The 120,739-nt window shown below is 41.9% G+C and overlaps 8 protein-coding genes and 1 pseudogene across 12 annotated transcripts; 7 read left to right on the forward strand and 2 right to left on the reverse strand.

Moving 5' to 3' along the window:
- Positions 1-17,828: 17,828 nt before the first annotated feature.
- Positions 17,829-45,149, reverse strand: LOC308077451 (uncharacterized protein). The gene is made up of 23 exons (XM_080418132.1): positions 44,921-45,149; positions 41,320-41,471; positions 40,455-40,588; positions 39,958-40,077; positions 38,643-38,816; positions 37,636-37,780; positions 37,078-37,227; positions 35,585-35,721; positions 35,184-35,330; positions 34,798-34,938; positions 33,247-33,364; positions 32,558-32,707; positions 32,249-32,307; positions 31,908-32,051; positions 30,880-31,024; positions 30,364-30,513; positions 26,411-26,547; positions 26,088-26,240; positions 25,753-25,893; positions 24,130-24,247; positions 23,436-23,588; positions 22,713-22,816; positions 17,829-22,331 (listed from the first exon to the last, which is right to left on the reverse strand). Exons 2-23 carry the CDS (start codon positions 41,375-41,377, stop codon positions 20,832-20,834), a joined length of 4,278 nt encoding a protein of 1,425 aa, XP_080274258.1. The 5' UTR covers positions 41,378-41,471; positions 44,921-45,149; the 3' UTR covers positions 17,829-20,831.
- A 3,456-nt stretch (positions 45,150-48,605) lies between these two features.
- Positions 48,606-49,289, forward strand: LOC308076878 (E3 ubiquitin-protein ligase RNF114-like; the record flags this gene model as incomplete). Its single annotated transcript, XM_080417398.1, has 1 exon — positions 48,606-49,289. The coding sequence occupies one exon, from the start codon at positions 48,606-48,608 to the stop codon at positions 49,287-49,289; it is 684 nt and encodes a 227-aa protein (XP_080273524.1).
- Positions 49,290-53,139: 3,850 nt separating this feature from the next.
- On the forward strand, positions 53,140-53,734 carry LOC308076879 (synaptosomal-associated protein 25-like; the record flags this gene model as incomplete). The annotated part of the gene is made up of 1 exon (XM_080417399.1): positions 53,140-53,734. The coding sequence occupies exon 1, from the start codon at positions 53,147-53,149 to the stop codon at positions 53,732-53,734; it is 588 nt and encodes a 195-aa protein (XP_080273525.1). The 5' UTR covers positions 53,140-53,146.
- A 1,809-nt stretch (positions 53,735-55,543) lies between these two features.
- On the forward strand, positions 55,544-58,676 carry LOC308076880 (transcription initiation factor TFIID subunit 7-like; annotated as a pseudogene). Its single transcript has 2 exons — positions 55,544-56,356; positions 58,588-58,676. The product of its transcript is annotated as a transcription initiation factor TFIID subunit 7-like (transcript).
- LOC308076881 (cation-dependent mannose-6-phosphate receptor-like) lies at positions 57,837-64,552 on the forward strand (the record flags this gene model as incomplete). Its single annotated transcript, XM_080417400.1, has 5 exons — positions 57,837-57,948; positions 59,104-59,285; positions 59,779-59,945; positions 63,270-63,391; positions 64,373-64,552. The coding sequence occupies exons 2-5, from the start codon at positions 59,128-59,130 to the stop codon at positions 64,550-64,552; spliced, it is 627 nt and encodes a 208-aa protein (XP_080273526.1). The 5' UTR covers positions 57,837-57,948; positions 59,104-59,127.
- Positions 64,553-67,717: 3,165 nt separating this feature from the next.
- lsm5 (LSM5 homolog, U6 small nuclear RNA and mRNA degradation associated) lies at positions 67,718-72,570 on the forward strand. Its single transcript, XM_080418146.1, has 5 exons — positions 67,718-67,783; positions 70,099-70,194; positions 71,333-71,360; positions 71,456-71,528; positions 72,332-72,570. Exons 1-5 carry the CDS (start codon positions 67,735-67,737, stop codon positions 72,362-72,364), a joined length of 279 nt encoding a protein of 92 aa, XP_080274272.1. The 5' UTR covers positions 67,718-67,734; the 3' UTR covers positions 72,365-72,570.
- Positions 72,571-73,219: 649 nt separating this feature from the next.
- Positions 73,220-81,729, reverse strand: psme2 (proteasome activator subunit 2). Of its 2 annotated transcripts, none has more exons than XM_080418142.1 (12): positions 81,685-81,729; positions 80,368-80,440; positions 78,490-78,522; positions 78,325-78,387; positions 77,631-77,717; positions 77,143-77,188; positions 76,048-76,145; positions 74,973-75,041; positions 74,789-74,856; positions 74,508-74,562; positions 74,333-74,419; positions 73,220-73,497 (listed from the first exon to the last, which is right to left on the reverse strand). In XM_080418142.1, the coding sequence occupies exons 2-12, from the start codon at positions 80,413-80,415 to the stop codon at positions 73,417-73,419; spliced, it is 735 nt and encodes a 244-aa protein (XP_080274268.1). In that variant the 5' UTR covers positions 80,416-80,440; positions 81,685-81,729; the 3' UTR covers positions 73,220-73,416. The 2 variants fall into 2 exon arrangements, with proteins under 2 accessions (XP_080274268.1, XP_080274269.1); XM_080418143.1 differs by lacking the exon at positions 81,685-81,729 and adding an exon at positions 80,559-80,821.
- Positions 81,730-82,251: 522 nt separating this feature from the next.
- On the forward strand, positions 82,252-112,428 carry LOC308077452 (E3 ubiquitin-protein ligase RNF31-like). Of its 3 annotated transcripts, XM_080418134.1 has the most exons (25): positions 82,252-82,416; positions 84,351-84,555; positions 86,894-87,040; positions 88,512-88,667; positions 88,949-89,014; positions 90,075-90,192; positions 90,434-90,595; positions 91,854-92,004; positions 93,174-93,325; positions 94,534-94,670; positions 95,127-95,237; positions 95,274-95,396; positions 96,349-96,684; positions 97,171-97,356; positions 98,186-98,392; positions 99,286-99,459; positions 100,672-100,770; positions 102,955-103,044; positions 107,221-107,335; positions 108,519-108,631; positions 109,030-109,143; positions 109,869-109,917; positions 110,162-110,258; positions 111,266-111,431; positions 111,690-112,428. In XM_080418134.1, the coding sequence occupies exons 2-25, from the start codon at positions 84,352-84,354 to the stop codon at positions 111,735-111,737; spliced, it is 3,321 nt and encodes a 1,106-aa protein (XP_080274260.1). In that variant the 5' UTR covers positions 82,252-82,416; position 84,351; the 3' UTR covers positions 111,738-112,428. The 3 variants fall into 3 exon arrangements, with proteins under 3 accessions (XP_080274260.1, XP_080274259.1, XP_080274261.1); XM_080418133.1 differs by having other exon boundaries at positions 95,127-95,396; XM_080418135.1 differs by lacking the exon at positions 90,434-90,595 and having other exon boundaries at positions 95,127-95,396.
- A 1,173-nt stretch (positions 112,429-113,601) lies between these two features.
- On the forward strand, positions 113,602-115,314 carry LOC308076882 (putative DMBT1-like protein; the record flags this gene model as incomplete). Its single annotated transcript, XM_080417401.1, has 3 exons — positions 113,602-113,660; positions 114,438-114,746; positions 114,953-115,314. Exons 1-3 carry the CDS (start codon positions 113,615-113,617, stop codon positions 115,312-115,314), a joined length of 717 nt encoding a protein of 238 aa, XP_080273527.1. The 5' UTR covers positions 113,602-113,614.
- Positions 115,315-120,739: the final 5,425 nt, after the last annotated feature.

Raw genomic sequence — 120,739 nt, forward strand, 5'->3', positions numbered from 1 at the left:
TTATAGAGGGCCTTTTTCCTGAAATCCCACCTGACCAACATGCTCAACACCACACACCAGATGTGATTTATGTTCCCTAAACCTAGTATTCTAGTATTCTGCCTGACACAATTTTGAACTTCTTAACTTTAGCGATGACCCTCTCTTCATGCACCCGGTGCTTATGTGCTTTGTTGTGAGCACATCTCCAGCTGGCATTCGCTTCTTACACCTGGCAAAGGGTGTCAGGTTTAACTGAAACCCAATTGCCTTAAAGTTTTCCTCTATGCAAAACTCCTCAGCAAAAGTGTCTGTACTGACTAGTGACTTTTTAGGTTTTGATTATTATTACAAAAAACATACATTACCCACTTCAGCCCTACATATATTTCGGCCATTTGAAAATAGCTGATCTACAAGTTCACACTGCGTCGCACTGTGAGCTTGTCAGCTATTTTCAAAATATTTTTTAATACTTTATGAACTTGAACAAAATTATGCACAATTAGTACTTTCTACTTTTGGTACTTTAAGTGTATTTTGATGCCGATACTTTTGTATTTTTACTCAAGTACATTTTGAATAAGGGACTTCTGCTTATAACTTGTAAGTATATCTACATTTCAGTATTGATACTTTTACTTAAAGTAGAACATGTGGGTATTCTTCCATCACTGCACACACGACCAACGGACGTCCATAAGACGCCCATACGACGTCCATACGACGCTCTGCGCCAACCGACCCCCCCGACCTCAGCTAGCTGCGTTGCAACAGGACGTTGAAACGACATCGACACGACGTCCATACGACGCTCTCGCCAACCGTCCCGACCTCAGCTAGCTGCGTTGCAACAGGACATTGAAACGACGTCGACACGACGTCGTCCCGACCTCAGCAGCTAGCTGCGTTGCAACAGGACGTTGAAACGACGTCGACACGACGTCCAAGTCGGACCCTCTGTAAACGTCACAATTTGACGTCTCAAAAAGACGTCCATACAACGTCCATACGACGTCCAAGTCAGACCTGTCACAAAACAGACACTGATGGGATTAGTGACTGAAAATGAATTAAGAAATGGTAGAAATAGAATTACATTCCTTCTCCCCCCTCTAAATCAATTACAGCAACATTTGATTGCTATTTTAGGCTTAACTACCATAAAGAACATAATTGCAAAGCAGGCTAAAATAATTATGTCAACAAGGACTCTTTTTATTAAACATTGATCACCAGTGGTGGAAAAAGTATGAAAATTCTTTACTTAAGTAAAAGTATCAATACTGCAATGTAGAAATAATCGGTTACAAGCAAAAGTCTGAAACATTTGATTGATTGATTGATTGATGTACTTTATTTAGTAAGACATGAGAACAACAGTACATGGAAGTACAAATTCACAAAAAAAGGTCTACTAAACTGGAAGACTCATTAAGCACTGAGCTTGTTGAGATGAGATCCCCATGCACACAAATCATGATGACATAAGAGACAGACAGATATACACAGAACGTCATACAATCAGCTTACAGGTTACTGGTTTGAAGAGTGAAAAATATGTACAAGAGAAGAAAAAAAATCACACCCTGTGTGAAGTGGGCGGTGTCTTGCTAGCTAATCACAATACTGAATGGAGTCAACCAATCATGTACAAAAAATAAATACATTTATTGAAACACTCTTTATGATGGAAGAGTGTTTCTTATATAGGGCTATGCACATGTGTCATGTGACACTGGCCAATCACAGTCCTGAATAGACTGTGATTTGCCAATCACGGTGCAGGGTTAGGCGGGGTACATTTTTGGCCAATCACAGCGCAGGATTTGTTGTACAAATATCCAAACCTCACTTATAGGGGCGGTTTCACCGCCCAAAAAAGGGGGAAGGGGGGGGGGGGCAGGTTAAGAGGTGGCCATTTTCGAATTGCAGCCTCCTGAAGGTGTATCTTTAGGGCAGTTTTGAAAGTGAGTAGGGTTTTACACTCCTTTACTCCTTTTGGTAGGGCATTCCACATTTTTGATGAATAGCATGAGAACGAGTTCATTCCCTTTGTTGTGCCAAATCTGGGTTGAACATGATTCGTGGAGCTGCCTCTGGTGTTATGATCGTGGACTTCATTAACGTTTTGGAAGTATTTTGACAAATACAGGGGGATCCCATCCCAATGTTGTGGTGTATCTTGAAGACCAGGGCCCTATTTCACGAAAGCAGAATTAAGGGTTAAGCCTGGATTTAACACCTATCCTGGCTTAATTTAGCCAGGATTTGCGATGAATGAGTTTCATGAAAGCTGAATTATCTTGCCAGATTAGTTTAGCCAGTTCACCCTGGCTAAGTTTATCCATGACTAGATTTCACGAAAGAAAATTGACGCAATCCTACTTCAGTTACCATGGCAATTTAGCTGTGAAGTTAGCTTGGTCCGGACCAGGCTAACAGCCAAGCTTAATTAATCCAGTGCCTTGTTCTTCAAGTTTTGTGGTATAGCTGTTAGTCCAATGACTCCAATCTTAAACCAATGACTTTTTCCACAGTTAATTCAACACATATGTTTGTATATGGACTCATTTTAATGACCCTGGCTGCATTCAAATACAATGAAATAAATACAATAAGATATAATCAATTTAATTATATTACCAAAATAGTGTGACCATGAATCATAAAAATGACTCATGTGATATGTCATTGTCACTCTGTTAACACCATAGTTCATATTGCAGATGTTTGGTAATATATTCGGGGTTTTTTTAGATTATAAAAAAATTCTGACATACATACATATACTGGAACGCTGTTTTTTTCCCAGTATAGTGTCCAGGATTCAGTGTTACAAAATATCATACAAAATAAAACAATGATAAACATAATTATACTTTAACACAAACATTGTTCAGTGAAAGAGATCTCTGTCTGCCAAACTAAAGTCAGAGGGGAAGGGTCTGCGAGGGCCTCACAGACCTACAGCCTTGGAGGTCAAAGGTTGCAAGCCCCCCCACTCGGTTCCACGATCCTCCTAGCTCGGGATGTCACGACCAGCGAATTATGGCTGTATTTGTAGCTTTGCACCTGGCTCATATCTTATCTTATTGACTGGTTGACTAGCTTCATGTCCAGAGAGCATGTCCTATAGGACAGTGGTTTTCAACCCTTTTCATATCAAGGTCCATTATTTATTCGGCATTTGAGTCATGGACCACCATTTGATGAGACTTATATTTGGGAAGGCGGTATCCAGGGTCCCTTGTCGCTCAAACCACTCTCTCTCGTAGTCGCGGCTACCACTGTCTGGTCTTCTGTCTGCTCGTCGCTTAGAAGTTGCAGCGATTTCTCAAAGGCACCCACAAGAGCAGTAGCGCGCCAGAAAGCTGCATTAATCCGCACGGATCGGCGATGCCGTATAACGTTACTGCCTCTGATTGGCGAGCTCCTACATGCTTGCATGACAATCACAACGCGGGGATCGAGGCGGGACATGGGCAGTGGAGCAGCGTGTGAGAGAGGAGCTTAAGTTTTACTAAATAAAAAAATAATAAAAAATTTGTTAAACTAAAAATAATTTGATTCCCGTCTCCTACCGGCTAATGTGTCCGGTAGGAGACACAAAGTAGATTATTTGTGTCTCCTACCGGAAATACACACGGTTAGCTTAGGAATGCAACAAAAACAAAAACAAATCCATGAATTCAAGGCTTCATGGGGTGTAGTGCAGGAACCAAAAGCCCAAAAGTTGACTATACCCCTCCCCGGGGTAGAACAAAACGGGACATTGTTTTTTCATATCTTTAGGATGTCCCCTTCGTGAAATGGATTGTCCCAAGTTTTACTTTTACTGCAAAAGTCATGAAATTGATCCATGAAGTGACTCACCACATAGGCAAATAAAAACGCCTACCCTGAAAGTGGGAGTTCCAAGTAAATCCTCTGTCATTTTCTACTTGCTGGTTGTTTTTAGATCATACTTGCACAGATGGTCTACAGGTAGTGTCCCTACATCCCAAAACAATCAGAATGCCAATATGTGGTTCTATTGTGAATCAGCAGCCTTTTATATAAGGCCTTAAATAGGCGGAAATAGCAAAAAGTTGACTTTTCTGGGCAATATATACTTCTAACTTTGGTCCAACTCTTTATCAGGGGTAGAACTAGATGTGACATTGTTTTTTCATGTCTTTAAGATGTCCTCTTCCTGAAATGGATGGTCAGAAGTTTTACTTTTACTGCAAAAGTCATGAAATTCATCCATTAAGTGACCACTGCAAAAAAACGCCTACCCTGAAATAGGGCGTTCCAAGCCAATCCTTTCTCATTTTACTTGCTGGTTGTTTTCACATCATACTTGCACAGATGGTCTACAGCCTTTTATATAAGGCTTTATTATGGGTGGAAATAGCAAAAAGTGGACTTTTCTGAGGAATATTCACATGTAATAAATAAAATAAAAATAAAATAAAAGCGTCTGCTAAATGACTGTAATGTAATGTATTACATTACATTACATTACAGTCATTTAGCAGACGCTTTTATCCAAAGCTTACAATAAGTGCATTCAACATAGGTAGGGAACGAAACTACTAATCACCAGAAGTATTACGTGCATTCTCTTCTAAAACAAGCAACCAAGAGTATACCTAGCGCTAAAGTAAAAGTGCAATATATCAGCTACTGTACCTACTTTCATAAACAGATGAGGCAAAATAGGAAAATCAAATGCAAATGAGCAAGTGCTAAACCAAATAAGTGTATCGAATAAACAAGATCCAATAAAACAATAAAACAAGAGTTTGTACAACTAGTTAACAACAAGTAGGCAAGGCGAAGAGGAAGGGTAGTGTTTCCTGAAGAGGTGGGTTTTCAGCAGTGACTCTGCTGTCTTGACATCAGTGGGGAGTTCATTCCACCACTGTGGGGCCAGAACAGAAAAAAGTTGTGACCGTGAAGATCGGCCAGAAGGACCCTTGAGCGGTAAAACAAAATGTGACATTGTTTTTTTTTCATATCTTTAAGATGTCCTCTTCATGAAATGGATTGTCCCAAATTTTACTTTTACTGCAAAAGTCAAGAAATTCATCCATGAAGTGGCTCACCACTGCAAAAACACACCTACCCTGAAATAGAGTTCATTTTCTACACGCTGGTTGTTTTCACATTGTATTTATACACAGATGGTCTTACAGGTAGTGTCCAGCAGCCCTTGATATAATATAATATATATAATATAATAATCTTCCGTGAGGAAGAAGCCCAACAAATCCACGGTGAGGCCTTTAGGAGGACCATTCAAGCAAGACGCAAGGGAGCCTGCAGTACCACCACGGGCCAAGACACCATCACACCAGAATGAAATGCTTGGAGCGGGGGAGTCTGGTGCAACGCTCAGGTCCTGGACCTGGTGAGACGGAGCCCGGCGGGCCCAGGAGGCCATCCACAGAGCCTATAGCCCCTCCACGTGCCAGAGCCTCCGCTCTCCCCCATTCCTGGCAGAGTAGTTTCGGACAAGCGTATTGAGTGGCCCTGTCTTTCCCTATGTAGGACTGACCGTGGGTAGCTACCTGGGACTATCGGGGGGGGGCTTGATCAACCCTGGCTGGGTCACCTGGGTGAGGGTGTATGTTGCGAGACCCGAAACATCCTATGACCCCAGGCTACAACACTGATGATACGTCCCAGGTGCATCCATGTGATGTTTTTTCGTTATAAGGCCTTATTCAAGGCAGAAATAGGAATATTCACTTGTGATTTTGGTCAGAGGTAGAACAAAACCTGACCTTGTTTTTTCATAACTTTGACTTGTCATCTAACTATCAACCATCAAACTATTTACATTGACTGCAAAGGTCATGACATTCTTCAATAAAGTTTCTGCACCAAGAAAGTGCAGAACTGCCCCCACCTTGCATGAAAAAGGGATCATATTTGCCCAGATTGTATACAGGTAAGACCCCTACACCCCAAAGCCACCAGACAAAAGTTAAAATTGTCTTGTATTGTGAATCCGCAGGGTTTTATAGGCTCTTGGGCCTGGTTAAAGGCATTAAAAAAATCAGAGTTACTTCTAATCCTGATCTATTATACTGTAAAATGCCTACAAATACAACAAAATGACTGCTTCAGGGAATACAGTTTGATACCATGTTTTACCCTGCCACTTCATATTCATTTGGAATCTATGATCCTCAGGTAGTAATAAGTATAGTCAAGTATAATAATATTAAGCCTAATATCTCTACACCTCAAAGCCTCAGGAATGACAAAATATATTTCTATAAGCCCATAACAACCTAAATGCAGTATGGCTTAAGTACATGCTGTAGAATACACTTTTTGTGTGCCATTCTTAATGAATAATCATCAATCAGCAGCTTATGGAAAACGGTTTGGCCCCCGTCAGTCAGTTCCCCCCCCCCCCCCTCACACTGCTCAAAAAAGTAAATAAATATATGAAATTGAGAATAAGCTGCTGATTGATGATTATTCATTAAGAATGGCACACAGTAGTGTATTCTACTTAGCCCATACTGCATTTTAAGTCTGGCTACCATAGAAGGCTTGCAGAACTATATTTTGTCATTCCATCTGTTTTGAGGCATCAGGATATTTGGCCTACCTGAGAAATATCCTTAGATTCCACATGAATATGGAGTGGGTAAAAAACATGGTATCAGAATACATGTCCTGTTAGTAAGCAGTCATTTTGTTTGCAGGCATTTTACAGTAATATATTAGGATTAGGAGTAACTCTGAAAAAAACAACAACTTCATAATATAATATTTAACAAGGCCTAGGAGCCTAAAATCCTGCTGATTCACAAAACAGAATATTTTGACATATCTTTCGGGTTGTTTTAGGTGTTCGGGTCCTACCTGTAGACAATCTGTGCAAATATGATGTAAATCCAACCAGTAGGTGGTCAATGAAGAAGGATTAACTTAGGTAGGTAGGGACTTTTCGGCATTGTTTTTTTCTTTTTGCAAATGTTCATGGATACATTTCATGAATTTCGACATCTAAGAAAAAATTCGGACCATCCATTTCATGAAGAGGACAAGTCAAAGTTATGGAAAAAAAAGGTGACGTTTTTTTCTACCCCTGATAGAAGAGTAGGACCAGTATTCCATGTGAATATTTCTAAGAAATGTCCACTTTTTGCTATTTCCGCCTATAATAAGGCCTTGTATAAAAGGCTGCTGATTCACAATAGAACCAAATATTGGCATTCTGATTGCTTTAGGATGTAGGGAGTAGGGACACTACCTGTAGACCATCTGTGCAAGTATGATGTAAAACAAAAAACATCAGGTAGAAAATGAGAAAGGATTGACTTCAAACTCCCTTTTTCAGGGTAGGCGTGTTTTGGCAGTGGTGAGTCACTTTGTGGATGAATTTCATGACTTTTGCAGTAAAAGTAAAACTTCTGACCATCCATTTCAGGAAGAGGACATCTTAAAGACATGAAAAAACAATGTCACATCTAGTTCTACCCCTGATAAAGAGCTGGACCAAAGTTACAAGTAAATATTGCTCAGAAAAGTAAACTTTTTGCTATTTCCGCCTATTTAAGGCCTTATATAAAAGGCTGCTGATTCACAATAGAACCACAAATTGGCATTCTGATTGTTTTGGGATGTAGGGACACTACCTGTAGATTAGCCTGGGCACCATTCCTTTTCGGGTATATGATCCGGTCGGGAGCGGAAGTTAAAAAAATAAAAAGTGGCCGGATGGGCAGAACCGGAAACACGTCTCACCTCAAAATAGGTCCGTCCCAATAAAATCCTTGATGCGGCATAGTTTAGCTTATTTTTTAAATGTAAATGTGCGTGCACTATCCGGAGACTATTTAGCGTCTGTATTATCCCACGGGGAAATTCTATTCCATTTAAATAGGGATTGGGGAACCAAAACAAAGCAGCACCGCAAAACCGGATGGGCAGAATCCGGAAACAGGATTCTTTTTTCTTTTCTTTTTTCAGTAGGCGTGGCCTAGACCGGATCATATGGGTCTTTAGTAACAGACACCAGGCTTTCCTCCGAGGTGGAAAGACTGGTGATGCGAGGTTACCTGTAGACCATCTGTGCAAGTATGATCTAAAAACAACCAGCAGGTAGAAATAGTAGAGGCCCTAGGAGGGGTCCACGCGCGACTGCTTATTTTTTTTTCTAGTTTTGATTTTTGGCATCCATAGGACCTCTAATATTGGGATTTTGATGATCCCAAGAAAAAAAGTGGTCCCAAGTGTGTTTTTTTCAATGTTTTATTACCCCTATGAGACCTGGGAGATGGCTGGCTGGAACGCCGGCGAGAGTGTCTTTCGGAGACTGTGGAACGCTCAAATTTAGACGTAGCCCAAAGATAGAGATACCATTTGATTCCAGACAACCTCAGGTTTCCAATGAGAGCAACCTTTTCATGCTACCTTGTCAGGAAGGGGGCTAAATACCTAATGATTCAAAGTTAAGACAACATTTTGGTGAGGGAAAAACGACCATTACCATTTTCCAAATGGTCCCTTGAGCTGTCACCTCAATATATGTGAATGGAAATGGGTTAAATGGATACCTACAAGCCTCCCCTGTACAGACATGTCAAATTTATGCCAATCTCATGCAGTTTTGGGCAAGAACCATGCAGTGTTTTGCATGCAGTACAAATATGTAATTTCCGCCTATTGTAAAAAGGAGACCACTTTACTGCATCTATAGCTGTATGAGACCACTGTACTGTATCTATAGCTGCATGAGACCACTGCACTGTATCTATAGTTGTATGAGACCACTGTACTGTATCTATAGCTGCATGAGACCACTGTACTGTATCTATAGCTGCATGAGACCACTGTACTGTATATATAGCTGCATGAGACCACTGTACTGTATCTATAGCTGCATGAGACCACTGTACTGTATCTAGACCACTGTGCTGAATCTATAAACCACTGTACTGCATATATAGACCATTGTACTGCATTTATAGACCACATACATTGACCACTGTACTGTATCTAATATAGACCACTATACTGCAACTCAACACAACTTAAAACAAATATTTATAAAGCACATTTAACATGACCAGGTCACCCAAAGTGCTGCACAGGTCGCCACGAAGGCTCGGTAGATGCAGTACAGTGGTCCACAGATGCACTAGAGTAGTCTACAGATGCACTCGAGTGGTCTACAGATGCATTATAGGCGTCCACAGTGGTCTACAGATGCACTAGAGTGGTCTACAGATGCACGACAGTGGTCTACAGATGCACTAGAGTGGTCTACAGACACACTAGAGTGATCTACAGATGCACTAAAGTGGTCTACAGACACACTAGACTGGTCTACAGATGCACTAGAGTGGTCTACAGACACACTAGAGTGGTCTACAGATGCACTAAAGTGGTCTACAGACACACTACACTGGTCTACAGATGCACTAGAGTGGTCTACAGACACACTAGAGTGGTCTACAGATGCACTAAAGTGGTCTACAGACACTACACTGGTCTACAGATGCACTAGAGTGGTCTACAGACACACTAGAGTGGTCTACAGATGCACTAAAGTGGTCTACAGACACACTACACTGGTCTACAGATGCACTAGAGTGGTCTACAGACACACTAGAGTGGTCTACAGATGCACTAAAGTGGTCTACAGACACTACACTGGTCTACAGATGCACTAGAGTGGTCTACAGACACACTAGAGTGGTCTACAGATGCACTAGAGTGGTCTACAGATGCACGATAGTGGTCTACAGACACACTAGAGTGGTCTACAGATGCACTAGAGTGGTCTACAGATGCACGATAGTGGTCTACAGACACACTAGAGTGGTCGACAGACACATTGTAGTGCATATGTAGACCATGTACTGCATCTGTAGACCACTGTCGTGCATCTGTAGACCACTCTAGTGCATCTGTAGACCACTCTAGTGCATCTGTAGACCACTCTAGTGTGTCTGTAGACCACTCTAGTGCGTCTGTAGACCACTCTAGTGCATCTGTAGACCACTCTAGTGCATCTGTAGACCACTCTAGTGCATCTGTAGACCACTCTAGTGCATCTGTAGACCACTCTAGTGCATCTGTAGACCAGTGTAGTGTGTCTGTAGACCACTTTAGTGCATCTGTAGACCACTCTAGTGTGTCTGTAGACCACTCTAGTGCATCTGTAGACCACTCTAGTGCATCTGTAGACCACTCTAGTGCATCTGTAGACCAGTGTAGTGTGTCTGTAGACCACTGTCGTGCATCTGTAGACCACTCTAGTGTGTCTGTAGACCACTCTAGTGCATCTGTAGACCAGTCTAGTGTGTCTGTAGACCACTTTAGTGCATCTGTAGATCACTCTAGTGTGTCTGTAGACCACTCTAGTGCATCTGTAGACCACTGTCGTGCATCTGTAGACCACTCTAGTGCATCTGTAGACCACTGTGGACGCCTATAATGCATCTGTAGACCACTCGAGTGCATCTGTAGACTACTCTAGTGCATCTGTGGACCACTGTACTGCATCTACCGAGCCTTCGTGGCGACCTGTGCAGCACTTTGGGTGACCTGGTCATGTTAAATGTGCTTTATAAATATTTGTTTTAAGTTGTGTTGAGTTGCAGTATATGTATATTATATACAGTACAGTGGTCAATGTATGTGGTCTATAAATGCAGTACAATGGTCTATATATGCAGTACAGTGGTTTATAGATTCAGCACAGTGGTCTAGATACAGTACAGTGGTCTCATGCAGCTATAGATACAGTACAGTGGTCTCATGCAGCTATATATACACAGTACAGTGGTCTCATGCAGCTATAGATACAGTACAGTGGTCTCATGCAGCTATAGATACAGTACAGTGGTCTCATACAGCTATAGATGCAGTAAAGTGGTCTCCTTTTTACAATAGGCGGAAATTACATATTTGTACTGCATGCAAAACACTGCATGGTTCTTGCCCAAAACTGCATGAGATTGGCATAAATGTGACATGTCTGTACAGGGGAGGCTTGTAGGTATCCATTTAACCCATTTCCATTCACATATATTGAGGTGACAGCTCAAGGGACCATTTGGAAAATGGTGATGGTCGTTTTTCCCTCGCCAAAATGTTGTCTTAACTTTGAATCATTAGGTTTTTAGCCCCCTTCCTGACAAGGTAGCATGAAAAGGTTGCTCTCATTGGAAACCTGAGGTTGTCTGGAATCAAATGGTATCTCTATCTTTGGGCTACGTCTAAATTTGAGCGTTCCACAGTCTCCGAAAGACACTCTCGCCGGCGTTCCAGCCAGCCATCTCCCAGGTCTCATAGGGGTAATAAAACATTGAAAAAAACACACTTGGGACCACTTTTTTTCTTGGGATCATCAAAATCCCAATATTAGAGGTCCTATGGATGCCAAAAATCTAAACTAGAAAAAAAAATAAGCAGTCGCACGTGGACCCCTCCTAGGGCCTCTACTAAAAATGACAGAGGATTTACTTGGAACTCCCACTTTCAGGGTAGGCGTTTTTTTGCCTATGTGGTGAGTCACTTCATTGATCAATTTCATGACCTTTGCAGTAAAAGTAAAACTTGGGACAATCCATTTCACGAAGGGGACATCCTAAAGATGTGAAAAAACTATGTCCCGTTTTGTTCTACTCCGGGGAGGGGTATCTCAAAAACTAAGGCTCTTTTTGAGGGTTTGTTCCTGCACTAGTGTGCAATTGATGCACATCACCTTGTAAACCTGTGATGTGACAATAAAACTGATTCTGATTCTGATTCTGATTCTGATTCTGATTCTGATTGATAGAAAATAAGTAATTTTTGGGGTGAACTACTCCTTTAAGAAACATTTAAATCACCAGCCTGGCTCCACCTACTGTACTAGTTAGCCACTCACTCAGCCACCACTCAGTCATCATTCATACCAGCTGGTACTGAATGAAGCCTCACTCACTCAGCAGGAACTTTAAATCTCTACACATTATCGATTCATTAATATAATCTGGAATAATCATTGATGCCATTTAGAAATTAAAGGTAAGTTACTGTCTTTGTTTTCAAAAGTAAAAAATAAATGATATTTTTGTTCTTGACTCTTAACTCTGGTCCATAGCGTTCGTAGTTCTCCTAGCTCCTTCTAACCGTTAGAATCCTAACATTGTTTTGAAAAAACGTAGCCTATATTGCTTTGCTTTATCAGTGGTGCTCAAACCTTTCCATGTCAAGGACCCCCAAAATGATATGTATTTACCCCCAAAATGATATGTATTTGGTCGTGAACTAGGGCATTCACAACTAATGATTTGTGTGAGTCGACTGTTTTGACCAATTAGTAGTCGACTAGTCGAAATTAACATTAAAAAAATTAAATAAAAAAAAATAAAGTTTTTTTTTTTTTTTAGGGGGGGGCATTGTTTTAATGCCCCCCTACAACTATATTACTATTATTATTATCCTCCTGCCCTTATTTTTATGCCGTTTCCTGCACCCACACCGTTTTAAGGGAAGCGCTTCTGGCACAGCAGCACAGCACCACAGCAGCGTCTCCAAGGATCCCCATTGCCCAATAATAGGCTTTTATTGGGCATACTTTTGATAAAAAATAAAGTCAGGAGGATAATAATAATAGTAAGACGGGCCATTACTATGGCATTAAAATTTTTTTTTTTTTTTTCAACTATTCGACTAGTACCAACAGAGTCGACTAGTGGTTATACTAGTCGACTAGTCGACTAGTTGGTGAAAGCCCTATCGTGAACCCCCATCTCTAAATGAGGACGTTAGCTCTGGTCCATAGCATTAGAATCTAACGCTATGGACCAGAGCTAACGTTACCCTAGACAACAAACAGTGGTGTAAAGTAACTAAGTACTTGTACTCAAAAAATACTGTACTTAAGTAAAATGTTGCGTTTTTTTTACTTTAGTGGAGTATTTCCAATTTTCTGTACTATTACTCCACTACATCTCAGAGGCAAATATTGTACTTTTACTGCACTACAACTATTTAAAAACTTTAGTTACTTTTGTAGATTTTGATTATTATTACAATTACAAAACATACATTGACCACGTCAGCCATATATACAATTTCGGCCATTTGAAAATAGCCGATCGCTTAAGCTCACAATATTGTGAGATTGTGAGCGATGCGAGGCATTGTGAGCTTGTAACTGCTATTTTCTAAAGATTTTTATACATTTGAAAACTTGCAATGGGACCTTCTGCATAATTAGTACTTTCTACTTTTGGTACTTTAAGTACATTTTGATACCAATACTTTTTACTCAAGTAAATTTCTACAAATTCTACATTGCAGTATTGATACTTTTACTTAAGTAAAACTTGTGAATACTTTTCCCACCACTGACGACAAATGGGACTCGACTAGACTGGGTAACGTTACAACGAGTAACGACTTTGAGTTATTGAATAGTTGAGACCTAATATCATTGCTTTGTTTACAACTCCACAGTAAAACATAATGAACCAATAATATTAATTCAGGAACAGAATTCATCCTGTGGTGTGTAGTGGTGCTTGTCAGTATTATAGTATTTCATAGTGTCAGATAAACGATATACTCCAACAATATCACTCTAAGGGGTTTCAGAAATTATTATCGGTGCTGACTGTATGCCCTTTTTACATTTCTTAAAGGACCAACAAATTCAGTGCAGTTCTCCCCAGACCCTGCTGCGCTGCAAAGCATCCTCCAGAATGAGGGGGTGAAGGCTGGGGGCCCCACACCTGGCAGAGGCACCTCTATCTACGCAGTAATGGCTAATTTATATTTACATTGTACATATTACATTGTACATTATTAGACTAAGTAGTATAGACTGTACTCACACTTCTTACTTTACACTTTACACTTTACCTGCCATTCACGGTTATATCCGTGAATTCAAAGCCAACCGTAATCTGCCATGTCCATGATTAAAAATAAATAAATAAATAATATATATATATATATATATTTTTTTTTAATGTTTTTTTTTATTTTATCATACTGTGGCGGTCGGATTTAAGGGGTGGCCACTGCTTAATGCATATAGGGGAAACAACCGTTGTGTTCCACTCAGGTCAAATGGGGTCAGGGTGATGTGCCTGCTATTATCACAACCCAGCCTTATTTAATTGATTTGAATTGTTCTCTGAGAGTGTTTACCTTGCCCCCCCCCCCCCCCCCACAGTTTTTGATTGTAATTGTATTCTCTGTACTTTTCAGCCCCTGAGAGTTTCTGTTTCTGAGTCAAAAGAAGGCTGGGCCAACTACAGGTTAGAAGAGCAACTTAACCTGTGTGCTGTAATGTTCTCAATTATACATTTTCCTATTAAACAGCATCCCTATTCTGGGCAAGGAAGAAAGATCAAGGAAGGGACGCTAAGGTGTAAGTTTGACACATGGGAGACACTGGAGGCCAACTGGAACCGGAAGTTCGATGGAATGCATTGCAGTCAGAGTCAGTTGGACCAGCTTATGAACAAACACCATTTCTGAACGATTGCGACCTTTGTCATAAAATCGGTTTAGGAATATAAAATAAGACCTATCACAGGTTGTTTTCTGATTACTCGTGTATTGTCATCAATTGTACAACTCAGTGTCGTTCAGGCACAACCTCGTCTCTGATCCCGCTAGGACGAGGCCCTCCTCTGAAGGTGGTCTATAGAGAACAGTGTTGATTATGTGGTCGGCAGTCTGCTCAAGCTTGACCATTATAAATATAATGTGTTCTTTTTCACACCTTCAAACGGCGCGGCACACCGTAGCATTACTCACGGCCCAAAAAAGGTCCGATTGCCAGGGTTGATAAACACTGCCTTAAGTAATGACTCAGTCCAATAAGATGAACATGTATAGTGTTGTCTTGATGAATTGAATACACGGTACCACAATGGAAACAAGCCTTCAGGTTCTTTGTGTTATCCTTTTAGCATTATTGTATAACTGTACCTCTGTAGTTTTTTGCACAACTGTTAAAATAAGATTCGATCAAAAGTTGTGATTTAATTGTAACATGAATTTGTTTCTCCTTTGTTTAGTCGGCAAGTCCAGAGCAGCCCCTTCAAGCCACCACTGCAAACTAACTGAAGTAAGAGTGACTGATGCCCATATTTACTCAGTTTTTTTTGTTGCTATGATCATGTTCCACAGTTACTTTACACCACATAGTAATTCCGTACATTTTACTCAAGTACTGTACTCGAGTCCAATTAATTATTTTCTTTACTTGAGTATTTTCAATAATTTTACTTCTACTCTACTGAATCTCAAATATTGTGCTTTTACTCTACTATTTGAAAACTCTAGTTACTTTGGCGATTTAGATTATTATAAAAAAACATGCATTAACCACTTCAGCCCTATGTCTGTCAGCTCACAACGTGTTGCGAACTTATAGATCTGCTATTTTCAAAAGATCTTTATATTTGAAAAATAGGTGAAATAGGATATTCTGCAAAATGAGTACTTTCTACTTTTGGTACTTGAGTACATTTTGATACCAATACTTTTGTACTCTTACTCAATTTGAAGATAGCCGATCTACAAGCTCGCAATCCGAAGCTTGTAGATCTATTTTCAAAAGATTTGCATACGTTTAAAAACTCGTGAAATGGGACATTCTGCATAATGAGTACTTTCTACTTATGTACTTTAAGTATATTTTGACACCAATACTTTTACTAAATTAAATTTTGAATTCCGTACTTTTAACTTGTAAAAAGAGCATTTCAACATTGCAGTATTGATACTTTTACTTAAGTGAAACATTTGATTACTTTTTTTTCACCAGGCCCGGTTCAGACCGGCCGAAACCGTGCCTCATTCATGGGAGCCATCATCTCTTAACATCTACCAAACAACCATGAGACGGGTCGTACACAGCGCCACATCGCCTCCCCACTGACTGGGGCAGTAGTACAGAGCTGCATGGCTCTAATCCTGGATCCAGGAGACGAGGCGGCGAAGACCACCTCGGATTCTGTCACACATCACATCTAACGCATCCAGAGACTCGGGGTCATGTAGTTCCTCTGCCTGATGAAAAGTCAAAAGTCATTTTGGGGGGGGTGAACTAGCCCTTTAAGGCTGTTGGGCTGGATTCTGGGTTTTCATATGAACTTGCACTACTTTTACAAGAACAAACGGACGTTAGAAGGTGAAGTTTCTGATTCTGCAAGTTTTGTCGAGTAACAACTCCTGTTAGGATTTTAAACCTTTGCCTTTTTTAATGTCGGGGACCTGTTTTTGTTGTGTAGTTAGAGTGTGGAAGGAAACTGAGTCATCAGCATACAGCATCAGCATACAGTTAGATTTTTTCCCCAATGAATTGTATGGACTCTATGCACAAAGCCATGTTGGGAAGAAATTGGGCCTTACTTGCCTATACTGCCCAGTTTCTTTGCAAGGCAAAAGTTCAGTTCACAAGAATTGATCTATGCACATATTGTAATGTATATATATTTTTTTAAGTATTACCTGAACTTTGAAGTGTATTGATTAAAATTAATGTTAACTGAACTTTAACGTGTATTGGTCTCTCACCAAGGTTTCCTCGACCTTGTCTGACCTCACCTGTCAGCATGGCAGGTTCTGTGGCACAAGACCTGGTGCTGACCGTCCACATTAACCTCTGGTGTCCCTGTTTTGGACGCATTCGGAAATGGATCATGTTAGCTTTTAGATCAGCCTTTTGCCCAGCACAACAGAGTTTAAAATGGGGCTCAAGTGCCAGGTCTCCAGTAGGTGTGGCTTTACATTTAATCGTTAGTACACTTTTCAGGAATGTCTGAAATTTTCAATACTTTTACTTCTCTACTACTTCACAGAGGCAAATATTGTACTTTTACTCCACTAGTATGGAAACTTTAGTTAATTTATATATTTCTGTGTATCAAAAGTCAGGAAATTAAACAGATTTTGTTTTTGCAGCAAACATTTTCACTGCAACTTTGACAAATGGGTTTAATACCGGTTTTCATCACAAGCACCTCACAGAGCTATAGTGAAACTTGTGAATTAGTGCAGTGGTTCTCAAACGTTTCATGCCAAGGACCCCCAAAATGTGTATTTGGCCATGGACCCCCATCTCAAATATTTTGTTCCCGGGACCCACTTAAGGACGAATATGGTAATTGGCATATTTTACTCCTTTCATGGAGAGTAAATGTATTCATTTTATTGTCATGGTATTTTTATTTATTTATTTTTGCCACATTTTCTACATTTTCTACCGCTCATTGACTGCATCTGTCACTTCTGTGTGAACACTTGTCATTTGTTTGTAAACACAATTTATTTAATTTGAAGCTGTTTGCCTACCAAGACAAATCTGCATAATGAAAAGAGTGAATTGCTATACACAGTTATAAAAAAAAGAAAAACAAATCACACATTGTTCAAAGAGGGTATTTGTGTGCAAGACTGCAAGTGTGCCTCAGTATAATTGTACATTATCTCAGTCAGTTTAAAACAGTTTTTACTTTAATCTTGCACTGAAAATAAACTTGATTAAACCAACATTAAAATACACTTCCCTAAAACATAAAATGGAATGGACAAGAGTCATTAGAATTTTCCATTGAAGGGAAGGAAATATAAGCGATGTGTAATTTGTGCTTTTGAATACCAGTATTTTTAAAAGCAAGTACTCCATTACTTTAATTCAAGTACAAATTCGAGAAAGCAACTTTCCCTTGTAGTTGTGTAGTATTTGACCAGGAGTAACTATGCTCTTCTTTGACTCAAGTACTGGGGCTGAGTACTTTGTCTTCCCCATGCTCATTATGACATCAAATGATTTTCATTATCTCAATATACTGTGTAAATCAACAGTACAGACACTGGTGTATCTTGATAAATCAACTTTTATTGTCACATCACAGGTTTACAGCTGTAAAACAGTGGGTGAAATTCGTTTTTGTGCATGCTCCATCGTTTTAGTTATTTTCATACAAAAGGAGAAAGGGAAGAAGAAAGGGGGGCTAGGGGGAGCAAGGGGAAGAGAGAAAACAACAGTTTATCTACATATTTACACATCTAGCCGGTGTGGTAAGTAGGCTACCAGAGGTTAGACATAAGGTGCGTGAGCAAAGCAGCAGATATATATTCTGTACATGATATGGTCGTTACAATAATTGCAGGGGCAATAATTATACAAATCAGTGCGTTGTACATGGGATTAAGGTGCAGAGAGTCAGCGCGTGTCAGGTTTGACCGAATAGTACACATAACCGGTAACCGTCACTGGTATAATCCACAGGCATAGGCACACACTCATGACAATTAACTTTGTCCACTATTTTGAGAAGGACTTCATCTTTCCCAAATTGTTCAGCTTAAAAAAAGAAGCACACCTTTGGTTTAATGTGCCACACCCAAAGTGACATCCGGTAGGTAAGCTTCCATTTTTCAAACTCTTGCAAAGGAAGTTACTTGCTCTGGTGTTACAAACATTTGGCAATTTAAAAACAAGTTTTGTATAAAAAGTTAAAAATAATAAAGAAATAAGTTTTACATTCCTACACATGAAGTAAGTCACTGACAGGAGTCTACGTCAATATCAGTGCATAACAGGGAGGGGAGATGCACCTGAAGGTTCAAACTACGGCTGGGCAATGATGAATATTTCAAACTTTTACCTCGATTAAGATTAACGAATGACACTTTTTTTTTAACCCATTAAAACCGAGAATCTGTGATTTTTTTTATTTTAAGCATATTACTAAGCGGAGGAAAATAATCAAACAAGGATTCCTCATTGTAGAACGAAGTATAACACAGGGTTAAGTGGTTTAATCAGCCTCCATGACGTGATTGAGTGTGTGGATGTGGTGAAAGAATCACCAGGCCTGTCAGAGCCAGAGGCTCATATCTGAGGCAAAGGACTAGCATCTCCTGCCCTACATAATATTTTAAAAAAAACACCACAGTGATATACTAACGGTATGACCATATTAGGAGAATTCCAGGGTTGAGAGCTTTGAACCACTCTGACCCATCAGTGTAAGAGCCCGGGTCTGCCCATCTGTGTATACCGGCCTAGTCTGGTTGTATTAGGATCAATTGTGAAATTTGAATGGAGGACGTTTGCCTGATGATTCAGCCAGTAGGGAGATGTGGCGCTTACGACCCTTCCCATGACTCATTGAAGATGGCTTCCATGAATGAGAACCAAAAAGAGAGCTTCAACCCCAGACCAACCAAGACGATGTGTTCCCCAATACTTCTCTCCTGACGTGGCTGTGGTAGGAGGTTGCATCTACGTACTAGGAGGGATGGAGAGCAGGGTCAGGTGGCGCCGTACCATCCACAGAGGGACACATGGGAAACTGTGGAGGAGACGCCCACCGTTTGAGAGTTGAGCTGCATGTCTGTCAGGCTGCACAATGCACATGCCCAGTCCCTGGGAGAGACACCCGGAGAACCCACACTGTTGAATCAACATCTGGATGCTTTGTTCAGACTGCACCACAAGCTAGCTCTCTTAGCGTTGACTGTTGCGTACCCGGACTGGCGAGTTGGCGTTCAGGGTTCGATCCCAGCTAAGATCACTACAATATGTACAACTTATCATGGGGAACATTAAATGAGCACATGGACTCAGACCTATAAGGAAAATGTGTGTTTGAACAGCCCAAAGAAGGTTCCTGCCCTGATATGATCACGGACTACAAAGAGAACCACACCGACCACCACGGTGCGTTTCATTGTCAAGATGACAGAGGAGAAGCTGACGGAGGCAGAGGCTGTTGTCTTCCATAGGGTATTCAAACTGCTTGAGCATAATTTTTAATCACGTCTTATTGTCTTTAGTGTTCATTAACATCCAAGCCAAATAAACAAAGTATTTTATTTTTCACTCCTCCTGCCCAACACTCCCTGCTGACAGGTGCCGCCCAAGCCCATAGGAGTATGTGCAGGGATAGATATCACTGTCCCCGCTTGGCTTCCCTCCCCCGAACACGCCAATTGTGTTAGTATAGGCGCACGACAAAGCCGGATGCACCGCAGCGGATTCGAACCCCCAGCCTCTGCAGTGGTGGGCAGGCGCCTTACCACTGCGCCACCCGAGCGCCAAAATGTGATACTTTTCACAAGGAGAAACTGACTGACAATTCCACTTAAGTGGTTATTGTCAGAATGTTCAATGAAACTGTGAATGCTAATGATATTCATTTATGGCTGGCTAGATATTGCACTGCGAAAGGCCCACGTGCCAAGGAGAGAGATGAGGATGTTGGACAACTGCCGGACCCCCCAGGGCTACAGGGCCTGAAACAGATCCCACCGTGATAGTGTTGGGACAGAACAGAGGTTACATACACTACCAGGGTCAGCCCAAGCTCTGCCGCAAGTGTGGTGAGCATGGGCACCTGGCAGAGGCTTGTAAGAAAGTAGAGAAATTGGTCAAGGACAGCCCTAGTTAAAACCAGTACATCATTACTGTAGCAGCTACAGCACAATGATCATTAAAATAACCATGTACAGTATGAGTCTGTATTCACAGCACGCAATGCATGAATGCATGCAAGCATGCACATAGATGTGCTGGGTAGTAGAGTAGTTTGGAAGCTGCTCTGATTTCATCCGTACACAATTCCAGTTCATGTTTTGAAGTTCTAACATTTGTAAAGGCATTTCTAACAATCAATGTGTCCATGCAACAGCCAAGGATCCTGTTGAACAGTCCTTGAGCAAGGCATTCTACCTGTTATTGCTCGTTGACTTTGTGTTCCGGACGACTATTTTATAAATGAGCGAAAGATAATGATCCAATGTATCCAACTTGTCTTTTCATCTTCAGAAAGAAAAAGAAGAAAGTTGAGTATTTCAAGTGCATTGGTACAGTTTCACATCAACCCAAGATGCTTAGAGAGGAATGGGTCAGTATCACATAGAATCAATATCAGGCTTGATCTTGCAGCAGGTCCCTTTTTCCTCACTGTATCGATGACAAAGCGTGCCTTGTCATTCGCCTGCATCCCACCGGTCATCTCCCGCTCAGAGTCGGTTAACACCCTCTTCTCCAAAAGTTTGTCAAGGACGCCGTTGAGCACAGGAAGTGAAACGCTGTCGACGAAGCTGCTCCGTACAGAAAGCAGTCTGTCTTCCGATGCAAGTCTCAGTGTATGCTGAACTTGTTGTCTTCTTAAAGCAGGAGCTGAAAGCTGTACATAGCGTTCCCATGCACAGTCAGAGGTGTTACCGTTTCTTAGAAGCAGCCTAACATGCCTAAACCTTCCCTCTAAAATCACATCAAATGTTTCAATGTAATTCTGATAGGATGATTCATCAACTTCAAATCTTGCCTTATTTGGTTGAATTATAATGGAATCATCTTGAGGGGAAGTGGACAGGGTATATTCTTGCTTTGGGATTAGTTCACAGGGAGGGTTTCCAATGTGAATCTCATCTCCATGTATGCTCCTCCTTTCGTTCAGCACCTCACGCAGCACAACGTTCCCTGGTAGCAGCAGTACTTTCAGGATCGAACTGGGATCATCATCAATGATCAATGGTGGTGTATAAAACAGTAACACCAATGCCCGGACAGGATTTAGGCTGTCGTCATCCTTGACATTACCAAAGCCCGAAAATCCAGTTACGTTTACGATAACATGCGTTTCTGTGATCACATGGGGGTAGATCAGCTCAATGCCCTCATCCATCACATGGACAACAGACAGGGATTTGCCTCCACCAGTGGAGCAGATCTCGCAATGTGGAAGGTGTAACTGACACACAGATCCCTGAGGGCATTTTATGTCAAACAGTGGTCCTGCAGGCTTCTTGCCAAGCTGGGCTAGAAGCCTTCGGTTCCAAGGGACTGTCCCGTAAGTCACATCTCCCTCTGCCTTAATCTTAAACACAAGGCCAGTCACAATACATTGGAACAGTCCTGTTTGGGTACAGTGGAACAAATAGCTTTCCCTGTTTGCTACAACAATTATATCGGGTGTAATTCTTTGTGTTTTGTCCAGTAGTATAACATCATTTAAGCTGTGGGACCGCTTTGCTCTGAAACTTGCCTTGTTCTCTATACACATAATTTGGCTCAGTGAGGATAGGCTGTGAGAACGAGAGAGGGAGATGGATTCTCCCATCTTACAAGGACCGAAGCATGAAGTTAGATCAGCTTCATCTTGGAGATGTAGAGAGGACAGTGACACTTTACCAGAATAGTCTGTGGTTGACAAATTGCAGGCTGTGTCACATAACATCCTTTCTTCTGGGAAATGTTGTGATGGGGAAGACAACATGGGGCACACTGTAGCTACAGAGGGATACCTGTTAGGTGTAATTATTTCCCGTGGAGCATCTTGGGACAAGTGACCTGTAGGACGTGCTTCCTAAAAAAAGAGAACAAAGAAAAGCAAAGAAAATCATGGTTAAAGAAAAATAGACATTAACCAAATAATAATTCTAGAGCGCCAGCACTTAAAAGTGAGTAAAAGAGTCAGGTGAGTGCTGACTCATGCCCTATGTCTTAACATGCCTTGCCTTAATTGTGCTCCAATAGTAGATAGCGCTCAGCCCACACAAAGCCATGTAGGTGGTGTAAGTGACTAACATATTTTGCATCGTGAGCTTGTAGATAGACTATTTCGACAATTTGGGGGGGGGTTGAAAATGTATGAACATTCACAATCACAATGATGAAGATTATGCAAAATAATTGTGATTATCTCAAATAATTGCAATCAGTAATAATCTAGTCTAGTGCTACTAACCTGAGGACTGGTCATTTCGTAGTCTGAGTGTGTGAATGCAGACTTGTAGGTGAGGTGACTGTAGCGGTAGTTTGAGTTGTCATTGGAAGAACCGCTGGAACCACCTAGAGTAATAAAAAAAAATCATCAATATCTCATAATAATGACCATTCTTTTATATGTTCATGTATACATTCCCTGTTAAATAAATTGTTTTTTCCTCATGCACTGCGTTTAATATTTGTTGGTGACAGGTATAGGCAGCTATAATGAGTTGTTATGGTTTTTAATTGATTCATTGATCATGTCATTCACAAAGAGGTCACGTGGTGTTGGTGCTACGTCAGTCAGGCAGTGGTAGTGAAGTCAGCTGTTCACCTGCGGGTTCTCATGAATGAAATGGAGAGTTTTTGCTAACCGCACGGTATAGAGCAACACTATAGCCTACTATGATTCACTTTGTCATGATGTCGCATTTATTAAAATGACTTTAATAAAATGAACAAACGCAGTACCCTGGAAGAGTGATTTTAATGACAAGCAGCGCGTCTGGCAGGTAAACTTTCCCCCCGATTTAGCCTCTCGGTGACTAAATAAGATGTTTGGTAGTCGCCATACAATATTATTTTTTAACGTGTGTACGCCCAATCGCGCATGTGTGTGTGTGTGTGTGTGTGTGTGTGTGTGTGTGTGTGTGTGTGTGTGTGTGTGTGTGTGTGTGTGTGTGTGTGTGTGTGCATGTACCAGAGCTGATGGTAGTGGAGGTGGAGTGGTCCATGGCAGATGAACTGGTGTTGGTTTCTTCGTCAGTTGTCTTTTTGAAGAAGTCGTGCTGTAGAGCGCAGGAGGGTGTGATGCGGCTCTTTGGGTCGTAGTCCAACATGCACAGGATCAGGTCTGTATACACATTATTCACATTAAAATGACTACAGGACTGAAGTCCCAAGGTAAGCGTGCTCTACTGACAAGGAATCAAGGACGGGTGCAGACTCACAGCAAACAGTCATAAGAAGCAATCCGCACTCACAGAAGAAGCGGCCTGTTTCTTAAGACACATTGTTCATTAAACACATATTTATTATAATGTTAGTTACTATTAATGTACTACTGCTGCTTCTACTACTACCAACACCACCACCACTACTAGAGAGAGTGAGAACTCCACAAAGATAATTTATCAGCTTCAGTTCTATAGTGTTCCAGTCTGCTATATATCTTCTTCTTTTTTGGTCTCATCCCTCCCATTTTCACTTCTTTATCCTGAGTACAGTTCTCTCTCCTGATCGGATAAAAGTGGTACCACAGCCTGAACATTTATTTTCTGCTTACCAAAGAGCTGGAGAGACGCAGAGATCCCGTTATTGAACAAACACGCTACAGTATAGCAATGATCAGAATACAGAGCTATTTAACGCAGATTTTATTTTAATTAATTTACCTTTGAACTTCAGGTAGTCACAGGGGGCGTGGCCTGCTTCACCTGACCGCCGCCCCCCTGGCCCTCCGATCTCCACCCCCAAGATCTCATGGAGGTACCTGGTGGCTGGGGCCTTGTACTATTAACAAACACACACATTTGAAATATTTATTTATGTCCACATAAACAGAAGTACAAGATGTACAAAGGACATAAACACTGCCAGTGCAGTCAGATAAAGGGAAACCAGCCAGTTACAAAGTGCATGTAAGGCAGAGCATTGTTACATACAAAAAGAAATGTTAGCATACTTGTCAAACACAGCGGACAACAATCATGGGTAAAGGAAACAACGCCTCCTCCAAATTGAGCGGCTTCCTATAATAGCTGATATTGAGAAGTACCTTGCTAATTGTTTAGCCCTCCTTTTCACAACCAACTTGTGTACGTGCCCTAGGCTACCAAAGATAAAAACCAAAAGTTTACATAATAGCCTAGCTGAGAGATGATCTGCTCTAGCTGATGATATTTTAGCACTTTGGTTAGGAAGGCTTCCTCTAAGCTGTAATCAAAAGTACAGCCGACCTCGAGAATGAACACCTCCTTATGGTTTCAGGGGTGTTAGCTGAAATGTTAGAGAACACAGAATCATCACTACACAAGCTAAACATGCTCGGCTTCACAGTAGAATGCTTAAACAGCATGATGGAGGACCTAAAAATAGAAGAGATATATTTTGATATCAGATCCACTATTCTGTCATGCCTACTTATGTAGAGTCCCCTGTATACATGGCACCCGTTTAGGATGTGGGACATGGTTTCAGCTATTTGTTCATGACCATGATGTATACAGTGAGGAGCATGGTTGCCTGGAAACCAGATGGAGAGGTTAAGTTTAGATGGTAAAACCTGCAACCTTGCTTTCAGAGTAAAGACAACAATGCATTCATCTAAAGCAACATTTTTGAACACAGAGTGAGAGACAGAATGGTCCGCAGCAGGGAGACATGCAGTCTTAGCTCAGTCCAATGTTGCCGCTGTCTTTGCTGTTGTGCCCATAAGAGGTGACCTCGGGCATTAGTCAGTGGGAGTTGGTGTTCTGTTCCACACACAGTCATAGATGCTCTGACAGAAATACTGGAGTCAGATATCAAGTCCTCCGAGACAGCCATCGCCTCAGAGTTAGACCCTACCCACTTCAAGGTAACATCATCAAATTGTGAAATCAGTTGTGTATCACACATAGACACGCACGCGCGCACACACACACACACACACACACACACACACACACACACACACACACACACACACACACACACACACACACCCCACACACACACACACACACACACACACACACACACACACACACACACACACACACATTACTTCATTGACCGGTATCCAAAAGGGGTCTATACTTTGTCCCCTCCTTTTTCTACCTCTGAACCCCCCCCCCCCCCAAAAAAAAAACAAAGCGTTGCGAGATTGTTGATATTTTGGAGAAATGTCGGCTATTATGACACGCCCAGAAACAGGACGCTAGGGTTCATGTGGTTAATGTTAATGGATGATAAAAGTATGAAGTTGTCTAGAAGACTTCATGTTGAGGGTCAGCTGAAGGTTAAGTTGCAGGTACCTTCTTTACATCCTTGTTCTTCTTAACCGTCCAAAGCCCGTCTGACAGTTTGTCAAAATACTTCCTGGCTTTAGGAGCAGCGTCAAGCATGTGGCTGGGAGGAACACCCAGGACCTCTACGATCTTATTCATCTGGTCCACCTACACACAGAAGATTGATGGAATTGGGACACCAGAGAATTCAACATTAATATTTAAACAAAAAAATAGTTTTGTGTGTGTGTGTGTGTGTGTGTGTGTGTGTGTGTGTGTGTGTGTGTGTGTGTGTGTGTGTGTGTGTGTGTGTGTGTGTGTGTGTGTGTGTGTGTGTGTGTGTGTGTGTGTGGCGTCGGTACCTCATTGGAGCCACTGAAGAGTCGTTCTCCAGTGTGCATCTCCACCAGGATACAACCCAGTGACCACATGTCAATAGCCAGGTCGTACGACATCCCCAACATAACCTCAGGAGAACGATAGAACCTGCTCTGGATGTACTCAAACTGACAGATCTGATAGAGAGAGAGACAGAGATTGAGTGCAAGAGAGAGAGAGATTTTAGACATAACATAAACACCTACCTAAAATGGTATGAAATTATATGAAATCAAGACGTGCTCCTTGCCCTATACGTGCATGTGTACTGTATGTGTGTGTGCGTGCGTGTGTGCATGTTGCTCACCTTCTGTCCCAGCAGACAGGATGATCCAAAGTCAACTATTTTGATAGCAGATCCTTCAGGGTTACACAGTAAGATATTCTCTGGTTTCAGATCACAGTGGATTATTGACAGCTCTGGAGTGGCCAGGAATAATAAGGCTATTGACAGAAACAAAGAACATAAATGTAGTAATCATTGTCATTATTGGCTCTGTGCATACCCGTGGTCGCAGGTTTCCAGGAGGTTGCATACCAATTTCCTGTTCTGGTTCATTTTCCCACAGTTTCGTTTGACTGACTCAGCAGTACATTTGAATAGGAAACACAGATGAAGAGGTCATGCGTTTCCCGGCGGGGGTCCCGGCGGGGTCGTGGCTGTCACAGCTTGTTTCTAAACAAACTATTAATTATTTTATTCATTTTCAGTCCAATTATAAATTAATGACATTCTTATCGAATATTTATTTATTCTAACCGTGTTTTGGGGTTCATTCACGTATTCTCATTATGAAAACAAGCCCAAAACAGAAAATAGCCGATCTACAAGCTCACAACGCATCTTTGGTTTTGATTGCACATCACTAAATTGGATGAGATCTTACTTGGAGGGTAGAGAACAAGTGGTTGACATCAACGGAACCATGTCCTCATCCCTCCCGGTGAGCTGCGGGGTTCCTCAAGGCAGCATTCTAGGGCCGTTACTGTTCCTTCTATACATTAACGACATGAATGCTGCCTGTAACTGCAAACTGTTCCTGTTCGCTGATGACTCGGCACTCCTGATCTCGGGTGAGGACAAGTTGCAAGTTGAGGAAGCTCTCAGCTCTGAACTCTCAAAAATCCGTACCTGGCTTACCGATAACAAACTGTCACTACACCTTGGGAAAACTGAATCCATCCTATTTGGGACCAAACATTCCCTCAGTAAAATGAAGGTAGATGACTTCAAGGTCATAGTCGATGACACAATCATCACTAGCAAAGAAGAGATTACCTATTTGGGATGTATTCTTGACAAATAGCTGTCAGGTGAAAGCATGGCAACAAAGGTGGTCAAAGGAGTAAACCAGAGAACCAGATTTATGGGCAGAGTTTCCTCTTTTGTCAACCCTCAGGCCCTCAAGACCCTCTCGGGGGCCCTGATTCAGCCCCTTTTTGACTATGCTAGCTCCTCTTGGTACTCTAACACCTCAGTGTCACTGCAGACTAAGCTTCAAACCTCCCAAAACAAACTGATCCGACTACTTCTCGGACTGGGGCCCATGACCCACCTCTCTCCCACTCACTTTGCCAGCCTAGGCTGGCTCAGGGTGGAAGACAGGGTTAAACAACTAAAAATGGGTCTGGTCTTCAAAATTGTAAATGCAGATTTGCCCGAAATGCCCCCTATACCCGCATATCTGTATAAATACCTCGAAAAAGTTAGTGACACCCACAGCCACGAAACTAGAGGGAGCGTAAACAACAATCTGGTACCACCCACCCATAAAACAAACATGGGCAAATTCTCCTTCTATGGCACAGCCACCAAGGAATGGAATAGTCTCACCCCATCCCTCAAAAAATGCAGTTCGCTGGGCTCATTCAAAACAGCCCTAAAAACTCATCTTTCTGGAGGCCGAAAGAGGAGATAGTACCAGTTTCCCTGTAGACAGACGACCCCCCCCCCCCACCTCCTCTTTTTTGTACATATTTTGTATTTCCTCATGCATTTTTTGTATATAATCGTTATTTTTCCATGCTTCACCCCCCCCCCCCTTTTTTTGTACATTTATTTTTTATTTTAATTTTTTTCATGCTCCTTTTTTTGGTACATAGTTGTATTTTTTTCTGTATTATCTGTATTTTCATGTTGATTTTTGAACTGTTTGGTTGCTACTATATATGTCTATGAAATTAATTCAAGGACCCCAACGGAAACAAGTCCGCAAGGACTTTTTTGGCCGGACCTTTTAGTCAAAAGCATTATAAATGTAACTGTGTTGTTTTACATTCTTTTGCCTAATAAAAATTTCAATCAATCAATCAATCAATCAATCTTCATCAAGTCGCTTATAATTAGCAGACATGGCAACACTGATCAACAGCCACCGCAGCCAGTGCTGCAGACTCAACGCTGCAGAGACAGTTTCAGCCCTGTCTATAATAATCAAAGTTGAACAACTACGTGACCTATTTATTAGCTGAAATTAATAATTTGTTTATAAACATGCTGCGGCAGTCCCGCAGTGCGTGTATTATAATATCCATGACCATTTCAAACCGATCAGAATGAGCCTCTGTATCCCCGCTCTGAGACGACCTAACGGACAGAATTCAGGCTCAGCTCCCCCAGACACCCAGTGCGCTAAATGACCATAGCGATTTTTAGAATTTCAATAAATAAGCATAAACAAACTACTTCACGTGAACAATGTTGGTGTAACTGAGAGATTTGGGTGGGGATATATATTTTATATGCATAGATCTACAAATAAAATACATGTTCATGTCAAATCTATTTCCTGGTTCAGAGGTGCGGGGCGAGGAGCGAGAATACTGGGCAGGGAGACAAAAATGTTTCTCTGTGGTGGGAGGAGCCACAGTAGCCTACAGTATATAAGAGTCATGATAAGAGTACATTATACACTATAAAATATAACCCAGGCCCGACGCCATCAAAACAAAAAACTTGTTTTTACCTTAGATTTTTTTTAACTACTCCTTTAAAGGGGCCCTTCACCGATTTTGCACCCTAATCCTGTTTTAATGAAGTTGAGGACATAAACATGGAGTGTGTTTTGCGTATTTTCTTTCACCGTAAAAATGAAACATGGGATCATCCCATGTTTCCTGTACTGTAGTTCCAGTCAGACCGACCCTCCAGCTGATGTCAATCACTTTGTTAATAACGCTCTAAGGTGTCAATTGCCTTGTCTACCAGAACCTCCACAGTGAAGGAGTAGGAGTGGCACTCCCACAATAACTTCAGAAGATATATAAACACCATCTAACAGCAGTAATATTTGCAGACACAAAAAATAAGAAACCTCTGTCTGTCTGGAACTGCATTTTCTCCTCAGTGGGTTGACTAATAGATCTGAACTTGCACAAAGGCGCAGCCAAATTTAAGCTGTTTATTAGCGTTTTTGTGAACGGTTCTCACAGACTATGGGATCTGTAGTCATGGTTGCAGTCCCATAGCCCAGATGGACGGTGGGCAGAGCATGTGAGCGGAGCGGAGCGACACGATTTTGACGTGAGTGTGGAGCTGATTTATAAAAAGGTGGGATCGCTACTCGGAGCGAGGACCGCCTGCCGCTCCAAGCGGCCCCGGCAGGGGCCGCGCACCGAATGTTTGAGCATGCTCAGTCGCACAGACTCAGAGAGACACAGACATCCAGCAGTGCACAGCGCACCGCTGCGCACGTCCTCGATCAAGATTTCATTAGAATTTCTACTTTCTTTTTCTTTTCTTTTTTTACTGTTGAGTGGCCCGGTTTGAGCGGAGCATGGAGCGAGAGGTACGCAATAGCGAGCGTGAAACCAGCCCCCTGGAGCGCCGTGCGGCATTTCCACCCGCTCCGCTCACATGCTCTGACGGTGGGTGGAAATGACGTGAATGCACTAGTTTACCTACTAGTCCATTAAAACAAATGCAAAGTAATAAGTCAAACTAACAACAACAAAAAATCCACTTCTCTTTCTTGAACACTTGATACAGTCTCATAAGGTAATTGACAGTTTTAATGGGGGGGATGCCAAATGGTAAGTGTTTTTTTGCCAGCTGGAAACACAAGGCGCTCTCTTCCAAATACCCAGAGTATACCCAGGTAAAAACGGCTGACAGAATAGATGATCAGTGCCTCGTCATGCTGATGTCGCTTCCAGCATCGCTTAAATATGTGACGCTCCGATTTAAAACAATTCAAAACAAAAACAAACGCCTCGGTGGACACAGACCGTAATGGCTTTAGATGAGAGAGGTGTGCTTACCTGTGCAGACCTGCTCTGCAAACTTCCTGGTTTGGCGGAGGGAGACCCCTCTGAAGTCGGTGTTCCTCAGCAGGTCATACAGGTTGTAACTCAACAACTCAAACACCAAACACAGGTGGTTCCTGAACATAAAGTGATGCTTCAAGTGAACTAGAGAGACACATATAAACAGAAGGAAGGGACAGACATGAGTTCAAGGGAGCAAGAGATAGATCTGGATCAGAGATGAATAAGCAATAGCTTAAAAGGTAGAGTAAGTGAAATTATTTTGTTAAAATAAGTGTTAAAGCTCTCTTTGCTATAGTGTCTGTTCAGTAACAAAGGTCTCCCCATCTCTCCGGTTGTTTAGTAAACAGAAAATACATATTCAGGTCAGGATACCAATTCTATCCAATCAGGAGAGAGAACTCATAAGGCTACAGGATAAACAAGTGAAATTGGAAGTGATTAAACAAAACAAAAAAAGATCAGACAATTGGATGTGGAACACTGTAAATCTGATTTGTGTGTGTCTACCTATATATTTCATCTCGGTGTTCTGCTTAATCATGAGTTCCAGTAGTCGTAGTTCGATCTGTGCCTGGTTCAGAAAGGCCCTTTTGTTCTTACTGATCTTAATGGCCACCCATTCCTGGCTGTGGTGGTCGTAGGCCTTCACTACCTGCAGGACAACACAGGTCAAAGGTTAAAACACTCTACATGTTCTCTGGTGGTCGTAGGCCTCAACACTCCTAAGAAAACACAGGCCAAACACTCCACACCTCATGCTGGGCCACCAAATATGCACTACATTGGGCTTTTCTCAAAGCAAGGTGCTGTTTTTACCAGAAACAACACAAAGATAGTATTTTATCATATTTATTTACAACTAACAGATTCTGTTACTGTTCTCACTTCACTTCTATTTCATCTATTTTTATTTTCGATTTCTACCCATTTCTATGATGTTTTTATTTATGTATATTTGTCTGTCACTAAATGTTTCGATTAAAGGTAGGGTAGCAATTATTAAAATAATTGCAAAATGGGTCTATGTTCTGATAGTACTCGTTACTATAGAGTGTCCTGTCCATATAAGGAATCTCCCATGTCTCTCCAGCTCTTTATTAAACAGAAAATGCATTTTCAGAGCTCTCTCCTCCTGATTGGCTCAAGTGTTGTCACCTACCTGAAAATGTTCTATATTCTGTTTACTAAAGAGCTGGAGAGACCACTGTGACTGAACAAACGCTCTGTAGCAATGATTACTATCACAATATAGTACTTTAACCTTTGAACAAAAACAAAAAAAAATACCAAAAAATATCACTTATCCTTCCCTTAATTGAGTACAAAGCACCCCAATGGAAACAAGCCATAGCGCTTTCTTGGGTTTAAAATCCTCTTATCAGACCTTGTATTGAACTGTACCTCCCTGTGCTTGTCTTTGCAAAATTTTAAGCATTCAATCAAGCAATCATCATTCATCTCCTCCTGTCTTCCCCCCCTCAACTCTCCGCCGCCCTCCTACTTCTGTCCTCTCCTCTGTCTCCTCCTCTCCTCACCTGTCCGAAGGAGCCCTTTCCAATCAGAGAGTCGATCTTGTACTGGTCCAGCCACTTCTCTTCGTAATTGATGATGTAATCATAGTTGTCATCATCGTATCCATCGTTGTGACCAGCCAGCCTGCGCCCGCCTTTATAATAAACCTGACAGAGACAGATGGTTATATCATTACATTAGTATAACACACCTGGAAACAGGTTATATTATAACATTGGTATAAAACACAATTTGGGGTGGGGTTGAAAATGTATGAACATTCACAATGATGAAGATTATGCTAAATAATTGTGATTATCTCAAATAATTGCAATCAGTAATAATCTAGTCTAGTGCTACTAACCTGAGGACTGGTCATTTCGTAGTCTGAGTGTCTTCTATTGGGAGAACCGCTGGAATAACCTAGAGTAATAAAAGAAAATCATCAATATCTCATAATGTCCATTCAATTTGACCATTCTTTTATATGTTCATGTATGCATTCCCTGTTAAATAAATTGTTTTTTCCTCATGCACTGCGTTTAATATTGTTTTTTACATAAATACAAGAGTTTGCAGCGCGACAAACGTGTGTACGCGCATGCATGTGTGTGTGTGTGTGTGTGTGTGTGTGTGTGTGTGTGTGTGTGTGTGTGTATGTGTATGCATGTACCAGAGCTGATGGTAGTGGAGGTGGTGTGGCCCATGGCAGATGAACTGGTGTTGGTTTCGTCAGTTGTCTTTTTGAAGAAGTCGTGCTGTAGAGCGCAGGAGGGTGTGATGCGGCTCTTCGGGTCGTAGTCCAACATGCACAGGATCAGGTCTGTATACACATTATTCACATTAAAATGACTACAGGACTGAAGTCCCAAGGTAAGCGTGCTCTACTGACAAGGAATCAAGGACGGGTGCAGACTCACAGCAAACAGTCATAAAGAAGCAATCCGCACTCACAGAAGAAGCGGCCTGTTTCTTAAGACACATTGTTCATTAAACACATATTTATTATAATGTTAGTTACTATTAATGTACTGCTGCTTCTACTACTACCAACACCACCACCACTACTAGAGAGAGTGAGAACTCCACAAAGATAATTTATCAGCTTCAGTTCTATAGTGTTCCAGTCTGCTATATATCTCCTTTTTTTTTGGTCTCATCCCTCCCATTTTCACTTCTTTATCCTGAGTACAGTTCTCTCTCCTGATCGGATAAAAGTGGTACCACAGCCTGAAAAAAAAAATTCTGCTTACCAAAGAGCTGGAGAGACGCGGAGATCCCGTTATTGAACAAACACGCTACAGTATAGCAATGATCAGAATACAGAGCTATTTAACACAGATTTTATTTTAATTGATTTACCTTTGAACGTCAGGTAGTCACAGGGGGCGTGGCCTGCTTCACCTGACCGCCGCCCCCCTGGCCCTCCTGTCTCCACCCCCAAGATCTCATGGAGGTACCTGGTGGCTGGGGCCTTGTACTATTAACAAACACACACATTTGAAATATTTATTTATGTCCACATAAACACAAGTACAAGATGTACAAAGGACATAAACACTGCCAGTGCAGTCAGATAAAGGGAAACCAGCCAGTTACAAAGTGCATGTAAGGCAGAGCATTGTTACATACAAAACACAGCGGACAACAATCATGGGTAAAGGAAACAACGCCTCTTCCAAATTGAGCGGCTTCCTATAATAGCTGATATTGAGCAGTATCTTGCTAATTGTTTAGCCCTCCTTTTCGAGAGGCCGGCCATTTGAAGGCCCCTCACAACCAACTTGTGTACGTGCCCTAGGGCCTAGGCTACCAAAGATAAAAACCAAAAGTTTACATATGTAGCCTAGCTGAGAGATGATCTGCTCTAGCTGATGATATTTTAGCACTTTGGTTAGGAAGGCTTCCTCTAAGCTGTAATCAAAAGTACAGCCGACCTCGAGAATGAACACCTCCCTATGGTTTTCATTAACAACAATGACATCAGGGGTGTTAGCTGAAATGTTAGAGAACACAGAATCATCACTACACAGGCTAAACATGCTCGGCTTCACAGTAGAATGATGATACAGCATGATGGAGGACCTAAAAATAGAAGAGATATATTTTGATATCAGATCCACTATTCTGTCATGCCTACTTATGTAGAGTCCCCTGTATACATGGCACCCGTTTAGGATGTGGGACATGGTTTCAGCTATTTGTTCATGACCATGATGTATACAGTGAGGAGCATTGTTGCCTGGAAACCAGATGGAGAGGTTAAGTTTAGATGGTAAAACCTGCAACCTCGCTTTCAGAGTAAAGACAACAATGCATTCGTCTAAAGCAACATTTTTTAACACAGAGTGAGAGACAGAATGGTCCGCAGCAGGGAGACATGCAGTCTTATTATGCAGACTATTATTCTAGCTGCCTCCAGTTTCATAATAAGCGGCAGGGGCGATGCATGGATCAAATCAAGTCTGCTGGAGTACTCAGAAATGATTACATCGACCTGATCTCCCACTCGCCTGCCACATTGTGACCCAAATATGTGTAAGTCTCGTGACGTGAATAGACTTTAAGGGGTTTATTGCAAATTGTGAAATCAGTTAGTTATCACACACACACACTCACACTCACTCACACACACACACACACACACACACACACACACACACTTTACTTCATTGACCGGTATCCAAAAGGGGTCTATACTTTGTCCACTCCTTTTTCTACCCCGAACCCCCCCCCCCCCCCAAAAACAAAGCGTTGCGAGCTTGTTGATATTTTGGAGAAATGTCGGCTATTATGACACGCCCAGAAACGGGACGCTAGGGTTCATGTGGTTAATGTTAATGGATGATAAAAGTATGAAGTTGTCTAGAAGACTTCATGTTGAGGGTCAGCTGAAGGTTAAGTTGCAGGTACCTTCTTTACATCCTTGTTCTTCTTAACCGTCCAAAGCCCGTCTGACAGTTTGTCAAAATACTTCCTGGCTTTAGGAGCAGCGTCAAGCATGTGGCTGGGAGGAACACCCAGGACCTCTACGATCTTATTCATCTGGTCCACCTACACACAGAAGATTGATGGAATTGGGACACCAGAGAATTAACATTAATATTTAAACATAAAATTACTGGTTTGTTTGCTTGTTTTTTTGTTTGTGTGTGTGTGTGTGTGTGTGTGTGTGTGTGTGTGTGTGTGTGTGTGTGTGTGTGTGTGTGTGTGTGTGTGTGTGTGTGTGTGTGTGTGTGTGTGTGTGTGTGTGTGTGTGTGTGTGTGTGTGTGTGTGTGTGTGTGTGTGGCGTCAGTACCTCATTGGAGCCACTGAAGAGGGGTTCTCCAGTGTGCATCTCCACCAGGATACAACCCAGTGACCACATGTCAATAGCCAGGTCGTACGGCATCCCCAACAGAACCTCAGGAGAACGAAAGAACCTGCTCTGGATGTACTGATAGATCTGATAGAGAGAGAGACAGAGAGTGAGAGACATAACATAAACACCTACCTAAAATGGTATTGATTATTAATTAATCACCTACCACAGAACAAATTGCATAATTATAAGACCACATTTTGATAAACTCATCAATGTTGCTCGTTAAAATCAATCCATATTCTGGCTTTCACCAATGATATGAAATCAAGACGTGCTCCTTGCCCTATACATGCATGTGTACTGTATGTGTGCGTGCGTGTGTGCATGTTGCTCACCCTCTGTCCCAGCTGACAGGATGATCCAAAGTCAACTATTTTGATAGCAGCTCTTTTAGGGTTACACAGTAAGATATTCTCTGGTTTCAGATCACAGTGGATTATTGACAGCTCTGGAGTGGCCAGGAATAATAAGGCTATTGACAGAAACAAAGAACGTAAATATAGTAATCATTGTCATTATTCACCGATTTTGCACCCAAATCCTGTTTTAATGATATTGAGGACATAAACATGGAGTGTGTTTTGCGTATTTTCTTTCACCGTAAAAATGAAACATGGGATCATCCCATATTTCCTGTACTGTAGTTCCAGTCAGACCGACCCTCCAGCTGATGTCAATCACCTTGTTAATACTGCTCTAAGGTGTCAATTACCTTGTCTACCAGAACCTCCACAGTGAAGGAGTAGGAGTGGCACTCCCACAATAACTTCAGAAGATATATAAACACCATCTAACAGCAGTAATATTTGCAGACACAAAAAATAAGAAACCTCTGTTTGTCTGGAACTGCATTTTCTCCTCAGTGGGTTGACTAATAGATCTGAACTTGCACAAAGGCGCAGCCAAATTTAAGCTGTTTATTAGCGTTTTTGTGAACGGTTCTCACAGACAATGGTATCTGTAGTCATGGTTGCAGTCCCATAGCCCAGATGGACGGTGGGCAGAGCATGTGAGCGGAGCTGAGCGACACGATTTTGACGTGAGTGTGGAGCTGATTTATAAAAAGGTTGGGTCGCTACTCGGAGCGAGGAGTGCCGAGGACCGCCTGCCGCTCCAAGCCGCCCGGGCAGGGGCCGCGCACCGAATGTTTGAGCATGCTCAGTCGCACAGACTCAGAGAGACACAGACATCCAGCAGTGCACAGCGCACCACGCGCGCACGTCCTCGATCAAGATTTCATTAGAATTTCTACTTTCTTTTTTTTACAGTTGAGCGACCCGGTTTGAGCGGAGCATGGAGCGAGAGGTGCTCAAATCAACGTGAGCGACGGAGCGACGGGGAGCGGTCAATGTGAGCGAATAGCGAGCGTGAAACCAGCCCCCTGGAGCGCCGTGCGGCATTTCCACCCGCTCCGCTCACATGCTCTGACGGTGGGTGGAAATTACGTGAATGGACTAGTTTACCTACTAGTCCATTAAAACAAATGCAAAGTAATACCTGACAAAAGTCAAACTAACAACAACAAAAAATCCACTTCTCTTTCTCAAACACTTGATACAGTCTCATAAGGTAATTGACAGTTTTAATGGGGGGGATGCCAAATGGTAAGTGGTTTTTTTCCAGCTGGAAACACAAGGCGCTCTCTTCCAAATACCCAGAGTTGAAAATATCGGTGACCAGGTAAAAACGGCTGACAGAATAGCCATGCTGATGTCGCTCCCAGCATCGCATAAATTTGTGACGCTCCGATTTAAAACAATTCAAAACAAAAACAAACGCCTCGGTGGACACAGACCGTAATGGCTTTAGATGAGAGAGGTGTGCTTACCTGTGCAGACCTGCTCTGCAAACTTCCTGGTTAGGCGGAGGGAGACCCCTCTGAAGTTGGTGTTCCTCAGCAGGTCATACAGGTTGTAACTCAACAACTCAAACACCAAACACAGGTGGTTCCTGAACATGAAGTGATGCTTCAGGTGAACTAGAGAGACACATATAAACAGAAGGAAGGGATAGACATGAGTTCAAGGGAGCAAGAGATAGATCTGGATCAGAGATGAATAAGCAATAGCTTAAAAGGTAGAGTAAGTGAAATTATTTTGTTAAAATAAGTGTTAAAGCTCTAAAATAAGTGTTAAAGCTCTATATTCCAATAGTAATCTTTGCTATAGTGTCTGTTCAGTAACAAAGGTCTCCCCATCTCTCCGGTTGTTTAATAAACAGAAAATACATATTCAGGTCAGGATACCAATTCTATCCAATCAGGAGAGAGAACTCATAAGGCTACAGGATAAACAAGTGAAATTGGAAGTGATTAAACAAAACAAAAAAAGATCAGACAATTGGATGTGGAACACTGTAAAACGGAATCTGATTTGTGTGTGTGTACCTATATATTTCATCTCGGTGTTCTGCTTAATCATGAGTTCCAGTAGTCGTAGTTCGATCTGTGCCTGGTTCAGAAAGGCCTTTTTGTTCTTAATGATCTTAATGGCCACCCATTCCTGGCTGTGGTGGTCGTAGGCCTTCACTACCTGCAGGACAACACAGGTCAAAGGTTAAAACACTCTACATGTTCTCTGGTGGTCGTAGGCCTCAACACTCCTAAGAAAACACAGGTCAAACACTCCACACCTCATGCTGGGCCACCAAATATGTACTACATTGGGCTTTTCTCAAAGCAAGGTGCTGTTTTTACCAGAAACAACACAAAGATAGTATTTTATCATATTTATTTACAACTAACAGATTCTGTTACTGTTCTCACTTCACTTCTATTTCATCTATTTTTATTTTCGATTTCTTCCCATTTCTATGATGTTTTTATTTATGTATATTTGTCTGTCACTAAATGTTTCGATTAAAGGTAGGGTAGCAATTATTCAAATAATTGCAAAATGGGTCTATGTTCTGATAGTACTCGTTACTATAGAGTGTCATGTCCATATAAGGAGTCTCCCATGTCTCTCCAGCTCTTTATTAAACAGAAAATGCATTTTCAGAGCTCTCTCCTCCTGATTGGCTCAAGTGTTGTCACCTACCTGAAAATGTTCTATATTCTGTTTACTAAAGAGCTGGAGAGACCCCTGTGACTGAACAAACGCTCTGTAGCAATGATTACTATCACAATATAGTACTTTAACCTTTTAACAAAAACAAAAAAAATACCAAAAAATGTACCTTTAATTGAGTACAAAGCACCCCAATGGAAACAAGCCATAGCGCTTTCTTGGGTTTAAAATCCTCTTATCAGACCATGTATTGAACTGTACCTCCCTGTGCTTGTCTTTGCAACATTTTAAGCATTCAATCAAGCAATTATCATCATCCTTCATCTCCTCCTGTCTTCCCCCCCTCAACTCTCCGCCGCCCTCCGCTGTCTCCTCCTCTCCTCACCTTTCCGAAGGAGCCCTTTCCAATCAGAGAGTCGATCTCGTAGCGGTCCAGCCACTTCTCTCCGTTATTGATGATGTAATCATAGTTGTCATCATCGTATCCATCGTTGTGACCAGCTCCCTCCTTCTCTGGAGGAACCCCCTGCGCCCGCCTGCCCTTGCCTTTATAATAGACCTGACAGAGACAGATGGTTATATTATTACATTAGTATAACACACCTGGAAACAGGTTATATTATAATAGACCTGACAGAGACAGATGGTTATATTATTACATTAGTATAACACACCTGGAAACAGGTTATATTATAACATTGGTATAAAACACCTGAAAACAAAAGGGTTGCATTATTTTATACCATGACTAAAGACAATATTCACTTCGGATCGGCCAGAGACTGTGCTTCAGATAACCGTAGTATTAATATTTTATTCAATCTGGGAACCCATCGTCAAAAAAAAGGACAAACAGCGCCCTCTGCATTTTTTTTACCTTTGATTTGACTCAGGGAGGAGTGATTAAGTAGAGCTATGCCAACTGGAAAGTGGAAACCGGGGTTTTGGTCTGCCCTCAGCCCTCCACTTCCAGTGGTGCGCCTATGTTTTCATTCCCACTAACAATATTTCTCCACGGAACACTAACACAATTTCTCCCAAAGAACATGGATCGTTTTGGTTATAAGCCCACTTGTTTCTATGATGAAAGAACAAGTTAAAATGTCACTAACTTTTCGTGGTTTTGTCGGCTCCGAGGACGCTATTGTTAAATGAGTTTCCAGTGGGAAGCGAGCGCACTGATGTAAATCCCGCCCACTACATTTGATTGGGTAAAGCGCGGCCTGCTTCCTGATCTGAAGGCCCGCCCACTTGTAGCCAATGTGCATAGGTTCTCAACGCGGCTCCCGACAGATTCAAGCGCAGCTCTGAATCTGTTCTTGAGAGATTCATATTTATTTGACCCATTTAGAGCTGTTAAAAAGCCTATACGTTGTAATACCTTGGACAGCATCTGTATCACATTAGTTTTAAAGGTTTTTCAGAAAACTTGGATTTAGAAGGCGTTTTTTTAATCGGCCTCAGGTCTAAATCGGTTACGCTAAAATTAGCAACAAAAGGTAATAAAAAACATACGTGTCGATATTTTGGTGAAATATTTGACTATTGACAACTGACTGATATGTTTCTAGGTAGTACTAGTTCAGTGTGTGTGTGTGTGTGTGTGTGTGTGTGTGTGTGTGTGTGTGTGTGTGTGTGTGTGTGTGTGTGTGTGTGTGTGTGTGTGTGTGTGTGTGTGTGTGTGTGTGTGTGTGTGTTACCTCATTGATGTGCTTGTAAGTTTTGATGATGTCTACAGAGAGTTTCCTCAGTGGGGTGCTTCCTGAGTCTCTGAAACAAGGGGGGATCTTCTGCTGGTGTTCAGCCCTATCAGACAGCATCTATGCACACACACACACACACACACACACACAGTTAATTTGTCATGTGGTCCATCAACACCAGTCTACCTACCAACAGTTCATGGTGATAAACTAAAGGTAACCTATGAACACGTACACTCACATTATGGAAGGATACATTATCACCTTGGTACCTAGTTAGGAAAATTCCTATGTTACTAAGTAACTATTTTGTCCAAAAGGTTATATGAATTGAGACAAACAAAAATGTTAAAATTAATACATATATACTTGGAGGTCCTACCTAGACATGGAAAACATTTGAGAAGCACTGCTTTATTCTATACCTTCATACAGCCTTCCACAACTGACGTTGTAAAAGTAGAACAAAATAGATTTAACACAGAGAGACCAACCTGGCCGCCCAGAGATCCTGGGGTGGAGGAGAGCAGAGTGACAGGAGGACGGGTGGCCAGGCGGGGGCGCTCACACACCTCACACAGGATGCTGCTGCCCTGGTTCACCACTGTACAGCCATTACACTGCCACTCTGTCATCACAAGACAACACCATTCACACTCAGTTAAGCTCAAATTATTCTCCATTGCACGATTATGTCGCTTGGAGACAAGAACTGATCTTCTAGCTTGAAGATCAGTTCTTGTAGGCAAGCGACACAGTCAGTGGAGAGTATAAAGTGGGCACAAGTCACCTTTATTTATTTCAATCCCAAAATTGAGCATTGCAATCAAAATCTCATAATAACCTTCTCACACAGGATATGACACAGATGTGACACCAAAAAACTGCATGAAGAAGGCGTTGTCTTTTATGAAGTTTACTGGTACTTAATTTGTGAAACTGTAACAACAATACAGACATTTCACGTGTATGTGTGCGTGTGTGGGGGGGGACATGTACCTCAATGTGCATATGTTGTATAAGTTGTATATTCAGGGCTCACGAGCCACTCACATTTTCTCGAGACCGGATAGAGCACTCGCCTTTGGGCCGCAAGGTCTGGGTTCGATTCCAGGCGGCAAGCATAATAGCATGGCTTGGGTAACTAAGTTGTGCGTTAAGTACTAGTGGGAGCTGATGGCAGACATTGCACACCACCTCAACAATCCATCTCCCAGGGTGTCTAGCGCATTGAAAAGGGAAAAGGGGATAGACACCACCCTCGTGCCCACAATATACTACTTACTCACTCACTCACATGTTGTCTAACATTGTACCATATAGAGAAAAAGGTTTCAAGGAGTATTCTATTGGACCAACCTGTGCTGGGGGACAAGGGGATGGACATGGACTCTTCCTGAGCGCTGGAGGTGGCCATAGCCAAACAGGGTCGTTCACAGGTCGTGCAGAGCACAGCTCGAACCTCATTCACCTTAGTACAGTGAGAACACTCCCATGGAGACAGAGATGGGCTGGACAGGCAGAGAGGAGAAACAAACCACAATAAACTTTACATTCCTGGCATTTAGTTCAGTAAGTGTTTCCCAACCCGTGAGTGAGGACCACAAAGTGGGCCATGAGATAGAAGTTCACATACAAACAATAGCTTTAAAAGAACAAGATGTGTAGTATGTTTAACTATGACTATGTTGTAATCCCCCCCCGGAAAAATCTCGGGGGGAAATCTCGGGGGAAACAACAACAACACTACAAAACTGACAAACGTTAATAAAAACAATATGCAAGTATAATCAATGTATGTATTTTGTTGTGAGGTTGTGAGGAGGTGGTGAAAGGTAGCATCCTCTGGATGAATCTCTTCTTCAGTGGTGGTCTCTTCATGTTGTAGTTTAGTAAGAATGGCTCAAGCTGCTCTCAGAGCCCCTTTTATGCCAGGTGAGTACAGGTGATGGCCCAGACCCCCACACCTGGCACCCCATGAAGACAAAGACATTTGCATCACTATAGGCGAGGGTTGCTCTGTACATGTATGACTGCATAGCCACACATGTCTCCAACACCATCATAAAGTACGCGGACGACACGACAGTGATAGGCCGAATCGTCAACAACGACGAGTCTGACTATAGAGGGGATCAACTCACTGGCACTCTGGTGCCGGGAGAACAACCTCGCTCTTAACGTCGACAAGACCAAAGAACTGATCGTGGACTTAAGGAGGCCGTGGAGAGATCATTCGCCCATCCTCATCGATGGTGCTGTAGTGGAAAGGGTCAGCGAGTTCAAGTTCCTCGGAGTACACATCGAGGAGGACCTCAAATGGGAGACACACACCACACACGTGAAGAAAAAGGCTCAGCAGCGACTGTACTGGCTCCGCCGCCTACCCAGTTCGGAGTAGGATATCGCATCCTCAGGCTGTATAGAGCGTGCCAAAAATCCTGAAGGGGGCGTCAACAAGTGTCTTTTGGTAGCTGCGGACATCTTTGAGGGGTAAAAACCAGGTTGACTTAACATTGCCCAATGCCACGACCAATGCCTCGCCCCCGCAGCCTGATTTGCCCCTTCTGCTGGTGACGACACGTTGGCACGCTTAATAACAACAGTTCGGTTGAAGGCGTCCTAACAGGCTATGTCGCAGGCCGCGGCCTGGTATGGGAACTGTACTGCCCGAGAAAAGATCAACCTACAGCGAGTAGTACGATCGGCAGAGCTCCCAGCGCTCCAGGAACTGTACAAAAAGCGGTGCGTGGTCAAAGCCAAGCGCATCATCAAGGACAAGCACCACCAAAGCCACAAACTGTTCAAAACCCTACAACGACCGCGACAGGGCAAGGGGCTCTACCACAGTGTCAAGAGTACCACCACCAGGTACTGGTGCAGTTTTAATCCGGCTGCTGTCAGACTGCTGAATGAGGCAAGAGCCTTGTTCAGCGGTACTGTCCAGCTGGTCGCAGACCTTTTTTGGCTCTTCTTGAACACACCTGTGGATTATACCAGGGACAAATGACTTAGCTCCTCCTTGGATATACCTGTGAACTACACCAGGTACAAGTGACTTTCTTTTTTTTGCTCTCCCTCATGGAGCTACTTGCGGATTATACCAGGGTCAGTCCACTTTAGGTGGATTATGCGGTCGACACGCACTGACTTTTTTGCACCTTAATCCCATCATGTATAACGCACTGACTTTTTTTGTCTTTTTATTGTGCTTTTTTTCCCCTCTTAAGCACCTTAACGTCCATAAGTATATCATGCACAGTATACATACATTGCTGCTATGCTCAGGCACCTTAGTCATTTTTATCTCAGGTACTATTGTAAATATGTAGATAACTTGTTTGCCTTTTTGTTGTTCTCTTGTTTGATCTCCTTCCCACTTGCCCCCCCCCACCCCTCTTCCTCCTCCCTCCTATTCTTTCTATGGAAATAACATTGCGATGGGAACAATGTACAAAAACAAAATTCACCCACTGTTTTACCTTGTAAACCTGTGATGTGATGTGACAATAAACCTGATTCTGATTCTGATTCTCTGCTGAATGGATAGGTGGTGATTGGCATGCCCGCGTGAATGGACGAGGAGGCGGGCTAATGGCCACCATTCTGTTTGGATTTTTTTGATTTTTTTCACTGCCTGTTTTTCAGTCAGTCTTTTACTTTATTTTCTAGGGGAGGTGAGATTTTAGTTGGGCAGGTGGCCGCCTGCCCTGCCTCTATGGTGCGCACGCCTCTGGTGTAGCCTACCACTGCTTTACATGTTAATACTTGTTAAAACAACTGGCCCACCCAATCGATTTTGCAACAAAAAAAAAAGATTTTATTTTATTTTTTATAATTAATTTTTTGATTTAAAAAAATCTGTAAAATCAGGCAAAAATAATAATTAAATAACATAACCCTAACCTAACCCTAACCGTAAAACCGAAATAAAGTAACAAAAAAACGCACAAAATACACCCAAAATAACCGCAAATTTTCGTGCGCGCGGGTCGGGGACGCACGCACGCTAGCGTTCTCGCTGCGCCACTGGAATGTGTCACGTTCCTGTATTTGTTTTCAACATGTCACGTCTGGGCACTGAAGTCAAGTAAAAATCCCTTTCATGATATTTAAAGTGGGCCCTGAACCAGAAAAGTTGGGATTTTTTAAACCTCCAAATCCAAACTGCTACGCCTACGCTCTAATACTCGAATAGCCTAATGGTTGAAATGAACACAAAAAGACCAAGTTGAAACCGAAACTCGACTCTTGAATGATGACACATTAAACCTAATTAAGTATCATAAATGACCGTACAGCTATAGCTAACTACTTTACTGCGTTGTGTACACGGTTTCGCTTCGCTTGTCTACAAGAACAGCCCTGATACATGACTGTCTGTCAGTCATGAATGAACTTCAACCTGGTGTTTGCACTTTCTCCCTTTTTGGCCCGTACATCTACATAAACGTTCAGATTTCAAATATAAAGTGTTTACCGCATGGCCACGGATGTTACAATTATGTACGGCCCATCGAAAGTACCGTGTGTTCCGTATTGTTCAATAAAAAAGCATTTTAATCCAATCGGTGGCCATTTTCTCTGTATTTTCTCCAACCACGCGACCCTATCGGTTGGGAGGTGTACTGCACTCTGATACATTACAACTATGATAAAATGGCCACCAATCGGATTAAAATGCTTTTTATTGAACAATAGATAAGATACGGGTACTTCTGAGGGCCCGTACATGATTGCAACATCCGTGGCCATGGGGTAAGCACTTTATATTTGAAATCTGAACGTTTATGTAGATGTGCGGAGACTGTGCGGACCAAAGATGGAGAAAGTGCAAACACCAGGTTGAAGTTCATCCATGACGGTCATGACAAGACATGACAAGACATGACAAGAACAGACCATCAAGTTAAAACCACACAAGCGATGCTTTAAATTAAGCTTTGTAAATTATACATACTTGTTCAGGTTCTATTGCTCTGACACTTCGTTACTCCATTGCTCCGCACACATATGGAATCAGATTCCTGACAAATACTCCCAACTTAAAAGGTTTCAAAAGCACGCAGCACAACAATGACTGTCAGGTGGTGATTCCATTGTTTCTGTGTTTTTTTGACATTCCATATGTCTGATGTTAAAACTTAAAACTTACAACAGGATACATAAGTCAAAGTTTGAACACGGAACTGAACTTGTTGCGGATATGGACCACGACGAGTACAGGCGGGGCGGATGGATGGGGCGGGTATTAATAACGCACGCACACACTCCGTGGCTGACACGCTCTCGTGTGAGCGTGCAGCAGACAGTGGTGTAAAGTAACTGAGTACATTTGATTTACTCAAGTACTACTTGAGTAAATGTTGAGGTATTTTTTTTACTTTACTGGAGTATTTACAAATTTCAATACGTTTACTACATCTCAGAGGCAAATATTGTACTTTTACCTCCACTACAATTATTTGAAAACTTTAGTTACTACTTTGTAGATTTGGATTATTATTAGGCTACAAAACATATATTTACCGCTTCAGCATTTCGGCCAGTTGAAAAAAAGCCGATCTATAAGCTATTTTCAAAATATTTTTAATACATTTAATACATTTGAAAACTTGTGAACTGGGAGTCTGGGACATTCTGTATAATGACTACTTTCCACTTAGGTACTTTAATTACATTTTGATACTGATAAGTCTGTTTTGATATCTATTAATTAATGATTTTATTGTATAATAATAATTGTGATGACGATGATGATTGCACTAGATGCGCCCGGATCTATGTTTTTATGCTATGGTGTTTCATGTCTGCTGTTGTCCTGTACTGTCTGTATGTTTTAAACCACTACTCTGGCTGTAAACCCAATTGCCCTTCTGGGACATTAATAAAACTTGAACCTTGAACCTTGAACCTTGTATAAGACATATTGTATTGGGTTTAAAACATTAACAGCCATGTTACGTGCATAAAAGGCCACCAAGTGATTTGCCAGACTGCACACAACCCCAGTATGCAGCCATGAACTTTACTTCAGTCAGTAGGCCTACACGCCACGGTAGCCTAGTTGAAATGTTGTTGATTCGTCTCGCTGGCACCTGGAGTTTATACATCATTGATAACCGTGGATGGCTGTGAATTCCGGACACTCCATTCTACATTGCCTGAGCACCCTGGCGGTGGGGCTCGAAGTACATCATCAGACGAGGTCATCATGGCACTGGGAGTGAAAACAATTCAGCCACCTCGGGTATCAGACTGTAAACAGACCACTTAATATTAGGAACTTTCTGCGCTGTCGAGGCAGAAGAGACTTTTTCATTATAGACCACAGTCGCATTTAGACTGCTTGTTTATAACTGCCTCCATCTTTTCTGTTTTGTGCTAAGTAATTGTTGTGAATATTATACAATGCTCTTTCCTCTACCTAACTTTTCGTTACCTAACTCCTCGTAGGCTATGCAGTTTCACATCACTGACATAATGAAAAAGTAATTGGCTTTCTTTATGTTAGGGGTGCAACCTGTCCTGGATGGAAGTGCTGAGGTGCAGTGCTTCTTAACCTTATTTCCTGTCCCCTTTGTCACCCTAACGTTTCTTGGTAAAACGCTAGCCTAGAACTGTTTACATGTTTGCAGAAATGACAGTTATCTACAGAATACATCTACAAGACTTCCTGTAAATCGGGGAGGCTATAGCGCCCCGTGCGGGAGGCCATATTGCACCCGTGGTGAAAGCCTGCTGATGTTGCTCAACATCGGGTCCCTGTTAGCCACAGCACATCCTCCCATCAGCACATCTGTCTGACAATCCAGGATGTGGCAAAGGGGCCCTGCCGATGTCTTCGCTTATCTCACCTGATGAACTTTTGCACTTCACTCACTTACACATGTAGGCATAATTTATTTGTGTAATAGCTACGCCCATACGAGACCGCCTCGGTGGGCTGTCCAACACTAATTCTGCCAATGTATATATGTGACTGCTTGTCTTTCAATAAATGAGAACATGTTGACTTGGACGCTTGTTTGAGACTCAATGTGTTCCCGATCGATCGCTCCTCTTCTATGCTGCTTTAACTGAGACATCACCTTGTGTTTTCCTATGAACTTTCTCTCATCCACATCATCTGACCAGACTTTGAATGACCTAGAGAATAAATCATTACAGTTATGAAATACAAATAACCTATATTTTAAAACGTCGTTGTGTGTCCTTTTTTATATACCTTTTTAAGGTCTATCTGATTATTTGTCAGATCCTGGTTTTCAATCGATAGGTTGGTTAATTATTGATATAATTTTCTAACATATCAGATACCAATACTTTTGTACATGCAAGTTCTATTCCTATCCATTCTGTTCTTGTCCTTGTTCCATATCTTCTGGTCCACTGTACAATGCTGTATATATTCTCTATGTGTGTATTAAACTTCAGAGCTTGTCATGTGATACTGCCTGGTGTCATCTGGTTCTCTGCGCGTGCGACTCAACAGAAGCATTCACTCACCACCCTCAGTTAGATGGAGACTCTGAGGGACCATATGGTTGGTCAACCGAAATCACAACAAATCAAATACTGCCTGTTGGGAACGATGCCTGTTGGGAACAAATACCCCACCGGTTATGCAATACCCGTTGTACTCGTCGTACTCATTTTCAGAAAACTCATTGTACCTGTCTGTCTGTCTGTCTGTCTGTCTGTGTCCCTTATGCCATTGGTTCTCAAAGTGGGGTCCGGGGACCCCCAGGGGTACTTGAGGGGGTTCCAGGGGGTCCCCAGCTAAATGATGGATAGGAACCAAATGGACCCTTATGGGTCTGTAACTCTGAGAGTGTACAAATGGAACCAAATGGACCCGTTCCATTTGGTTCCATTTGTACACTCTCAGAGTTAAATTAACATTGATTTTACAATATAAATTGGGGTCCCAGAGATATAAATGCCATTCAATGGGGGTCCGTAGCCTAATGCATGTCAAACTGGGGGTCCTTGAAATTAAAATGGTTGAGAATCACTGCTAGAGCCGTAAAAATCATCTCTTATGTTATGGGGATCCCTGGCATATCTTTTCAAATGGGGGTCGGCGGGCTAATAAGTGTCAATTTGGGGTTCCTTGACATGAAAAAGTTTGAGAACCACTGCCTTATGCCCATATATGGAGATCCCTGTATGTGTCCGTCTGTCAGTATACCCTTTATGCCCTAATATGGAGATCGCTGATGTCATCAATATGACGTCAGAGTACTGAAATCGGTCGGATAGTTCACAAAGAGGGTGCGTTCCTCATGGATCTCCATATATGGAGATCCATCTCCCCATGATGGTTCTAGACAACCACTGATCCGACCGACTTACCACTCAGATCACCCCCTCGTATTCTTGGCGATACAGCTTGAAATAGATTGGTCAGACGGTTCTCGAGATATGTGGGGGACACACTCACTCACGCACACTCACACAATACCCGCTGTTATGCATGCCCTGAGAGGGGGCGTGGCTATGGCTTTGCTGGCGTATAGGTATAGCCATGGAAACGCAGAACTCCAGTCCATAAAAGGCGTGACTGCACTGGCGACACCACACAAATGACCTGTATATAGCACCCCCCAGTCCTCCCAACTTGTAGTTGGTGAAGCAAAGAAATGGCGAGGTTTGGCGATTGGAGCTCTGTGCAAAGCGAAAACGTCTTTGCAGGAAGCAATGACTTAGAGTTAACTTGTCCGATTTGTCTGGAGATCTTTGATAGACCAGTAACAACACAATGCGGACATACATACTGTCAGGGTTGTCTTCAGGAGTGTCTGAGTCGCCCTGACCCCGTGTGTGCCATGTGCAGGACAGACCTGCAGGGCAATAATTGGGCCAAAGCTACTGCGCTAGAGGCCCTCATCCACTCGTCCGTGGAGCCTTGCAAGGGCTGTGCAGCTAAGGTGGGCCTGACTTATATGAGAAGCCATACAGCTGCCTGCGCTAAATATCAAGAGTATATTGAGGAGGGAGTGAAGGCCACCGCACAGAGCCGGCAAGCTGTCATCAAGCCTGTGCCGAATCGTCACACCTTCACCTGCCCCTACTGCGACTTTCGGAACCTGGATCAGGATGGCCTAGCTGAGCACTGCACCGCCCAGCATGCCCGGGACGCACACCCGGTGGTGTGTCCCATCTGTGCCTCTATGCCTTGGGGAGACCCTGAATACAGGAGCGGAAACTTCCTCCGGCATCTGAAGACGAGGCACTCTTTTGCCTATGACACCTTTGTTGATTACTCAGCGGATGAGGAAGTAATGATACAGGAGGCTCTGGAGCGGTCCCTCGTGAACCAGTGAATTGTGAAGAACAATCCACTAAAGGACAGACGAGAAAGGTGTCTTGGTGAGAAGGGAAAGTGGTCGTATGTCTATCAAACAGACAGTGGAATATCTAATGGCCATCCACCTCAGAGGGAATGGACATCAACCATGATCTAGAAATTGACATAGCAAAACAAAAACAAAACATTTCCAAAGTTGGCTAACTTGAGGGCAAAATGCAAATGTTACCCATTAAAGTGCTGTTAATGTATAGTCTACTTTAATGGATTACTCTGTATATTACTGTCCAAGCTCAACATCAAACTACTGATATTTTGCAGTACACAATAGATATAGAAGCTGTATCTCTGGCTGCCAATAGTTGATTTGTGTTTTCCTGTCTCTTTTGAATGTATCTCTATTTATTTATTTATTTTGCTTTTATTTGGGTGGCTGTTTCCTTCCAGAGATCTACTGAAAAGAATAGATAACATGAGGGTCAAACTCTATGTTTTATTCTAACGAATGCAGTATCTGTTTGAGTGTTGGAGGCCAGTCTATGACGTCAATAACCTGTGATGCACTAACTTGAGAGAGTTCGGGTATCTCCAAATACGGGCCTTAGTGTTTCAACTAATCCGCAAAGCAGAGAGAGATTCCTGAATTAATAATAAATATAGATGATAATGTCTTTGACGCTGCTGTTCCTCACTTCCAAAAGCTCCTAAGTCTTAATATTCCAACCCACTATCAAGTGTGATGGAGAGAGAGAAGGGACAACAAAGTGAAGGGAGGACCTCGTCTTCCAAACAGAGAGCTCAGAGACCTGGAGGCTCCTCCACCCGTTTTCATCACAACAGCGCGGTAAAGTGAGTGCAGCACCATGTTCATGAACATAAAATACAATTGGAGCATCTTTAGAATTGGGGCACTTGCGTGGCGTAGAGGTAAAACTCGCCCACCTCTGCAGAAACCTTTGATTCTAGATTGAGTTTCTTTTTCTTCTTTTTTTTTTCTTGGGTCTTCTGGGGTGTAAAGGTAAAGTACTCACCCAGCTCCGTTTTTTTTTAAGTCTGTGTACAAATAATAAAAGAATGAGCAAACCAGAGTACGGGGGAAGAAGGCAATCAGTCCACAATCTTTATTTTTATTTTTGGGGGGAGGGGGGACTCTCATAGCAGTACATCGTTAGAATTCCAAGCCTCCAGTCCAATGCCCTCCATATTGGCCTCAAGGGTTGGATTGGGGCTAGAGGGGAGGGGGGAGGCAGCCACTTTTTGAATTAAAACAAATGATGTAGAAATATGTAGAAACATATTCACACATTTTGAGAATTTGCCCAAACAGGAAAGCCAAGGTTATGTGGTTAACATACATTTTAGTTCAACTAGCTACTCAGGAACGATGCAAGTTGGAAATGCATGCCCCACCTGGTTATGCAATACCCGTTGGCACTGAGATTACCCATTGTACCCCTGTCTGCCTGTTCCCCTTTTATGCCCATTATGTAGTTCTGTGTCAGGCATTCTCAAATAATATGGAGTCCAGGCCAGTCTATGATGTCAGTATACCATATTGATGGCATCAGGATAGGTGATTAGATATTTTGTGGGAGATTTGCTGATGCCACTTCCCACTTGGCGCATCAGTCCCACAGTCCTCTGTGATACGCACGCTGGGTTTGAATTCGATTGGTCCTTGTATGGGCATGCCCATATAAGGTTCTCGACATATGTGAACTATAGACGTACACACAGACGGATGGATGGACTGAGATTTCATGCGTTTATATGATTGTGAAATTGTGATATTATCGAACGTAAAAAAATAAAAGACACAACTTTATTAAGAGAATAACTAGTTGAAGGCTAAAAACTAAAAGAAAAACATTCAAATTAAAAGGCAGAAAGGCTCATTTGAATTAGGCAGGGAAAGTGATGAGAGTTGGGAGTCAGTTCCAAAGGGAGGGGGCTGCAACTGAGCCCTGTCACCCCAGGTGAGTTGCTTTGTTTTGGGGATGTCCAGGAGGCTGGCATCGCCAGACCAATTGAATGGACCCTTCGCTAAGCCCCACCCACTCCACTCTGTGACTGGTGGTGCGAAGTTAGTCACACCCAGGCCTGGCAGCGCCTGGCAAGCTCTGCTTCTCACCCATTGACTTGCATGTTAAATGATGGCTTTTCCCCTTAAAAATAATCGATCATTTCAGGAGCAAGAGCTTCAAAATCTCTTCTAAATCTAGTCAACAAGGCCTGCAGTAGGCTATGCACTGGACAAATGTGCATAATATTATTTCAATAAACTAAAAACATGGGAAATGTTAGAGGGAGTAATAGCTATGGATACACGACGGTCGACTGTCATGACCGTCATGGATGAACTTCAACCTGGTGTTTGCACTTTCTCCATTTATGGCTCGTACATCTACATAAACGTTCATATTTCAAATATTAAGTGCTTATCCCATGGCCACGGATGTTACATTTATGTACGGGCTCTCAGAAGTACCCGTATCATCCGTATTGTTCAATAAAAAGCATTTTCTCCATATGCTTTCAACTGAGCGACCCTATCGGTTGGTAGGTGTATTGCAATCTGATACATTATGAGAAAATGGCCACTGATCGGATTAAAATGCTTTTTATTGAACAATACAGAATATACGGGTACTTTTGAGAGTCCCGTGCATAATTGTAACATCCGTGGCCATGGGGTAAGCACTTTATAATTTGAAATCTGAACGTTTATATAGATGTACGGACCGTAAATGGAGAAAGTGCAAACACCAGGTTGAAGTTGATCCATGACTGTAACGGGAGTTTTCATGTACCGCAGGGTAAGACTGCAGTAGCAGTTAATAAATAGAAAACAGGCAGCGCTGTGATTCTGAATTTTGGTACGATTACGGTGATTAGTAGCCTATTATTGACACCACCTGGGCGAGTGAGTCGTGTAACTTTCCTGACGTTAAGCTGTGTATGTGTTCATCAACACAGCCAGTTTTGCAGTGCAGATTTCAGCTTGGGAAAAGCAGCCTCCAACGGGTTTGGGACGGGTACGTGGTTCATAGTCACCATTGCGTTATCGTGGTATTCTTGCTATTATGTTGCAAATGATTGTGTGTGTGCGGGCGAAATAACATTGACAGCTATGGCAGGTGACGAAAGCTTGCCAGACCTATGCCAGGCTAACAACGGTTGCTAAGCTGGCATTGGACAATCGCTTTTGGGGTGGGGTTTAGCGAAGGGTCCATTGAATTCAGTCTGACCAGAAGCAGGGATAAAACATCCCCACCGGCAATAAAAAAGGAATGAAAAACAGAGGCATGGATTCTCGGCAAATCGAACCTTGCCCCTGGTGAAGCTTACTGTAACCACTCATCCTAAGTCGCTATGGAGCTTGTAGGAAACCTTCTGCCTTCCTTCAAGCCTTTCCATGCCAAGGACCCACAAATAACCAGAGCCTCTGAAAAAGACATTTATCAGTGCAGTGTTTTGATAGATTAGCCTCAAACAGACGGACACGCACACACACTTTGTCAAATTGCTAATTTGGATAAAATAACCGCTGTGTTATGCCTGCCAAGGGCATGGCTATGGTGGCAATGCGCTATGGAAACTCATTATGGGTATGGCTGGTGATGTCACAACACGTCACAAATGATCTGTATATAGTGCCCCCCCCCCCCCTCCCGGATCTAAATTCCACCTTGGTGCAGTTAACGGAATGAATCTCGAAATACCTCAACCACGTTCACATGCCTTAACGGTATCTCCAAACACGTAAGCTTGACTGACTAAAAAAGTATCAACGCTCCACCGGAGGCGTGCCCTCCAATCAGGACGACAGTCAGTAACATGGCCTCTTATATGACAGCGGCGGAGCAGATCACCATGAAGGCCAACCAAGTGTCCGACGAGTCACTGGAGAGCACCCGGCGGATGCTGCAGATGGCGGAGGAGAGCAAACAGACGGCCGCCACCACCATGGTGATGCTGGACCAGCAAGGAGAACAGCTGAGGCGTGTGGAGGGCGTCACGGATAAGATCGCCAAGGACATGACCCAGGCCGAGAAAAACCTGAAGGAACTCACCAAGTGGAAGCTGAAGTGGAGGTTCAAGCAGTGGCTCAAACGTGCCTGGGGGAGCGGCGCCGAGGGCGGCAACGCAGTTGAAGGCGGGGGGACTGTGACCTCCAAGCAGGCCTCGGGCGTTCCCAGCAACCAGTCCACCCATCTCAACCTTTCTTCACTCTCAGGACCCTACATCGAGAGGATAACCAATGACCGGCGGGAGGACGAGATGGAGGAGAACTTGGTCGCGGTGGGCGGCATCCTCGGCAACCTGAGGGCCATGGCCATCGACATGGGCAGCGAGATCGACAAGCAGAACGAGCAGATCGGCCACATCACGGGCGTGGTGGACGTGAACAAGGCCCGCATCGATCAAGTGAACCAGAGCGCCAACAGGCTCATCAGATAAGACAAAGGAAACCTGCTTCCGGCTGCAACCCATCTACTTTGAGCCTCTATTTCCCAGTCACTCAGAAGAATTAACCCATTTAGACCGGGAAAGAATCACCCATTTAGACTGGGAAATAATCTGTGTATTTTTTTGTTGATTCTTTAGATTTTTTGATTTCTTTGGCTATTAAAACAAGACCAGGAGACCTGGTTCTGCCAGACCCAGACTTCACATGACGTGTCAGCCTGTGTCTATGCATGTATGGACGAAAGGGGGACAGACTTTTATGGCTGGGGCCTAAGGACAAAGTGACCAAAACCTGTTTTTTGCCCATGTATGGAGAAAACAGGTACAAAACATGCCCATGTATGGACGAAAGGGGGACAGACTTTTATGGCTGGGGCCTAAGGACAAAGTGACCATGCCCATGTATGGAGAAAACAGGTACAAAGCCTTATGTAAGCCAGACCCCCTGGGTCCGGCAAAAAAAGCAGATCTACAAGCTCATAGCGCGGCACCGAGTGTCGCGCTACGAGCTTGTAGATCTGCTATTTTTGAAAAATCTTGAACATTTGTGCAAATCTTCGAATATTTTTAAAGCAACATTTTTTAACTAAAATCTTTGCTTCAGGGGATTCTACAAATGTCTTCTAAATCCTAACAGTTTTCTGAAAAACGTATGTTGCCATAATATCAGTGGTGCTCAAACTTTGTCATTTGCCACAAAGTGATATGCATTTGGCCGCGGACCCCCATCTCAAAATATTTTGTTCCAGGGACCCCAATGAAGCAAAGATTTGAGTTACAAATGTTCCCTTTAAAAATATATGTTCAAAAATCCGCACAAACGTTAAAGATTTTTCAAAAATAGCAGATCTACAAGCTCATAGCGTGGCACTCTGGGTCGCGCTCTGAGCTTGTAGATCTGCTATTTTTGTTTCCTAGGGCGTTGTGGGCATCACTTCCTGTCGATTTGATCAGGTATCAGGGATCAAATCGACAGGAAGTGATGCCCACAACGCCCTAGGAAACCTGTGGATAGGATTTCAACATAATACGAGATTCAGACCCATACTCCATATTTCTGCTGTTAGTCAAGATATCCCTGGATCACACTGGCAGACATCACTGGTTAGCTTCTGATGTTCTCTGGGAATAGTGGGGACCTTTAAAAACATTTTGAAATCTTTTATACTTTTTGAAATACTAGAGGTTCGGGCAGCTACGCAGCCCTCACATCTAGAGTTCGGGCTGCTATGCGTCCCTCACACCTACACCACACCTCCGATCCCGACTGATCTGCCCAAATATGGATATCTCTGTATCTGTCTGTCCTTGTCCCTTTTAATGCGCATATATGGAGTTCCCTGATGTCATCAGTAGCCTATATGCCCACATATGGGCATGCCCCCTTTTGTGCCCATAGATGGAGCTGATTTGTCTGCTCCTGATGCCATGACGACACATTGAGGTTAGCACACTACATATTTGGGCACAAGTGACATGGGCGTGATGATGTGGGTTTTCCCATTAGCCACTTTTTTTTTCACTTTCACAATAGCTATGACGTCCGTCATGAAGTATGATGCACCCACTTGGGAGAGTTCAGGAATGGATGGCATCATTCTTCTTTTTAGATCGTCATAACTAGGTACTCTCCGAATATGGAGATTGAGCCCACTAATTAAAGTTAAATAGGGCCCATGAACGCAGCACGAATACACCGCAGAACAATCTACTTGTTCACGTTACCGGGATATTGCTGTCTCGACATTATTGCAGCAGTGTTAGCTGTCGCATGCAAAAAAAAAAGCAAGGAAAACAATAATGACTTCTAAAGACAAAAGACGAAAAGTTGGGAAGTCGACGAATAGCGAAACAACGGAGGATGCTCCCATCGAGCAGGAGAGTCAGTTTATCCTCAGGCTGCCCATGGAGTACGCATCGACGGTAAGAAGCATTGCTCAGTCTACCAGCGCGAAAGACAGACTCACCATCAAGCTGCACCCGGACGGTCATCACGGAATAGTGAGAGTGGACCGCGTCCCCTTGGCCTGCAAGCTGATGGATCTGCCCTGCGTCCTGGAGTCGCTGAAAACGGTCGACAACAACACCTTTTACAAGACTGCCGACGTCAGTCAGATGCTGGTGTGCACGCTAGACGGAGACCTAAACCCGCCCACCGAAAGCGCCGCCAAGAAGAGCAAAAAGGACACAGACAAGGACAAGAGGTTTCTCTGGAAACACGGCATCGCTCGCCCCCTGAAGAACACGCGCAAGAATAGATTCCGTAAGACGGCGAAGAACAAATACGTCGAGTCTCCCGACGTGGAGAAACAGGTGAAGAGACTGCTAAGCGACGACGCAGAGGCCGTCAGCGTCTGGTGGGAGGTGATAGCGACGGACGAGTGCAAAGAGAAGACGGACCAGCATGGCTCTCCGGACGACCCGGACTCCTCACCGCCGGGCACCTCATCGGGGCCCAAGCCGGGCCAGAGGTCTACCATCCCCATGAGCCATCGTGACGAACTGACGGAGCTCTTCGGAGACATCAGCAGCAGCAGCGAGGAGGAGGAGGAGGAGGATCAAGGGCAGTGGCAGAGGACGAAGACCTGAACATCTGGAACATTGCTTATCAAAGTGGGGTCCGGGGACCCCCAAGGGTCCTTGGGGGCGGGGGGGTACCAGGGGTCCCCAGCAAAATTAGTTAATTAAAGCGTCACAATCATTTTAACCCCTTTATCCATATTTTATATTTTGGCTATTCAAAAATAGCAGATCTACAAGCACCGAGTGCCACGCTATGAGCTTGTAGATCTGCTATTCTTGAAAAATCGTGAACATTTGTGCAGATCTTTGAATATATGTTTTTTAAAGCGAACATTTGTAACGCAAATCTTTGGTTCTGGGGGTCCCTGGAAAAAAATATTTTGAGATGGGGGTGGGGGTCCGCGGCCAAATACACATAATTTTCGGGGTCCTTGACATGAAAGGGTTTGAGAACCACTGATCTTCTCCAGTGTGGATAAGCAGACAAATTTCCAAGATGGATGATCAGAGAACCTGTGGTGGCTTGGGGCCCCATGCCATTTATTGACGTTCGATCGGGACCCTTAAAGCTAATGCTGATCAAGGAGATCCTCTCAATCCATGGACCATTGGTTGAGAAACAGTGGAATATACAGTATAGACATGGGACACATGCATAGCAAGTGTTACCAAAGCAATAATCGGTAGCACTTGCTATGCATCCCATGTGTATAACGCATTATACACATACTTCTAAGGCATTGTAATCTGATCATAATCCTTTATAATCATATTTATAAGAGCTTATAATATTCCAATGCTCAAAAATATTATTTTCCAATATTAACTGGTTGATGGGGTAGGATTTGGGAATCATGACATTTTGCTAAACATTCATGCTAAAACACACTATAGTAGTAAAATATATACCTTATAAATAAAAGGCCCTGTTACAATGTTGAGCAGAAACAGGAGCACATCTAGCATAAGACTGAATAATACATGTGTGTTTGTGGGGGGATTTTTATGGGTTTCTTAACAAGCATCTTTGCCAATAACAGTGCACTTTCAAAGTTTGAAAGTGCACTGTTTGAAATTCAAACATATAAAGCGTTTGTTTTCTTTAATGAAGAAAATACACAAATGCACATCCACATGATGTTGTCAGCCAGGGAGAGGGGAGGGGGAGGGTGGTGGGATGGTCGGGGGAGAAGCAAACCACGCCTACTTAGGAGACCATTTGTAGGATTTGTGTACTATTTCACCTCTAGTAGCTCCAATTGAGATTGTGTATCTCCCTATATTAACAATCTTTGGATGCAACTTGCAATTATCGTATTTTTTCATAATTGAGCGCAGCCCACATTTATTGGAAACTCACCAGCAATCGCTACACTGTTGTAACTTGTATGTACATTACAGTTGGATCGGGTATTCGGGCTCTATTAGAATGTGACAACGCCCACCGTTCCCAACTCTTCTAATGTAGAGTGAAAGAAGCCCCGCCCAGGAGGGCCCTACTGGGCGGGGCTACCCCCGATTAGGGGTATAAAGGCTGCACGCGACTACTACAGCTGAAGTCAGCAGACATTAGGCAAGACAAGATAACAGTCGTCAGGTGGTCCATCATCATAAAACTTCATCCTGAAACTGAATGCTGTTCTGTTATCTAAATAACATTCCTTGAGTCTGGACTCGTGAAGGTAGGTCCATGTGACGTTATTCAAACTCTCGACGTATTTTTCCTTTTTTTAAGGTGACTTCAATTTATTTAACGTAACCCTCTTTCCAACCTGGGCATGTAATTTCAATTTTTGTTTTAAAAAGTCCATCATTTAATACGTTTTTCTAAAATAGCAGATCTACAAGATCACAAGGCATCGCGCTGCGATTCAACCTGACTCAACCTAAAATACTCATAACCCTTTATAACACTGTTTCTCAACCAATTGTCCATAATTGTCCGACACATGTTCTTAAATGATGACTGTTAAGGGCTTGATATAATTCATTGCACGATACTACATGCAACACATGTAATCAAGCCCTTAATTAACTGTCATTATTTAACTGAAATATAATGCTAGTGGGCAGTTTTTGAGTATTTCTCTTACTTCATCCAGCCTTCTATATTAAATTCATGTTAACTGAAGAGTGAGCAGACACATGCTATTATATGGGCACATTTCCTAATAATGATGACTCAACCTCCACTTCTTGAGATTCCAATTCCCTTTTCTGTGGAAGTTCCAGTAACTGCTGTCAACAACATTGACGTGTCATCTTAGGTCACCAGGTCATTGAGTGAACTGTTTCTCAACTAGTGGTCCATGAACCACTAGTGGTCCATGACATGATCACGGTCAACTATCCAATCAGTCATCATTACCAGTGTAACAGAGTGGTTCGCTACCTCAGCCTGATGGCCTGAAAATCTAATATCGGGGAGACCCGGGTTCGAATCCCGGGCGTTACACCAGCACACTACTCATCGTGATGTATTAATCATTTGTTATCACGGTTGTTTTCATGACGTTGCTTCTTTTTGCATCTAAAGTGAACTCTACAAAACTAAGTGGTTACACCTTTTCACTATATTTGAGATGTTTTTAATTGTTTGGATAACGCGTCATGCCCAAAATAGGGACACCAGGGTTAAAGTGGTTAATTATGTAAATTATTGGAAGTCTGGAGCTCTCTGCTGTTGCCACCGGACCCGACTCCGGATAAGCGGGTGAAGATGGATGGATGGATGGACATAAAATGCAATAAATGGGGATTGTTGTAAATGTGTCTGACTGTACATGTCTTTTTTTTTGTGTGTTCCTCATTTTACTAACATTCTTCCTCATATTTAGCAGGTGTCACACAGACCCAGCAGAATGGCTGCACTGCTGCTGAGCCTGGCAGTTCACGTGGTGCTGCTGAGCGGTGGAGGACATGCCACTGCCGTCACCGACAACTGCAAACTGTCCGTTGACACTCCGGACTCGTTAGACCGCAAAGTCCTCAGTCGGCTAGAGCCACTTACCAAACAGAAGTAAGAACCTGATTCACTGTACTGGCCTGTTTGATATCCGGGCAATTAACCACTTAAGCCCTATATACACTTCACACAACAAATAGCAAAAAAGTTGCCAATCTATAAGCTTACAAGGTCTTTCGATGTGACACGTTATGAGCTTGTAGAATGACTACAGGTTATTTTGGTCCCGGCCTGTGCGTGCATACTGGTTCTTATCACTGTGACGTTGTCTATAAATGCGTCTATAATGTACATTACTGTGACATTTTTCTCATGAAATGGAAATATATCCCTGCCTATTATGGGGCTCAAGTTTTTGCCCCATTCTGCTTGTTTTTCTGTATATTCTCCAAAACTGAAGAACAGATTTGTATTAAACTTGGTTTTGAAGGTTTATCATGGGGCAAGGAATAACTGATTAACTTTTCACACCAGTTCGCCGAAAGGGGTAATTTTTGGGCATATGGATGTTTTACGTATTAAACAGGCTTGGTTTTCTGGTTGACAGCTTCACTGTAGAAGAGACGGATGCTTCCAAAGAGGGTTACACCTTCACACTGCAGATATGTGGTGATGCAGGGGGGGTCCCAGGAGCTGGGGTTATTCAGGTGGACAAAGGAAAGAAGAAGACAACCATAGTTGGCTCGTATAACTCAACGCAGGCCATTGGCGGAAGTAAGTATACAAACATCTGCCTCCTGGTGGCGTTATAACCAGGGGTGCAATGCTCACTGGACGGCCTTGCACGCCGTGCCGGAACCTATTTGACCAGGAGCACACGCAGGCACACGCATAGATTTAAAACTACTTTAAATTCGCACCTCAACAAAGTTTTCAAAGGCTCCCGACTCACACCTAGCGAATTAACATAGGAATAAGCCTAGATGCATATCAATTGTCCATTGTGTGACTTGCAGTGTAGGTGTTAAGCGACGTACGCGTCACATCATTGAATAGAGTGCAAGAACATACCAAATGAGCATTGCATGCCTGGTTATAACAGATTTGGGGCAGAGGTTCTGCCCTGACCTCCACGCCTTTGGCCTTGCGGAGACAAAAATAGCTAACTGTATATATTTTTTACATTTTACCAATTGCTCGAATGCCCAGTTAAAAATCGCTATCATTTTAGAAACCAATAAAAAAAATATTAACACTCATCTTTTAATTATTATCATTACAAACTAATCAAAATAACCCTTGTTGTAAAAAAAACTAAGCTGTCTTTTAAATGTAAAACATGTTATAGTGCCCTAAATATCTACATCTGGTTCAGTTCATTGAGCAGTTAAGCTGTATCTTGAAACAACTTCGTCTCTCATCCGCTGAATGACACACAGAGTACAGTAAACTCAAAGCATGCATTGCATTGCCATCCCTTTCTCTATTAGTAGGGGGTACTAAGCACAAAAAATGGCCAAATCGTTACGCGGCGGATAAAAGCATGAAATTTGATACAGATGTCCCTTGGGTCATCCTAAAACATCCTAGAAGGGGTGCCCAAAAAAATCTTAAACAGGAAGTGACTTATGGACATAATTCAAAATGGCCACCTAAACTGTTGACCGTTGACTCAAAAGACACCAAAAGAATCTCCAAAAAGCATAAAATTTGGCACATATGTCCCTTGGGTCATCCTAAGACATCCTAGAAGGGGTGCCCAAAGGAATCTGAAACAGGAAGTGAGTTATTGACTAAATTGAAAATGGCCGCCTAGTGTTGTCGATTGACTCAAAAGACAACTAAAGAATCTCATAAAAGCATACAATTTGGCACACATGTCTTTTTGGTCATCCTAAGACATCCTAGAAGGGGTGCCCAAATAAATCTTAAGCAGGAACTGAGTTATTGACAAAATTGAAAATGGCCGCCTACAGTGTTATCTATTGACTCAAAAGACAACTAAAGAATCTCATAAAAGCATACAATTTGGCATACATGTCCCTTGGGTCATCCCAAGACATCCCAGAAGGGGTGCCCAAAAAAATCTTAAACAGGAAGTGAGTCATTGACAAAATTGAAAATGACCGCCTACAGTGTTGTCGATTGACTCAAAAGACAACTAAAGAATCTCATAATGGCATACATGTCCCTTGGGTCATCCTAAGACATCCTAGAAGGGGTGCCTGAAATTATCTGAAACAGGAAGTGAGTTATTGACTAAATTGAAAATGGCTGTGTACAGTCTTGACAGATGATGCAAAAGACACTCATAAAAAATAATCTCATAAAAGCATGAAATTTGGTACAAATGTCCCTTGGGTGATCTGAATGCATCCTAAGGGGTGCCAAAAAAAGTTTGAATAGTCTCTCAATGGAAAACACTCCTCCCACACGGGCTGCACTGCTACAATATTCAAATCGAGCAGCCAATCTTGCATTTGGTCCAGAAGCCTGAAAGCTATGCAATCTCTACCATCTCCTGACAAATAAATTAAAGTCGCTGATTCGTGGACACCTTTATGGACACTCTTGCCAGAGGCTGCTTAAGTTTGTAGAGAACTCAAGTGTGGCTGCAAAGCTGAGCCCTTCTGTTCGAGAAAGTGTAGATGCCGGGATGCTGGGTTACCTTGCAGAGCATTATGCCAATGTGCTGGTAATTGCGAAATGGCACACATGAATACATGTAGTTACTAAACACTAATCACAAAAAAACAGTAATGATCAAGAAGAAAATACATGAGAAGATAGAGTGTAAAACAAGCAAGAAGATGTAGAGTGCAAAATAAATAAGATGCAGAGAGTAAAATAAGAATATGCAGAGTAAGATAAGATGCAAGAGTAAAATAAATGAGAATATGCAGAGAGTTAGATAAATAAAGAAGATTCAAAGAGTACAATAAAAAAATTATGCAGAAAGTAAAATAAATAAGTGATGTAGAAATGAAAACAGAAGGTAGACTACAAAATACGGCAAGTTATGCACTGCATAACCTGTCGTATTGAGTCTGCATAATATGCAGACTGCCATGGTCAACTGTTTAAACAGCCATTTAGAATTTCTTCAACATGGTCCCTTCCTAAAAAGTTTAATAAACAAGCAAACAAATAAATAACCCCTTCTAGGATATATTAAGAAGCACTCAATGTACGTACCAAATTATACACTTTTATGACGTCCCCTTATGTTTTCTTTTGTGTCAACTGCTTTTAGGTGGTCACTTCCTGTTTAAAACCTTTTTGGGCACCCCTTGTAGGATGCGTTCAGATCACCCAAGGGACATTTGTACCACATTTCATGCTTTTATGAGATTCTGTAGGTATCTTGCATCATCTTTCAACACTGTAGGCGGCCATTTTCAATTTAGTCAATAACTCACTTCCTGTTTCAGATTATTTTTGGCACCCCTTCTAGGATGTGTTAGGATGACCCAAGAGACATATGTGCCAAATTGTATACTTTTTGGAGATTCTATAGGCTTTTTGAGTCAATCGCCAACACTGTAGGCGGCCATTTTCAATTTAGTCAATAACTCACTTCCTGTTGAAGACTTTTTTGGGCACCCCTTCTAGGATGTCTTAGGATGACCCAAGGGACATGTGTGACACATTTTATACTTTTTGGAGATTCTTTAGTTGTCTTTTGAGTCAATCGACAACACTAGGCGGCCATTTTCAATTTGGTCAATAACTCACTTCCTGTTTCAGATTTTTTTGGGCTCCCCTTCTAGGATGTCTTAGGATGACCCAAAGGACATGTGTGCCACATTTTATGCTTTTTGGAGATTATTTTGGTGTCTTTTGAGTCAACGGTCAACAGTTTAGGTGGCCATTTTGGATTTTGTCCATAACTCACTTCCTGTTTAAGATTTTTTTGGGCACCCCTTCTAGGATGTTTTAGGATGACCCAAGGGACATCTGTATCAAATTTCATGCTTTTATCCGCCGCGTAACGATTTTTCACTTAGTACCCCCTACTATATCAGGAGGAAACCTCCAGAGTGTCATTTTCAAACCTTCTTTTGGCTATTCTCTCTGACACTCTGCTGCCCCCTGCAGGTGACTGGGTGATGCTGATCTACAAAAACGGTGACAAATACGGTGAACAGACTGAACACTGTAACAAAGAGCTGAGGAAAGCCATTATTATGATCTCTTGCAACAGGACTGCGAACCAACCGGTAAGACAGTTGGCGGGTTGACCGACTAAGATTTGTGTGTGAAGAGGAGGGGGGTGGCTTCAGACACATTACGGATCTCTCGCCTCTTTTTCTTTAAACTGTCCTCTTTAAAATCTATGACTGTCTGTATGTTACTTGCATGTCATCTCTCCCATCACCTCACCCCACCTCTCCATACCCATCTCCATTGATGCCTTCCATTTTGTGTGTATTTGATATTCACTGTAGCTTTTTATTTTTACTTTTACTATGTTTATCTTGGTTGTATAAAGCACTTTGGAACCTTTTTTCTTAAAACAAAATCAAGTTTGTAATTATCCTATCCCTCCTCCACTCCATCTCCATGCCCTCTCTCTCTACCGCTATTAAAGGTTTCATGACATTCAGTTTTACAACACATTAAATGTCTTTGTCATGGTCCTTCAAACGTGTATACATTGTTTTAACAGAAAAATCCACTCCAGTGAGCCATTGCAGGTGTTTTTCTCTCACATTTCTAAAGCCTTTTCAACTGCAATGTCAAAAAAATTATCTTTGCCTGCGGGTGTCGCTGTTGAGGGATTTTGCCTGTCAATCATCGCCTCTGCTCCGGAATATGCTCTAAAGACGACCGCAATACTGTTCGGCCACTGTATGTATCTCTATGAACTGTGGCGCTGTTCCTCATTTGGCCTTTCAACGTTGCCAGGTTTAGTGAGAGAAATAAGCAACCACATGGGATCTAAAAACGTTGCCATATTTAGTGAGAGAAATAAGCAACCTGGTATAATATTTTTTTTATATATCTTGTTTGGGTGTAATTGAGGTCATAAACCCCCCAAAAAACATAAAAAATAAAAAAAGTGAAAATGAATGTCATATAACCTTTAACTTGTCCTCTTTGTACCCCCACCCCTCTCCTACCATCCTTTTATGTCTCTCAAACCTCTCTGTCTCTCTCTCTCTCTCTCTCTCTCTCTCTCTCTCTCTCTCTCTCCCCAGAGACCGTTGGAGGTCGTGCTTGAGGAAAGGGACGGGCGGCAACAGGACTGTTTCTACCTGTTTGAGTTGGAATCGGCCGCTGTGTGTCCAGCTGTGGAGTCACATAGCAGTCCAGCTGTGGAGTCACGTCTCAGCACCGGTTCCATTCTACTCATAATGTGCATAATGGCACTCAGTTAAAACAACAAGCAGCCCCCACGTTTTAATAGACCCCCCCAGGATTCCGAGATGGGACATTCTGCATAATGAGTACTTTCTACTTTTGGTTCTCTAAGTACACTTTTACTCAAGTACATTTTGAATTCCGGTATTGATACTTTTACTTAAGTAAAAAATATTGAGCACTTTTCCCACCACATGTGTTTATGAACATCAGCAGTGGACTGGACCCAGGCTGCATGTTGCTTGGCAACGCAATTCCACTGACAATGTCACTGTCATGGGTTACAGATCAAAAAATTGCACAGCTTTTTAACAATATTACTCTGTAGACAGAAACTGCAATCACAGATTACATGTTTGTTTAGAGAGATATTAATAATTTTCTTTGGGGGGTGTTGACTTCGTAATGAAATTGAAAGTTGTTGTCATACTAGTATAATCAAACTAGTTTTTGATTGATTGATTGATTGAATATTTTATTAGGCAAAAAATGTAAAACAGCACAGTTACATTTAAAATACCTTGTCTAACAGGTCCGTTCATGAAAGTCCTTACGGTCTTGTATATATATATATATATATATATATATATATATATATATATATATATATATATATATATATATATATATAATAATGATTTGCCAATTTGAATTTACATTCGAAAGTATTGTAGGGCAGCAGTGGTGTATCTAAGCACATTTACTCAAGTAATGTACTTGTACAATATTGAGGTATTTTTTTTACTTTACTGGAGTATTTCAAATGTTCAGTACTTTATTCTACTCCACTACATCTCAAAGGCAAATATTGTACTTTTACTCCACTACAATTATTTGAAAACTTTTGTTACTATTACTTTGTATATTTTGATTATTATTACAAGACATACATTAACCACTTCAGCCCTATACATTTTGGACATTTTGAAAATAGCCGATCTACAAGCTCACAATGCTCTCATGCAACGTATTGTGAGCTTGTAGATCTGGTATTTTTCCAAAGACTCAAAAATGTTCGTTTAAAACAGCTGATGCCCATAGAGTTATAATCAAAGATTGTTAATATAGGAAGATACACGATCTCAATTGGAGCCATTAGAGGTGAAATAGTACACAAATCCTACAAATGTCTCCTAAGTAGGTGTGGTTTGCGTCTCCCCCGACCATCCCACCACCCTCCCCCTCCCCTCTCCCTGGCTGACAACGTCATGTGGATGTGTATTTGTGTATTTTCTTCATTAAAGAAAACAAATGCTTTACATGTTTGAAAGTGCACTGTTATTGGCAAAGATGCTTTTTAAGAAACCCATAAAATTCCCCCTACTAACACACATGTATTATTCAGTCTTATGCTAGATGTGCTCCTGTTTCTGCTCAACAAGTGTCATGATTCCCAAATCATACCCCATCAACCAATACAGTTAATATGTCTTGCTATTTCCGTCTTGGTTACTACCCTAGCTGGCTGCTAACACACTGGATGCAACCCAAGACGGAAATAGCAAGACTCACCATCTCCGGTTTACTTCCCATATCTACGTGACGTAGGTGGACGCCTTTTCACAAGACACACAATATTTACAAGATTTTCATACTAAAATGGCTTATTTTAGAGAAACAAATCAGGAGAAAATCAACTTTGTTATCGACCTTTCTCTATCCCAGCAACCAGTGGCGTAGCGTGGACTCTATTGTTGTCGGTGCAGAATTCATTTTTCTGGGGAATCTTGCCCTGCAGTTTGAGCAGCTAGACAGGGCAGGCCGGGTCTTTACTGACCGGGCCATGGCCTCCGTGGCCCTCATGACGCTACGCCTCTGCCAGCAACACACTCTCGCGAGATTTGGGAAGATATCTGAAGAGTCCATCTGCACATTCTGCAGTCTGACGGACGAGACATAGAGGGCTCTGTCCCTTATTTTTAACTCTATGCTCTGTCCCCATAAGATGTTCTAAAAACTGATAAACTGAGATTATATATGTGAATATAGTACGTGAAATCATTATGGACATATTACAAATTAAATAAAATGTGTGTTCCAATGCTCAATAATATCATTTTCCAATATTAACTGTCATGATTTGGGAATCATGACATTTAGCTAAACACACTATAGTCAATAGTGGTAAAATACACCATGAATAAACCATATCATATCATCAGTTATATTAACCAGTTACCACCATGTCCTTAATGGTTACCACTCAAACGGTTAACCATGGCCATAACTAATCAAATAAAAAAACGAAGACAAATAAATTAATGTGAAATGGCTCATGTAGAGCAATAGCTTACATTTTTATCCGGACAAGTGACTTTTGTGCACGGACAAGTGAATGGAAAATGTACTTATGTATGTAATGCCAAGCCCTGCTTTGTGTATATTATGTCTGGATAAACTCCAGTCCCACATACAATTCCATGTATCTAAGTGAAAATGAATGCAATCATATAGAGATAATCACTTTTAAGTAGTTATTGTTATTATGGGGGGGGGGTACTTTTTACTTTTTAGGTACTTTTTACTTTACTCAATTATTTCCAATTGTCTATACTTTTACTTCTACTTCACTACATCTCAGAGGCAAATATTGAACTTTTACTCCACTATTCCACTATTTGAAAACTTTAGTTGCTATTTACTTTGCAGATATACATTATTACAATGAGTACTATCAGAATATATAACTATTTAACACTTATTTTAACCAAAGTAAATCACTTACCCTGCCTTTAACCACTTCAGCCCTATATACATTTCGGCCATAGATCTGCTATTTTGAAAAGATCTTTATACATTTCATACATTTGAAAACTTGTGAAATGGGACATTCTGCATAATGAGTACTTTCAGCTTTTGGTACTTTAAGCACATTTTGATATCAATACTTTTGTACTTTTACTCAGTACATTTTGAATTCCGGACCTTTACTTGTAACAGAGTATTTCTACATTGCATTATTGATACTTTTACTTATGTAAAACATTTGAGTACTTTTTCCACCACTGCTTTTTAGGCAGAAAATAAAATATGTCCACCAGACGAAAACATTTTTATTTATGTTGTTCACCTGCGCCCTCTGCAGGTGAACATTTGTAGGAATCGATCGACGTGTGCATGTTTGATTGCTCTGGCCTGACTGCCGGCCATTCTTCAATCGATTGATTTGGTCTGTTATTATTCAGAAACCTGAACCAACATGGCGTCAACAGCACCACCAACAAACCCCTCACAGTTGCTCCCTCTGGGTTCGTATAATAAGATATGTTTATTGTTAATATAATATTTTGGGTAACGCGTGACTAGTCTGCATTAAACTGTGGTTGTATTTGGAGGAGAACAGGACGTTGTAGAGATGTAACGTTCAGGTTTTAGTTTAGTCCTATAGCCCTGAACCGTGACAGTCATGGCGCTACTTGTTCCTGTTTTTTAAAAACATTTTACATTTACATCCAGTACATCTACATAAACGTTCAGATTCCAAATGTAAAGTGCTGACCCCATAGCCACGAATGTTACGAGTTAAAGCGCAATAAGTCCAAGTACACGTATCTTCCGTATTGTTCAATAAAAAGCTCTTCAATCCGATCGCCGGCCATTTTCTCCGAATTTTCTCCATATGCTTTCACGCGCCCTTATCGGATGGGAGGTGTATTGCACTCATGATACATTATTTTAAAAATAATAAATGGCCGCCGATCGGATCAAAATGCTTTTTTATTGAACAATGCGGAAGATACGGGTACTTAGACCCGGGCGCTTTAACTTGTTACATCCGTGGCTTTGGAGTAAGCACTTTATATTTGAAATATGAACGTTTATGTACATGTATTGGTTGTAAATGTAACATTTAAAAAAAAAACAGGAACAAGTAGCGCCATGACGCTTGTGACAGACGAGCGTCATGTGAACCATGGCTATCTGGCTGCCATGATGCACTTACGTTAACGTTACATAGTTACTTTCAGTGGTGGGGAAAAGTACTCAGATTTTTTTACTTAAGTAAAAGTATCAATACTGCAATGTAGAAACACTCGAGTAAAAGTCCGGTAATAAAATTTTACTTGAGTAAAAGTTCAAAGTATTGGTGTCAAAATGTACTTAAAGTACCAAAAGTAATATGTACACTCATTATGCAGAATGTCCCATTTCACAAGTTCAAAATATAACCCTATAAAAAAATCTTTTGAAAATAGCAGATCTACAAGCTCACAATGCGTTGCATCGCGGCGCGATGTGAGCTTGTAGATCTGTTATTTTCAAATAGCCAGAGTAGGTTGGGCTGAAGTGGTTGATGCATGTTTTGTAATAATGAAGGCTCTGTTCCATTTAGTGTAGCACAGTGGTTCCCACATGTTTTTATTTCAAAGACCCCCATAACTCTGAGAGTGTACAAATGGAACCAAATGGACCCGTAAGGGTCATTTGTAAACTCTCAAGAGGTACTGACCCCAAAGAGGTCATTTGAAACCCCTTCAAGGAACCATGAGGGTCCCTGGACCACACTTTGAGACCCACTGGTGTTTCCAGTGAGCCAACATGCACAACATCAGCACCCTGACTCTGTTTGACCACAATGGAACAGAGCCTTAATATTAGTATTATTGGTAACACCTGAACCCATTAAGACCTGAAGCCAATTCCCAACAGTATTCTGAAAAACTTATGTTTCTATATCACTGGTATTCAATCTTTTTCATGTCAAGGACCCCCAAAATTACATGTATTTTGCCGCGGACCCCCATCTCAAAATATGTTGTTCCAGGGGGTCCCAGAAGCAAAGATTTGAGTAAAAAAATGTTCGCTTTAAAAATACATATATTCAAAGATTTGCACACATTTTCACGATTTAAAAAAAATAGCAGATCTACAAGCTCATAGCGCGGCACTCAGCTTGTATATCTGCTATTTTTGAATAGCCCAAAGTGTAAAATAATGCTTTTTAGCTCAAATCTAAAAATGACACAGTTCCCGGTCTTAATGGGTTAATATTAGTATTATTGGTAACACCTGTTAAGGAATTAAGAAAGAAGAGGCCCAATTTCTTCCCAATATGGCTGTTGTGCATAGAACCTATTACACCAATTGGGTACTAATTCTTTTTATATTCCAAGCCTGATGATGAATCATTGAAGCACATGGCTTTGGTTGTCTTGATTAAAACGTTCAACTCAGGGCCGCTTCTCCCTACACGCACACTACGCAGGCTGCGTAGGGCCCCGCCTTGCGTGGGGCCCCGCCTACCCGCAAAAAAAATAAAAAATAAAAAATTAAATTTTTTTTTTTTTTTTTTTTTTTTTTAACCCAATCTGCCCAGAACTGCGAAAAAAACGGACCCAATCCGCCCAGAACCGCGAAAAAAACGGGCCCAATCCGCCCAGAACCGCCAACAAAAAATCGCGCGCGCGCGCTTTGCGCGCGCGCGGGGGGGAAACGCGCGTGCATGTGTCCCGTATCATGCTTAGGGCCCCCGTGGAGTCTAAAGCGGCACTGGTTCAACTTGTCTTCATCATGTCACCTGATCAACCAATTAACCCTTTCATCATCTCCATGTGTTTTTCAGAGCTTGTGGACAAATGCATCGGCTCTCGTATTCACATCGTCATGAAGACGGACAAAGAAATCGTCGGCACCCTGTTGGGTTTCGATGACTTTGTCAGTATCCTTTTCAGATTCTGGTGGTCTTTTGATTTTACACGATGCAGTATCATCATTATGCCGGTGGTTTTCAACCTTTTTCATGCCAAGGACCCCTAAATTGATATACATTTGGCCGCGGACCCCCATCTGAAAATGTTTTGTGCCAGGGACCCCCAGAAGCAAAGATTTGAGTTAAACATTTTCAAGATTTTTCAAAAATAGCAGATCTACAAGCTCATAGCGCGGCACTCGGTGCTGCGCTATGAACTTGTAGATCTGCAATTTTTTTTTCAGAAGCAAAGATTTGAGTTAAAAATGTTAGCTTAAAAAAATATAACTATTCAAAGATATGCACTCATTTTCAAGATTTTTCAAAAATATAGCAGATCTACAAGCTCATAGCGCGGCACTCGGTGCTGCGCTATGAACTTGTATATCTGCTCTTTTTGAATAGCCAAAGCTAAGTGGTTAAAATGATTGTGACGCAATGTTAACTAATTTTGCTGGGGACCCCCTGGTACCCCCCCCAAGGACCACTGATTATGCTAATTAAGCCCAGTCCCCACCAATGATTCACAATACAATACAACAATGTACGTTTTATGTCATTAAATGTCTCGATGAATTGAATACAAAGGACCACAATGGAAGTGTTATTCTTTCAGCACCATTGTATAATCGATTGCAAACTGTTAATGAAGTATTCAATCAATCAAATGCAACGACTTGCAACAGAATCCCGACCTGCTACGGGGCTATTCAGACCGCTGCTATTTCTTAGCCTGGTTCCAGACGAATCTGCCAATTGCAAAAGAAATTGCCCTCGGCAGATTAGATCTGGCCCCTGTCAATATGAATTGGATTTCTCTCCCTCCGAAGTTGTGAGGGACCATTCAGGGCCCAGTATGCAAATATGGGGCGGGTTTATCTCAGAAATGCAGGTTCCACACAGATTCCAGACTAATATCTACGCAGTGATATTAGTCTGGCTATGCCAGGCTAGCTATTTCTCGCTGCAACGTATTGTAGCGGTTTTGTTGCATCGCAAATCTTTCATGTGGACTGGGCTTTAGTACTGCTTTAGTACTGCACTTGAATGGAGCTGTTTGGACTTTGTAGAGACGCATTTCTTTGAGTTCCATAACTTATTATTCCAGACATGGTCCTTGAGGATGTGACAGAATTGTAAGTATGCGTCTGGTTGGATCAAGTCACATTCTGTTAATGCAACTATATTATTGTCTTCACAATGAACTTTTCTTTTTGAACTTGTGTTTTAGTGAACTCACGCCAGAAGGAAGGAGGATAACTAAATTAGACCAGATTCTACTGAACGGCAATAACATCACCATGGTATATGATTCATATTCAGATATATTTTATATATTCATCTTGTTTTTACTTGTTTGTATTTAATGAGTATCAGAAATGTATTCAATTTGTGTAAACCGGGTTTTAAATTGATATAGTAAACATTATAGTAACCACTATACACACTGGACCGTCACGCTACGGCCCAGGCCTGATCTGCTATTTTAGAACAAAAATGTTAGCAAATGTCCACCTATATATGACATACCAGGTTAACTAAAGTGGTTAAATGTGCACATTACTTGTACTTTATGAGTATCAGTATTTTATATAAAATGTGCTTTTTGGGCGGCATTAGATTAGGACTGGGCGACATGGACAAGATAATATACCACTATTTTTGACTAAATACCTCTGTCGATATTGTACTGTGACAAATGTATTTATTTTTTCTCTCAAAACACTACGACAAAAGGCGATCTACAAGCTCACAATGCGTCACGTTGCAACGCACTTTGAGCTTGTAGATTGCCTATTGTCCCTATTGTCACTAATTAAATCCAAGAAAACTCTTTTGCCATATATTACGATATCCAAAATCCCAGAAGATATAACGATATCAGATATATTGCCCAGCCCTACATTAGATTATCATCTAGGTTTAGGTGTCGTTAAATTAACTTAATACAGGCCACTCTTATTCAACAGCAACAAAAAATAACATGAATCTTTTTGCATTGTTTAAAGAACATAACAGTAGATAATGCTGTTGAGCCCTGTGATAATTGTGTGACAAAGTATAAATTAAGGATGAAATGCAATGTTTGTCCTCTTCTTTCGTTTAGCTCATACCTGGAGGAGAAGGTCCTGAGGTGTGAAGGAGGAGCAGCGCTGTGCTCATGTTTTTGTTTTCTGTTGTGGATACACGTCTCATTCCTTACTTTGTTCTCCTTTATTTTTGTTATGTGGTTTAAAAAGAAATGACTTTTGTATCAGGTTTGCTAATTGAGCATTTGTGTTAATTGTATGCGTAAACCACAATATGAGAGACTACTTTTTGTTAAGAATAAATCGTGAAGATTGACACAGCCTTACAGTCCCTCCTTCTTTCAAACGGTACAGATTTGTTTGTTTTACATTGTATCGCATGTAAAAACTATTATACAATTCAGGTTTCTATTTCATATTAGCTCCCAATTACTGACACATATACAAATATTATTACAACCTAAAGCAGGGGTTTTCAAGCCAAGGACCACTTAGCGAGATGAAGCAGGGACCCCCACACTGCGAGATGAAGCAGGGACCCCCACACTACATAGTGTAACATTGTTGCAAATTAAAAACAAATCATAGATTTCTTAGACTGCTTCATAGACTTTTTTGTGTATGTTGGGTTAATGTGTATTTTCAGACATGTAGCCCCTTGAACGGTCAATACTTAGTCTGCTCTTATTTTCCCTCTACACCAAACCTCTTTGCCAAAAAATAGTAGATCTGCTATTTTTGTTCCACTCAGGATAGGCATGCTAATGTTGAAGTGGTTAATGTAAAAAACATGATCCTATCACACAAACACTTGGCAGCCCCCCTGTAGTAATTCTGAGGACCCCCTAGGGGTCCTGGACCCCCTGTTGAAGACCCCTGACCAGAAGTATTTCCATTGGCCGGCAGCATTATAGCATAGCACAAGCTGCATGAGTTTGCAACGACAGAATATACTTGACTCCATGTGTATTGGATGTGTTTATTGTCTTAAACAGAGGCAATTTGAAAGGAGAAAAGTGTTATAAGACTGCTTCACACTGGTTTGAGAAGAACGGTTGACTGATGGGTGTATACAGCATGTGTTAGCTGTGACTTGTTTAGCAATGAAGGTTCATCTGTCATAGTTGTACTAACAGGATATGGGACCACCCCGTCTCCTAGCTCAGTACATGGAGGGCTTCTCTTCTCCTTTCGGATTGGTCACTTTTTCAAGATTCTTATTGATGATGTCGTAAAGCTCCGCCTATAGCAAATGAACGAGAACACAAGGTTAACGTGATGACAAGTGAGTTTTTTGGCTAACATGGCATTTTTTTTCAGTACTTCTGATACTCTTTAACAGAGTGACTCAACAAACGATTCCACAAAATAAGCCTACGTTCAGAGTATAATGCTACAAGCAGCCAATAGAGCAAGGGTTAGAGCCACAGTGATGGCAGAAAATATGTAATTGGAATTAGGTTATTTTTGTTCATGATGATCCTCCAAGATGGAGGCATGGGGGTGAGTATGTAACAATATACCACCCTGTTTAACCACTTGAAGGTGATGCAAGTCATAGATGTTAAAATTATATTTCGATAGTAATCATTGCTGGTATAGAGTGTTCTATTACACGGGTCTCCCCGTCTCTTTAATAAACAAAATACATTTTCAGGGGGGTTTCAGGATAAACGAGTAAAATGGGATGTGATGAAACAAAATGAGCAGACAAAACTGGAACTGGCACACTATACATTAAAAATGAAAGTTGACTAATGGGTTCTTGCTTGATTGGATAAAAGTATTACCCCAAACTGAACATGTATGTTCTGTTTATTAACGTGCAGGAGACGGGGATACCCCTATAACTGAATAAACTACAGCAATGATTACTATAACAATTGTACAGCTTAAACTAAAAAACCCAAAACATAATTGACTACCCCCCCCCCCAAAAAAAATATGTAACCCCCCTTTAAGCCCTATATACTTGTTTGTATAACAAATAGTAAAATAACGTGAACCACGTTCAGTTTGTAGATCAGCTATTTTCACCGATCAAATGTCAAAACATGATTACACAAAGTGTAACTTACATAGAAGCCGCGGATGTCCAAGATGATCACTCTCATCTCACAGTAGATGGCTGCATCCTTGTCGTGGACGAGTGAACGATAGTCCATCTGGAAGAAAGCAGATCACAAGCGTTACATTGAGCTGTGTTGAATGTGTGTCGTTACATTTTGGTGGCTACTAGTCTCCATGTCTTACCACATGAGTTTCTTTGGACGCTTTGGCAACAGCATCTCCTCTCTCTAAGAAGTACCTGAGCAAGAAATGTAAAAATGCTTTTAATAAAAGGGATAAGACAATTATAATATTTTCTTCCAAAAAATGGCAATAGGCCATCTACAAGCTCAGAATGCATCACATTGCAATGCATTATGAGCTTGTAGATTAGCTTTTGTCCCTATTTTTGACAAGAAACAAAAAAAACAATGGCTATAGTACATAGCATTGCTGGAATGAAACCATTCTGTTCTGAAGCTTACTTGTTTATGTTGACCTGAAAGCCATCCACCTTTGTCTTCACGGCAGTGATCCTCTCCAAGATCTTCTCCTGTGGTCAGAATAAAATCATAAGTTAACTGCATCAGACGTCTTGACCGGAGTTATTTTCACTCAATAATGAAAGAATAAAGACTAAGGTTCATGTTCATGCAAAAAAATCGTTACCTGGATAGCAACACCAAAGTCATTTCCATCTTCTATCTTTGGGATCAGGTGCTGAATCCAGCATGACACCTAAAATAACATTCATTAGGAACATTATTGATCCACAAGTATTATTAATGTTCCATTATCAATTTTCAGTCATGTGTATACACATACCCAGCAACAGACAAAGGAATATTGAGCACCAGATGGCAAAGCACACGAGTTAGAATAAAAACACAGCAGGCTAAAAGAGGCAAAGTCTCAAGTCTAAAGAGAGAGTTCAGTCTAAAAGCCTAATTCATACTGTGTCATGTGACAGTGTTGCTCACAAAATTAACACATTTTCAAGTGAAAAACATGATGCAATCACTTGAAAATGTGTTATTTTCACCAAGCAACATACTAAATATAAATTATCTGACATGACAGATAGAGGAAGTAGCCATTCTTAGCATGCAGTACTACAATCTAACCACACGATGTCTCTACAGTATCAGTAAGTCCTCGTGTAGAGCTTAAAAATCCCTCCAACTTTGATTGCTTTTAAAGAATAAGATTGGATTTTTTTCCCAATTATTTAAAAAAGGCCTTACTTCTTAATGTTATTAACCCATTAAGACCTGAGGCCGATTCTACAAAATGTCTTCTAAATCCTAACTGTTTTTTGAAAAAAAAAACTATGTTGCTATGTCAGTGGTTTTCAATCTTTTTCATGTCAAGGACCCCAAAATTATATGTATTTGGCTGCGGACCCCATCTCAAAATATTTTGTTCCAGGGACCCTGAGAAGCAAAGATTTGAGTTAAAGGTGTTCGCTGTAAAAAAAAATATATATACAAAGATTTGCACTCATTTGCACTCATTTTCAAAAATAGCAGATCTACAAGCTCGTAGCGCAGCACTCGGTGCCACGCTACGAGCTTGTATATCTGCTATTTTTGAATAGCCAAAGTACAAAATAATGCTTTTTATCTCAAATCTAAAAGTGACACATATGCGTTCCAGGTCTTAATGTTATTAATGAATCACAGTTCATTTAGTCTGTGTTGAGCACTGAGTTCTGTGCCACTGGGGCTCCCGACTTCTCACTTACGGTGATGATGGTCTCTCTTAGTGCAGCGATCTCTGGTTTCACTCTGTCCAGCAACTTCACAATGTTTTCATTCCCCTTGATGAAGCCACATTTAGGAGCTGGGCAACAGAGAGAGAGGGGAAATTAGTTGTTGAAAAGAAACCAGCTGTTCATCAAACACCATTCACCTTTTTGACTTGAAATGACTTCCATACAGGGTTTTTCCAAGTATTATCATATGTCGTGTTACAGATACACACGGTCTTTGCTATTTGGACTATCAGCTCGTCAAGTGATTTTAATGGTGGGGTCCTGGGACCACCAGGGGCCGCTGAGGCAGTTTTAGTGTCGTCTCCAGCCAAATGAGAAGTTGTTTAATTGTCACAACTATCGATCTATTTCTCAGTGGTGGAAAAAGTACTCAAATTCTTTACTTAAGTAAAAGTACCAATACTGCTATAAAGAAATACTCTGTTACAAGTAAAAGTCCAGAATTCAAAATTTACTTGAGTAAAAGTACAAAAGTATTGGCATCAAAATGTACTTAAAGTACCAAAAGTAAAAGTACTAAAATATTTGAAAATAGCAGATCTACAAGCTCACATCGGCTATTTTCAAATAGCCCATGTATAAAATAGGGCTGAAGTGGTTAATGTATGTTTCATTATATCATAATTTATATCTGAAAAGTAACAAGTAACTAAAGTTTTCAAATAGTTGTAGTGGAGTAAAAGTACAATATTTGCCTCTGAGATGTAGTGGAGTAGAAGTACAAGTATTGGAAATACTCAAGTAAAGTACAAATACCTAAAAAAAATTACTTAAGTAAATGTACTTAGTTACTTTCCACCACTGTGGATAATGACATTTAGATAATTTAATCTAAACCAAAAACATGTGGCCTAATACAAGTTGGTCCATGACAATTATGAACAATGAGTTTGTTTATACTGTGCCTTGACGTAAACCAAACACCAAGCCGAAAGTGAATAATCCCATTTGTAAAAGCAAGTGTTTGGAGTTTTCTTTCAAACCCAGGACTGTCTCGTCGTCGTTGCGTAATCAAACTACACCTGACCTCACACAACGCAAACAGTGACTGAAAACACACGTTACCTTTCTTCTTTTTCTTCCCATCTTCATTTTTGTCTGTCTCCATTTCCTGTCAAGATGATAATCCATGAAAAGACAGTCTGGTGCTTAATTTATACTTTGTATGGTGTTGCTTTATTGAAACAGCTCTAAAAGTCACTCTTTTAGCCCGTAAACAAACACAAACAAAAGCTCATTCAGATAATATAGAACATCACCAAACCCAGTACTTCCTGTTCATTTCACAATTTTTATTAGGAAGAAAACCCGGACTGGATCCGCGGATCCAGATCTTCAAAAACATATAAAGGTTTCTGCCTGACAGTAACGATATGTAATGTAGTTGACGTCACATGCTACAGTATATGGATGTGTTGAAAACATTACACATTCCGTACACATGAATGGAAACTATTCTGATTATGATTATGCAAAAATAATAGTGATTATCTCAAATAATTGTGATTAGGCGATTATGTAATTGTGACGGGCATAATGGCATCTAGTCTCACCTCTTCCTCTGGAGTAGGAGGGTCTGGGATGGGGATCTCCAGAGGAGCCTGTAGTGATGTCATATCTGTGATGCTGAAAGCATTCTCCTGACAGAGGAAAAAAAGAGTGCTTGTAGTGATAGGACATGATAAGATGAGGCAGAAACTATATGTCTCTTTTTCTAATTAAACTATGGTATGTGAGATAAATATAAAGTAATGGTTTATTTCACATGGTCTGATGGAGAGTAAGGGCTCAATTGAATTCCAAAATGTTTGTAAATCTATTTCTATTTGGGGAAAACAAAACAATTCAATTCTATGTCACAGAAGATTCAGCCTTGTATTATGCATGAACACATGCACCATAGCTTCCCTATTCGAACATTAGCCAAACATAGACGATCTACAAGCTCACAACGTATCGCTATGTGACGCGTTGTGAGCTTGTAGATCTGCTAGTTTAGTGTATAGGGAACTAGAGGGGCGCCTAAGGGCCCCTTGGGTGACTCCGTTCAATGAAGTATATAGGGTTCAAGTGGTTAACCATAATGTTATGCAATGGGTTCATTTTGTGAGAATGCATGTAAATGGTATCTACTTTTAGAATGAATATGTCTTGTTAAATGTTAGATATCTACTTTGAGAATGAATATATTTGAATGTTCCCTATATGTAAAGCTGTATGCAATGAATGAATGTTGAAATCCTTTACTCTGAGCAGGCCATCCAGCAGGACAATCTTGGAGGGGATGTAGTTGGAGAAAAGATTATCTGCCTGCAGGCGGGAGAAGATAAATAAATGCAGTGTTTAGCATAACGCCTGTGAAAATAATAGGCCTTCTGTTTATGCGTCTGATATTATTTCCAAGGCACAAACCTCTTGATAAAGCGACTGGCGGAAGTTGTCCACCTGTAGAAAACAAATAAACACATTACATTATAAGTCAGTGGTTCTCAAAGTGGAGTCCGGGGACCCCAAGGGATCCATGAATAGGTTCCAGGGGGTCCCCAGCAAAATTAATTGATACATTATCAAAATTAGCCACTTTAACCCTAGTTAGATCGGCTCGATCTACACGCTCACAACACGTGGCACGCACTGTGAACTTGTAGATCTGCTATTTTGAAATACTCTTGAAAATGTGACATTTTTGGAATATATAAAAAAAACTAAACATTTTAACAACACAAATCTTGTATTGGGGGGGTCCCTGGTAGCCTTGGATCAAGACTATCATAGATGTATTTTATCGAGTCTGACTTTTACTTATGCAAATGTCAAGATCGATAAAACACATCTATGATAAGTCTTGATCCAAGGCTAGGTCCCTGGCACAAAATATTTTCAGATTGCAAATACATATTAATTTGGGGGTCCTTGACATTAAAAAGTTTGAGAACCGCTGGTAGGCTATAAGTCAGTGCTTCTCAAACTTTTTCATGCCAAGGACCCCTAAATTTATGTATTTGGCCGCGGACCCCATCTGAAAATGTTTTGTGCCAGGGAGGGACCCCCAGGAGCGAGGATACAAGTTAAAAATGTTCGCTTTAAAAAAATACATATGCAAAGATTTGCACAAATCTTCACGATTTTTCAAAAATCTCATATGAGCTTGTAAATCTGCTATTTTTGAATAGCCAAAGTATAAAATATGGTTAAAGTGGTTCAAATGATTGTGACGCTGTACTAACTAATTTGGCTGGGGACCCCCTGGTACCCCCCAAAGGACCCCACTTTGAGAACCAATGCTATAAGTGACACACATCAACATTCAGGATCATGATAAGTCCCTTATCATGCAGGGGCAGGAGGGCAGTTTAGTAATATGACCTACTTTCGATTGTAGAAGGAAAGGGGCTTCCCATAATAAACCTTACCTCACTCACACACCGTCGTAAGCTGGTGAGTAGCTCTGGGTCGAAGAGCAAGTGTTGCTTGCCGAGAAGAACATAATCTACAAGCTATAGCCTTGGATCAAGACTATCATAGGTGTATTGTATCGAGTCTGACTTTTACTTTCGTATCTTGGGCTTCACACCACGTCACTGGACTTCCGCGCGGAAAGCCCGTACTTCTCCGTACATGTACAAAATAATTCATATAAAGTGCTGACCCTGTAGCCCCGGATGTTAACTCGACATTCGGAACCCGTGTTCACTGTATTAGACCATATTTCTCAATAGATATTGCGTTTTAATCCCGTCTGTGTCGGATTCTGTCGGTAGTGACGGGGGCGCATCAGGTGAAAGACGGAATTACACTCGATGTAAACATGAAGTAACGAGGGGGGAAATGGCGTTCGGGCACAGACAGGATTAAAACACAGATCTATTGATAAATACGTACAAACACAGTGCACACAAAAGCTCCGAATACCGAGTTAACATTTGAGGCAACCGGGTAAGCACCTTATTTTTGGCATTTGTATATGTTCGGACAAATACGGACATTACTGGTGAAAGTCCAGGACGCTCTGGGGGGGTGCAGCCCAAGACCATCTGCAAATGTCAAAATCGATGAAATACATAATTTGATAGTCTTGATCCAAGGCTATCTACAAGCCATTGAAGCCAACAACGCGTCATTAGTTTATAGCTTGTATATGTGTCCTTCTCAGCCAGCGACACCGTCGTACGACGGCTAGACGAAACACCGTGGTTTCGTACGATCACCACGCGATGCATTTGTCAATCATTGAAATAATTTCAACATGTTATTATTATTTACAAATATATACCAACGCGATCGACTTACCTTCACTGCGTTCTCTTTCCGTATCTTCAACACGGCCGCTTTCGACATGGTTATTAATGAAAATTAATCTGATCTGAATGAAGAGAAATCAAACTTTAGTGTCTGTACTGTGCTGCAGCCGTTTACTGTTTCCTGATCCGTTTACTTTCGATTCCAGCAGATTAGATTGACATAATAAATAAAGGACACACCTCCCCTTGTCTCTCCTCAAACTTTAGGTTATTTCCAGTCCCACGAGAGAGACGTATCGGTGAATACAAACAAAGAGAGTGGTGGAAGGGTAACCGGAATACTCGCCCCAAAACACGTCCCCCCCAGCGGTTCTTGTATTCTTGTTAGCTGTAGAATACAACTCTCGTAGACGTATTTATGATTCTGACGTTTTCAATCTCTCTCGCTACGGGTTAGTAGTTTAATGTAATAATCCATATCTTTCAATAAAGAAGTGTTTTAATGCCGTCTGTGGCCGAACGCCATTTTTTCACCCTCGTTTACTTCCTGTTTACATTGAGTGTAATTCCGGGTTTCACCGGATACTACCCGTCACTACCGCCCATTGGGAACTTCCGACAGAATCGGCCACAGACGGCATTAAAACACTTCTTTATTGAAATATATGGATTATTACATTAAACTACTACCACGTAGAGACAGTTAACATTTGGGGCTTGGGGATAAGCACCTTTATTTTCAATTTGTACATGTTTGGAGTGTCTACGGGGCATAGTGCAGAAAGTCCCTGTTAGGCTTTGGCACTGTTTCAGGGTTACGTTTAGGAATACAACTTCCGAAGGTCGCCGGATTTGCCCCGAGGCGACTGTGTTTTGGGGCGAGCGTTTTGGTATTCGGTGGAAGTACTCAAATGTTTTACTTAAGTAAAAGTATCAATACTGCAATGCAGAAATCCAAAACAAGAATAAGTCCGGAATTCAAAATGTACTCGAGTAAAAAACTACAAAAGTAAAAGTACTCATTATGCACAATGTCATTTCAAAAGTGTTATATAACAATATATATATAACAATATATCTTTTGAAAATAGCCGAAGTAAAGTGGTAATGTTTTGTAATAATAATAACAATCTGCAAAGTAACTAGTAAAACAAAAACTACGAGTAACTAAAGTTGGTGAGTAAAAGTATAATATGTGCCCCAAATTTGTAGTACATGTACTTTACTTTACACCACGCTGTTTGTAACAAACATGATTATTTAATTAACTTGAAAGCACACATACAAATAATGCAAGAAGCGGATCATCCATTTGCAAGAAAGAACTAAAGTGACTTTAAATAAAAAAATACCAATATAAAATTACCTCATAAAATGTCATCAACACAAACTCCCCGACAGCACAGTGTGCGTGCGTGTTGTGCGTGTGCGTGATAAGCCGCCCCGCCCCCGTGACGCGACGTCATCTTAACTCCTCCTCTCACGTCCATTGGCAAGATTGTAGCCAGTGTTGCCATGTCGGGTTTATTATAAGCGACTTTGGGCTTATTTTTCTGTAAAGTTGCTTCTAAAAAATTTTTTTTTTTTTTGGGGGGGCTTGTTTCTAAAGTGTAGTTACTTATTTAGTCTTGTTTCCAAAAATGAAATTATTATTTCAACCAGTGTCTCTCAAATATTTTCATGAAAATTTACAAGGGAGCATTTGTTGTTAGAAATATTTCACGTTTTATTGCAAGACTTTTTGAAAATAGCTGATTGGCTATTTTCAAATAGCCAACGCATATATGTTTATTATAAAGTGCTCATGTAGCTTAATTTGCTTCTTTGGGGCTTGTTTTCCCAGACCCGGTTGCTTATTTCTCTCACAAAACCTGGCAACAAGACACTGTACGTTTACAACTGGAGTTCCGTGTTCAATAACTGTATGTGTGTGTGTGTGGTAGGCTGTGTGTGTGTGTGTGTGTGTGCTTTAACTTAGAGTTAACATTGTGTCTATGTGTTGACAACAACATCAAACACCTGGAATGGAGACGCACAGAAACAAGTGTCTCACACCGAACTGAAAGCTTTGAGGACCAGAGAACCTGCCTAACAGCAGGTATGTCTTTCTACTTTGTGTTGTTGTGTCTGTTGTTGTCTTATAAATGCTTAGTATAAAACAACACAGTGTTGTAGTACGACTTGTGTCGCTTGTGGCTTTTGTAGATCATTTAGATCAGAACAGATTGTATGTGACTATGCGTCATCATCCGTTGGGTATGGAGTTTCGGTTTCAACTTTTTTGTAAGTCCTTATTCTAGGAGAGAGGAGGGGGATAGAGAGAGAGGGGGGATAGAGAGAGAGAGGGGGGGATAGAGAGAGAGAGGGGGGATAGAGAGAGAGAGGGGGGGATAGAGAGAGAGAGGGGGGATAGAGAGAAAGAGAGAGAGGAGGGGGGAGAGAGAGAGAGCAGACTGCCACTTCTAAATTTGTATTAAGTATTTGGGAAAGGTTTTAGTTATTATCTTTGGACATCATCACCTTGTTTGTTTGTTGACTAAGGTTCATGCCTACTCCGCTTACTTACTGGACTCTGATCTTGGAAGTCTGCTAAATGCCTAAATGGTTAACCACTTAAACCCCATATGGTTGAGTGGAGTCCCTCAGGGCTCTATGCTATTGTATATATTTTTTTGATTCATTGATTCAATACTTTATTCAGAAGTTTGGAGAAAAAAAACACATGAAAGTGCAGTTAATGCCAGGTCAACTAAATAGGGTTAAAAAAAAAGAAGAAGCCTATGGCTTGTTTCAATTGGAATTGCAGCCTCCTGAAGGTACTCTTTTAGGGCGGTTTTGAAGGAGAATAGGGTTTTACACTCCTTCACTACTTTTGGTAGGGCATTCCACATTTTTGTTGCATAGCAGGAGAACGCATTCAACCCCTTGTTTGTGCCAAATCTGGGTTGAACGTGATCAGTGGAGCTACCTCTTAGGGATTGGTATTGGCAAGAATCTCACGATACGATACGTATCCCGATACTTGGGTCACGATACGATTATATCACGATATATTGCGATACGATACATATTGCCATATATTACGATATTATTGCGATATATTGCGATATCACGATATATTGCGATACGATACATATTGCAATATATTGCGATACGGTACATATTGCGATATATTGCGATATATACATATATCACAACTATATATTGTATATATATACACTACATATTGAGTAGCTGCAGATCAGTGAGATAGGTTCTTTGAATGTTTTTTCATAAAGCCTGTATCTGTAAAAGCAAATATAAAAATCTCCCCAAAAAAATCGCGATATGGTGGCCTGGAGTATCGATACAGTATCGCGAAATAAAATATCGCGATATATCGCGAAATCGATAATATTGCCCATCCCTACTACCTCTGGTGGTGTTGTGATTAACAGTTTTCTGTTATTGTGGGTAAAGCTTTTGCTGAAAATAGCCGATTGACAACTGAGGTTGTCGATCTGCTATTATCTGCGAAAGCTTTCCCCACAATACGGAGGCTGGGGTTTAAGTGGTAAATCACCCTCTCTTATGCTGTTGTCATAACAATGATGAATCTTTATTTGTAAATGCACTTTTTTTCAAAACCAGTGTTATAATGTGCTCTGTCGAACCCTAGTGTAAAACAGTGTTAAAGGGATAGTTCACCCCCAAAATGTCTTTTTTTCTATCGATTAGTCACCCCATGGAGACTTGAATTCATGGATATTGTTTAGTTTTTTGTCGCATTCCTAAGCCAATAATTTGATGACCAGCGGACCGGTTGGCAGCGGTTCCGGTAGGAGATACAAAGGAGACTCTTTGTGTCTCCTACCGGAACCGCTGCCGGTCATCAAATTATTGGTTTAGGAATGAGACAAAAACAAACAAATATCCATGAATTCAAGTCTCCATGGGGTGACTAATCGATAGGAAAAAAGTAATTTTTTGGGTGAACTATCCCTTTTAAGATGGAGGAGAAAAAAACTGAATTGTGTTTCCATGTCTGGTCAGAATGAGCAGTGAGGTGATCATGGACCACCTGGATGAGGTGAGGAGGAGGGCGGCGTCTCGCCTGTCGTCCTCGGGGTCGGCCCAGGACGTGCGGGCCGACGTCCAGCTGATGGTCAACATGCCCCTGTCACTGTCCCACAAGTACCGACACATAGCGGCAGAGAGCATGGTGAGAGACAACGCTACAGGAAGCAGCAGACTGGAGGTGAGACCTTCTTCCCTTTCAACCTTTCACCCATTAAGACCAGGAAAGCATCTGTGTCATTTTGAGATTTATTTGGCTATTCAAAAAATCCTGAAAACGTGTGCCCATTTTGGAATATATATATTTTTTGAAAGCAAACATTTTAACTCAAATCTTAAAAAAAAAAACCTTATGTTTCTATATCAGTGGTTCAATTTGAGTTAAAAATGTTTGATTTAAAAAAATACATATATTCAAATATTTGCACACATTTTCACAAAAAAAAAAGAAGCAGATCTACAAGACCGGTGCCGTGCTACCAGCTTGTATATCTGCTATTTTTTGTATAGCCAAAGAAATCTAAAATTACACAAATGCGTTCCCGGTCTTAATGGGATAACGACCTGAGCCCTGTATACTTTATCTTACGATGAATGGCTACAAGCTACAAGCTCATAACGTGTCAATGCAACGCGTTGCAAGCTTTTTGATAGCAGATGCTGGAGCAGATTGTCTATTTTCGCACAACACCTTCGTACGACAAAGTATAAAATAGGGCTTACATTTTTTACGTCAACTAGAACTGAAATGTAAAACTGAGTCCGAGCCATCAAACAGCCTCCTTGTACTAGAGAGGACCAGCAAAACACACACACACACACACATCTTTTTATATGCTTTTTGTGGACATTAAATGAACAAATTTTGTTCATCATAAAAGGAAATAAACAGGGTTGTGCGCACACACCGGCCAAATCTACACTATGTGTGTGTTTGTGAGTGTGTTTACAGTACACAATCTCATTCAGTTGTATGGGTCGTCCGTGAGATGGCTGCAAAATACACAGACCTGTATGGTATAGTTCAAACTAAGGTCAGTATGAACAAGCCGAAAGGGCAGAGTAAAGAACTTTTATTCCTCAAGGTCAGGACTGCAGTGTCCTGAGTGTAGATGTAACATAAAGCTGCCCTCACTCCTTCAACAAAGGGATGTTTGTCTATCTCACACTCCTTCCCTCATTCATATAAGATCATCAATGGTCTTTCTTTACAGCCTTAGGAGACTGCCGAAAGGAGACCTACTCATGTCCTCTCTCTCTTCTCTCTTCTCTCTTCTCTCTTCTCTCTTCTCTCTTCTCTCTCTCTTATCTCTCGTGAAGTCAACTTTGATCAGATAGGGATTTCTGTGCCTTCCGTCTGGGATCTAAGTTCTCAAAACTGGTCTGCCTTCATACCAAGTACTTTACAATATTAATTCACCCATTCATTCACACACAGACAGCAGGGGCAACCATGCAGGGCACCAACAACCTACTGATCAGGAACACTTACTTGGGTTCAATGTCTTGATCAAGGATACTTGAATATAACACCCCTTAGCACTCCTCTTTCCTTGTATCCCTTCTCGTCGTTTTTTTTTATTCTGATAGATGCTAGTTTCTTTGCAGAAATAGGTTGATCTTTTGTTCACATCTTTATTTAGATTAGTTCCGCTTGACGACAAATGGTAAGAATGTTGTTTCGGGGGCACGGTGGCACAGTCGGTAGCGCTGTCGCCTCACAGCTAGAAGGTCCTCCTGGGTTCGATTCCCGCCGGGGACGCTGTGGGCGTCAGTGCCCATACCCTAGGTGGGGTTGGCGAAAGGGCCTTTCTGTGTGGAGTTTGAATGTTCTCCCCGTGTCGGTACCCTCACTAAAACACTCCTTCACTTTTCATTGAAGGAGGCATGAGCTCAATTCTGGGCTCTCCCTAGGCTGGCAGAGGAAGAGTAGCACCCAGGATTACATAGGCAATTGACACTGGGTGCAAAAACGGGTGACAAAATTGTGGGATAAAAAAAAAGAATGTTGTTTAGATAGCATTTTGTTTAGAGATGCTAGGTTTGATCCCATTTGCTTTGAAGGACTACATTGTTCCCTTTGAACTCTACAGATATGTGATTTTACCCTGTTATTTGATGACTAATGGTGCATGCCATTTACTCCGATTTTGCACTCGTAAGTCGCCCTGGATAAGAGGGTCTGCTAAATGCCTAAATTGTAACCACAAAGCCAGGAATCTAATCGGGTACCTGCCGGTCCGCAGACAGCTGCTCTACCCCCTAAAGGCGGTTACACACCGGCGAATATGCGAATATACGCAAAATTCTGACTCATTCCGAATAATTAAAAGACGCTTTTTTCGCTCCGCGAAACTGGTGTGGAAGCTTGCATTGACTTTGTAAGGTTTTTAAAGAAAACGTATTATTCGCATGAAAAAAATCGCCCCGGTGTGTAAGGACCTTTAGCCACTGGCTGACTACACATACGTTTCTTATGATTAGATCAGTCAAGTGACATGATGAGTTTGTCTCTCCAGGTCATGGAGTCACTGAACAGACTGGTCAAAGCCCTCAGCATCCTGGAGAAGTATGGTTGTAACCTGACCCTTCCCAGCAGGCCCAGATACTGGCGCAGCGTCAAGCACAACAACCCAGTCTTCAGGGCATCTGTGGATGCCATCAAGGTGAGGAATGATGCTTTTCGTTATGTTATTTACATACTGTACAATAGAGGGACAGGAAACTATGGGCAGAGAGGTGGAAGGACATGATCCGGCAAGTGTCCAGCTGGAGTCAAACCGGTGATGTTGCGTGAGCTCGACGGACTATCCGGTCATCTACTGCAGTGGTTCTCAAACTTTTTCAAGTCGAGGACCCCCAAAATTATTGTATGTATTTGGCATCTCAAAATATTTTGTTCCAGGGACCCCCCAGAAGCAAAGATTTACGTTACAAGTGTTGGCTTCAAAAATATATATTCAAAGATTTTGCGCAAATTTTGACGATTTTTCAAATATAGCAGATCTACAAGCTCATAGCGCTATGAGCTTGTATATCTGCTATTTTTGAATAGCCAAAGTACGCAATAATGGTTAAAGTGGTAAAAATGATTGTGACGCTATATTAACTCATTTAGCTGGGGATCCCCTGGTACCCCGCCAAGGACCCCTGGGGGTCCCCGGACCCCACTTTGAGAACCAATGATCTACCGAGCCGGCCGCGTCTGTAATTGATACCTTGATAATACACTGGAAAAAGTTCTTGAGAAAATATACCCACTTGACAGGACAGATATTTCCCCCCCTGAAGTGCAGCTTGCCTGTTATACATAATAATTAAACTTCACCATCTCTTACGTAATGTCTGAAGTTAACCATCTGTAACCTAATGTCTAAACATAACTATTTTAACCTCATACCTAAACTTAACCATCTCTAACCTTATGTCTAAACATAACCAATTTAACCTCATACCTAAACTTAACCATCTCTAACCTTATGTCTAAACATAACCCTTTTGACGTAATACCCAATCTTAAACCATCTGTAACCTAATGCCTATAAACACAACCATTTCAATGTAACAACTGGTTGTTCACACAATGCATTATGTGTACAATACTGCCGGTTCAGTATTCACTGTGTATATTCAGGTTTTTTTATTATCATCATCATCTGTAATCATTAACTTTCTGAGGAAGTTGTTATTGACAGAAGGTCTAAAGGTCCCATTTATTATCTCAGAGGTTAAAAAGGAAGGGGGCGCAATTGTGTCCTATTTGTTTGTATTGTCCTTTGTGTTAATGGTACAATAAGATACCAGGGTTGTGGCTCTTTCGGAGCGGGAACTTTGGGGGGGTGGGAGGGGTAACATACATTCACTGTTTTTGTATGCCTTTTGTTATTGCACCTGTATGTGAAAATATAAAATAAAATAAAAACTTGAACAAATAAAAAAAGGAGGGGGGCAATTACAGACCTCTGGGGGACCCCGCTTAAATAAACATAACAAGATAACAGAAGGATGGGGGTAAATACAGTACAAATATCTCAATACATATCATACAATATATTGAGATATTGTAACACCTGGTTTAGTCCATAATTGTTATGATATGAAATGTCGCCCACCACTAACTGTGCGTGTCTGAAACAGGATGGACGGGCGGTTCTACATCTGTACGGATACACCAGTCAGCAAATAGACGGCCTCAGCTTTCCCGATGATGTCACCGACCCAGATGTTCCCAACGTTTCAGCGGTGACCCTAGAGGTCATGACCCTGCGCTCGGAGATGGACATGCTCATTAAGGTGAGAGTTGAGCATCATGGGCACCTGACTTCTTTGGAAAAATGTAAATCAGTAGTGGTTCTTCACACTCGAGGTTGTGCTGTTGAGCTTTACATCATCACAGTTCTGATTTGCCTACCATAATCGCAGCCGTGCTGCGATATTAAGCAGATATAGCTTGATGCTAAGCAGGGGAAAAAAGAGACTACTGTTTACACCAACTGCTGCTCTGATAATGACGTTTTTCCACTTGTTGGGTTTGAACTCCTACGTTTGTTTCCTGTGTATGTTGTTGGTTTCAGGCAACACATCCCCATCCAGAGTTGTTCAAAGACATCGTCCCATTGGTGATACAACACATGCAACAGGTATCTGCACACTACTTGACTGTTTACTCTTACTTAAAAACAAAATAATAACATCAGTATTTGCACATTTTCAAAAGAGGGTTTACAAAGTTCTTTCACAATCAAACAAAACATCATTTTGTGCGGTCTCCTTTGATTTGATTCCTCTGATCCCTCAGACTGTTGGGTTGACTGTTAAATAGGAGGAGACAAACATTCCTTTGTGTTGTGCAAAATGTTTAGTCTACCAATGAAGTTGCACGGGCAGAGACAGAGTTTGGCTGTTGTCTCTCAAGCCAGCCTGCCTCTTCCCAAAACCTTCTCATAATCAAGAGATTATGTAGAGCTTCTGTAGAGTTACAGAGACAGTCTGTTGTAGAGTTGGAGAGACAGTCTGTTGTAGAGGTCCAGAGACAGTCTGTTGTAGAGGTCCAGAGACAGTCTGTTGAAGAGGTCCAGAGACTTGTCTGTACAGTTCCCGCTTTGAATCTGAGGACAAACAGTAATAACACATTTGCGTAAATACTGGGAGCGTTTTAGTAGCTACTGTAGCCTGTGCCATGGCTGTTTTGTTTCCCTGTACATCTTTTATATCGGTGCACAACGGAAACCGACGGACAGAGAAAATGAATACATCGTACATTGGCTGATAGGAGGGAGGGAACCTAAACTATACATAGTCAGACAGGTAGGCGGGAGCATTTTGACAAAATGGCAGCCAAAGTTTCTGTCTTGACAGAGTAGTTTGATTGCAGACTGGATACACACACACACACACACACACACACACACACACACACACACACACACACACACACACACACAAACACACAAACACACAAACACACACACAGATACAGACTAGAGTCGTGCACGCTCCCACAACTACAGCCCTATCCCAGCCCTGGCCCAAGTGTTCAAGCCCAGCCCGGCCCACGCACACACTCACTCACGCACGCACACACGCATGCACACACTTATGCATGTTTCATTATTTTAGTGCTGTAATAATAAGAATGATAGTATGGTGTTTTTGTCTAAGCCCATTGTTAAATGTTTCAAGTTATTTGATTTGTTTCAGGAGGAACTGGCCTGTGATGCTGTGCTCATCCCCCCAGAGGAAACCCATGGGTCTGGGGTCTCACCTTCCACACCCAGACCAGCTGAAACGCAACAACAACCTAATAAAATATCTACAGGTGAGCCGATGGCACGTCCTGTGACTTTGTCAACAAGAACAGAAAATAGCAGATACCACAATACACCAAGCACTCACACAATGTTTACATATCTCTGTAGTACATGAATCTCACTAATTCTTTCACTTTCATTCTCACTAATTTGGTTCTCCTTGTATTCTTTCACTTTCATTGTCTCCCCTCTTCTCTTTCTTTCTTTCTTTCTCCCTCTCTCTTTCTTCCTCCATCTCTCTCTCTCCAGTCTCTCCTCCAGTCAGTGAGTGTAATCTTTGTGGTGGTACGTCCACTCTGCTCTGTATCGCCTGTGGTCATCTTGGTTTCTGTGATGCGTGTGATGATCTCTTCCACCGGCATCCAAACAGAGCCGTTCACCAAAGAGACGTGATACGTAAACCCAAGCAGGGTAGGTCCGCTCTGATGCCCTGTAGCCTGTAGCATAGTAAATAAATATGAAATCCCCCATTTTTATCCCAATTAACTCATTGAGTGCTTTTCACGTGTTTCACGTGTTTTACCGCTATGGTGCAACGTGCCAATCACGTGTTTCACGTGTTTTTGAAAAAATAGTAAAAAACTCAACTGGTACCTTTTTTGGAGAAAAAAAATCAGAACCCAAGATATCATTATCTGAAGATTTGCAGCTCCATCCACTCCTTGTTTAACTTATAACTGAAAAAGGCTGTATCTCGCTTCCTACGCACTTTTTCTTTACTTTGAAAAAATCTCTGGCACTGGGACAACATGGCCAAAAAAAATTCTGGCACTCAGTGAGTTAAGTCATTATGCTAATTCCCAGTTTGCCATGAGGGAGAGCATGCGTCCCCTCTGATACATATATACAGCTGTTTCTTTTCACCTGACAATGTGGAGTTTGACTGGGAGAGCGTAACGGATGCAGAGAAACATGCTATCCCCTCTTTGTTCTGCTCCCTGCTGAACAGTCTCCCCAAAGAACCTGTAGGGGTCGCTAGTGCAGTGACTGAGATCACCCTCCCCTGCCAGCTTCCCACCCATTAACACGGCCAATTTTGTTGGTTGGAGCACTCGGCCAAGCCACAGACACTGCAGTGGATTCAAACCCCTAGTCTCTGTGGTGGTGGGTGGAACTTAAGCCCTACGTCACCCAGATGCCCCTGTGCTTTGACTAAATGGTCTTCAGAAGTGTGCTGTCTTGTGAACAAGTCAGCAGGGTCGGCTATCTCATTAGTCTTGATGTTATAGTTATTACCAGTGCCATGGACTAAATGCAGTCCATATACAGTGCTATTGAACACCCCTTACGTCTGTGTGTTGATTAAAGAAATATTGAACCAATGAAAAGTATTAAAAAGCACTTCTGACAAAACCAGCTAACTCCATTGGATCCTCAAACTTTCTGCTAAACCTCCAGCACTCCAACTCCATCAAAGGGGGTGGAGTTAGCTGTTTTTTCTGACTCCAGGCTCCACCCCCATTTCACATCCTTCTTATCAATGATGAACAAAACCTCCTAACTCCACTTTTTGTTTTGTTTTTGTCATTTCCTAAAAAATTTACATTTTGGAGTTAGCTGGTTTCTGCCCGACAGCAGAGAGTATTGATATTGTAGGTGAGGATAACTTGGCTGAGGGCTACATGGTAATCTTTAATATTGTGGTGGTTGTATTTGAACTTGCACACAGGGTCCTGTTCGATCTGCGGCATTTCCTCAGTGAACGTCCACTGCTCCACTTGTGGACAGAAACTGTGTGTTAAGTGTGACAGACTCTACCACTCGCACCCTGACCGCACGGCACACAACAGAACCACCATCACACCTGCCAAGCCTTCCTGGTGAGACCACACCACATATGAGACAAGATGGGATGGGGCTGGTGTAGCCATACAGTATTGCAATCTGATTAGTCTTGTTCTGGTCTTGTTATATTATTATAGGGAAAATTATTAACCCATTAAGACCTGAGGCGATTCTTAAAAATGTTTTCTAAATTCCAAACAGTTTTTTGAAAAAAATCTTAAAATATTTTTTTCAAGATTTTTCAAAAATGGTAGATCTACAAGTTCATAGCTATGAGCTTGTACACCATCGTACGATGAAGCATAAAAAAGGGCTTAAAGGGCAAGACCACTTTGGTAGAGATTTGGGTTGTGTAGTTACCTTGCCACGATGTAACTCCAAAGGTGGACAAGAAATCAAAAATAGTTGCTCCATTGATTAGAAATTGATAATTCAAAATATGCTCCTCATTGACGTACATAGTACGGTGAAACGGCTTTCAAAGTCGCTCTTTTAGTACGTAAACAAACACAAACAAAGCTGATTCAGACAATATAGAACATCACCAATCCAAGTACTGTTTATTTTGTTATAGAAATGTCAACCTTACTATTTCAAGATCCGGATCTGGATCCACGGATCCAGTCAGAGGTTTCTTCTTAACTAATTCACTGCCAATCACGTAGATCTACGCGAACCTATTTAAAGCCGCCCCGTGCCAATCGCGTAGATCTACGTGAACTAAAAAACCAAAGACCAAGGAGATATGATTTTTTGAAGATCTAGACTCCTATCCACTTCCTTGTTAACTTAAAACTTAATTCTGTATCTCGGCTCCTGAGTACTTTTTATTTTTCAATGAAAAACTCTGGCACTGGCTAAAAAAAGATGAAAATACCTCTGGCAGTTAATGGGTTAATAAAAATGGCAAAATCAACACGAAACAAAAACATTCTTTATTAAAAAAACAAACAGTACTGGGTTTTGTGATGTTCTATATTGTCTGAATCAACTTTGTTTGCGTTCATTTCTGTGCTAAAAGAGTGACTTTGAGAGCTGTTTTACCGTACAATGTAAGTCAATGAGGAGTATTTCTAACCACTAAGCTACGGCCACCTACGCCATCTCATGGCCCACTATTAGGTTCTAACCATGGGTTGAGAAACCCTTAGTTACTAAACTAAATGTGTATGTGTGGTGTTGTTTCTCCTCTCTTCCTGTCCAGCCCGTCTCTCTCTCCATGGGAGTGTTCGCACTGTACGACGGTGAATGAGGTTCGAGCTGTGCTCTGCACGACCTGTGAACGACCACGCCTGGCCACGGCCACCTCCAGCGCTCAGGAAGAGTCCATGTCCATCCCCTCGTCCCTCAACACAGGTTGGTCCAATAGAAGACCAGTTGAAACCTTCCTTTCTCTCTATATGGTTAGTTAGTACTATACTTAAGTACAGTACTTGAGTAAATGTAATTAGTTACTTTACACCACTGGTGAGGTGTAATCTGAAGAGGAGTACTAGGGAAGGTAGTGTCTGAGAGGAGTGCTAGGGGGTGATGTAGAGTCTGAGAGGAGTGCTAGGGGTTGAGGTAGAGTCTGAGAGGAGTGCTAGGGGGTGAGGTAGAGTCTGAGAGGAGTGCTAGGGGGTGAGGTAGAGTCTGAGAGGAGTGCTAGGGGGTGAGGTAGAGTCTGAGAGGAGTGCTAGGGGGTGAGGTAGAGTCTGAGAGGAGTGCTAGGGGGTGAGGTAGAGTCTTAGAGGAGTGCTAGGGGGTGAGGTAGAGTCTGAGAGGAGTGCTAGGGGGTGAGGTACAGTCTGAGAGGAGTGCTAGGGGTTGAGGTAGAGTCTGAGAGGAGTGCTAGGGGGTGAGGTAGAGTCTGAGAGGAGTGCTAGGGGGTGAGGTAGAGTCTGAGAGGAGTGCTAGGGGGCGAGGTAGAGTCTGAGAGGAGTGCTAGGGGGTGAGGTAGAGTCTGAGAGGAGTGCTAGGGGTTGAGGTAGAGTCTGAGAGGAGTGCTAGGGGTTGAGGTAGAGTCTGAGAGGAGTGCTAGGGGTTGAGGTACAGTCTGAGAGGAGTGCTAGGGGGTGAGGTACAGTCTGAGAGGAGTGCTAGGGGTTGAGGTACAGTCTGAGAGGAGTGCTAAGGGGTGAGGTAGAGTCTGAGAGGAGTGCTAGGGGGTGAGGTAGAGTCTGAGAGGAGTGCTAGGGGGTGAGGTAGAGTCTGAGAGGAGTGCTAGGGGGTGAGGTAGAGTCTGAGAGGAGTGCTAGGGGGTGAGGTAGAGTCTGAGAGGAGTGCTAGGGGGTGAGGTAGAGTCTGAGAGGAGTGCTAGGGGGTGAGGTACAGTCTGAGAGGAGTGCTAGGGGGTGAGGTAGAGTCTGAGAGGAGTGCTAGGGGGTGAGGTACAGTCTGAGAGGAGTGCTAGGGGGTGAGGTAGAGTCTGAGAGGAGTGCTAGGGGGTGAGGTAGAGTCTGAGAGGAGTGCTAGGGGGTGAGGTAGAGTCTGAAGAGGTCAGTTGTCAGACTGGTACCTTGTGAACGAGACAAGGTGACTAACTGAGTGTGAATGAATGGTGGTGTGTTGTGTTGTGATGACAGAGTGGCAGTGTAAGAGCTGTACAGTGGTGAACCAGGGCAGCAGCATCCTGTGTGAGGTGTGTGAGCGCCCCCGCCTGGCCACTCGTCCTCCTGTCACCCCGCTCTCCTCCTCCACCCCGGGATCTCTGGGCGTCCAGGTTGGTCTTCACAAGTTGTACATTCTCAATGTCAATGTTGACAATAGTTGTTAGGGTTTTTAATTGATTCATTGATCATGCCATTCACAAAGGGGTCACGTGGTGTCAGCCATAGCGCACCAAATGCAGCGCTATGATTCACTTTGTCATGATGTCGCTAAAATGAAATGATTTTAACTTTAATAAAATGAACGAAACGCAGCACCCTGGAAAAGTGGTTTCTTGACTAGCGCCGCGTCTGGCAGGTAAACGTTTCCCTGATTTAGTCTCTCTGTGACTATAAGTTAGTTTGATAGTCGCCATACAATAGGGTATGCGTTTATGATAAAACAATGAAATGTAGAGATACAAGGTTTCTGTCATACACAATAGAGAACTTCAATGCATTTCTAATGATGAGGACTTCTATTCGGATCGCGTTCTAAAGCCTCTAAAGTTCTAAAGTCTGTGTAACAGTGGATGTGTCAGGAGTGCACGTACGTCAACCTCAAGCCGGTCCTGCAGTGTGAGATGTGCGCCTCCCCCTGCAAGGAGCCAGCAGCAGCAGCAGCCTCCTCCATCATCCAGGCCTCCTCCATCATCCAGGCCTCCTCCATCGTCCAGCGCTCCTCCAGCAGGGAGAAGGAGCTGCCGACCGCCCCGCAGCCCAAACCCAGAGTCCTCCCGGACCTGAACAGACAGAAGCTGATGAGGGACGACGGCCTCAAACTGATCACTCAGATAAGAGTAGGATTCACGTCGAAAATATGTTGATCAACAGGAAATTAGTCTTATTAACCCATTAAGACCTGAAGCCGATTCTTAAAATGTCTTCTAAATCCCAACAGTATTCTGAAAAACGTATGTTTCTATATATCAGTGGTGCTCAAACTTTTTCATGTCAAGGATCCCCAAAGTGATATGTATTTGGCTGCCGATCCCAATCTCAAAATATTTTGTTCCAGGGACCCCCAGAAGCAAACATTTTAGTAAAAAATGTTCGCTTTAAAAGAATATATATATATTCAAATATTTGCACACATTTGCAAGATTTTTCAAAAATAGCAGATCTACAAGCTCGTAGCAGCTTGTAGATCTGCTATTTTTGAATAGCCAAAGTGTAAAATAATGCTTTTTAGCTCAAATCAAAAAATTGCACAGCTGCGTTTTAATTAATTCATCCGCCACTGCCAGCGGTTTTACCTTATTTTGTGTCTTTTTGAAGATCCACCAATCTTTTTTTTTCAACCCGGATGTACCGTAAACAAACTGACTCCGTGTTGAGGCGAGTCTCTCTGCTTTCCACCGGAACAAAGACATTGTAACCACGATCATCCATTCTGTTGTTATCGTCAGTTGAATATGGCTCGTTTTCACCTAAAAACATAGTCTGGGAGAAGAAATCCGAGTTAGATGTGTTTTTCTAAATCTCATAACATTGAAGTGGTTTATAATTTTTTTTCGATGACGTCATTTCCGATTCTATCATTCTCTCGCAGTCAAGGCATCATTCATAGGTTGGTGAAGTGTGCCCTCTAGCGTAATCATTAATGGACGGAGATCTCCGTCAATGGCAGTCAAGCGTTGGATTTGAAATGACGGAGATCTCCGTGTTAACAACTTAAATCCTATGTACTTAGTTGACTGGGTTTCCCAAGTACGTGAGTATGTGCTATTGTCTGTGACCTTTGACCCTCAGGAAGCAGAAAAGAAAGGGGTCAGTCCAGAGGAGTTGTACGCCGCCCTCTGCGTCTGCGGAGGAAGTGACACCAACCCCTGTGATTGGCTGACGTCGGAGCTGCCTCACCTGCTGGACGAGATCTGCGCCATGGCAATTTCGGTCCAGCAAAACCACAACGCAAGGGATTCTGGGACGGAGGATACCGTCGTCGAGAGGGATGGAGGAACATTGGCGCCGTGTAGTCCAGACATTGCCCTCAAGCTGTCCAGGGCTGAGGCCAAGCAGGCGTGGCTGGCAGTAGGGGGCGACACTGAGAAAGCAGTGACACAGCTGCTGAGAGACAGACAGGCCAAGGTAACAGGATCTGATGCTACTACTGTCTCATGTGCTATTAACCCATTAAGACCTGAGGCCGATTCTACAAATGCCTTCTAAATTAGTAGTTAGTAGTAATTAATAGCAGATGTACAAGGCAAGCTTGCAGCATGGCACGAAGTGACGTGCTGTTAGCTTGTATATCTGCTATTTTTAATAGCCAACGCTAAAATCTAAAATGACACAGATGCTCTCCCGGTCTAGGACTGGGTCTGTCTCTGTCTCTGTCTCTGTCTCTGTCTCTGTCTCTGTCTCTGTCTCTCTCTCGGTTCATTGTAGCATTTCAGTAGCCAAGATCATATTAAAAAAAATCTGTATTTATGTTGGAGAGAAACATAAATCTGTGTGTTATGTGTGCGTGTGTGTGCGTGTGCGTGTGCGTGTGTGTGTGTGTGTGTGTGTGTGTGTGTGTGTGTGTGTGTGTGTGTGTGCGTCTGCGTGTGCGTGTGCGTGTGCGTGTGTTAGATGAGAGAGCTGCGTGCCCTGGGTTTCCGGGAGACGTCTCAGTGCGAGGAGGCTCTGCGGCTGAGCGGAGGTGACATCAGAGAGGCGCTGTCTCTGCTCCAGCGCCCCCTCCTGGAGCCCTTCCACCAGCGCATCTGGAGTGAGCAGCCGGAGGCTCCATTCGACGCCAAACATCCTGACAAACAGGTTAGCCAGTCTGGTGATTAAAAACACCACAAACAGCCCCAGGCCAATTCATGTTTACACCTGGTGCCTGTGTTGGCATGGTGTTATGTCTTCGCCAGTGTTGTGGTCCTGATTCTAAAGATAGGCATACGCTATTTTAACTCTTTCACTGCCAGAGTATATACATAGATTTTCGTGTTTTATAACCTTTTCAACTGGTCACAGAAGTTTTTGATCCATCGACCCATCGTGTGTAGACACAAACAGGATCTGTGTCCGATCCCCAGAGGAAAAAGATTTCACCCGTGAGGTAACTTTACTTTCCGCAGGCAAGCTGAAAATAGCATCTTTTGTCAAAAATGTACGTCTTTCCCACCTCCCCAACTGGCCACAGAACATTTATATACATTATGATCGCTTGTCAGACGGTTGGTAAACACAAAGGGGACCACTGTTCGTCGTCCAGAGAATTTTCTTTTTTAACCGGGAACTGTCGCTCCCTTTGCTAGAGCCCGTTGAAACCACTGTGTCTCGCCAAATCCAGGGCAAAACAAATTAACTCGAGTTACAAGCATTTGCAGGAAGCCAAAAGACAGGAAGTGGATCGAGGCGGAAATCTTCGGATGATTATTTCCGTGTGAGTCACAGCACGATCGCTTATAAAATAATAAAAATGCTGCGCCGTGGCAGAATTCGGCGCGTTAACGCGTCCATGGCAGGCACTGAGTTAATGACAGTCACATGTACGAATACGTGTGTGCATGCGTGTGCACGGTCGCGAAACCACGCAGAGACACTGGTGGTACGGTGGTATGTAAATGCACCATCTATTCTCTGTTCCTCTCCACAGAGGCTGTGCAGACGGCTGCTGGCGCTGTACGAGCTGCCCAGCTGGGGGCGCTGTGAGCTGGCGCTGTCTCTGCTGCAGGAGGCGGACGTGTCCTGCTCGCTGGAGGACGTGGTGCAGGCCGTGAAGGAGTCCCAGGACCGGGACTTCATCAGACGAGTCCTCAACAACGAGTGTCCCTGCTGCATGAGCATCTTCCCCCGCAGCAAGGTGTGTGTGTGTGTGTGTGTGTGTGTGTGTGTGTGTGTGTGTGTGTTTAAGTGTGTTTGTGTGCACACCATTTAAGCAAACGTTTCTGTTTTCTTAGATTAGGGCTGTCCAAACCTTTTTCAAAGGCGGCCATGTTTGAAAACGTGAAAATACCAACTGCATCTCTTGTCATACTGTACCTTTGGACTATAACAAAGTCACATACAAATGCATCACATTACAACCTTTCTGTAAATCGCTCTGGATTAAGAGCATCTGCTAAATGCCTAAATTGTAAATTGTAATTTGATTTAACTGCAGAGCAATATCAGTAGTCTTTTGTTGGCAGTGTAGCCAAATGTAAGACACTCATCTGTGCTGTGAACAAAACTAAAACAATTCAGCCTCCCTCCCCCCCACATGCATGCACTGTATTGCTATTATATTTACAGTCCAATAAATTGTATTTTGTTCAAATGACAGTGTAGCCAAATGTAGGTGGTGTGTTTCTAAGAAAACAATTTAATAAAATAAAAGTAGCCTTTCTTTCACATCTTGAGAATGAAACAACACAGGAACAAGCATGTCCAAAACTGTTACTTATCAGGAAATGATTTTTTTTCACAAGCCCTTGTTAATACTTTTTTTCGTTGTTCAATATTTATGAAAATCACAGAAACAATTAACCATTTTCACTTTAACTATAAAATAAAGCGAATCTAAAATAATAAAATGCGAGTTGTGAGCTTGGCTATTTTTGCTACTTTTGCGTGACAATGTTGGACAACATCAATATAACTGTGTGTGTGTGTGTGTGTGTGTGTGTGTGTGTGTGTGTGTGTCTCTGTGTGTCTCTGTGTGTCTCTGTGTGTCTGTGTGTGTGTCTGTGTGTGTGTGTGTGTGTGCACCTATAGATGCAGTGCCTGACGTCGTGCCAGTGCTCAGTGTGTCATGAGTGTTTCTCACAGCACTTCACCATCGCTGTGAAAGAGAAGCACATCAGAGACATGGTGTGTCCTGTATGCTCCGGTCCAGACATCAACGATGCTGAACAGCTGGACAGTTACTTCTCAACCCTGGATATACAGGTAATGACTGATTAGCTACAATAAGTTAGTAGCCTTTGGTTCCCGAGCCATGACGCCTATGGCATTGGTTCTCAAAGTGGGGTCCGGGGACCCCCAGGGGTCCTTGGGGGGGTACCAGGGGGTCCCCAGCAAAAATAGTTAACATGGCGTCACAATCATTTTAACCACTTTAACCATATTTTATACTTTGGCTATTCAAAAATAGCGGATATAAAAGCTCATAGTTTCGCTATGAGCTTGTAGATCTGCTATTTTTGAAAAATCCTAGCACAAAAATATTTTTTGAGACGGGGGGGTCCGCAGCAGAAATAACCCATCATTTTAGGGGTCCTTGACATGAAAAAGTTTGAGAACCACTGGCCTATGGGGCAGGAGTTTCCTGTTTCCTGATGTACAAGTCCCCCCCTTATCAGGATTGACCAGGATAAGGATTAACGGCCATTTGTTAAAAGTGCAATATTATTGCTCTTTTAAAGGTGTTCTAATTCTAACTAATTTTTAAAAGATTTGTCCTGTTTGTGTCGGCTAAACATTCCCTGTGTCGGCCAGAGTATTATTACTAATTACTATTATTTCATATTTTGACACCTCCCTGATCATTCCTATTTCTCCTGACCATGGATGTCTATTATTTATGAATTATGTAGCCTACAGTACTTCCAAAGTTTTCTTTAGACTCTTAACAAGGGATGTCAAGAGTAACAATGTTGTCGTTATTGTGATATCGCCGTAACAAAAATGTCTCAATATTATCGGGGGCCTCTCGATATTATTGTGGGCCTTTGACGGCATCTACCATGGGTATTCAGGCTTAAAATTGTACTGTTTTGTTCAGCACAGCGATGAGAGTGTAACCCTGACTCTCTACCTAAGCCTGACTCTACCTTGTAGCGACTCTCTCGCAGATAGCTTGGTCATTTAGCTAAATGTCTAACTAACCCATTGTTATTGGCTGAGCAACAGAGCCTTGCCATTTAGCTTAGCAGCTAGCTTAGCTTTAGTCAAACATTGCTGCCAGCTCTGTACCAAGAGACCCAAGCTGAAATGGCACACAGCCTCAAAGAAGCTAAGAGATAAATAAAATCGTATCAAATGGGGTCTGTGGCCTAATGCATATCTTACTGTGGTTCCATGCAATTGAAACTCACTGATTTATATGATGTTAAATGATAGGACATGATTTATTGATAATATTGCATTTTTTTTGGATAGTTGAAGGCCTGTCTGGACAATGATGTCTACCACCTCTATCATAAAAAACTGACGGAGCACACTCTGATGATGGACCCCAAGTTCCTATGGTGCTGCCTGGTAAGTGTGCATGCTAGCTGATTCAGCATGGCATTGTCATTTTAAGTGTGTTGTTGTGACGTCCGTTTGCTACGTGTATTGACTAACGCTGGGAACCCACCCAAAAATGTGCCGCTCACGCGCTTTATCGCGCACCCAGGTTTGTGCCCGACAGGATGTCTGGTCAATGCATTTCAATGAGAATGCATGCGGAAAAACTATTTTTTCCGCCCAGAGCTTATGCTTGGGCACCTGGTGGGTTTCAAGCGTTAGACTTCTAGCTGATTCAACATGCCTTTGTCATTGTCTTCATATCTCTGGATCCATGTCTTCCTTCTTCCCTTCTCTAGTCTGAAATCAGATAATGTCTGATAACAAAAGAGATAAGATGTGTCGCTCAACCAGCTAATAAATTGACCACATAACCTGCGAACATCCAGGGTTCAAATCAGTGGTGTAAAGTAACTAAGTACATTTACTCAAGTACTGTATTTACCGTAAGTAAAATGTTTAGGTATTTTTTACTTTAGTGGAGTATTGCCAATTTTTGTACTCCACTACATCTCTGAGGAAAATATTGTACTTTTATTCCACTACAATTATTTGGAAACTTTAGTTACTAGTTACTTTTCAGATATGAATTATTATATTAGGAAACCTACATTAACCACTTTAGCCCTATTTTATACAGCCGATCTACAAGCCGATCTACAAGCTCACAACTGAGATGCGTTGTGAGCTTGTAGATCTGCTATTTTCAAACATTTGAGTACTTTTACTTTTGGTACTTGAAGTACATTTTGATGCCAATACTTTTGTACTTTTAGTAAATGTTTAATTCTGGACTTTTACTTGTAACAGAGTATTTCTATATTGCAGTATTGGTACTTTTACTTAAGTAAAGAATTTGAGTACTTTTTCCAAAAACTATCCGAGAACCTTTCTCACACATTGCCTCACCTCTCTGCCGGCACTGTTATTTTTGGCAATGTTGTGTGTTGTGTAACCGTGTGATTGTGGAACAGGCTGCTACATGCTTGGCAGTCTACCCTGTATGAATAAAAGTTTAAACGCAAGACTTACGGCCAAATTATACTTTCCGCATCCGCTTAGCCGTGAGAGGATCCGCTAGGGTCAGCGTGATTTAAATGTCCTCGCCATCTCATGTCCGCTTAGACATCCGGGTGCATCCAAGATGTTGTGTCAATGCAAAAAAATAGACCCTCTGTTTGAGGAGAGGTTGAGTGAGGAGATCCTTCACTCCCCACTATATTATATTGTGTGACAATAAGCAGCACAGAAATAATTGACACAATTAACCAGGACCTCTACTCACAACGGCCTTGTGCCATGGCCAAGTCCTTCAGTTGTCTGATATATTCTAGTCTTCACTAGTAAATAATCTGTATGAATATGTTTCATGCGAGGCCCTCTGTATGCTGTGACAGTCTTTCCAAGTACCACTTTTTCCTTCTGTGATATTTTGTCATATATACAGTACGTTTGTTTTTATGTTTGCTGTAGTGGCGCATGATGAAGAAGTTACATGGCTGCTTATATCTAACCTTTATATTATACCATCACTTATAATACTTCTACGATACAGCTTGTAAGAGCCTAAATGTCTCCACTAGGCCTAATAGCTATTGTTTTGGTACAGCCTATCTGGTTACGGTTCAGTTTGTCCTTCAGGCAGCTAACAGTATAACTATGATCTCTGCCCTGTGCTCGAGGCAGAACTACCGTACCACTGACATGAGTGTTAATGTACTTCTGACCACGATATCGTGTACCTAAAGCATAACCACCATCACCTAGAATATTGTCTCGAATTCCTTATCGATTTGCTGATTGATCCAGAATTCCACGCCACGTAGTACAGCGTAGGAATAGAGGATAGTGTGACATCATGGCTCAAAACCATGATGTTGCATTGATGCATTTCTCACCCTCAGTGGTTGATTCACCAGGAGGTGCTGTTTCCACACTGCACTCCTGTGTTCACATACGTGTGTGTGTGTGTGTGTGTGTGTGTGTGTGTGTGTGTGTGTGTGTGTGTGTGTGTGTGTGTGTGTGTGTGTGTGTGTGTGTGTGTGTGTGTGTGTGTGTGTGTGTGTGTGTGTGTGTGTGTGTGTGTGTGTGTGTGTGTGTGTGTGTGTGTGTGTGTGTGTGTGTGTGTGTGTTGTTCTTTCTGTCTCTCCACAGTGCACATTTGGCTTCATCTATGACGGAGACCAGTTGAAGGTCACCTGTCTGTCCTGTAACAAGAGTTTCTGTGCTCGCTGTAAGAAGCCCGTAAGTACGACGACCGCCGGGTTTTACTCACCTTGTCCTCAAGTCTGTTCTTAACCCAGTAAAGGCCTGGGAAAGCATCTGTCGTTTTAGATTTGAACCACTTTAACCATTCTCTCTGCTCTGCTCTGCTCTGAGCTTCCGTGTGCGCTGCTCTGCGGCTGCACCGCGACCTCAGCGTGCCTTGTATGCCTTGGTGTTAAGTGTTTGTGTTGTCCGTGTGTCTATATGTCGTTACATGTAAAGATGTGCAAGATCGCCAAGATGAGAGCCGTAGAGGTAGTTCTACTGATCCTGTGTATTAGTAACTCCTGTGGAAAGTGCTGGTCGGTAGAACCGGGGACCCGGCTCGAGACAAACATCTGGCGTGAAGACAAGGCGACCGGGATCGCCCGTGTGTACAGCCGAGCTGCACTACTGGCATTACGGCCGCCGGAGCCGAACACAACGGCGGGCCACGTCCACTTGCCGGTGTTGGATGACATCCCCGTGGAGCTGATCCGAGGAAAAAGGAGGAGGAGACGAGGAAAAAGAGGGGGAATTCGGAACCGATTACGGAGGAGATTCACCCGCCCCCCGCTCCCCTTTATCGTTCTGGCCAACGTGCGATCCTTGGAAAACAAAATCAGCACGATAAGAACATACACAAGGTACAGCTATGAATTTCGTGAGGCATCACTGTTATGTTTCACTGAAAGCTGGTTAAAGCCATCAAAACCAGACTCACTCTATGAGGTCCCCGGATTCACTCTGGTGCGACTGGACAGAGGTGGAGGGAGCGGTTACGGTGGAGTATGTGTGTACATTAATGATCTCTGGTGTCGATCCCATTCCGTCAAACTCGGGATATGCGACGATCCCTACGTGGAGATCCTGGGCATGACTTTAAGACCGTTCTATCTTCCCCGCGAATTTGGGTGCATTCTGCTGTTCTTAGTCTATGTGCCTCCAAAAGGGCCAGGAAGAGCCGCACAGGCAGCAAAAACAATTGCTGACTGTGTACATGGACTACAACTACAGTACCCAGAGGCACCAGCAATCGTGCTTGGAGACTTGAACCAGTGTTATCTAGACACTGTGTTGCCAGGATTCGAACAGTATGTCAAGGATGCGACTAGGAAAAATAACATTCTGGACAAGTGTTATGTGAACATTCCAAAAGCATATGTTGCCAAGGTAGGCCCGCCTATATTGACCTCTGATCATAATGTTGTGTGCATGACTCCAGTCTATAAGTCAAAACTGAAGAGAGGAAAGCCGGAGAAGAAAGTAGTTAGGACATGGACAAATGAAAGCAAGGAACAACTAAAAGCATGCCTGGACTGTACAGATTGGGACACTTTTAGAGATGGTTCATTGGACGAAGTAACCACAGTTAGAAATGATTACATTAATTTTTGTGTACAGCTGGTTGTTCCTACAAAAGAAATTAAAATCTATCCGAACAATAAATCTTATGTGACAAAGGACATAAAGAATGTTATAAATGAAAGGAAAACAGCCTTCATAAACAAAGATTTCGGTGCACTCAAATTGACAGAAAAAAGCTAAAAACAAAAATGAGGCAGGCAAAATTGGCACATAGACAGCATCTAGAGGATGCGTTTAAAGCCAAGAATCGCAAAAAGGCGTGGGATACTATGAAATCCATGACAGGAATGTCATCCCCAACCAAGCCTATTGTGACAGACAATGAACTTGGCTTTGCCAATGACCTAAATACTTTCTATGCCAGATTCGAATCATTAGGTGATTCTGAAGGCTGTAACACCTGCCCCCTCAGACAGAATTATCATCACTGAAGAGGATGTCAGGAGAGTGTTTCGGTGTACTAACACAAGGAAAGCTAATGGGCCGGACGAGTGCAGTGCTTTCCTCCTCAAAAACTTTGCATCTGAGTTGGCTCCTGTGTGGCAACCAATATTTCAAACCTCTGTAGACACACACATAATTCCTCTGTGTTGGAAAACCTCGCACATAAAACCACTACCCAAAATCCAATGTCCAAAAGAACATAAGGATTATAGACCCATAGCTCTCACTTCAGTGACCATGAAATCACTGGAAAGAATACTGTTGCAACATCTTGTGAGTATAACTAAAGACAAATTTGACCCCTGTCAGTTTGCTTATAAGAAAGGTTGCGGTACAGAGGACGCGGTTGTCACACTGGTCCACTTCATTACAAAACACCTAGATAAGTCTAATAAGAATCATGCAAGGGTGCTGTTCTTAGACTTCTCTTCAGCCTTCAATACAATACAGTCTGATATTCTGGTGACAAAGATGGTACAGTTGGAACTGAATCCATACTTAATTCACTGGTATGCTTCCTTCCTTACGAACAGAGTACAGAGGGTGAAAGTGAACAAAACCCTCTCCTCAGCATTAACTACTAATGTTGGTGCTCCCCAGGGTTGTGTAAGCTCAGCTGTACTTTTCACACTTTATACTGACAGCTGTCGTACTGAGGAATGTCTGTCTGAATGTCGCACTGACAAACCAGACCAATACATTCTAAAGTACTCTGATGATACAGTCTTGATTTCTCTTTTGGATAGTTCCAGTGATCCTGGACTTCACCAACACAGAGTAAATAAGGTGGTGGAGTGGAGTGATAACAACGCTCTTATCATTAACACAAAAAAGACAGAAGAGATTGTTTTTGGTGCTCCACTAGAGATACACAGATCCCCCATTACTATTCATAGTGAACAGATCAACCAGGTATGTTCGTATACATACCTAGGAGTAGTAATAGACCACCTTTTGTCATGGAAAGACCAGATTGAATCAGTGGGTAAGAAGACAAAACAAAGAGTCTATTTCCTTCGCCGTCTGAGATCTTTTGGTGCTAGAAGACAGATTCTTCTTTTGTTTTTCACTTCTGTTGTTATGAGTGTTCTGCAGTACTGTAGTACCACCTGGTATGGATGTCTGTCTGTAGCTTTAAAATCACAACTGCTGCAGCAAGTGAACATTTGTTCAAAGATTGTTGGACAACCACTTCAGAGGCTCTATACATCTACGTATAATAACAGTATGATAAGGTTGGCAAGGAATATCACTTCAAACACTAGCCATGCTTTGTATGGAGAATATAGGTTGCTGCCTTCAGGAAGGAGATACGGTGTTCCTACATACAATAAGGTCAAACTGAAGAGGTCCTTTGTCCATCAGACGACATTGAGGCTTAATCAGGAGTTGTAGGCTTGGGGTAGGCTGAGTGGTGGACATTGCTCTTGTCTTTGCATGTCTTTATGTATGTATTTTGTTGTTTTCTTGTGTCATGTCAAATGTGTGTACTGTTATATGTTGCATACATGGCTGTTGGGTCGCAAGACAAATTTCAGTGCAAACTGACAATAAAGTATTATCGTATCGTAAGTACGACCACCGGCTTTTACTCACCGTGTCCTCAAGTCTGTTCTTAACCCAGTAAAGGCCCGGGGAAAGCATCTTTCGTTTTAGATTTGAACAACTTTAACCATTATTTTATACTTTGGGCTATTAAAAAATAGCAGATCTACAAGCTCATAGCGTGGCACCGAGTGCCGCACTATGAGCTTGTAGATCTGCTATTTTTGAAAAATCATGAAAATGTGTGCAAAACTTTTAATATATATATATATTTTTTTAAGCGAACATTTGTAACTCAAATCTTTGCTTCATGGGGGTCCCTGGAACTAACTATTTTGAGATGGGGGTCCGCGACCAAATACATATAATTTTGGGGGCCCTTGGCATGAAAAAGTTTTAGAACCACTGATATTATAGCAACATACGTTCCAAAAAAACTGTTAGGATTTAGAAGACATTTGTAGAATCCCCCAGAAGCAAAGATTTGAGTTACAAATGTTTGCTTTAAAAAATATATATATTTGAAGATTTGCACACATTTTCAAAATGTTTTTAAAAAAAATAGCAGATCTACAAGCTCATAGTGTGGCACTCGGTGCCGCGCTATGAGCTTGTATATCTGCTATTTTTTTGAATAGCCCAAAGAAATCTTAAAATGATACAGATCCGTTTCCGGTCTAAATGGGTTAAAATCGTACTCGCTATTTGTAGATCTGCTAGTTGAAGCTCTTGTCATGTTGTCATTCGTTTGTATTGATTGTGTTTAGTATTGATAGTGTTTATAATAAATGTAACGTTGGTTCTCCTCCTCTCTCCCAGTGGGAAGTCCAGCATCAGGACGTGACCTGCGATCAGTTCCAGCAGTGGAAGAGAGACAACGATCCCGAGTATCAGAAGCAAGGCCTCGCCGGTTTCCTCAGAGACAACGGCATCAGTCAGTCCCTATGATTACGCCGTTCTATAGTGCAGCGGTTCTCAACCTGTGGGTCCCGACCCACATGATTTTAGGGGGGGGTCCCCAGATGACAGTGAAGTGACTATTTAAGGACTTTCTGCCTTTGTTGATAGTACATAATGTAGAGAAACAGGGAGAGAGAGACGGGCAGTGATACGCAGCAAAGGTCATTGTGATCGGGATTCTAACCCGCGACCCGCTGTCAGGCTGCATTAGAGCCTATAATGTGATATGCGCATGGACCGCTAGGCCAGCGGGCGCCCCAATTGAAGGACTTTTAAGACCTTTTTAATACCTCAAGAAAAAACCCCATTACTGCATCAAAAGTATTCAACAAATTAAATTATAAAAACTGGTCACACATTGTCCAATTTGTCAAATAATGTATGAAAGAGGTAGAGATTGTGTTGCGAGGCGTTCTGAGCTTGTAGATCGGCTATTTTCACAAATTTTATCTGTGGAACCAAGTCAAACTAAAATGTTATGCCTCAACTCCTACATTTCCAAGTGCTTGTCAGGGTTGGAGGGTTCCCAGTTATTTTGGGGGATCACGGCCTGAAAAGGTTGAGAACCACTGCTATATTGTACCTGTAGAAATAGAAATTATAAGCGCGTCCGTCTCTGTGTTAACACTTCTATTTTGTACCTGTAGGAGTTACAGTTAGAAGTACATCACACAGGTCAGTGGCAGTGCAGTTCTCCGACATATATTCTATTATGACTAGATAAGCTCCAAGATAGAGAGACCTTAAGATCATCAAACATGTTCATTCTAAATGGTTGACAGTTGACACCAAACTGTGTCAGATTTACCACCACACCAGCATAAGGGGAGTAAGAGACCGCATGTGGAGAATTACAAGGTAAAAAGGAGGTTGCAATGTACGCACAAGTTGGCATGCAACTGTTACGAAAGAAGTGTAGTCAGGTCATTTGCAGGATAAGCAATCTGTAAATGCATATGCGAACATTTCTCATCAAACCATCAATTCGATGATGCCTCATTCATACAGGTTCATGCTTTTATTCGTGGTGAAAAATGATTTGTCACTCGGGATAAAAGAGTCAACCAAGAGGTTAGCATGTACTGTAAATGGAATACATGGACCTGTTATTAATTTAACTACTGTCTCTCTCCCCCTCTCTCTCTCTCTCTCTCCAGCATGTCCTCATTGTAGGTTCCAGTATGCATTATCAAAGGGAGGATGCATCCATTTCAGCTGTTCCCAGTGCAGATACCAGTTCTGCAGCGGCTGCAACAACCCCTTCCACACTGTCAGTTCACATACTTTATTACTTCATTACTTCATTATTTACTCACATACAATGCAAATGAACCAGTACAACCAATAATCTTTTTCTCTGTAAATAATAACTCTTATACTCATATATTAGAATTATTAACTGTCTGTGACTCACAACTTTATCTCCCTGTTGCTCTCTCACTCCCTGTTTGTTTGTGTGTGTGTGTGTGTGTGTGTGTGTGTGTGTGTGTGTGTGTGTGTGTGTGTGTGTGTGTGTGTGTGTGTGTGTGTGTGGGGGGGGGGGGGGGGGGTGTGTGTGTGTGTGTGTGTGTGTGTGTGTGTGTGTGTGTGTGTGTGTGTGTGTGTGTGTGTGTGTGTGTGTGTGTGTGTGTGAATTGAAAATTGTGTGTGTGTGTGTGTGTCTCACAGACAGCATGTAAGACAGCTCAATGTAAGATCACAGGCCTTCACGCTCATCACCCTCGGGACTGTTTGTTCTACCTCAGAGACTGGGAACCAGCCAGACTGCAGGCCTTGCTGCAGGTATTTATCTGGTTAAATAGATAAATGAATAAATTACAGTACATATGTGCGTCTTAACCCATAAATGAATAAATTACAGTACATATGTGCGTCTTAATGAAACTTGTGGTCTGATACTGAGAGGGTCTTTGTGTAGAGGGAGTTGAGGATTATCGTAGATGGAGCATTTCCTGGCAGACATCACAGGAATGTCAAGGCTACAGCGTTGACGGTAGATTGAGCGGTCCTCTGTCCTTGAGGACGCACATTCCACTAGTTATCTCTCACTCCACACTGTGTAATCCTCAGTGTCAATTTAACTCTGAGAGAGTACAAATGTAACCTGCAAATGAATGACAAAACAACTGATGATCTTTTTCTTTTTAAATGTATGAATAACTCTTCTACTAATATGTTAGAATTATTAACTGTGTCTCTCTCTCCCCACTCACTACTTTTTCTTCCTGTCACTCCTCTGTCTGCATTCCTGTGTGTGTGTGTGTGTGTGTGTGTGTGTGTGTGTGTGTGTGTGTGTGTGTGTGTGTGTGTGTGTGTGTGTGTGTGTGTGTGTGTGTGTGTGTGTGTGTGTGTGTGTGTGTGTGTGTGTGTGTGTGTGTGTGTGTGTGTGTGTGTGTGTGTGTGTGTGTGTGTGTGTGTGCGCTCATACATGAGATGTACCAAAACAACTCTTGAATCTTACATCTCTGTGTGATGATGTAATCATGTGTCTTGATGTTGTTTCTCAGAAGAATGTTGTGGAGTTCAACATTGACCCTCCTAATGGAACACAGACTGGTAAGACTTCCTATACACACTACTTCATTTACTTTATATTATTATTATTATTAGAATTATTATTATCTGTGTCACAGAAATCATTTTTGTATTGATTGATCCATACATTACTTTGCTTCAGAGTCCCATTTGACCGTTTCTCACTCCATTGTTTTTCACTCTGAACAGTTGTGTTTGATCCTGAACAGTTTGTTTTTTTCACTCTGAATATTTGTTTGAAGTGTTTTGTTGTTCCCCACCCCAGACGCCTGTGGTGTGATGGAACAGAAGGATGAAGGTGGCCAGCAGTTGGACTCTCCCTGTGGGATCAGGACCCAGCCAGACCAAGCAGGCCTCTGCGAGTCAGTTCACATTTTCATTTATTTATTTTATTCAAAATCCTCTGCAATGTACAATCTCAGTGAAACTGTTTCCCAGGTGCTTGTTACAGCGCAGACCATGTAGGAAATATACTGGATACTCTGAATGTTTGCTCCCTTAGAAATATTTATTAGCAACGTTTGGACACATACATTGGTGTTGCAGAATAAAATAAAATGTCATAATACATTTTTAAAAAGTTTCAGAAGTAATGAAAATAGCCGATCTACAAACTCACAACGCGGCGTGAAGCGATGCGTTGTGAGCTTGTAGATCTGCTATTTTCTCTAGTTTGGGTCCCAGGCAAACGTCTAATTTCTCTTTTGGGTCTTTTGGGAACCACTGGCCTCCTAGACTCTTCCCCCTCCTGGCACTCAAACTGGAAAGACCACCACCACTCCAGCCAGGAATGCACACTCACTCCCCATTTTCCACCACAGTCTGAAAGCTCACCTCTTCACTCCATCTCACCCCCCCTAGCACCCCCCCTTTCTTGTATCGCTTCTTGTCACCTTTTTTGTTTTAAATAGATTCTAGTCATACAATGTTATTTAGATAGCATGTAGTTACTTTAGACAGATGCTAGGTTTGATGTTTACCCGGTATCCTAGTTGATTTGTAGCACTAAATCCATCATTTATCTGTCATTTGTTCACTGGCAGGCCAGTTACTCTGATCTTGCACATTGTATGTTGCCCTGGATAAAGGCCTTTGCAGACAGGGTGCGATTAGTCAATCAGTTTTTACCGCATGCGAAAAGACGCATGAATCGAACTGGGTTTGATTGGAAAAAAAACGCATCGCCGCATCACCGCACGGTAAATTCGGAGCCGGTGTGCATGAGGTCATTGAGAACCATGTGTTCATTTAAAAAATGATATCGTCCGTTTTTTCCGTGCGAAAAATCGCACCCTGTCTGCAAAGGCCTTTAATCCACTCCTAAATTGTAGACTATAACGTATCAAATGTCACTTCCTGTGTTTCACAGGAAGCACTACAAGGAGTACCTGGTGAGCCTGATCAACAGCCACTCCCTGGACCCCGCCGTCCTCTACGATCCCCAGGAGCTGGCGGTGGCCTGCGACCGCTACCAGGTGGACCGACAGAGGGCCGAGAACGAGGAGGACAACGTGCACGCCGCTCGACTGCTCAAGGTGAGGCTGGATTTGAATTATTGTTGTACTTGACTGAAACTTAAGCCTTAAGCTGCAGTTTAGTGGGTAGAGAGGCTGCCTGGTAATCTGAAAGTCAACCGGGTTTTAGGAAACCATGCAAGGCACCAACCTGCTCATCGGGAGCAAATTTGGGGTTCAGCGTGTTGTGACAGAATGATAAATAAAACCCTTCTCGATTCTAACATGCTGTAATGTTTCAATAAATTTGTACTTTGTATCTTTCTCCCTAATTTGCAGAAACTAATGGAAGTTCCTCTTGGAGAAAAGGTTCCTGGACGCAAATGAAGATAACTCAACCTGATCGGTCTCTAATCTACCAATCATATTGTGAAGAATTATTTAATCATTATTTTTGGACATTCTATCAACCTCTGATCTATTTTTCTCTACAAAGACTTGTCAATGGCTGTTCCTTATAAATGCCATTCTTGTTATTATTTTTTGAAGGATGGGATATTTTTGGGGCACTTTAAATGCTTTATTCAGACAGGACAGTAAACAGAGAGACAGGACAGGTGGGGGTGACATGCAGGAAAAACCTTCGGGTCCGATTTGAACCGCGATCATGCAGGTAGGACTATAGCCTTATTTATGTGACCACATACCTGTGATAGTGAGAGAGAGGAGCTCACTTTCAGAGGAGAAGTTCTGAGAAAAAAACATAGACGTGAACCCTATCGTCCCTGTTCTGGGCATGTCATAATATGCAAACATTCAGCGAAAATAGGCAAAGATTCTGTGAAAATAAATGATCTACAAGCTTCCAACGCGTCACTGTAGTGGGGATAAAAGGAGAGCCAGATCCCTGTGGTACCCCGGTCAACAAAATATATAGGGTTTAAGTGGTTTATGTAATTATTTTTGCAAAGATTATCTCTACAGGACTCTAAAGGAAGGTAACGAATGAAAATGGTTGTTATTGTTCGTAGTTTATCTTCAAATGTTTTGTGATGATAATAAAAACCTAAAAACATAATTTTCCCAGTGCCAGGTGTTTTACAAGCAGCTTTTGCACATAAATGTATTAGAGGAAGACGGAAGTGACAACGAAGCAACAACACGAAGAACAATCATTATCAACTGACGAGTGACCAGGCAACAGGATGGAAGAAAACACTGCTATGGGTGAAATAAAGAATTGTGCTGTGTTGGCTCCTAAATGTGTGTCACATCCCGCCACAACAAAAGAGACAAGAAGGTCATAGGCATAATAGTCAGACTCAGACAAATACCATGTTCTTGTCAGACTCACCACTTTGTTGTAATAATGTAATTATGATGGTTATTATATACTAATGACTGTCTTGTATTATCCCTATACTATTACCTTGAAATTGTACCAATACTTAATTAGCTGGTTTGTTGGTTGGCTGGCTAGTTTGTTGGTTGGCTGGCTGGCTGGCTGGCTAACTAGCTGACTGGTTGGTTGACTAGCTGTCTGGTTAACTAACTGGTTGCATTTTCAACACAAAATCACACCTTTTTGTTTAGCTCAGTGAGGATTAAACCAGCTAACTCCAACAAAGGGGGGTGAGTTAGCTGTTTTTTCTGACTCCAGGCTCCACCCCCTTTTGACCTCCAACCTCATTGTGATCTTGGAGGTCCATTCAGCTGTTCTTATGAACAAAACCTCCTAACTCCTTTTTTTTTTTTCATTTACTGAAAAATGAACATTTTGGGGCTGGTTTCTGCCGGACAGCTGAGATGTGTGAATACACACACTGGCACCTGCACTGATGCTACACATATGCTATCATACGGTATAGGCATACATTTGTTTTGCAATGTTGGAGTATACCCACTTCCCCAGACCCCATTACACCCTTGATTACTATGCATATGTTTGGGAGAGTGAAATTCACTGCAGCTTCTCTCTATTATAGACATATCGACATCTCTGACTTCTGTAGGGAGACGTATTGACATTTAAACAATGTTTTCCTCTAACTCACTCTTGCGGTCAGCCATTCAGACCATTGCGTGCCTACGCTACGCCTCCTGCCTCTTCTCGCCATCTTGCACCTTGCTGCCAGCTACAGAGAAACCACATGTGTGTCGTGACACAAATGAACAGTTATTAGACAGGAAACTTGTTCAGTGAGGACAGAAATCTAGATCATAGCACCCTCGCCCAGCAGATGAACTGGAAGCTACAGACAGATATGGATAAAATAGTCATTCTAATTTTCACTTTGGTCTGCAGTTCAGGTACAGTAGGATTCTATTTTAATGACACTTGGTTGGTTGAAGTCTGTGTGAAAATACTACGGCAGATTTAATGACAACATGCCATTTAAATACATAAGGTGATCGCTGGATGCTTTTACTGCATGTTTCTATATAAGACTGTGTGTGAGGTTTAAATCAGTGGTTGTCAAAGTGGGGTCCGGGGACCCCCAGGGGCACTTGAGGGTGGTCCAGGGGGTACCCAGAAAAATGTGTAAATATAGCATCACAATAATTATGACCTTTTATACTTTGGCTATTCAAAAATAGCAGATCTACAAGCTCATAGCGCGGCACCGAGTGCCGCGCTATGAGCTTGTAGATCTGCTATTTTTTTTAAATCTTGAAAATGTGTGCAAATCTTTGAATATATATATTTTTAAAGCGAACATTTGTAACTCAAATCTTTGCTTCTGGGGGTCCCTGGAACAAAATATATTTAGATGGGGGTCCGCGGCCAAATACATATCATTTTGGGGGTCCTTGGCATGAAAAAGTTTGAGAACCACTGGTTTAAGTGATTCCGAAAATGTCAAACATGTTTTTGAGGCGTCCATTTAAGGTCACCCTAGGCCTACTATTTTATTAAAGACTTTACACCCATTTTCAACCTTACCATCATATTATTAGTCGTCACTGATGCTCATATAAGTTGACACAATTTCTGTCTACTCTGCATCTCACTGGTGTGCTGTGGACTGTTCAGAAAATACAATGACATCTTATATAATTAATGACACCGTCTCTGTCTGTATACAGATTCTGATGATGTCAGGTTGGTGGGAGAACCCAGTCACTGTGCCGGGAGACTGGAGATGAAACACCAGGGAGAGTGGAGACCAGTGGATGGCTTGTCTGAGTGGAACCAGAACTCATTAGCCGTAGTGTGTAGACAGCTGAACTGTGGCGCTGCTGTTTCAACGGAAACCAGATACCATGTACCAGAAACCGGTTTGAAAGATAAAGCATGGGAGATTGCATCTCCCTGTGTTGGGTCCGAGTCTTCACTGAGGGAGTGTGGAATAAAGAAGTCTAAAACGTCCTGGAGACTGGAGGTGATCTGTTCAGGTAACAATGAATTCAACAATGTCCGTCTGTCAGAGGATGTTTCACTATTTGTCTTTTTCTCTATCAATGTAATTCATTTGCATGAAATATTTCAGGATCAACATCTCTATAATAGACGTGTAATTCACAATGATAATGTTAACGGTTTCATCGAGAAATACTGTCATGTGTTCAGGTAACTGCCAATCACCTCTGTCTCATTACAGATCTGCTGTTTAAACCAAACATCACCATCTTCCCCTCCATAAACGGGGTTTCTGAGGGCCAGCAGCAGGGGCTGCGGGTGTTCGAGGGTTCCAACTTCACCATCGGCTGCTCCATCCAGCCGTGGTACCCAGGAGGATCCTTCCACCTCACCTTCACTGGATCCAACACGACACACGACCACACACAACCAGCTGTCAATCACTCTGCCAACTTCCGGTTTGCTGCTGCAGCAGACCACACCCACCAGGGGAACTACAGCTGTTTGTATCACGTTCACGTTTTTTCTCAGAACTTCTCCTCTGAAAGTGAGCTCCTCTCTCTCACTATCACAGGTAACATGAATGAAACGAAAGGCAAGTGATTTGTTTGTCTGTTTTCTTTTTTTTTTTTGTTAAAAGGTATAAGCTCTATTCTGATAGTAATCATTTCTATAGTGCAGGGGTGGCGGGCAACTTTGATGATGGAGAGGGCCACTATATTTCCATACTCACTCCAGAGGGCCACATTCTATGTCACACAAAAGTAGCAAAAGTAGCAGATCTACAAGCTGAAAACGCGTTGCAGTGCGACAAGCTTGTAGATCTACTATTTTTGCTATTTTTGAATTGGAATTCAGATTTTTTTTTGCTATTTTTTTATTGGAATCCTGAAAAATTACATTTTTATTTAATTTCAAATGCATTAACTTTATGAACTTAAATACAAATACATTGGACATAAAAAAAGACAATAGAATTGTAATACTAGTCATTAAGCTACTAATATAGACTATAGTAATTAAAGAGGGTCATGTTTGCATGTTTGTAATTGTAACAGCTGAAATCAATAATAAATCAGTATTCCGGTAAACCTGCGGGCCGCATTAAGTGAAGGTGGGGGCCGCCAGTTGCCCATATATGCTTTAGTGCGTTTGTTCAGTAACAGGGGGTCTCCATTGTTTTGTGTCGTCACTTCCAATTTCACCTGGTTATCCTGTATCCTGTATTAGTTCTCTCTCCTGATTGGCTGAAATTGATATCCTGGCCTGAAAATGTATTTTCTGTTACTATAGAGCTGGAGAGTTGGGGAGACCCATGTTACTGAACAAACACGCTATAGCAATGATTACTATGACAATATATACAGATTTAACAATTATTTGACAAAAATAAATAAAAACCACAGCACCTTTAACTACAAAAGAACATGAAACTCAGTCAAACAGGCACACGTGAAAGCGAAATACATCCAAATGAACAAAGCTTTTTTGAACTGAGAAATGTTCTTTACGTGATGTTTGGTGATGTTTTTAATTGGAAAAGAGAAAGGCGAGCACTCGTCAGTTGAATAATTCACAGTTTATGTTTCTGGTAGAAACAGTAACTTTGAAAAGATCAGTGGTACATTTACTCAAGTACTGTACTTAAGTACGATTTTGAGGTATTTTTACTTTACTGGAGTTTTTCCAAGTTACCTCTACTCCACTACATCTCAGAGGCGAATATGATACTTTTATTTTGAAAGTTAGTTTGTAGATTTTGATTATTATTACAAAACATACATCACCCACTTCAGCTCTATATACATTTCAGACATTTGTAAATATCTGCTATTTTCAGACAATAAATGACAATAAATAAGAGATCCTAAAAGGACCAAGTGAGTGCTGGTGATGTTTTTGTATTGAACATAAATGTATCTCTCATATTACAGCCTCTCCTCTGCCAGCGTTCATCATCAGACTTACAGTCATAGTGTTGGTGCTGGTGATACAGTTCATCGTCCAGTATCATCTCTGGAAGGTAATACTGTACTTTATGCAACATTATTCAATACAAAACTGGAATGTAAATGATGTTAATGATGTTAATGATCTAATTAGACTGTCGAGACAGATTTGATCTTATATTAAACTTTGGTGCTTCCCAGGCACCCAGACAGCAGAAAGCGAGAGTGGAGAACATTTAGATGGATTCATATATATAACCCATACCTTGGCTGGTTCCAGCGAAGAGACAGGAGTCCAGGACCCAGAAGACAATCTCCAACAAGCTCATCTCACATCCATCACATAACTCAGTCAGTGGTGGAAAAAGTACTCACATATTTTACTTAAGTAAAAGTATCAATACTGCAATGTAGAAATACTCTGTTACAAGTAAAAGTCCGGAATTCTAAATTTTACTTATTTTGTTTTACTTTACGTAGAAGTACAAAAGTATTGGTAAACGTATTGGTATCAAAATCAAATGTAAAAAGTAGAAAGTACTCATTATTCAGAATGTCCCCTTTCACAAGTTTTCAAATGTACAGTATAACAATCTTTTGAAAATAGCCGATCTACAAGCTCACAATGCATTGCATCGCATCGCGGTGCATTGTGAGCTTGTAGATCGGCTATTTTCAAATGGCAGAAATGTATATAAGGGCTGAAGTGGTTAATTTATGTTTTGTAATAAAAATGCATTGCCTCTGAGATGTAGTGGAGTAGAAGTAAAAGTATTGAAATATTGGAAATACTCCCGTAAAGTAAAAATACCTCAAAATTGTACTTAAGTGCAGTACTTGAGTAAATGTACTTCGTTACTTTACACCACTGCTAACTGTTCATCACCTCAGTCAACGTTTTACCCGTTAAAACATCACACTGTAACCTCGCGTCACCAGTTGATGAAGCAAATTTATATTATCATATTATAGGGCATAGCAGTGGTGGCCATTTTCTGGTTCCACTTCAAAATAGTCGATGCATTTTTCCCATTGACATTTCCAAAAATATTTATATCAATTAATTTAAGCCTAGAATCAAGCCATCCAGGGTCCTGGTGAATCATGACCATACAACATTTTTTTCTGTGATTTTATTTTATTTTATATTTAATTATATGATATACTATATTTAATAAATACCCTTTGTTTTGCTGTTATCAAAAAGGTTTATTCACAGAATCAAACGTTTTATGGTCATGATTCACCAGGACCCCAATCTGGGAACCCAAAGCCAAATGAGAAGGAAAAACTGCTGTTTGTACTATCTCACTTGGCTCTGGGACAATGACGACGGAGCACCCGTGCGCAAGGAAACCGGGGTTTTGTTTGGTCTGCCTTCAGCGTTTCACTTCCGGTGGTGCGACTATGTTTTCATTCCCACTAACAATATTTCTACACGGAACACTAACACCACTTTTCCCAGAGAACATGGATCGTTTTGGTTATAAGCCCACTTGTTTCTATGATGAAAGAGCAAGTTAAAATGTGAATATCTTTCCGTGGTTTTGTCTGCTCCGCGGACGCTATTGTTAAATTAGTTTTGGTTGGTTTCGAGTGGGGAAGGATCGGCGGACACGTAAATCCCGCCCACTACATTTGATTGGGTAAAGCGCGGCCTGCTTCCTGATCTGAAGCCACGCCCACTTGTAGCCCAGTGTGTACACGTTATGACGAACCTTCACGACAGATTCCAACGCAGAGCAGAATCTGTTCTTGAGAGATTACCAGGACCCTGGATGGCTTGATTCTAGGCTTACAATAATTGATATAAATATTTTTGGAAATGTCAATGGGAAAAATGCATTGACTATTTTGAAGTGGAACCAGAAAATGTCCACCACTACTATGCCCTATATTGCTTAGCATTGATTAGTCTTGTGTTGCTGGCTTGAGTTTGAGAGCTGAGAACATGGGCCTAAAAAAACACCAGCTGCCGATAAGGCCGGACTTTCAGGGAGTTCAGGTCGGCAGGTCACAGCTGCCGGCAAATCAGTGGCCCTTTTGTTTTATGGCTGTGCAGGGGAGATACGTTTTAGCACTATAACAAGCTCAGGAGAATAGATCAAATGTATTATTGATTTCCTTTTAGCCAATTATAAGCTGACAGTCAGGGAAGAGCAAGTCAGTCTATCTGTGTGCTTTGCTGGTGTATAGGATGTATGTGTATGTTGTGTGACTGTTACTTACTGTTACAGCACTGTAAATAAATCTTTCTATTATCATTTAACCCGCATTAAAACCGGGAACGCATCTGTGTAACCACTTTAACCATTATTTTATACTTTGGCTATTCAAAAAATAGCAGATCTACAAGCTCATAGCGCGGCACCGAGTGCCACGCTATGAGCTTGTAGATCTGCTATTTTTTGAAAAATCGTGAAAATGTGTGTAAATCTTTGAATACATACATTTTTAAAGCGAACATTTGTAACTCAAATCTTTGCTTCTGGGGGTCCCTGGAACAACATATTTTGAGATGGGGGGGGTCCGCGGCCAAAATACATACAGTATAATTTGGGGGTTCTAATAGAGTTGTTTTCTCCTATGACCCACACAAAGTACCAGCTACTTTCATAACGAGGCAACAAGGAAAAACCAGACTCAGAACACAGGCAGCCATGGATGTAATGAAAGATCTTATTATTCAGACAGAGAGAAGGAAGGTTACAGTGTCACAGGTATAGTCATCATCGGTCGGCGTCTCTCTGTAGTTCGACAGAGAAAGCACTGGACTTTAACAGCGTCCAGTAACATAAACATATGACATCATAGGATGACAGATCAATCGTCCAGCCGTCGAAGGTGTAATCCTGCCATTGGTGGAGAGCGATGATGCTAGTTGTCGTCAGATGAAGATGATGAAGATGAGGATGGTAGATGATGAAGATGATGAAGATGATGATGATGGTGTGACAGTTTATCTTTGGAAAAACAGCGTCCCCATGTGTGGGTCAACACGTTGACATCGGCTGACCTGTCACTGGTCAGTGATGATTTGGTGACACTGAAGGAAGACAGCTGTAGAAAAGAACATCTAGATACCGTGTTCTCAAAGCAATAGATAGCCACAGAAAGCCTGTAGCATGGGTTTGACCTTGGCTTGCATAGACACAGAGACTGGGAGTAGAGAGTACATTTAACATGACTGTATTACAGACCCAAAAACACCATTATTAATAGGACATTTTACCCAGGTTAATGGACCCTAGACACATTATGATAATTAAGATAAGAGATTAACTCTATCAGGTTCCTTGACATGAAATAGGACCACTGACCACTGACCAACTGTTTTCTGATTTAGAAGACAATTTGTTGAATCGGCCTCAGGCCTGGATGGGTTAATATTGTATTTGAGTCAAGGTTTTGCTGATCTTTTGAGAGTTTCAAAAGATCCGCTAGACTTAAAGACCAGAGTTCATAAATTAAGCAAGGATTTCCACGTCAGTCACACTGAGTCAGTTATATACTCAACCACATTCTATTCAATGAATCTATGTGATTAAACCAACAGTGTCTCTCGTGTGTGACATCCTAGCTAGCTTGATATGCTATACACCCAATAGTGCAGTGGTTCTCAAACTTTTTCATGTCAAGGACCCCCAAAATGAATGGGGTTTCTATCTGTGGCACCACAAATGGCTGCCACTGCTATGCCCTATAGGGGGGAAAGGGAGTGACAGAGCAATTTAGTGGGTCACACCTGACACTTCCTGTTTGACCTCATTCCAGTTGATCAGACTGGCCAAGTCAACAGTGGAGAAGCAGGATCTTTTTGTCTCTCTCTCTCTGTTGCTCTGCTGCCTGTGGGCATGTGACAGTAGTTTTTATGCTCCTTGACACTTACAGTATCAAAGTGTCGTTCACACAGTTGATGGAATAGGAGGGTGCGGGTTGTAAAGGAAATGTCTTGAAGATTTCTTTTTTGAAGAGCAATTCTAGGAGCAGGTAGGAGCGCAAAGGAATAATATCCCTGTTACATTTACTTCAAACAAAGACACATTGTGTATTTTTATGAGCCCAGTCAACTATTATGT

Source organism: Gymnoscopelus braueri (genome assembly GCF_963280865.1).
Source record: "Gymnoscopelus braueri genome assembly, chromosome: 21".
NCBI lineage: Eukaryota > Metazoa > Chordata > Actinopteri > Myctophiformes > Myctophidae > Gymnoscopelus > Gymnoscopelus braueri.

Excerpts from the sequence above, each read along its gene's own strand:
- LOC308077451 (XM_080418132.1), bottom strand. The coding sequence starts at position 41,377 with ATGGCCACCTCCAGCGCTCAGGAAGAGTCCATGTCCATCCCCTTGTCC. Across the intron at positions 32,308-32,557 it reads CTCCACTACCATCAGCTCTG|GTTATTCCAGCGGTTCTCCC; the intron begins GTACATGCATAC and ends TTATTACTCTAG. Across the intron at positions 31,025-31,907 it reads GAAAGGGCTCCTTCGGACAG|GTAGTGAAGGCCTACGACCA; the intron begins GTGAGGAGAGGA and ends GTTGTCCTGCAG.
- lsm5 (XM_080418146.1), top strand. The coding sequence starts at position 67,735 with ATGGCGTCAACAGCACCACCAACAAACCCCTCACAGTTGCTCCCTCTG. Across the intron at positions 67,784-70,098 it reads CTCACAGTTGCTCCCTCTGG|AGCTTGTGGACAAATGCATC; the intron begins GTTCGTATAATA and ends TGTGTTTTTCAG. Across the intron at positions 71,529-72,331 it reads ACGGCAATAACATCACCATG|CTCATACCTGGAGGAGAAGG; the intron begins GTATATGATTCA and ends TCTTTCGTTTAG.
- psme2 (XM_080418142.1), bottom strand. The coding sequence starts at position 80,415 with ATGTCGAAAGCGGCCGTGTTGAAGATACGGAAAGAGAACGCAGTGAAG. Across the intron at positions 75,042-76,047 it reads TAAGAGAGACCATCATCACC|GTGTCATGCTGGATTCAGCA; the intron begins GTAAGTGAGAAG and ends ATGTTATTTTAG. Across the intron at positions 74,420-74,507 it reads CGTCCAAAGAAACTCATGTG|ATGGACTATCGTTCACTCGT; the intron begins GTAAGACATGGA and ends GCTTTCTTCCAG.
- LOC308077452 (XM_080418133.1), top strand. The coding sequence starts at position 84,352 with ATGAGCAGTGAGGTGATCATGGACCACCTGGATGAGGTGAGGAGGAGG. Across the intron at positions 95,397-96,348 it reads AACTGATCACTCAGATAAGA|GAAGCAGAAAAGAAAGGGGT; the intron begins GTAGGATTCACG and ends TTTGACCCTCAG. Across the intron at positions 103,045-107,220 it reads GTGCTCGCTGTAAGAAGCCC|TGGGAAGTCCAGCATCAGGA; the intron begins GTAAGTACGACG and ends CCTCTCTCCCAG.